This window comes from Pyxicephalus adspersus, chromosome 1, assembly GCF_032062135.1.
Source record: "Pyxicephalus adspersus chromosome 1, UCB_Pads_2.0, whole genome shotgun sequence".
Taxonomy (NCBI): Eukaryota; Metazoa; Chordata; class Amphibia; order Anura; family Pyxicephalidae; genus Pyxicephalus; species Pyxicephalus adspersus.
The window spans coordinates 95635564-95762540 of NC_092858.1; the positions used below are offsets into that span (position 1 = coordinate 95635564).

Here is a 126977-nt window from a genome sequence, read left to right on the forward strand (position 1 = left end):
AAAAAAAAAAGTTTAGTTTTAAAGTAAGAAATCTAAGTAACCAGTGAGCATAACATCAAGTTGTTTGCTATCCCAGAAAACGTGGCTTACCGTAGCAGCTGCCTCCAAAGCCTTCATACTCCCTCCTTTTGCTATGCAAAGAGAAAAGAAATACAAGTGTAAACAAGAATTATCACGAAGCAATCATTATGTAAAAACAAAGCATAACCTGCAAACACAGACCCTTTGCTATGATTTTATGTCCTGTGTAATATTGAGAACGATTCAAAGACAATAGTGATAAGAAGAAAGTGCTTGTCCAATACATGCATTCTCTGTTAGAGGCATACTTAAGCTACATACACACGTGCAATTATTGTCGTTGAAAAGGATCTTTCACAATCCTTTCCAACAACCAAGGACTGCACAATGCCTGAACAAGTGCTGTACATACAGCACCCTTCTGCTCTATGAAGAGAGGAGGAAGAAACAAGGGAGCAGCACCCCGCTGCTCTCTCCCCTCCCTTCCATTGCATTAGGATCGTTTGTCGTCCATCGTCTGGATCCGCCAGGACGGTCATTCAGACGATGGACGCCGTACACACGCCAGATTCTCGTCCATGATTGACCCTGAGCCGATTATCGGGCAAGAACCATTGGACGTGTGTACGTAGCTTTAGGCAAAACATGAGCAGACTTGGATTTTCTCCTACTAGAAATGCTAGCAGACTAATCTTTGCAATGATATTAAATATTTAAAGTTTCTTAGCAGCCATCATCCACATAGAAATTATTGTATGATGATATGTATTGTAAAGAAATGTGACATGCAAAAAAAAAAAAAATATAAAATTAAGGCTTACCAAAAAAATCCAGCCAGCGCATTTCTCGGATAGCTGCCGGTAGCTTGAGGAGTTCGATATTGTACAGGCTATCCACTTCTTTCAGATTACTAACCACGTTATTTTTTAATTCCTCTACAATTGTCTTGACTAGATGAAGAAAAGAGAAGCAATGTCTTTAAAACCAATAGGGTGCACAGATCATTACACTTTATAATTTCAAGTGCCTAATTTTTAGCGGATTCAGTGCGTGACAATGTGGTCATATTCTTGCCAACATTAAAATGCTATTAGCAAAAACCCTTTAGAAAACTACAAATGCACATCAATAAGTGAGCACCTATTACATGATGGACCAAACCATGGATTCAGATGAAGGTATTTTCACAGACCAAATCACAAGGAAAAAAAAAGGCATCAAAATCTGCTGAGCTCAACAAATAAAGGTGCTGATTTGCTGTACAGAGATGTTTGTGGAAGACATACAAAACTCAATAATGACAACAAAAATTCCCAGCAGAGCTTGACATGTGGTCCAACTGGGGACCTGTGGGACTTTCTTCTGAAGCCCACCCTAATGGCCATTGAAGATTCTCACCCCATCTTAGCGGAAGCTTTGTAACCACAATGGGAACACGTCAGATGATTCTCATCCAATTATCACTTCAGGGCTACTATAGGGCAAGATTTACCTGACATGTGTACAGCGCTCGTCCAACGTCCTTTAAGGATCTGTCCTGGCATTAGGGGAGAGAGTGCAGCGGGTGCCACTCACTCATTCTTCCCCTCCCCCTAGAGCAGAACAGTGCTGTAAGTACAGCGTCCGTTCATTGATCCTTCAGTGCTTTGTGAAAAATCCTTTCCAAGGACAAAAGTCTAACGCCTGTACACAGACTTCCCACTGGGCAGCAATGTAGGAGACATTTTTCCTACTGACCACCACACTAATTTACTGTGAGCTGTGGATATAAAAATTACTGCAGGAGTTCCCTTAAAGCGTACCTAAACTCAGAATTTTTACTTTAAATAAAAGGGTGGATAACACTGTTATTTTTATGTAAAAAAAAAAAAATGGTGCACCACTGCCCCCCTTATTTTTGATCAGCTAGGTCAGGGGTGCCCAACAGGTGGATCGCCATCTACCAGTAGATCGCAAAGGCAATGCGAGCAGATGGCAGAGCCCTGCCTTTTAAAATAAACTACCAAGCACAGGAGTTATTAAGTCCAAGTTTTCCTTGTTGGTAGATCATTTTGACTTGGTCATTTTAAAAGTTGCGCGCAAGCCAAAAGTGTGCACCCCTGGCCTAGGTGATCAAGAATGAATGGGGACACAGAGCCTCCCAAGATACCTACATCAAGCATCTAGGGAGGCTCCTGACTGCTCCTTCTGCCCTTGCAAGTTTTTTTTCCCCAATCTATGTCACCCAATCATGCACCTGCACAGTGGAGATCGGGTGACATAGGAAGACGAACGCAGAAGGAGAGGGAAAGATGTCAGCACCTGGCGCTCCCTTTGCGACAGGCCGAAGACCGATACTGGGATGACACGGGACCCGATGGCAAAAACATCCTCGACAGACAGACTGATCTGCGGGATGAAGGAGAGTGTGATTTTATTGTTGTGGGTTTACTTCCGCTTTAAAGTTATTTCAAGGGCTCCAACATGTTAACAAGGCAAAGAAAGGTTGATCCATGGTGATGTCATTATGCAGTTTGCCATTGTTCTTGCCAACATCCCAGCACAAGGACTTTGGTGATGTGGCTTGGACACCCTGGCATAGGGTCCCAGACTAGGTTTCAAGAAACAGATATATAAATGAGCAATATACCACTAGTAAAGAGTCCATAATTTATTGTCCAACAGCAACAAATACACCCACCGGGTTTCAGGGGCCAAAAAAGCCCCCCTTTTTTATTGTTTGAAACGTAGTGATGAACTCTGAAACCAGTACAGGAGGGGTAACTCTGAAAGCTCCCTGTACAATACACCTAGGTTATAGAGGCACAGCAGTATGACAACACATCCTGCTGATAGTTTAAATAAAAAATACATTTGTGTATGCCCAATTTCAACTAATAAAATGGTTTCCACAACTTTTCCCAAACTTTTAAAGAGATATTACAAAGAAAGAAATCCAACATAATGCTACCTTGGCTGTCAAAATCCTTTATGAAGGACGACAACTTCTCATTTTTTACAGCTCGGGTTTTCTGTCCGCGGTTGCCTCTTTTCTTTGCTGGTGCCATGGTGATAATGGAAACCCCTAAAAAAATAATTCAAAAGTGTAAGGTGCAATTATACATTACAAGAGAGCCATATACACATACAGAAAGGATATTCATCTTTATTGTCCTCTATACAACAGCATTTCATTAAGGTTACAGAGATCACATTTAGGACAGTGATAGTTACACAATTAAAATAAATCTAAATCCATTTGTGTTACAGGAAGCACAAGCTGCTTTCATGTGTTACAAAAGGACATGTTTCTAACTCCATATGTATAATAAATTCTGATACTGCTGATATAAATTCCTGCCCACTACACCAATCATGAGTTTCCAATAAAGCAACCATCATTAGATGGAGAATGGCAAAATAAACCTGGCCTATAAACAGATTCAGTGTTCTGCCCAGCCGCAGCACCCAGCTGTTTTTGGGTGGTTACTGATGAGATGGGTCACAATACAGGGGCAGCCACGCAGAAACGTAAACGTGGCGGCAGCCACGCAGAAACGTAAACGTGGCGGCAGCCATGCAGAAACGTAGACGTGGCGGCAGCAACGTAAAAATGTAAATATGGCGGCAGCCACGCAGAGACGTAAATATGGCGGCAGCCACGCAGAGACGTAAATATGGCGGCAGCCACGCAGAGACGTAAATATGGCGGCAGCCACGCAGAGACGTAAACATGGCGGCACACACTTTAGGGAACCATGGATTTCAGAATAAAAGTAACAGAGCTCAGGTTAAAGTAATACAATAGAAGCATCACTGTTACAGCACTAATAATAAGCACAGCATACATCCCCATACACTGGCCTAGGTGGAGGAAATGTTATGGTCTGCTCACTATTAGCTTCCTATCATGGCAGCTGCACCTAGGGCTGAGTGTGTAAAGTAATAGAGGAGGTAATGAGTGAACATGAAGAGATGAACTCAGTAGCTGATCCCGAGGAATGGACATGTGTTATATTTTTATCAGAAGACATATTTCTATTAAAATCACCTCAGCCCGGTCCTTACCTCTGCCGCCCGCTTAGCTCAGCCCGGAAATGCACAGAACAGATTCAAACTTAGCTGCCGCCTCCGCTCTGCCAATAGAGTGCAACCCGCGATGGCACGTGGTCACATATGCCCGCCTCCTCCCCTGCTAGCTAATAGGAAACCACTCAGCTTTCAAGGCGGCCATGTTGTGGATGGCAAAACGTAAAGCCGTAGTAATTAAATATTTACCTTGGACTCAATCTACCTATCCTGAACGACCGTAGAGATACATTAAAAAAAATCAGGAAATATGGTATTATATATATTGTCTATTAAAATCGGTGATGAGAATACTAAACGAAGTGTCCCAAAGTTAGCGCATGCGCAGTAGGGGCACCACTCACTAGCGTCTGGTTGCCTGGGAGATGAGTGTGTACATAGAGACAGCGCACGCTGCAGATTGGTGACACGGACGGCTGGCTGCTTCCCCCCGATACAAGTGATCATGATTCCTCCGGCTGATTCCCTGCTAAAGTACGATAACCCGGTACTCATCAGTAAAAACACAGAGAGGAAATCTCCTAAAGTAAGTGCACATTACCCTTCTAAATGAAGCAGAAAGTGTAACTGGGGTTTGCTATCTACAGTGCTGAAATCCCACACTGCTGCCTTAATCTAAATTTCTAACCCACCCTTCTCCTTCTTGTTGTCTTACTATCACCCTTCCTACCCCACACCAAACCTTAAAGTGGGAACTTCTGCAAACTAAATTTGAGCGATCATGCAGGTGTTTCTTGCAGAAGGAGACAGGTGATGTCCCTTGTACAATAAAACATATTTACCTGCCTGATCCCTCTTCTCATCTGACAAAAAACACAGAGCTGTGCATGTCGGGACACCCAGCGCACCCTGCATTCCCGTGCAGCCACAGGGACTGAATGGAGCCCAGCGCAACTGGGCGCAACCAGCGATGACTTGCGTCATCCCAGCCTGGCCAATCAGGATCCCCAAGGACCCGACTCCAGGACGGGAAGATTGGGTGAACATGATGGAGCCCACACTGAAGCAAGGACAGGTTATACAAAATAAAACACAGGTGACATCACCTGACCCTACTGCAATAAAGGATATGCCTGATTGCAGCTTTGTAATTTTTGGGTCTAGTTCTACTTTAATGCCCTAAACAGAGCCTAACTTTTACCCATCTGCCCCGTGCCTCACCTTAACCACAAGTTAACCTACCTACACTGCATTTCTCAAGGCTTCTTACCTTCCAGATGACAAAATATGATGAAACACCATATGACAGGCACAAGGATATGGTTGTGCACTTTGTGGTATGAATGGCTGACAAATTCTACAAGTACAAACTTTAAACATACACAAACAAGCCATCCCACTGGTAGGACATCTGTCATTGTAATGGCGGCATTCAGCAAAATACCTTATTATAAAGAAGCCGCCAGATTCCTAATACGTTTCCCCTTGACAAATCTCCAACCATTCGTGTGACTGTGAAGATGAGACCCTCTCCCCCAACTATGGGGCACCCACTGATGGTAGATGGCTAGGGGGTCTGGTATGGCTGGGGACAGCTGGATGCTTTCTGCCTTCTCCTAGCCTATGTTTTAACTAGCAGAAGTCCTTTTTTATTTTAGTTTTGTTCCCACATATCCCCCTGACACCCATAATAACTTTGGTGCTCACACTATGATCATAGGTTTTTACAAGTTACATTTGTGGAATGGCATAAATTAGACACTTGCCAAATTCTAAAGCAGCACAACAGCCAAAATTTGATATAAAAAACAGCCCACTTTAAGGTGAAACCAAAACTAATTTTAGTATTCAGCTTTAATCCAGAAATATCCGTTGCAGTATTTTTTTTCTACCACAGGATGGGATGTCTTTCACCCATTTCCTGTGTGCCCAGGTTGCCCTGGATCAGTCCCAGCCTATGACTGGGCAGGGAAGTTTAAAGCAGAACAGGGATTAGCTCATTTTTCTTTCACTCTGCTTTCTGATTAACATGGCAGTAGTGAATCTGGGATTTGGCAGTCAAAAAAGTGGTGGTGGGGCTCCATGTTGGGAGCGAGTTAGGAATTATCTCAGCATGTGCAAAAGGTAAGGCTTGAAGTATAGCCGGGGTTTAGGATCAAATGGGCTCACAGAGGGACACAGAGAATGAACATTTATATAAGTACTTGCAGGAAAGAACAGGTGTCTGAACTCTAGAACTTTTTGTTACCTTATATTTAGTTTCTTTTCTTCAACATACTACTTACCTTGTTTTCGTCCTCCAAAAATTCCACATACAACATTTGGACTAGGCAAGGAAGAAACGGCGCTAGCAGTCAGCCTTTTTCTCATGGACATGTGCTGGCACTAAACATGGTGATGGGAGCAAAGAACAGTGAATCTGTGTGCCCCTACTTTCTCTTCATCCAGTCAATACACTAAGGTAAATCTGGCATGGGTGACTGGAACCCAGCTATGCCTGTACAAATATGCAAATCCTTTGTCAAGTAAATTGGTTCTAATATACGTTAACTATGTATTCAGCTGCAAGGTGTGCAGACTTACCAGACATTTTTTTTTGTTTCAGTCTCGTGCCCTAAAAGCCATTCCTCAGCAGACTGGTGTATCTGTGCCTGTACCCCCACCTCCCAAGCCCAAAACACCACCACTTGATGCAACAAAGCCGGCAGAAGAAATTTTAAATGCAATCCTACCACCACGGTAAGTTTAACATTATTTGTTTTTGTATACTCAAACAGTGGCCTCCTGTGCAGAACTGTCTTGGGGCCCCTGGTAACTGAGGGGCTCCGGGACACATTTTTCACTACCTTATGTCCGCCCCTGTATGTGTCTATTATTCTTTTCCACATGATGTCACATACAGGGAAGAGACTCATTATATGCAATGACTGCAGTGAGTGGAAGCCCTAAGTGGGCATGAAATCAGTCATAGTTCCACTTCACAAAATCACAAAAAAATAAACTTCCGCATGCCCATGTGGGAGTTACGTCATGCAAGCCCAGCCAATTAGGATGGATGAAGTTTGGCTTCAGGAGGAGAAGAAGGAAGAAGATGGCAGCACACTGCTACAGAATGGGTACAGGTGAGTATAGTGGTAAAGTTCCACTTAAGGCTATTTTTGCATTCTAGGTCTAGGTTGCATCTATAAGTAAAATGGCAGTGCCTGACTGTATTCTCCCAGAGACAAAAAAGGTGTGTGAAGGTCAGCAAACTCAAGTTAAAAGTAACTTCAGTGAATATTGTGATTTTTTTTTTTGATAGCATGGTATTTACCTCCCTAGCGGTTCGATTCTTTTCTGTTTTATATGTCTAAAAGCGGTACATTGTTTTTCATGAAAATGTATTTTACAGTATAATATAATAGTACGAGTATAATAAAGTTTGAAACACAAAATCATGTCAAAATAATAATTGAATTGAATTAATTGAATAAATTAAAAATCTATATATTTAAAAAAAAAAAAATTTTATTTTTTTTTTCAAAAATACATATCATACTCATACTATTATATATACTGTAAAATAAATGTTCTTGAAAACAATGTACTGCTTTTACACATATAAATCCAATGTATTGCATTCAATACAGTTATTTTGCATTGAATGCAATACAAATGGAGTTTGAATTTCCCGTCCCACCCCGCTGGCAACATACACACGCACCAACATCACCGGGAACTCCAGAGTGACTCATTGGATGCAGAAGCCGGCCGGAGGAAGAAGACAGAGATCGCAGGGATGGACGACGTGGGACGCCCGCGGATCAGGTAAGGCTGTATTTACTATTTATTACTTCCCATAGGATTACCTACCCCGAGTGTGACTTGGGGTTACTGCTTTTAGCAACTTTTTTCTACCCCGAGTCACACTCGGGGTTAACTCTAGGGAGGTTAATATATTGTTGATTAGTTATACCTGTCCTTATATTCTTAAATTAGATGCTACCCATGCTTCCAGACTGTTTTCCATTCACAAAGCAGCAGTACATGAAAATAATCCTTTGTGTGTTTGATTTACAGGGAATTTATGGAAAACAATCAGTTGTGGATTCAGCAGGTGTCCAGCACACCCAGCACCCGGATGGATGTTGTCCACTTACAGGAAGAGATGGATATTAAATTACAACAGAGACAAGCTAGAGAGACAGGCATATGCCCAGTGCGAAGAGAGCTTTATTCACAGTGCTTTGGTTTGTTGCTTCATTTTTTTTCCTTTATGCTGTCCTGTTTCTAAAATTGAGCATGGCAGCACTGAGTACAAGTATTTTATATTTATAGTAGGGAATGTACTAATCTGATTTAGTGTGTGGCCTTCCAAATATAGATGTGATTGGATACAATACATTAATTTAAAGGTAATAAATCCTTACATTTGGATATGTGAGTAAGTGTTTCAATAGACAAGAATACTCAAAGTGGTCTATTTATAAAGCAGTGAATCACATTCCCTGGTTGCGAATAAATTACTGTCATTGAAACACATGGACTTGGAGGACTCTCCACCGGGGAATGTTCCAATGAGTGTCAGATTTATGGCTTTATAATTGACCCCTAAATAAATGTTTTTATTTTCCAGTAGTAAGTTCTGTTCTTCAACTAGTAAGTTCTGTGTATGTTTCCCAGGAAATTAGATATTTTTATACTTTTTTTATAGCTCAAATGGTCTAATGATCTGTATTTTTTACTCTCAGAAATATTTTTCCTTGTGACATGTAGTTATTACATTCAATCATAGTATTCAGTGCATGCATTCCTTCTTATTTAAATCACCTTTATATTTTTTTTCTCCATCTTTACACGCAGACCAAGCTGTCCAACAATTATGACGGGGTCAGGACAAGCCATAACATTGCCAGGGTTGCTGGAGTTGTTACAGCAATATCTTCCATGTTTTGTAATGGGATGTTAATAAAAGGTGATGGTTTCAGGCAACTCTGACATTTCTATTATTTGTCCTAACCCTGTTACTGCAGTTTTGCAGTGAGGTGACACTTGTAAACATGGGGAAACAATGATAAAAACATATTGGTCATATTAAATGCATAAAAGCTAAAGAAAAAAATTTGACATCAATAATTTTTTGTTTCCATTACCACCAGATGAGCTTATTAGACAAGTGACCATTAATTGTGCGGAGCGTGGTGTCTTGCTGCTTAGGGTGCGTGATGAAATCAACATGACTATCTCAGCGTACCAAACTCTGTATGAAAGCAGCGTGGCTTTTGGCATGAGGAAGGCCTTACAGGCTGAACAAGGCAAATCAGACATGGAGAAAAGAGTAAGTGCCCTTCAAATCCCCTGGTAAAGTGTGGTAATTTACCAATCTCTGATTTATTTTGGGAACTGCATGTTTTGAACATGAAAATGAGGAGTAAACAATAACCATAAATTTTTATTGTGCTTGTCCCATTCTGGTCTGTTAAAGTAGAATTGTAACTTACCATTAAAACGAATGACCGCAATGCAAGTGATGGAGGGAGAGCGCATCATGGTAACACTCCGTCGTTCTCCCCCCTCTCCATAGAACAGAACAGTGATGTAAGTATAGCACTCGTTCATGCATCGTTCAGTCTTTTGTCATTGGAAAGGATCGTGAAAGATCCTTTCCAATGACAAAAATATAACGTACGTACATAGCCTTAGTTCTTCTCACTGTTTTCTAGATTATCAACATTTCTTTTGTTGCTGAAACCCTCCCAATGTAATCTGCAGGGGGCAGAATATGTGACATAAATGAAGGACGAATATATCAGTCAGGGAAGCCAAAGAAAGATTTTTGTTTATCCCATAGTAATTTGGGATTTGTTTATAGTATTATACAGAAGTTTTTATCCACACTTTATGCCATTAAAAGTGTACAAAATACCTTTTGATCTCTCATGCTAATAACTTTTATGTGCAGTTTAATTTTGTATACAACCTGTCTGCTCACAATTATTGTTCAACCTGTTTTTGGCCCTCGAGGTATGAAGATGGACAGTTCTGATATACACTAGCCCAGATATATGAATATATCTGTAGCCCTGGACTGGCTGCCTTCAAGCTCATCACCTTGGGGCACAAGCCATATGCCAAACAGTATGCAGTATGCACAGTGCACATCCAAGGACCTATATATTAGACTTTCTATTTAGCTGCACCCTTGAAACTATCTTCACCTTTTAACAATTAGAAGAGGTGTGTGTGTGTATATATATATATATATATATATATATATATATATATTTCCATATTTATTATTAATAAGGGATATTGTGAGCCACTACTGAAGCCGATGAGATCAGATATACAAACATTTAACATTATACCTTTTTGTTCTCCTTTTACTGAAATATGTCATGAAAGTTACAGGTCCTCTTTCTTCATAATAAAGGACATTTTCACCTCTAAACCTACTGTAGTGTACTTTGTTTGGAGATCAGAGCTTTCCCAGCAGGGGAATCTACAGAAGTTACTGGCTGTGTACTCAGATTTTATGAATTGCTATAATTTACCACAGCGGGACCTCAATTATCTTTGTGGGAGATTGTGAACTAATTTAGCAGTGCTATTTCAAAACGATGGACACATTTATCTAAGCTGTTCCCAAAATTGTAGATACAAAGTTACATGTGACCCATGTGAAAAGTGAGGTAGGTGAAAAACAGTGCAGGCTGATTAAAATAAAAACATAATACATAGACTTTACATTAGCAAAATATTATACATTGTCCTCACTGTTTGTAAAAACTTACCATAAGATGCGTGTACACTAAGATTTGTTTGCCAGAGAAACACCAGAAAGGTGAAGCTGTGGGCTGTGGGCTGTTTTTTCCTGCCAAAGGATTGGTAATTCTGTTTAGTGAATTTACACTCAACTCACTTGTAATATGTAATTATTATTTAATAATATTTTTAATAATAATAAACAGTATTTATATAGCGCCAACATATTACGCAGCGCTGTACATTGAATAGGGGGTGCAAATGAAAGACAGATACAAAGGAGTAGGAGAGGACCCTGCCCTGAAGAGCTTACAGTCTAGAAGGTGGGGGAAGTAACTCAATAGAAGGGGAGATATGGAGGGGTGGGAAAGTAGTGAGCGTTTTAAGAGACAGAAGAAGACGGGTAGATGAGTTTGAAAAAAACGGGTTTCAAGTGCTCTGTCAAGGAGAAGTGCAAGCCAAATAAGATGAGGAAGACCATTCCAGAGAGTTGGGGCAGCTTTAGAAAAGTCTTGAAGCCGTGTGTGTGATGGGGTTATGAGTGAGGAAGTTGGTAGTAGGTCATTGGAGGAGTGAAGAGAGTGGCTAGGGGAGTATTTTTCTACCAGGTCAGAAAGGAAAGTGGGATAAGAACTGTGGAGGTAATAGATGATTAATCACCCTGGCTATATATAGTGGCAAAGGAAGGTGAATTACAGGTGCATTTGGAAGACAGAAATCTTAATTTACACTTATTTACCTGCATGTTCCAAATTCATTTCCTTTCATCATTGGCTACATACCATCTTATATGGCCAATTCCTGCAGTGGCTGCTAAAAATAGACAGACTATAGAGAATGCAGTCCCTGTAGAAATTGTTAGTAAGGGTTCAGACCTATGTCATAACAATGGGTGCTCAATAGTGTTTCTCAAACTATTTACCATGGACAGACTCTTAAAAAAACTTTCAGGTCACCAGGGAACCCCAGCTGTAATTACTATAACGGCATCTCATAGTATATTAACACGGTAGTCGGCAGGAAGAATTTCTCTAATATTGCTGTCCAGTGGAAAGCATATCACCCTTGCAGATAGCCAAAAAGATCATTGGAGTTAATGGTAACTTACCTGAGAAGCACAGATTGCTGATTGCTCAAAGAACCTTTAGAGGAATCCTAATTGGGAAACTGCTTTAGACAAATGCCCAAAGGCTGCATCTTGTCTGCTTTGCCTCCAGCAAAGGCATGTTATCAGGACATGCTGCGTCCACAGAAAAGTCCCAGCCCTTGAATTCATCCAACACTGGACAATGTAGGTAAGTGGGTTTCTGCTGTCCCATATTTGATGTGTGCATTAAGTGCAGGTAAACAAAACTTTGTACAGAAGCCATAATGACCACCCACAGAATCTTTGGATTCTTGCTTTTTAATCAGTTGGTTGCAAAGAAAAAGGCCTGTTACAATGGAGCAATATCCATAATAAACAAAGCAACCATCTATTTTTAAAGGAAAGATTTTACTAAAGCATAGTAAATATTGAATAATAAAGAAATATCAGTCAGATTATTATGATTAGTCTCACCTGATGAGGTTAAGAATTTCTGTATGTAGATTGGGGAAAAATATCCTAAACCGTCCACTAGGTGGCAGCAGCATCAAGCCTTTGTTTATAACCAAATCAGCCTTGAGCTTTTACAAATTGATATGAGAACAAGATATCAGTCTCACTTCATCTGTCTTTTTAGGTTAACTTTGTATAGTCCCGCATCAGTTCAAGTTTAAAATGGGATTTTTTTAATAGAACCTGCACACATTACAGCATTTGGTTTTCTTTTATTTCACTGTATTCCATAGAAATTGTTGACTTTTTTAAGGGCAAATATTAAATCTTTTAAACATAATTAGAGTGGGATACTGGGATACTTGAATAAAAACAAAAAGGAATTTGGGTTTCCCTGAATGAACTGTTAGAACTGAATGAACTCTCCACCCTCACAGCATTTCAGTAGGATTTAAATCAAGGCTTTCGACTAGGCCAGTCTATATCCCACCCCATTTTTTTTTTGTATTTTTGAGTCCTTGATTTTTTATTATGTTTTATATTGCTATCATGTTATAGATTCCACTCTAGTATTATTCTTTTACTTTTGCATAGGTGGCCTTCTATTCCCAACAAGCATGTGTTATTATGATGCCAAAAGTCACAGATGACTCAATCACTGCAAGCCAATGAGACCCTAAGCAGCAAAGCATTACCAAACCATAATAATTTCACCACCATATGTCACAGTTAGTACAAGGTTGACCGTGTTGCGAAAAACACTACTCACCAACCATAGTTGCTCTTTTGACTTAGAGTAGAAGTTGATCTACCTCTCTTTATTTTTGTATTAGTACATGGGGGCTATGGAGAATTATTATTTTGCAGAGGATCTTTTGAACGAATGCTATGTTTGCACTGTTAATTTAACTCACAGGAAATGGACATTTCTGGTAAGATCAACAGTTATTTTACGTACTTTCTAAACATGTTTTTAGCCTAAACTAAAGCAGCCACCCCATCCAAGGATTTGTGAGATGTCATATATGACATTTCTGCTCTGGGTTTAAAATATCCTTTTAAGTGAAGCTGTTGCTTTGCTCTGAATAGGCCAAATGTTGGTATAGCAGAGTAATTTGGGGAATTGAACATAACTTCTACTATAGCACTTCTATTAGAGAATTGTGTGACCTTTGTATGGCTTCCTTATAGAAAACCTGCACATCACAAAATGAGATATTTGCTGAAAATAATATTTGGAAACCTTGAATTTGCTGGCACAAAGAGATAAACAAAGTCATTTCAGATTCCTCATGCTTCTCAAATGCTGGTCAGAATTCCGGCTTCAGCACTGTGAATCCCAACAACTTATGTCAATCTGAAATACTAACTCGCTCAACCATATCTAATACACAATGAAATTACATTTGCCATGCTTTTAAACTGCTTCATATTTCAATGATGACTTCATGGCTTCAGCTCGGTTTAAGTATTGCATTCAAAATGATTTAACAGTTCTTAAACAAATTTTATTCCTGATTCAGTCATTTCATGGTCGACATCCTTTGATTTTAATCTCGTTATCAAATTTTTTAAAATATGAAACAATTTTTTCTTTTTACTAGAAATTGGTCCAGCAGTTAATATGACAAATTGCTTTCTGGAAAAAATATAGACGGTGTGTTTTTTTTTTTTTTACATAGTGTTGCTAACACATTATGGGTTAATGTGATTTAAGGGGCTGCAATGACATTAACTGCCTACAGGGATGAGGACATTGCAGACACTACAATGAATTAACATTCTTTTATCAATAGTATAATACTATTAAATGGTAATATACCAAAATCAATTCTGTGCAGAGGTAGGGGACAAACAAGGTACTCACACTGGTTTATTTACCATAGTATGTGTCGTTATTCACTGTTTTACCGCCATCTAAAAATATTTTACAGTACAACATTCACAAGATAATTTACAGTGACCTATGATAACAATCGATAAAAACTGATAATCAAAAACCATGGTTAGGTTTTCTTCAAACTATATGCTTTTTGTATTCGTTTTGGATAAAATATATAAATTCTTTATAACTGGTAATCAGTGTACAATTCTTAATATTTCATTGTCTTGTTCAGGAAGGACTTTTTACTCCAACAGGGGAAAAAATGGAACAATTAGAACAATTATGTCTATATGGTTCTCTAGAATGTGCAGGTTTCTAGTATTTTTATTTCCTGAGTGGTACTTTTGTGTCTTTTTTAACCTGAATATCCATGTAACAACAAAAAAAAGAGTAAAGTACAGAAGTTTCTGTGGTGTCTTGAATATTCACCCAACTTGACAAAATGTTGGTCACACTTCTGAGGGCAGTCCTTGAAATTGTAAGTTTTGGTAGAGTGTCATTGACTAGACCAAGGCTGTGTAACTTGAGGGCCACAAACAGGTTGGGTTTTTTTTATAAATGGAACATGATGTGGATCCTGGCCCCTGAAGACTGGTTCTAGATAGGTTTTTCTTTTCATGCATGGTAGAGTGTCATTATCAATTAATCACACTGACCTAACAAAAACTATGTTAGATTACAAATGATGAAAGGATCACATCTTTTAAACATTGTCCTAATGTACATGCCAAGACCATTTTTCCTATGTTCTTTGCAGCCTGGATTGTAATAATGGACAAATCTTATAACATGTGTTGTCTACAGATTGCAGAGTTGGAGCAAGAGAAGAAGGACCTGGAGAGACAGGTTAATGAACAGAAGGCCAAGTGTGAGGCTATTGAAAAACGAGAGGCAGAGAGACGGCAGGTAGAGGAGAAGAAGCACGCTGAAGAAATACAGTTCCTTAAAAGGACTAACCAACAATTGAAGGTATGAAAAACCCTTAAGGGGAAACAAATTTTAAAGACGGTTAATTTGATGTGTTATAGAGAACATACAGATCTGCTAATTGTGCCTAAGCAGTACCATGAAAATGTATCTTTTGGGTGGTATTGCTCCTGAAAAAAAAGGAGTTTGGTTCCTAGTATAGAATGGTGCCTAGGCACTTGTGGGCCTACAGCCTCATTGCTGTATTTTGCAGTGTGAGAGCTATGGCACTGTTACCTTTGACTGCCAGCATTGGAAGATTTGGTAATGTCAATACTTTGCTACTTACTGTTGAAAAACTGACATCAGGGAACAATCCACTGCTTCCATGACTGCCCCTACAAAGAGACCACATGCAGAACAAGGCATGGTAAGTCACACATCAGTCAAACATCAGCTTCTTGTAAACCACAGACAGTACTGATGACTTGTTCTTTCTCATATTATTTCATTGGTGAAAATTAAAAGAGAATTAACAAGCAAAAATAAAATATGTAGGAAATACATATCATATATAACACGAGCAGTTGAACCCTGGAGCATCATAAAGTATCAAATGAAGCCATTTAATGATGGTAAACACAGTTGTCAGAGAATATTAAAATAAAGGATCTTTGGGAAGTATGTGCTCAAGCCAGAGATCAGAAGTGGACTGGTACCATGGAAGAGAGAACACAGAAAACAGGAGAGAGAATGAAGAAAGAGGGGGGAAAGAAGGAATGAGGGCAACTAGGAGAAGGTCAGACAAGGCTACACTGTCAATAAGATGGAATCCTATGGCCGTAAGAAGTAGATGACCCATAGGGACCACATTAGGTTAAAATTAATCAATTCAGTCCAGTTGCAGATCTATTCTCTTTTCTTGGACATGAATCTAGGAGACGCGCTGCTTCAACTCCTGGTGACCAGTCCTTTGCTTACTGCATGCTGTTTTTTGGGCACAGCTTCAAGAATTAAGTTCCCCTTTAAACATGGCCATCCTAAAAGGAAACCTTTCATAAGAAAAATGTTCAAACTGCTGTAGTCTGCTCATTATGATGACTGGTTGTGGTACTTTTGAGTCAATACTTCAGCTTGGAATTGTTCTGCACTAAAAACACACATATGCATTGTAGTGCGCTGGCCAGATGCCTGCAATGTTCAGTACAATAAAATGTTACCAGAACTTCCAAAGTGTGAACATGTGTAGCTGTTCTTCTGTACCTTTAACATTATATGTGGAAAGATAAAACCTACTGCTTTATTGCTTAAATGTATAGGGTTCTATTTATGAAAAACAGGCCAATTTGACATTCCTTAAACATTCCCAGGTAGAAATCAATTACTAACATTAGAACACATGGACCTGGAAGATTCCCACCAGGGAATGTTTGAGGGAATGCCAGATTCCCTGTTCTATAAATAGAGCCTATAAAGTGAATACACTTTTTTTGCAAATAGGTTTGCATGTTTATTTGAAAAACGAAAATTCATTTATATTTAAATATTAAAACTACTTTATTGAAACAGTCAGCTGCTTTCTTTCTTCAGATGGTATTTTAGAGCACTGGAAAGAAGGCCAATCCATCAGCTTTCATTTTATTTCTTTTTCACTATTAGGACTTGCATGGCACTATGTTCTCTAGGGCAGAGCTGAAAAAAATCTAGAGAGCTGTGAAGTGTTAGTGGATAGAAATCACCTTGTGTTTTTCATGAAAAAGCAGTAAAGTTATCTTCTCTTAGATGTTTTCATTAAACTGCAGAGTAGAAATATTTCTGTCATCAAGACATAAAATTACAGCATCTGACTCTATTAAAGAAAAACTCCAGGCATCAGGTAAAGTGGGCTGACACTTCTAAAAGTGAGCCCTCTAGGTGACGCATACAGTGTCATTGAAATTGCAGCAAAGTTTTCTATCACCATTATGCACATTGAAATGGTGACACAATGCCACAATCCACAATGGAAGCTGGCGCTAAAAGATGAGGAAAGGTGTGCCACAATAGACCATCCTTTATGAATACCTACCTTTTACCATAAGTACCAACCTATGCCCAACACTTTGTATGACACATTCTTCAGTCCACAGAAACTGGGCCCTTATATTTGTTGCCAGGATTTCACCTGCTTTTGGGACTTAAGCATTAATAACAGTGATAAATGGTACTTCACCATCACTACCGACGGATAAGATTGTTGTATTCCTGTAGTGTGGGAAAAGTAACATCCAGTAGATCAATTTGTTTCTTTTCTTAGTATTCCTTTTGATTGAAAATTCTGAATGCTGCATTGCATTTTTATCAACTTTGCTGGTCCTCTAGGCAACCAGTCGCCAATTGTATGGACACAACCCACCCAGTCTCCCACAACAGGCTCAGACCTGCTTGCTAAACATCCTGGAAGCACAGTAACACAGGGCTTTGGACGCACCTTTTGTTGCATCCACAGCCCTGCGCTGCTGTCACCCTAGGATGTTTTGCAAGCAGGTCTGTTCCTGCGATGGGAGAGTGGGCGGGTTCTGGAATCATGACATCACTTTGGGGGAATTTTCTTCCCATTTCAGTGACACGGCTCCCCACGCATGCGCAGTCCGGATTCTATGGATTTAGTGGTCCTTGAGGCCTGAAAGGTTGGCAACCACTGATCTAAGCTGTTGTAGGCACTTGAATATAAGATGAGACCAAATAGTAATGCAGTAGCAATCCTTTCAGAAATTTTCTACACAGCTTGTCTTCAAGAGAGATTCCCCTAAGAGAGAAAGTGACTGTCACAATCACCATGATCCCCTCCTAATGGATTACTGGATAGCATTCACCACTTCGATGAACACCACAGGCTATGATGGAGATAACTGATGTTTGTTTCAAATACACAATTGTCACTTCCCAATATGGTGATCACTTACTCCATTCAAGTGAACAAAGCATCTGATCGAAGATTTAGAATAACTGCAATATGGAGAAGAAAGCACTGATTGTCCTTTTTCATATCTGGTGATTAAATATATAGGGGGTTGTCAAACTCTGGCCTTTAGCCAGATAAAGCCTAGACAGTGGTTCATTCCGGCTGGATCGTCCAGGGGGCATTAGGAACTGCCGGAGCCGGTGCCGCCTCCTTGCTGTTGCTCCCCTATTTACCGTGGCTGGTGTTGTTACTTCCACCGGCGCAGTAAATAGGGAAAGCTCCCTGAAGGGAAATCCCTTTCCTCAGCAATGCATATGGAGAGGGATTTCACTTTAGAGGGCGTTCCCTGGTGGTGGGCAGAGCCATTAGGGTAGGATTCAGAGTCCGGCCTACAGTGCTCCCACCCACCCCTGAAATGGCCTATTGGCCATAAAAGTTTGACGACCCCTGATCAGACAGTGGCAATCTGTTAAACAGTCAGCACTGCTTTATAGGCTTAGAAATGAATACAGGGAGCTTGCACCTTTAAGTTTTAATTCAACCATTGGTGTACTGCACTAATCCAACCCCCTTTACCTGTTTGTAATGAACAAGAAACATTTCTCCTTTTTGCCCCTTGCTGTCACTTACCTAAAAACATTTGATGTGAGAAAGTATCCATATTTTATATTCATCTGATTTAGGTTTGACTCTAATGTAGTATTTAGGATAAAGTAAATGTTATTGATGACCCAGCAAGCAAAAAGGAAATGGCTCATGAGATACTTTGGAAGTATACTCCCTTTGGAAAATGTAAGGAACAGTGTCACATCTGGCTGTATGGTGTTAAAGAAAACTTTACCACCACTAATTTAAGTTGACTTTGTGGTTGTGGCCTTTCTTTAGCAGCACAAAAAGCTCCTTTATTGACTTTACTTGTCTAGAATTGCTTTTTAATGATGTTTAGATGGGTAGCATGCAAATGAAGATATGCCATTACATTCCAATATAGCAGGCTGAATTCCTAGGTCAACAAAATGCACTGAAAGGCATCACGAGAGAGCATTACAATACACAGGCCTCCAGCTAAATGTAATAGCCGTTCAGCTTGTATCAACTAAATCTCTAGCTAGGCAAGTAATAAAATGTATTATTTTGGGGACAGGTCTACTTTAAGGTACATTAGGGTTAAACACATAAAACAGTTGCAAATGATAAGCAAGCTCCTATTTAATAAACACTGAGCCAGTGGCTTTGTAGTCTAACAATTGAAATTGTTTTTTATTGCAGGCTCAGCTAGAAGGAATTATTGCGCCCAAGAAATAACACAGGAGTAACATCTGTGGACATGATGTCTGCAGTCTGGATTCATTGAAAGTTCTGATGCCAAGAAGCTAATATTTTTACCTCTAGGACATATTTGTAATTAGATTTCACTTTTACATATTAAAATTTTCCCAGTTGTCATGAAAATGTTAAAGCATTGCTTATTCTATAATGAAACACCTCAATATTTTTAATATCCTAGGTCTTTGATGATAAAACCATTCCATCCTCTTTCCAAGCTTTTTAGTCTTGTGGTTCTTAATAAGGAATCATGCTTGTCAATGTGCTGTCCAAAAACAATACTCAGAACATTGTTTTCAGTTACTCAAGCCTGATTTGTAATGCATTTTTCCCTGGAACACATTTGAAGAGTTAATATTTCTAAAGGATTCAAGTCACATGCAATGCAGACCAGAATCCTCGGTTGCGGATAACCTAGGGAAGACACAAAATTCACATCTCAAATCCATTTATGAGTCCAGGAAAATTCATTTACAAAGCAGCTTAATTTGTTGTGTTTTCCCCATAACATATTTATGTAGGTTTCAATGAACTGAAAAAAATAAATCATAAATCAGCATTGCATGTTTGTTGACAAACAGGTCCACATAGAAATAGATCAGGCAAAAATAAAACATAGCGGACAACTTCCTAGAGCGAGAACGTCTTGCAACCCCACTTTCTGTCTCTATGCAACTTGGATCAGATTTGCCATGTGCCGCAACAAGAGCTTGTTAATAAATATGTATTTAACAAAAGTATTCCCATTCATGAAAAGGACAGGATTATAAATCCCTAGTGGTGCAAATATTTTCTGTCAAGAAATACTGTAACGGCTTAGGAAGTGTACAGTACACTTTAAGGTATGACATAGCCCAGAATGTATACGGTACATCACACCCTAAAGAACCTAGTGGTATAAATTATTTATCATTTAGCAGTGTAGAGTTGTGCAGTCTGTAGTATACAGAAAAGTTTAAAAGTGAATCAATCAAGTGTGAAACATACAATGTATCACACAAAAGGGCGCAATCTGGAATATCTAATGTGCTTGTACTTGTGAAGCAGGCCAGAAAAAACAATTTTCAGCAGTTTAGTGCAGATCTAACCAGAAAAGCAAAGTAGAGTTCAGCACAGAGTGTAAAGTTCTGACATAACACACATATCAGGGTTACATGCCATATACTGTAGAGTGCCACAAATATGATAGTGCCATCATATAGAGTACATACCATACAATCTTTGCACTAGAGTAGTTTCTGCTTGTGAACTCTCTGCCTATATAGGAATCTACAAATATACCTAAGCAAAACCTCCCTAATATTGCAACTGCTGCTGACATGCACATTGTTCAAAAGGTGCATAACATTTCTCTTTTTAGAATTCGTCCACCAGTACAAAAATTTTAAATTTGTCCCAAATCTTCATTTTCCAAATAGATGTGTATTGTAAGTTACATTCATTCATGATTCTGAATTCAAGGCAGGTTGGACATTTTCTAGTCTGACCTGCGCACAGAAATGCTACCTATCTTTGGTTACCTCTGGCTTAACAAGCGAGTTACTGACCTAAGTTATGTACAGTTAGGTCCATAAATATTTGGACAGAGACAGCTTTAGTTCCTCACATTTATATGCAATTTTTTTGTTCAACCCAGTGAATTAAAGCTGAAAGTCTGCAGTTCAACTGCATCCGAGTTGTTTCATTTAAAATTAATTGTGGTAATGTACTGAACTAAAATTAAATAATAAAGTTGTCTGTCCAAATATTTATGGACCTAGCTATATATCTGTATAGAGGATAAAGTCTTAACCAATTAGCTATTAAAATCACAAGGCTTTTCTGAAGAAAATTTTCTTGTAACACCATACTGTATTTGTTAATAAAGGTTATCTGTGAATCAAAGCTAAATTCACAGTGTTATGTCAAAATTACTCTTGAAGAGGGGTTCCCTATGCAATGCAAGGATTAAAGGCTTTTTTTTTTTTTTTTTTTTTTACAGCGTACCATTAAAAAAAAAAAAAGCACTTTAAATTTACTTACTCTCTGATTACCTTAGGGTTCTCTATGTGACTGGTATTCAGATGCTGCTTCTCTAAAGTGCTCTTTTATTTACATGCTCCGGCGTCATCACGTACAATGTAGGGCTAGTTGTCCTGTAATGTGAGGATGACAAGAGCCTGCACACAATGTGGAGAATATGTGTAACAGGTTAGCACTGGGGATGCATAGAAAGTATGACAGCTTTTAAATGGTGCCCTAGACATTACCTTTTACCCACTGCAGTACAAGAAGTTGGCTGCAAGGACATTTTAGCATATTCCAAAGTTCAAAAAAAAAAAAAGACACTATGTAAAAATTTAACTATTTAATAATGAAACAAAAATCAATGTTTCTGCTTTGTCTTCCTGTTTCTGACATTTTGGGATTGGGGGTCCACTTTCTTTTTGTTGCGATTCTTGTTTTTGACATTGTGTGTGTCGTAATATCGTGCACCAACTTTCTTTGAGTGCTGTTGTCTCTCTAATCGCCTTCTCTGTAAATATAAGAACAAAAGTTTACAACATTAGAATATAAAACTTATGTCTTGATTTTTGTTTAACTGCTCTTGGAAAATCAGTAAAGCAGCAACTAATCCCTTTTTTTTATCTCTGAAATCAGACATGACACTTAAGTAGGAAAACAAAAAATGCCTGACTACATCACAGTATCCCTTTATCGCAATAGAACTGTGTGTCTACCTTAGGAGGCAATGCTGGTCACAGATTGTAGGTATAGCAACTTTAAAAGCTCAATCTGTTAATAAACCTATAGGAATGGCAGATCAGATCCTATTGCTATACAGCTATGGGCAAACACAGCTACATAAGGGGGTTTTGAATTGGTAATTTTAGTCAATGTAATATTGTAATATAATTTACACTATTGTAAATATATATTTGCTTAGGGAATTTGTCTTTCTGGTCTTTTTTTTTGCTTTAGCTGGGCTTTAAGGTCTACAGTTTCCTAAATCTGTTCACATCCTGCTCCTTCAGCACAAGGACCAAAACCAGAATTTTTTTGGGGGCTGCAAAGACCAGCCGAAATCTAATAATAGTAACAGTGCACTTAGGGGCAATGTTAGATGGCATACTTGAAAATTTATTTTCATAAAGCATTAAGTTTGGCATGTAAATGCTTAGACCTTCTACAGAGTAACCTGTACTACCCAACAAATAGAGTTATCCAACAACCTATAAAGGAAAGATGACATGTCTCCTTAAAGGATAATTATACTTACATCTAACTGCCCCTTATCTCTTATTACCTCCAAAAATATTACAAAAAGAATCTGTTTATACTCAGATCACATCAGTATATAGTGCTGTGTCAAAGAATCTGTTTATACTCGGGTCACATCAGTAGATGGTGTTGTGTCATGTAAATTGTGTAATTAACCTGCCTTTTGATAATAAAGAGTTAATTACACACACAAGGAAACAGCACCATCTACTGGTGTGCAAACCATGAACAAAAGATTATTAAAAGTTTCCCTTTTAAATAAAGATTTTAAAAACCACACACCATGAATGTATTTAAAAATGTTAGTTTTATGGGCATTTTGATTATTGTTTTGAGTATTTGCTGTGGGGTCATATTTTAGGCCCTAGATTCATACTTGAGTAAAAGCAAGTTACTTGTATGATTAGCTAAAAATAAGAACTTTTGTTTATATTTGGATCAGTTCATATTCCAGTATATATGGTACATACCTCTTTTGATGTGAGTTTTTTCTGTGGCTTTTCATCCTCCTCCTCTTCAGGTCTTTTCCTTTTCTTTAACAGTTTACTCTTTCCTGTGAATAATCAGATATTAGTTTACAGCTTTAAGGATAAAAATTGCACTTACACAAAAAACTGCCTCTCAGCTGCAAAACTCAGCCAGTTGTAAATAATAATGCCACCTCCTATCAACACGGAGGCAGACAAAAGGTGGAGCTTCTGGTGGCCAGATGTGGGGATTTTGCCTGCCAAGGAGAGGCTTCCAACACCAAAGCCACAGACTGCCATTTCCCTACCCCATCATTAAAAGCTCCACCTCCAGCTAGATAGAACAAACACAACATGACTATTGTTAACAACTGGGAGCATGGATTGAACAGGCACAACTATGTTGTAGCAGGATTTCTCTATCCAGTGACCCTAGGCAGGGTAGGTAGATTTTTGATACACTATGGTGGGCTTCCTATACTATATTTACTTGACTATCTTTAAATTATCCATAATATACATATAGATGATCACCAAAAACAGTAGGATATAATATCTGGGTTCTGGCACATTGCTTGTAAGCATCCCATAGCTAAAGCCAGATTTGTGTTTCCATCAACACCAAAATAGAAGCAAAGCAACACTGATCGAAACGCTGTCAACACTCCAGCTACAGGCAAGATAATGCTTGCTGTTGTGCCATTGTGTAAACATAGAAATAAACCCTTTTAGGATTCTAAGTTAGCCTCATTACCACATATATAAAATATTCCAAGATGTCCAATAATCCTAAATAAAATGGTTTGAAATTGAAAATGCTTTTGCTAAAATACAACTAAGCTAACTGCACAAAAATATATTTTTAAAACAAAGAATAGACCAGAAAACATTAGGATGAACATGTGGCCATAATTTTGCAAAACCAGCAATAGGTTATAAAAGCAAGCATCTCCTGGTACTTGTGTATTGGTTCAATTTTCTTATAGTAAAACATAGAGCATTGTTATTTTACCAGTCCCTGTGATTGGGACACCTTAAGTAAATAAGCCTGTCACACAATTATTACATGGCAGATATAGTTAAAAAAATATTAAACTTAAGCACTGAAGTAAAGAGGCCAGGTAATTAAAGGCATTATTAGTTAAAAGGTGGGAAATGTGGGTGGCAGCTCTAAGTAACATGAGCAGATTCACAAATTATGTAAAAGATTCACAAAAAGTGTAAAATTACCTTCATTTTGTTGCGATTTCTCAGCTTCATCACTCTTTTTGGTTTTTGCAAATATGTGTTCACCTAGATCTTTAGGGATTCTGGAAGTAACAAAAATTAGAATACATTAACTTCCTTCTTCTTTCCAAGGAACACAGCTCTCTACAGCATACAACAAGGGCACATTTACACCACTGTGGTGCATTAATGCTGCATTAGGGCAGCCCATTCATTTGAATAGGCTGTCAAATGCACCAACTTCCACCAAAGAAAAATGTGAATGTACCAGTTCTGCCAGTGCACTGTACTACTACACAACACCTGTATCAGCATGGTAAGCCATTTGACTGTCAAGCAGATGGCTAATCCAATATTTGCTAAATGTAAGAGCTAGGGCTGCCACTCCTATCCAACATCCCCAGGTGTTAAATAGCATGGTGCCCAATAGACACTGTGGCTCCTCCCAGTTTTAGGGAGGTTTGGCCTAAAAAAGTGTTGTGAAAATGCTTGGGGCTTTGTAAAAGTGGACCTGTCCCATTATAAAGTGTTGAGCCTTCAATTCCTGGTACTACAAGCATAATAGACTTTAAAGCACCTTTGGTGGTAGGCATAGGATGGAGCATTAATTTCTGCTAAAGATCTAATTTAGCTCTGACATACAGCTGCCTGAGGGTGGCCAACAACTTGCCAACAAAAAAAAAAGATGACAATGCACAGATTGTACATTGTAAGCCATCCATTTGTTTAGACACACAAATATGAAATAAAATAATGACTAGTTAAAAAAATATATGTCCTAAACAAAATGGCCTTTCAGCTACAGTAATAAATGATCCATATTGCACTGCTGGTTTTCAGGAGCAGTGAAGTTAATCATACAACTGTGCAAAGCTCCCTCTTTATGAGAGTGAAGAATAAATAAATAAAAATTTTAATTTACTATTCAGTTATTGTTCTCATTTATTTTGCACTGAACATCTTGTTCTATGGACATTACTTTTTAACCAACACTAATTATAATTTAAAAAATAACCAAATGTGCCAACATGCCAACATTTCATTAGCGGATGTCTCAAAACAGACCCAATGGCTCCTGTCCCATGGCTTCCCAACATGTGGTGCTAGTTTTATTCTCTTGCACAACAAGTGCTAACGAGAGAAATGTTACTTATTCATTTAAGAACTGGCAAGTCCTCAACCAAAAAAGCAAGAAGTTATTATTTAATAAATGGCCTTTAAACACATTAACATAATTTTAAACCTCTGCAACCCTCTGGATTTCTAATACATAATTTTCCTTCACAGGGGGTTCTTGGAAATAATCTGGGAAGGATAACTAGCCATTAACCTGCAAGTAACAAACTTTCTATCCTAAGGTAACAACACTGTACTGCATCTATGCAGAAGCAGCATTGCCGCTCCAGGTTACGCTTCTGATTTGGACTAAGACACCTCCATCTCCTTATGCCAGTTACCTAGGGGAAGAGAACTGAGAAGGCACAAAAGTATTGTCTGAGATTTTAGCCAACAGACAGTTACAAGGACACAAGAATTTTAGAAGAAAGTTACACCAGGAACTGGTAAACTGCAAAATATTTGATTTTTGTTTTGGGGTTTAGATAGAAAATGATTGCCTGTAGCAACTAGATAATATCCCTTTCTGAAGTATGTCAAATAACTTTTTGTGCTAGTTTTTTTTTTAATTTAATCCTAAAAAAAAAATCTTTTAGGCTAACACTAACACAGCAAAAACAGGTGCTTGTTTTGTGGCTGTATAAGCATTTTAAGAGGTTAGGAAGAGGGAATGAGGGGAAGGACATCGACCTGCTGTAGGCATAAGGAGCATTCCACTATGCCCAGTAAGCACCTAAACTATCATTGTAACTCTAATTCCACACTGCAAAATTACAGGTGATCAAAGGAGTTGGACTGAGTTAAATGTTACTTACAAGGTAAACAGTTTGAAAGTATTCGTTGATGGCCTTAACCATTACCTTAAAGCAGAAAATCGTTTGGCTTTGGCTTTATCAAGGAATTTCTTGCACTTTGCTATTCTATCATCCAGATCTTTCAACAGTGTTTGTGAACTTTGTTTTTCAGCTTGTTGAGGATCAATGAATTCTGCACCGTTGCCCTCGTCTACAAAGTTAGTAGCTTGATCTTCCTCCTCTTCTCCAGATGGGTCTTCAGCCTCCTCAGAGTCCAAGTCTGAAATGTCTGACATACCATCTATTTCTATAGGTACCAAGTCCTCCTGTGAAAACTCTGATGCAACGTTGATCTTGCCAAAATTCTGCCGCACTTGTGAAAGAATTTCTTTAATTTCTTGCTTTTCTAAAAGTGCTGCTTCCTGTTCATCTGAAACTGTGTTTTCATCGTCAATGCTCTCATCATTTACAACAGTTGCTGATGGAGTTGTCTGAGATATTTGCAAAGCCTAGCAAATAAATAGGACAAGGAAATCAATCTGTAAAACTACAGTTTGTCAGGAACTTCATATCCTACTTATTTACCTTTTACTTGCCATATTCACCTAGTATGAATGTTCTTTCTAGGGTTATTCTCCTAAGTAAACATCTTCTAAGTGGTAACATATGTATTCTAAATTATCTTCAACATGATAAAATAAAGCAACATAGTGTATATCAAAACATAGCAAGCTGGCACTACATAAACTATTATGCTTTAAAACAATTGAGACGAGTGAAAAGGTTTCCCCTTTCTGTAGTTTAAAAGAAAAAAATTCAGAGTAGTCCAAATAAGTGAATATTATTTTCTGTCACATCATTCAAGTGAGCTCTTCTACACTAAAATGCAATATATCATGCACCACCTTGCATTGCCTTAAGGCATCCTACCTAGCTGAAAAGCTGACCCAAAAATACCCAAAAATGCATGCATGCAGAATTGTTCCCTTCACAGAAACAGACCATGAGCAGCAATTTAAATGAGTTAGGAAAGTGTGTTAGGGTGCCATGTAAGTATCGAAGCGCATAATGGTAAAGTATGCACGTATGGGTCTTTATTTTGTAAAGCTGCCAGTACATTTTAGCCAAAGATGTGCTCTGTAAATAGCCGCCTGACAATTCCACATTTGGGCAAGTGCAAGATCGAGTGACGTAGATGGGGGAAAAAGATCGCCGATCTTACTACACATGCTGCTGCGAACAAGACATTTTAAAAATAAATTACAATTTTTACCCTTTTATGTACAGTAAAAAATGTTGAGTTTAGGTCTGCTTTAGGGTTTCATTCAATTACCATTTTGGAGAGATCAATAATCTCCACAGATCCCATAACAATACCATGCATCACTTGTCAAAGATGTTACCTCTGAGGGTTGTTCAGCGTTAGGCGGTTTTACGAAGAACGGTATTCTTCCCCTCTGCCAGTCATTCAGAACCATCTTTGATACGGTTTGTCTGTCTGGCTCTCCACCCTGCAATATTTAGAAAAAATATCCAGTTTATAAAACATATTCAAGGCATTTACCATAGGCTTCAACAAGGTACTAAAAACGTAGAAATATATACACACATCCAATACTACATTGTGGGAGGGAGGCACGCATATGAACTATACTTAGAGGTACCAAATATTGAAAGTAGTAGGCTTTTCATTAATGCAACACCCCAATTCGCCATAACAGTCATTAGATTTATAAGGAACTTACACATATTGCTAGCAAAAACTTTTCTCCCCTGAATTTGTGAAAGGTGTCTCTATCCAGCAACCAATACCTCACGTATTTTTTTACCAGATTAAATTTTGCCAACCTTTAACAGTTTTCCAGTTTTATAAGCTAGCTTCTCAAGGAAATCCTCAGCATTTCCCCACGAATCTATCTTGTAGGTCTTGCTGATATATTCTGGTTTTGCTCTCTCCAATACAGCAGGTATGTGATCTTCTGGGCTTTTAATCTTTTCCACTTGTACCTAGACAGTTTAAAGAAAAACATTAAACATCCTAATTTACCAAGAATAAACAAATCAGAGTCCTAAATCAATGCACGTATAACAGTTGTAATATAACCAACCATTTAGGCAAATCATTTATTGCAAAACAGGTAGTAAAGCCCAAATCTGGGGTCAGTTTCAGAAGCTGCAGATTGACACTAGCTAATGCCTGCAGCAAATCCATTGTTTTTAGCAGACCCCTAATATCCTGAGCTTATGGAACGTTGTGCCTAGGTGAGTCTGTTGGAGACTATAAGAGATTGCATCAGCAAAGCAGCTGAAGCTGCAGGGGAAGCAGTTTTTGTTCAAATCCTGAAATGTGAAACGAGTGGCTAATCCTGTATAATTTCTCCTCCTTGCTTTGCTATCACACTCCTTTAACCACCTGGGCATTTCACTGATGTCTAGATTTCTGTGCCAAAAGCGGTACACTGTTTTTCATGAATTTTTTTTTTTAAATTGTAGACCTGTAACTTACAGAAATATGTCTGAACAAGGGTCTAGTAGATATCATGAATATAAAAAAAGTTTGAAACACACAGTCATGTAAAAAAAAAAAAAAAAAATTACTTTTAATAAAATTAAATAAAAAACACAAATCAGCTTAAAAAAAAAAAAAAGAATACCAAGTTGGTGGTGGTGGTTAATGCATAGTATTACTACATAATACTACAGATATGGCAGGAAAACAGCATCCCTCCTCCACTTGACTATCTACTTACTGTCCCCATTTACATCATACTGAGTGTACTTACCACTCCTTTTAGCACTATGTCTGTTTCTGAGTCTCCAGATGGATAAACCACACCAGGGCAATCAATGAGAAATATCCGACGCATAAGAGTGATATATTGCCAAACCTACAAAAAGAAAAGCAACATGTAAAATGCAGCTTCTACGTAGCATGCAAATGTTTGCATAATTTTAAAATGGTAAATAAATCAAGTTCAGTGCAACAGTTTTGCAACTGGCCACATGAAAAAATTAATTAGTTATAACCTAATAGAACATTTCTGCAGCATGTGTTTGTTTGCTAGTCATACCACCACAGACTAAATCAAATGGAGAAATGAAAATCTTAAAATATCCTTTTTGCTTAAAATACAGAAACCCTAGATATTCATCAACAGAAATCCATGAGTAACACTTTTTTTTAACCTGCGTTTCATGTAAATAAAAATCCTTCTCTAAAATGTTTTACTAGTTTGCTCGAGCATTGAAAGCTAAACTCCTCATATAAACTACTAAAAGAAATAAAAAGAATCTATGAAAGTTCCAGCTGCTGCTCTAGGCAGAAAAGATTGTTGTAGGTCCAAAAAGAAATACTTAAATGCTTACCACTGGCACAGACAAGGCATTTCCTGTTATATTTATGAAGGCCATGGCTTACCTTTCAATGCCATCAAGCCTCACAGACAGCTGCAAAAGTAATTAGTTAACTTTCACAAAGGTTAAAGCTGACAGCAATAAACCATAAATCAAATACGAGTTACCACAATCACTTAGATATGCTAAACTGAAATCTAAAGTTGTGTCAAAAATAGACATTCATGTGACACATGCGGATTTCTTTCTGCCAGGATATTTTTTCCCTCTAAATAACATAAATTTGGTATAGAAGCTACCTTTGTTTCACCAGCAATTGGAGCCACGTTGCAGACCTTCTTTGACCTTAAGGTGTTGATCACAGAGCTTTTACCCACATTTGGATATCCTATAAATCCCACGCTGATTTGCTTTTTGTCTGTGTGAAGCTGTGACAAGGACAGGACAAGTTAAAAATCTGACAACATAAAGATAGTGCAAATGACACTGAAGCAAAAATATAGAAATTATAGGTTTACGCTCGTGTCCTGAAATGCACTAGTTACACAATATGCCTAAATTTTCAAAGTTTTAAACTGTGACATCACAACTTTTGACTGAAAATATATATGGTTTGAACTGCCAAAGCAATTAGCTATGAAAAGCACCATTTGCGTTTTTGGCACCTACACAGGCTTTTTTAAACATAGCTGAACATGCCAGTAGATTCTACAGCTGACTCGCCAGATAATCATTGTTAAGTGCCTGCTCTTTTGATGATCATCTGTTTTCTTGTAAGTATTACAACAATTAAGCTTGGCTTGAAATTGAAAAAAATGCAGTACAATAGTTATCCCATACCTATGCCATGTAATAATTTTTAAACACTTCTCTGACTTTTAAAGAGCAATTACAGAAAAGCACACAACATAAATGGGGGTTAACCTTATTAAAAGAACCATGTGTAGCATGTCAAATGCTAATTTTGAAGAGCACTGGACTGACATTCAGTCAGCCTTGGCAACAAATGATGAACTGCAACAATTACCAGAAAAAGAGGGAGGTGGCAAAAAAGATATCATGGGCTACAAAGTCACTCAGAGGGCAGCCAATATAGTATATAAACTGGGACGGCTTAGACAAAGCCTTGTTTATTTATTCTCCCTTTATCTTACTCCCATAAATTTTCAAAGGAATGGATTAAAGTTATAAAGCCAAAAACATTTTGTCTTGTGTATTCAAAGTCCAGTAAGCTGCACATTACATTGAGATTGGTACCAGTAAAAAGAAGGGTGACAAGGCAAAAAGAAGCATATTATTCATTTCAACTCTTCTGGGCAGGGTCCTCTCCTCCTCCTGTATCACTGTCTCTATTTGTCTGTCATTTTATAGCGCCAACATATTGTCATATGTTGGCGCTATAAAAAAAAAAAACTGTTTATTAATAATAATAATTTCCCTCATCTGTTATCACCAAAGTGTTTATACAACCCATGATGATTTTAGGTCCATTTTTTCATATTTTGGAAATGTCATCAAATGTAGGGTAATTTATAGGGTTCACCATGTCAGCAGAGTTTTTTTTTTTTTTTTTGTTTCCCAAGAGCCCAGGTAGATAACTGAAATGTCATATGTCTTATTAGAACAGGACAATCAGGAACGGGAGTTTGGGGGACAGAGAGTCACTCATTTATTTCAGTTCACTCCTACCCTAGAAGACCAGCTATGTAAATATGATTTTTTTTTCCAACAGAACTGTTAAGAAAAGACAAGTAAACATGAGCTTTGTAAGTAATTGTTAAATATCTTATGTAAGTATTTGTTAAATATCTGTACAATATATCATTTTCAAATCTATAAAATATGTCTTTTTCACCCCCATCTTACCAAGGGAATTCATAATAAAATAACATCTCATTTAATGCAAAACTGATGGTGAAACCCAACCTCTCCATTACCTTTCCAAACTGCCTGAGAAGCTGGATGAAAGCACCTTTGCCGAACGGGTTGGTAAGGCTGGAGTGAAAGGCCAACGTCGGATACTCCTCAGATAAACAGGCAACCCAGCGTTTCTGCATAGAGAAAAGATTTTCATCATGTTTCTGTTTTACAGACTATTCATGAGCTTCTAAGATTCTACCTACAGCCTGCAATACATTTGAAGCAGAATTAAGCCTCTCGATTTAAAAATACAAATAAATGGACTTGAACTATACTTCTAAGGAAAAGCATGTTTGAACAGATTTCGACTTGAAACCATGAAATATTTGCTTCAAGATGAATTAGGATTTCCCAATTATTTTCCTATTCAGCCAGATCTAAAGACATATTAAAAGTCTCTAATAAATGCATCTCTAATGAGCGTTTTAACCTGGGGTTTGTTAAACTCTTATTCATACAAAACAAGAGTATTACCCACAGCAAAAGCAAATTCTTCTAAATGCCAAAGCCTTTCTGTGCTCTTAAAACAATCCAATGAATTTTCACTAATAGAAGACAGACATCCGTTGACAGCTTTCCTGCATTAGAACATAACATGTAATAAAAAATATTTGAAATATATGAAATAAGTATACCAAGGAATAGCTACCCCTCTGCTCACAGAGATGCACATTTTTGTTCATTATCGATCACCACTGGTTAAAAATCATGGACGACACTGTAAAATCATGGGTAATTTTTCTCCTACATATAAGTATGATGTCCAGGTGTTTTGGTTTACTGAATTCTTATTCTGAATTCTCAAACTGTCCAAATATAAAAGGGAATAAGGAAATCCTTGTGAAAATCCACTACTGAGTGCTTATATGGAAAACAAAGCAAAGCAAAACCGCACAGTCCCAGCTTATCTTTTCCTTTCTGATGTCAGACCAAGATCCTCTGTTGCGGTTGCCATGGCCAGCCTTAGCTAAGTATTCTAGCATACATGCAAGAAAGGTCAGCTTTAAAGACAGCCTTGAAAGTACTATACAAAACTACAATCTTTAAGAGATGGTTCAAGATATTCAACCAAAAAAATGTCACATGAAATGAAGCCACGCATCAAACAAAATCTGAGGTTTCACGGACAGAAGAGTTCAGGAGCAAAGCTATTCTTATCTACCATGAAATTACAGGTTTTTTTGACAATATCAATGTAAACCACAGGGCTGAAAGAATAAAAATTGGCATTATAAACAGAAGTTTTTCTGACCAACAGTACTAATACATTTTTTATCACAGGAAGGATTGAAAAAGAAAAAAGGAAAAAAAAATGCCCAAAGTCCCACCAATATAAAGGTATAATTCAGACAGCGGGTGTCGTGTGACCCATGGTGGAGCCACAGTGGTTTAAACACCCTCTTTTTTTGCACATCTTCACAAATGCTTCCTTTCTATACAAATGCAAAGTAGACATTTGGAAATCATATCTATCCAAGTCTATGAAAGTTAAATAGGTGACCATCTATACCATCTTTAACCCAACCGAAAACAGAAAAGCAACCACACCGCTTGCTAACACCTGCAGAGAAAGATCTTTTGACCTTTAATTTCAGTAATAAGAGGGCTTTGCAGGTAATCTTTGAGCAGGGAATCCCTAAAAAAACATTTACATCAAAAAGCCTTAAACAGGTCAGAGGTTTGTCATCTACAGATCACTACCTCACATGGATCCTCAGGCTATTTATCCCTGGTACATCCTACCTGAAGTCCTTTAATAACGGTACACAGTGTACCACACTGTATCTAAAGCTAAAACAGGTGTCACAAGGAATATTTCCTATTTAATCCTGTCCCTTTACATTTTTGTTAACTTGTCATTTTGAAAAACCAGCAGGGCCAGTACATGAATATCTTACCGTAGCCCATGTGGGAACCAGGTCACACTTATTGAGGACAAACAACAAATGCTTCCATGGTTTTTCCTTCTTGATATAAGCCTCGATATGAGGAGAGCGGGTTCCCATAGGATCTCTGGCATCCAGAACTTGTATTACCACATCAGAGGAATCAATCACCTGTGGGTAGATGAGGAATACAATTATCGAACCTAGCTTACTAGATATTGATATTTTCCACCCACCACATGTCATTAACACAGGCCTGTACATTAATACATTGGCAGAGTTGTTGCAAACATTTGTTAGCACTGCCCATCAGAACTCAGTCCAATGAATACAGAAGATTCTAACCACCATTGCCAAACTACACCTAAATAAGCAAACAATGAAGAAACTAGGTTACCAGGCCTATAAATAACACACGAATGTTAAATAATCATATACATGAAAGCAAAACATCTCTGCCTAATCAAGAAAATGTCAAATATATAAATGGCAACAAATATGATCCCCAGTAATCTGTAAGTGTAACACTCACATTTCTGTAACACTCCACAGGAAAGGGATCTACCACTCGGATTCATACTACTGGCTAAAAGGCTGCTAGGTCAAAATCATTATGTTCTAAATTAGGGGGGAACCCCCTTCATGGGATCTCTTCTGTACTCAGATCAAGAATCTGTGCATTCCAGATGAAACACAAAAGTATAAAGTGCTCGCTCTTTATGGTCCATCATCTTAGCTCCACCCTACCTGTTGCATCATTACTACTTCTTCAGAAGTATGGAGTGGAGTGACTTCAGTACGATCAGTTTTAAAGCTTTACATTTTATGTGGAAAATATATTGATTATTGATCTAAATACAAAAGGGAGCAACCCATGAAGAAGGTCCCAACCTGCATTTAAAACAAAATGATTTTGACCTAAACTCTTCAACTCACCTTCACTGCCACAAAGACCCAGATTTCTCTCATGCTGTCCTCGCTTGAGTCCCGCCTTTATCTGGGCGCCGCCGAAGTCCTCCATCTTCTGGCTACGTCACCCGATCTCACAGAACATGGGCGACATCCGCGAGAAAATTTTTGTGGTTAGTGGCTCTGGCCAGTGGCCCCCATCCCCCAAGCGGGATCAGGAAAAGGACCCTGCTGGCAAAGCACACCGGCCAGAGCCGCGAATCACGCCCCCCGTACAAATCCCCATTTTAACCTGCCCACTCTCCCATCCCAGGCTCTGATCTGCGATGGGAGAGTGAGCAGAGTTTTTGTATAATGACTTCACACATGCGCGCTCTGGAGCCGATAATTTTAGTGGTCAGTGAGACCAAAAAGGTTGGAGACCACAGCTGTAGATCACAATCCTATTGCTTTTTTATGGATTCATTTTAACATGCTTTTGTTAAGGGTTTTTTTTTTCTGGAAAAAAGGCACTACACTTGTACACATGTATTTTATTATTTGAATTTCCATTTATTTACTATTTTTTTTCCTTCAGGTGTGTTGGGGCAGCTGCTTAGGTAAACTAAATAAATAACCAAACTAATGTGGTCCGTCGTCTCCTTTTCTAACTTACCGAGTGTATGTCAGCCCTGCTATTAATCAGCAGAACCAGAACAGGCAGTCTGACTTTTGCTGAACATTTTCACACCATTTTGAAATTAGTCCGAGTCCCTGCACATTATTTGCTTTGGAAACAATTGATCAAAACAATGTCCATTTGCTTTTCATCAGTTTTAATATGATCCTCTTGGTACAGTCATATTATTTATTTATTTTTTTTTAAGAGATCTGCATGTGGGTAAAATAATTTTATTTATTTTCACTAAACACTTGCAGCTCAGCAATGTCTGGACAAATAACTCCACATCCATTTTACTTCAATGACATTACACACAAAGCTTGTAGAGAATAGAAATTAAAAAAGTGCCAAGCATGTTTTTCATTAAAGCTGAACACCAGAATTAGCAAATATTGTCTAAATTGAAACATGCATTCCAGCTTCAGTTTTGGTGTGCCTTCATTTTTTTCTTCGAGATCTGTGCAGTAATCTATTGTAAAACAATGCCTGTAAGCAGGAGCTTCCTAATAAACTTTACCAGTTACTACTTCTTTCTCTATAGCAGGCAGTATTTGGTGGATGGACGTGCTGAATCCCCTACAGCTCAGCTCTCTTGACAGGACAAATTCAGTTTAGAGGTAAAAATGTAAGTTGTTAAAGTGATACATTTTTTTTAATTCTGTACTGAGTTTTACCATTTAAATATCTGGATTTACTTTTAATGTACCTTTTGCTTGAAATTTCCCATGAGGGCTGAGGGACATTGACAGGTGGAAATTATTTCAGAAGCCTGCAGACCTCTTCCACCAGTCATGATCCCCCTGAAATCCAAATGATTAAACTCAATGGATTTAAAACAAGGTATGTCATAAAAGTGGCAAGATTTTAGGAAAATAAACTAGCATATTGGTAAGAGTATAAAGGAGTAAGCCAAGAAGGCAAACTCCTAAATACAAAATGTTGAATCTGTACTTGCCTTGCCCACAAAAACCCAGCAACTGTAAAACATAAAAAAGGAAGTCCCTGCTGTAAGCAGGACAAATCTTTGCCTTTTTCCGGTCAGTTAGCATAGCAGTCATAGGGATCACTATAAACTGTTTGCACAAGAAAAAAAAGGGTAAACCTTTATGGCTATACATTACTGCACAGTTCTTTTATAGCCATTATACTATTATACTATTATAATGCTTGAAAATATTTTGAATACCTTGTATAATTCACCCCAGATTCTTTTGGACTGTCCCTTTTTATATATTTCTTCCTGAGCTTCTTCTCTAAATGGAAAAAGGAAAAACATTTTACAATTAAGCAGCCAAATAACATTTTCCTAAAATTTAAACAAGTCACCAATACTCCCTGAATACAATTGTTAAAAAATATAAACAATGAAATAAAGCTGGCAATAAAAATCATATGATTATTATGCAAAAAAGGTCTTTGTCTTCAGCCCAATTTAGGGGTCTTGTGTCTTAAACCCCCTAGCAGTATTCCGGAGTGTGACTCGGGGTGGTTTTACCCTCACACTCGTGATCGCTTTAAACTTAAAAAAAAGACAACTTACCTTGCTCTGTTGGCAACCCCCTTCATCCTGGGGACACATCCTTCCTCTTCGATCTTCAGCCAGGGGATGCAAAGACAATCTCCGGGGCTTCCCGGTGACGTCAGTGCATGCATCTGTGTAGGCAGGAGGAGTGGCGGGAAATTCAAATAATTTTGTATTGGATTCAATACAAAATAGCTGTATTGAGTCCAATACAAAGAAATCTTCATATAATATATATATATATATATATTATATATGCTACTGTACAGTTTTATTACAAGTTTACCTATTTTTTTTAACAGATTTTTGTGTTTTTTTATTTAAAGTTTATTTTTACATTTATTAACATTATTAAATATTGGACATATTTTGGCGAGTTGTACCTAAGAATTATAGCCTACAATGTATAAATAATATTAGGATATTTCCATGCAAAAAAAAAATGTAACGCTTTTTGCATGGAATTACAGAGAGAATTAGAACACTGGGGCGGTTAAAAGCTTGCTATGATCATATCTTTCATCACACATAGATTAAAGAATTTTGTTAATGAGATTTTGATTTGACTTCAATGACAATTGGACTCATTGACAATCCAAGCTCAAGGTGACAACTTATTGCCAAGACTCACCACAATGAGTGACATGCACCCTCTTTGCATCTGGAATATACCGAATGGTGAAGCCTACAAATGTTACAAAATCACTGGATGCCCCATGGTATAAAGTAAAATAGTGTTAATGAAGATGGTGAATGAAGCAGCTATTGCTTAACCAAAGTAAAAGTTGGCCATAATGTGCTGTGAACCCACCACACCACCAGCCAGCTCTTAGTTTTTCTAAAACAATTTCGCTCACCTATTTAACAAAGTTTGGATTAAAAACTCTGCCAAGTGTTTTATTAACAGATTTTGCTCTGTTGGGTCACAGAGACTGGAATAGAGGAAAACATCTCTCTAAAAGGGTACAAAGAGAAACAAAAACAATTGTCAGAAGAATGGCAAAGTCTTGAGTGTTTTTCTAAATGTTTACCTGACGCCAGTATCCTCAGTGACTAAGTCTCTGTCTTTCTCCTGGTCATAGTTCTTTGCAGAAGCCTCTGCATTTACCAGTAATTCATGCATATCACCAGCAGCAAGGTTGGGTCTTTTTCTTTGAGACTTAGGACCAAATGTTGTTTCAAAAGCTTCTGTGTCCAAGATGTGAACTTTGGAATTCTGTTGAAAATACCAGAAGAAAAAGTTTTACAGACTCCTCTTAAACTGAAATTGCTTTGATTTAATGGCACACAGTCAGCTTCTAACAGCGTTCATAGGAATCTGCAGAAAGACAGATCCTCCACATCCTCTGACCATTGCCTTCTCTGCAGCACTTTTTGGAATTACTGGTAGGGTAAGAGTATAGTCTGTAAGGGTTTGGGGAGAGACTCCTCACTGCCCATCCTGTTGACCCCTGTCACTGCCAGAATTTGTAACCATTTTCCCAATTAAAAGTATGAAAAGGAGATAAACCAATAAATGCTTCATAACAGTGTGATGAGAGCAAGCTGCAATGGTTCACTCACATCAAAAATGATCATACATGCATATGTATCTGCTGGTTTACACATTTTCTCTAGAATACACACATAGTTGTACATATGCAGCATAACTTAGTGCCTGATTGACTAAAATCCCTGTGCACATGCACAAAGTTAATTCAAACCTACAGGCGGAATCAAAATAGATAAAACATTGGAACCTGGAAAAGGACCAGGTGACCAAGACACACTGCCGAGGGTGCAAGAGAAGGAGAGTGGGATTCAAACCACAAGGGAGCAAAAAAGATCTGTTTATTGCAGGGGTTTTCTTATTAAAGCTAAAAAAACATACTGGGATGAACTTCAGGCTTATTACCAGGTATGTTTGTATTATATAATAAAAATTATTACAGCTAGGACCAAATTAATTTGGTCCTAACAATCCACTTAATCCATGTATAATTTATTCAAAACTTATTTGCAAGAAACAAAAAGCTTCTCAAACCCAGCAGCATGCACTGCATTTGAGTTATCTTGAGGTCTGTTTAAACACTATTTTTTTTGGAAAGCCTTGGATATTTGTGCCTCTGACTACGCCTTTGTAGGGTTTGCCTTCAATTCTTTGAAGATATTTTCCAATGGTTATGATGAAACAAAAGCATGAGGATAAACCAAGGCCAATTTCACACACGTACCCTGCCAGCATGGTAATTCTACATTGCCAGGGTTCTCCCTTCAAAACAAATGCTCGCTTGAAACAGCACAGCCCAATAAAAAAAACATGGCGATTATCCTACTGAGGAGAGAATGCCACAGATCTGACATCTCTAATTAGATACAAGACGTGTGCTAATTTATTCTTCCAATATAAATTCCAGGTTCTCTGGAAGGAGTTGCTGCAGCCTGTTTCTGGGCCATTTTATACTGAGATAACATTTCCCTTTTATATCTAATAAAACACACGTGCACTAGGCTAATGGGGAAAAACGTAAACTGCTGCTTTAGACGTGTATGCACAACAGAACGTTATGTTTCTTAAAAAAAATGAATATAAAGAGGTTTGGAATAGTTGAAACTAGATGAAAGATCCCAGCTTGAGAACAGGGTTATGTCATATTATTAGACAGTATAATACTATCCATGTCCAATAAATCTGAAAACATATGCTGTCTGGTAATAAAATCAAACCTAAGAAGAAAGTCAAGTTGCTAAGTTTGCACAACTCATATGCCCTTTTAGAAGATGTTTCCTATTTAGAAAGTAACATTTGCTCAGGAAACAGTTTAATTAGAATGAATGAATCCTAATAATTAGATGTTGACGTCTATGGCTATATTCTAGACGCATGCTACAGATCTCATTGCTGGAAGCAGCAACTAATGTTGCCTGAACTGGAAATACGCCTTCCAGCAGCTTTTATCCAACATTTTGTCACTTATGTGGAATTATAGAAGAAACCCTACCATTTTCTACACCTGATGTCCCTTGCAGCAGCCTAAAAACATCAATAAAAACTTTACCGGATAATGATGCTTTCTAGTGTTGTACTACTTGGGGACTCCATATGCCTAATGCTCTCACATCAAGCAATAAAACAAAAAAATGTCTGACAAAGTGCACATCCTACACATGAGGCTGGTCAATGGCAAAGAAGTTTTTTTTAAACCATTTGATTTTCTCGGTGTGAATTATTCCACTACACTAGTGATACAAGAGAAACCAAACAATGGCTCTTTAAGATTAGACATTGAAGATTACAAAATTCCATCAATGTGCTTGGTTTGCAACTGCTCAGTGACTTACATGAGGTCTCTTTCGATCATAGAGAAGAGACATCGGGAGCTTGCTCTGCTTCATCACCACCTTATATGGATCTTTTATTACAGCTTCCATGTCTTCCTGGAACTTTTGTAAAGATGATTGCTTAATAACACGGGTATTTCCTGATTTAGGAAAGAAAAGTATAAAATAAAAATCTTTACAGAACAAAAAAAAAAAAAAACAGACAAAGATCTATTAAATGCACTCCAAACACAATAGTAGATATTAAAAAACTCACAATGAAGAACTTACCAAACCATTTGATGTTGGGCTCCACTCGAGCCACTGTGCCAGATGCAACTGAAGATTGATATTGTAAGGGCCTAATCACTTTCCCACGGTTGTTTCTGAGGCATAAAAAACAAAAAGTGAGAGCCAAACCTACATTCATAAACAGATTTTATGGGTTTACAGCATCCTAATATAGTATATCAAATGTCCAGAACTTCTGCCTATTCTTATTACTTATCAAGAGTAAAAGGGTACAAATTCCATCAGACTGCCGTCTGTACTTTACAGGTTTATTGTACAGAGCTTATCTAATATTCTTATGTTGTTGTGTTCCTTTGATTGTCCCCCCCATATGTTTTATATTTTCTTTTTGTGAAAATTAAAATATTGAAAGACAACTGTCTGCACACCCAATGCAGAGATCTCCAGTGACTTCCTGATGGGTCACAGAGACAGAGGATCTACAAGTCTTTCTTGGGGTCTAAATCTAATTGTGTTACCTGGAATACAAAGAGGGGAATCGCCTGTAAAGTGTGCCTAAAATTTAAATGTCTTTTAGGCTGGGTCTACACGGACGTTTATAAAAACACATGTAAACGTTCCCACTGCGTTTTTATGCACTTTGTTTAGCATTTTAAAGCTTGCCGCGTTTTCACAAGTTCACGTTTTAAGTACTTAAAAACGCCCAAAAACACATGAAAACGCCCCACTGAAATTAATGGAAGAGTTTGCCTGTGCTTTTGGGCGTTTTCCAGCTTTAACCCAGCATTTTAATTTTTTTAAACGTTGCAAGCAACGTTTAGGATAAAGCTCGTGAACGTGCCTGAAGGAAATGTCCTGGTGTAGATTAGCCCATTGGAATGCATGGGGATTTCAAGCAAGAGCTTTAAAAGCCTCAGATTAAACGCTGGGGAAAACGTCCGTGTAGACTAAGCCTTAAACACAATTAGCTACATACCTTTATACTTTTACTACATACCTAAATACGTTTTGTTCCCATTACTCAGATATTTTCAATGCCTGTCTGTAAATAGTCATCAAGTTTTAGTTGGAAATCCGAATAATCAAACTTCATGGAGACAAAGTAAAGGTATGTAGCTAATCTGAGAACAGTGGGGAACATACAAAAGCTTCCACCCTTTCACAGTACATAACAATAGGTTACATTTACTTTGGAAGGAAATGATTTGACTGCTGGCATGTAAGATGTACTTTGCAGTATGGCAGCCGGTAAAACGAACCTTCTCTTAAGGAGGAGTTAGCATTGGCAATCTACAAAATTTCTCTCCTGAAGGGTAACCCTAAAACCCTTCATGTGCCCCTAACATTAAATCAATACCTAAAGATGAAGCTATCCCTTTATAGTAAACCAAGAAGACAAAGTATTTACTTGTAAACGGAGCAGTCTTTAACACAATAAAAGAAGGAGCTCAGATACCGGGAAAAATCTAGATGAATGTACTACGTATGTTTACGTTTTCTGGTGATTTCTGAGAAGAGGCATAGCAGTTCATTGAATCCCCAGTAGAAGCAGCAACCAATCTGAGAATGCCCATTCTTTTATTTAACTAGAACAATGGAAACCGAGAGACCCAACTCTTGTCTGCTATTGTTGTATAACAACCTTCGGGTACAGCTAGATCAGAGAGCCGTGGCAATCATTCCTAGCAATCCATTTCGGGATAAAGAGGTCGAAAGAATCTCCAATACCAAATTAGTGGATAGAGGTGGGAAACTAAAAGTAGTAGTTGCTCTCATGGAACATGAGCAAGGGGAAAGTGACAAATGAAAAATTAACACAGACAAGGAACATCAGACATTAAAAAAGTGAACAAATGCTAGGCCCTTAGGATAGATTCGATAAAAGAGAAATATGAGCTCACAAGAGAGAATCACAAACCAACACCATGGCAATGTGCACTTACCGCCGTTCTTTCTGGCGATACATATTGAGGCGCTTGATAGTTGCCCGGTCCCTCATATTGTTGCCTCCAGCACCCTTCACACGATCTGTTCACATATAAAATATAATCATTACTGGCATTCCAGAAATATGAGAAAACATTTACTTTGGTGCCCAGTGCTCTTATCCCAACCTCACAGCAATCAGTTCTGACATGAGGAGTATGGGAGGAGAGACAGAACTAGTGACCATGCGCCATATACCGCCGCCTGCAACCATATCTACTGTGGGGTTACTGTATAGAGACTCCCCAAAGAAAACAAACTAGAGAAAAGCAAAAACACTCCTAGTTTTATTTAAAAAGGAAAATAAATTCCTGGGTTAAAAGGCAAACAAAAATATTTTCATTAGTGATAAATAAATACAATAAAATAATACTGATGCCCTTGTTGCAGCATGTTGACCTAGGAGAAGGCAGTATTGAATTAGATACTAGAATGATCCTACTGGCAGAGCTGTGCATAGAACAGGGAACGGCTGAACTATTGCTATCTTTGTCTCCACTGAAAATATTCATCCTGTCGTAGGGGATGACTACAATCATCAGGGCAAATGTAAACTTTGGAGTTGTCACCGTCACAGGACGCAAGTAACAACCTTCCAAGAGTGAAAACTTTGAATATTGCTCCACTCTGATTATTTCCTACAGGACAGGAAGTGAAAGGAAACATTTCAAAGGGGACACTAATGGGAAAAGCTGACGCGTTATGAACATTAAAGTCTATAGGAAGAGTGTTAATTTTTAGTAGAAAATAAAATTGCGGTATTGGTTTAAAGCTAGGGGAATCTCCACTTGGAAGATTCACCCTACTTGTCCTAATGATCAATTCCATAGAGAAAGAAATGGATAAGAAATCCAAAATCTTAGAGCGATCAGCAGAGCAGAAGAAATAACATGCCATGATGACATCTTATAGGAAATTTCCCCTAATTTCTTATTACAATCCAAGGACAGGATGCGAAAGGAAAGCTTGCAAGTGGGGACACCGGCAGCGCAGATAACCTGATGGAGGTTTTAAACCCTTCCTCCATACACTTAATAAGTAATATGTACATATGTAATGTAATATGCACTATAGTAAGTCATGGCATTGTAGATGCCCACAGCCTTGGCACAACATTGGCACCACTGCCACCTCCCAATCCAATCTAGAGCACTGCAAGTTATGTTGGCACTTTATAAACACAGATTATTAATAATAATAATAATAATAATAATGAAATGTTGATAGGATCAGTCAGGTGTAAAAGTTTCCGCCAAGGAAAATAATGGGCACAAACATGGGAAATAATCCCTAACTAGAGTGTAACTCCTTAGATCACGTGAGCTCAGTGCCTGACAAGTCTGCCATGGTGTACATATGTTCTGTGTCAGGAAACCTTTCCAGTCCATTAACTCACCAGGATTACTGCTGGAGCTGGACGGGTTGATGGTGCTCCGTCCCTTAAACCGTGGCTTCACCATTTTGGCGGCTTGCTCTGGTCACACACACAGATAGAAAGTTCCGAGCCTGGGAAATCTAACACGCGGATACAGAGAAGCAGCCTTAGATGTTAACAGGCCGCACGAAAGAGACTGAGCATCCGCAAGGCATTCTGGTTAATTACGTGCTGGCAGGAATACTTCGGCCGCCATGTTTGATTTGGGCGAGTTGCCCTTTTTCAAATTATACAAGCAATAGTTGCTCCGGTTTTATACGCATGTGCATATACGCAGCCTCACACAAGTTGTGGTAAAAGCGCTGAGCTACCAAAAAGCAGTCATTATCATGTACTAACAAGACGTCAGCGGCCATGTTTGATTTGGGCAAGTTACCTCTTTTTAGCACGTTCGGATAGCTAGCGTAACTAAAGGCTTTTGTTATGAATGTAAAAGAAAAAAGGTCTGAAGTGTAGTTACTATGTGATGCACAAGCTTTATACATTAAACAAAACACTTTATTGTTGCATGTTTTAGGAACCACTATTTGGGAGGGGGTGCTACGTTATTATTATTTATTAATATTATTAATTTATAGGATTTATATAGCGCCAACATATTACGCAGCGCTGTACAATAAATAGGTATTGCAAATGACACGAATATAGACAGTGACACAGGAGTAGAGGACCCTGCCCCAAAGAGCTTACAATCTAGGTTTAGGGTCTCCCTACAGAAGCCCCAAAGCAAGTGAATAGGGGCTGGGTGAGTGGTACTAGTACAGATGATGGTTGTTATTCTAATTTGCTGTAAGCATTTTTAGGCAATATCAACAAAAAAAGAAAAAAAAACATGCATTACTCTGCTAGGGTTTGCAGTGGCTTGCTGCTACCTGCATATCGTCCATTTGCCACATTTCTAGCATCAGTGGCAGTGCAGTCAGTCCAAGAAGCAGTGGGCCATACTAGGTGTGATCAGATAGTAAATGCCAAGCTACAGACTTGTGAATCAGCAATGGCAACATTGATAGCCATACCCCATGCAACTAGACTTTGGAACCCTCCAGGATTTACCCAGCAACTATGGTTTTTTAGCTAGCTTGCCAGTCCCCTGGATCAGGTCACCAGATCTCCACCTTTTCTTACGCTCCTGTCAGTTTAAAGCTCCGCGGGCCTTGGCAGCTGCAATATCACCTTCCATCTGCCATACCATTGGGCAGAGGGTGACAAATGGAGGGAATGTACAAGAGGGTTAAGCCAAGTCCACATACTGATGAGAAGGGTGGAAGATTTAAATGTTGTAAGATGCAATCCTACACTGCCTGATGCTGAACCCTCCACATGGTCCACCCAGGGACACAGAATAGTGGCCATGAGTAGAGGTCTGCACTGAATAGGAACCACCTGCCGGTTACTGCTGAATATCACTGTCACTAGGGACCATCTGCCTGTCATTATCATACATGTACCTGGTGAATCTCACTGTCACTGGTGTACCTGATACTGCAAAATATTACTGCAGTGAAGAGCAGCAAATGCTGGATGGATCTTTGTGGAATCTCATATTTGGCCCCCATACAAAATATCAGTTTAAAAAAAGAATAATACCATTTTTTCTTTTATGTTGTGTGTTTATTTCCAGGCTTGATTTAACCCCTTCTGGGAATGGGTAAGGGGTACTATGTAACCCTGTAGTCATTCCCCAGGGTCAGGTGGTGGATACCCAAGCCCCCCGTTATATTGGAGGCTTCTAGATTTCCATAACCTTAGCCTACTCTCACAACACTGAGGTCATGTTCTGTGGATGAGACTCACTGGGGGGGGGGGGGGGGCAGGCATAGGTCTGGTTTTGCTAAAAAGAAAGGGGTACAAACTTTTGCCACCTTTCTTCTTTGCAAGGAATAAATCCAGGGGAACTTTTAGGGCTAGAAGTGTGTGCAGACATGTTTGATGCCTCCTATTTCATATCAAAGGAAGATGCCAAGCCCATGAAAAGGTCTGGTTTTATTATCAGGTACAACCGCAACACTGTTTTTTGTTTTATAAAAAAACAAAGCTTTTACCTGGTAATGTTATAGGAGGTGATTGGAATCTGGAAGCCTCAATTAATAATGGGTCACCCAGATATCTGTCCCCTTAATCTGGGGAATGAGAACAAGGGTTTAAATCAGGCCTAGAAATAATCACACAACCCAATAGAAATGTCATATTCATTGAATTTAACTGATATATAGCTTTTGCAGGGTCCATGATGTCCAGGCTATTGCTGTACACCAGAGGTCGGCAAACTCCAGCCATTAGGCCAGAAATGACCTAGCTGGTTGTTTGTTCCAGCCTAACACCGCTTGGTCGATCCGGCCTAATTCTGGACGACAACTCACAGCGGAGCAGAAACAAACTACCGGAGCCACCGGAGCTTTGGATCCGCATTCGGCTATTGAGCGTCCGTGTTGTGGCCCCCTTCCCTATTTACCGCGGCCGGCGTTAACACTGGCCGAAGTAAATGGGGAACATTCCCTCTCCTCCGTGTGCATTGCAGGGGAGTAGGATTTCTCTTCAGGGGGCGTTCCTGGTGGGGGTGGAGCCATTAGGCCGGGACTCGAGAGAGAGCCCGGCCTAGTGTGTTCCTGCCTACCCCTGAAATGGCCTAGTGGCCAACAAAGTTTGCTGACCTCTGCTGTACACTTTACCATTGAGAGGTATGAATTGCAGCTATACCTAAAAGGATTAAATGGACAAATCTAGGCCATTTAAACTTTTTTTAAAAAAATACCATTTCTAACTCAAAATGACAGCCTGGACTTGGATTTCTTGTCCCTTCTTACTAAAATCATATTCTGAACTTTTTAGTTCCTAGTACCTCTGCATGCTTGTTTCATGACTATAATATTGGCAAAAAAGGGGAACTGGACCAATATGTGTGAACAATTATTTTTCCATGGTTGGGATAGTCACCCCATTTTTTCCTAAAACTTCAATTCTAGATCACAAAACACCATTGTCTGAAATATTTCTAAACAAAAAGCCTGTAAAAGAAAAGTCATTCTTACAGCACTGGGTAATATGTTTGCGCTACATAAATCCTGCTTATAATTTTAATAATAATAATAATTCTTAAAGCCCAATGAAACTTTTAGCTGAAATCAGCTAAATACATTGCAGTACATTAAAACAAAATATATCTTTTGATGAGTTTTCTTTAAAAAGCAGCCACAGCCTGAGTAACCTGAGTACCTGTCCATTGCCAGCAAGTGGGAATATTTCTGTTCTGCTTTTTCTTTTTTTGCAGAAGGTGTGTCCTGTTTTCTTAATAATTTTTTGTAACAGACAGAAAAGAAAAATAATAGAAATGCATGAAGAGAGACCTATAGCCCTGTCTATAATGGCGAATGATCCTCCGATCTCGGAAGATCTGACATAGCTCTCAGATGACAGGTTAACAACCCTGACATATCAAACATTGGCTGACCCCTGTGACAAACCACAGAATATACTCCAATGGGAACTATTTTTTATTCAAACAGTGGGGAGCATCTCAGTGGTAGAGATGTCACACAACAGAAAGATAAAACAACTTCACACACTTGCAGGCATAAACGGTAATCTCCACCATCCTTCTGTAAGGTTGACTTCATATCTTCAATCGCGCTTGTAGAGCTAGTTAGTCCAAAGAAGTGTTGCACAAATAAGAAATGTTACCACTGACCCCAGGCATATAGAAAACACAACAGTTTTTTTTATCAATACATTATTCAATATATTTGTTTTATAACAGTCATATAAATACCTGAATTTGGCAATTTTGACAACAGGTAACGGATGGAGAAAGCACAGGCAATAACAAGCTCCTAATGTTCTTGGTAAGATCAACTGATATTTTGTTGCACCAATGGAACAGATATAACTAAATATTTTTTTTGATGGTTTACTAAACAGGCCAAAAAGGAGCAAATAAGATTTGTTCTTTTTTTAGGGTTAATTTAAGCTGTAGATAGCAGCTCAGATACAGTCACTGGAAACAAATAAAGTAGTTATTTTCAGAGACCACACGAATGTACAGACAGTGATGTTCCTTCTATGAACAGGTGGGAAGCACTTTGCTATTTGTTAGGATTCGGAAGGTACAGCAATCACGATTTACACACGGGGGGATTATGAACGTTTATCTCAGTTAAAAAAAAAAATCTAGTGTCTGTACACAGCTCTACACTTTACCTGTAACCATTTATAAAATATATTTTATATATAGCCTGTGTGACCATGACCTGCGTTAAATTATCTTACCAGCAGAGGCCAGCAATACTTTGTTCACACCTAAAGAACACCCATGGTGCAACATGCTCTTATAAGAATGAAGAGAGGCAGAAAAAACACGTTTTCTGTATTTTATTTATTATGTTATATGTGGTATTGTATTGTTTTATTATTGCATCACAGTGTTTTTGTTTCATTTTATTGTGTTTTTTGCAGCCTTTTTTATTACAGCACAGCTTAATGTATGATCCCAGCATACCTGGGTGTCAGAAATGAATGAACTCAGTTTTGTCAATCTATGCTAGCCATTCAAGATGGCTAAAGATCCTGAACCCAGAGTAGGACCAGGTGGAGATAACATCTCCAGTAAAGGAGCGATGGCGATCAGGCAGATATATTCATCAATTAGAATGTACACTGTCCGTTCTGTAATAAAACGCTTCTTGCTTGAATTTTATTTTTCATTTCGTAGTTTTAGTTTTACTTTAAAGCCCACCTGTACTGTAAATGTGTATTAAAAAAAAAGAGTTAGTGCTGAGTATCAAGACATCCTTATGCTCTTATTGGCATCTGACCTTATACCCTATTTCCCTGAAAATAAGCCCAGCATGATTTTTCTGTGTTTTTGAGGATACTCAAAATATAAGCCCTACCTGGAAAATAAGCCCTCCCCCGAAAATTAGCTGCAATATATATAAATATATGGACAAGAGGTGCCCATTTAAGGAAAAGCGCTATTGCTAGACATGAAAAATTGGGGCCAATTGTTCCAATGGAAATGGAGTCACAAGAAATTCAAGGTGGAATTCAGGGTTTGGAGAGTTATGATGATGTTCCAGAAGATGATGACATGACTGTATTTGAATAAGTGTTTATTTTTGTTCCTGATAATCACAGGAAATTTATGATGTAATTCTGGGTTTGGAGAGTTATTATGATGTTCCAGAATATGATGACATGACTAAATGTTGATTTTTTTGTTTTTTTGTAATACAGAAGCCAAAAAAGAAACATAGATTGTATAACAAGATACTGCATTAATCGGAAAATAGAATCAGTTTTGGAATTTTAAAAAAATCCATTTATACACAGACTAGTCCTCAGGAGAACTGGAAACAAAACCTCCTGTGTGCCCAGTCTTAAGGCCCATAATATTAGTTTTAGTTTTTTTGTTTTTTGGATGCAGTACCAGACACCGGCCACATACATAAAATACCACTGTGCCAAAAACACTATACAGTCATGGGCCTTCACTGGCTAGGACCCATTTTCTTAGTCTGACCCTGTAGATATCCATGCTTATTATCTACCTGATGGTCACCAACCCTTGGAATTAGTTCAGAATACAATATAAACTCCATTGTTCTTAGTGTGGCTAGCTCACACTATTAGCTTGGCTGACGTTTTTAGAAATTCTACTGTAGACATTGTGATGGCATCTTCAAGTGATTTGGCCAAATCAGTCAACTGTAAAAGGCTGTTAGCACCAGTAAAATCAGCACCAGTCAACATCTGCAGAAAGCGCCAATCAGCACTTGTAAAACAACAGTACCAGTGCATGCTAGAAGTGCTGGTCAACTCCAGCTTTTTAATTCGAATGAGCCTGTAAATGGTATCTGACCTCTGGCCCATATATACTGAAATAAAAGTTTGAATTTACAGCCATCCCTGATTGCTATATTAGGCCTGATTTAATAAAGCTTTTCAAGCCTGGAGAGTATGGACTTCATCAGTGAAGCTGGGGGATGCAGCAAACCCGGATTGGATTTCTTAAAAGTAATTTATTATTTGTTGGCAAATGTTTCCAATCCTGAACCAGATCCATTACAGGTTTGCTGGATCACCAAGCTTCAAGTGTATGTTCTCTATCCAGCCCTGGATAGCTTTATTCACATAGGCCCATGTTTAAAAAAATTTCTCCTGCTTAGTTGTTAATATTAATTTCTGTGTTACTTCTGAATTTTGCTGGATATGGTCACTGTACACGAAAGCTGTACAAAATTTTCATCAATACTCAGTTTCTGCCTTTTGATTCCAAATTTGTACATGCTATCTGCCATTCTGTAACTGACCCTTACCTGTTGCCCATTTTATTTGCCTTCTGCTCACCAAATTTCCAAGTTTATTACGAATGAGGGCAGGCTAAATAAAATGGTAGAACTGAACTGTTTTTTACTGACTTCTGTGGAGTAGTAACATTTTCCACTAGAACTAAAATTTGTAAACCCTGTCCTCACCCTTCCACTGTGGTTCAGCAGAATTTTTCCATCAGCTATTTTAACAGTACTGCTGGGACTATCACTTCCTGAAGCTTTTTTTTTTCAAGAAGAACAGCTTGGTCTTGGAAGCCTTATGAATTTTAATGTGTTTAGGAGATGGACTTGCGGCTGTGTTGTTGGTTAGCTTTGGATCTGCTATACTTATACAACAGATTCCAAATTGACTGTAGGTTCCAATCAGGTAGACCTCTGTTCAGTGTGGTTTCTCATTTTGGAAATTAGAAAACTTTTCTGAAACTTTATCCTGTCTTCATTGATTTCACTTGCTATTTTTGAAAAAGTCCACAACCATACCATATATTTGTTATAGTTGGTCTTTTCAGTTCAGTTCAGTTAGCTTAAAATAGATCTATCATACCTTTGGTTAACAATTCTGGAGACTACTCAATACTGAAAAGTAAGCTCTAGGCTAACTGTCTAATAAATGTGATACTTGAGCACAGAAATATGAGCCAATTGCTACTGTTTAAATAAGTTGGTTGTGGGGCCATCACCCTGGTTCTACAGAGTCAATAACCAGAGGCAAAAATGCAGACAGTTCAGAAGTCTAAACAGTTAGGGTACTTAGCTCCCCCCCCAAAAAACTTGACCTTAGGTTCACTTAAATGTTTATCTTTAAAACTTAATAATGTTATATGCTGCAGTACAGTTTCTCATATGGAAGTACTGTACATAAACTTGTGTAGCACTTCTTAGAAAGGCAAAAAAAATTGTCTGCAAGGAAGATGTAAGAGGGCTGCAATACATGTTTGACAAACCTGTCCTAGACTAGATAATGTATTTATGATATTTTACATTTTTTGTGTTATTCAGTTATATGTAATTGCTCAATCAACAAGTGTATGCAAGTCAGCTTGTCTGAGACAACCTATTTTTATTATCACTCAGTATTTATATAGCGCCAACATATTATGAAGTGCTGTGCAAAGTCCACAGTCATGTCACTAACTGTTTCTAAAATCCCTTCAATAGTCATATATCATTAACAAAGTCCAAGACCGATTTGGGGGGGGGGCAGAGTACCCAAAGGTAACCCAAACAAACATGGGGTTAAAAGAATACCACAATATTCTTACCTCCTACTTTTTACCTATACTTTTACTACATTCGGGTTTTCAACTATTACTACTCTCTGAATTTGCTATTTAAACCAATTTTTCTACCGATTAGTTGTATGTGAGGAACCATGTCAAATGCATTAGCAAAATAAGGATTTACTAATTCCACAGTCACACAAATTTCTAACTACTCCTTATAAAAAGAAAATAGATTTTTTGACATCCTCGGCCTTTCATAAACCACATTCTCTTACCACTTATGAAGATATTTTCTAGCAAATACAAATTAATATGGTCCTTTACTAATCCTAGGTCTTTAGTTTACAGGGGAAACAATAATCCCTTTTTAAATAAATATACAACATTTAAACTGTACCAATCCAAGTTTTTATGTTTACACTAAAAATGTGTTATTTGGATTACAGCATACACCTTCCACTTGCAGTTGCACTCACTTTAAATCTTTCATATGAAGGTTTTGCAAAATTACTTAATACTTTTAAATCATAATACCTATTACTGTTGTACCCCTTTATGCATGATAAATGTTAATAATACATTGCCATTGCCCTTTGTGCTATATGTAGGAATGCAGGATTAGAAAGGCTATCATATTCCACTGAATGGAATGTAGTTCATTTGTCAGTTGTCTGCAGAATAATAACCTCTTCTTGGTAAAACATATTAAACAGTCATTGTTTATATAACAAAATTACTCCTAATAGCAGATCTCAGGATACTAGGATAAAAGGTCTGGAATTGCCAGAATAGGATGAAATGCTTTTTCTTTCCTACGTGCACCAACATATTTCAAACAAGACTTGATTAGGCTTTTAGGAGATATGGTGGTTACTTTTAAAATTGAAATTCAACTTAGCTAATGAGCAATAATTGCAAAAAAGGAGATGAGAAACATTGAGAAATCCCCTTCCTAGTTCTGATTGTGGAGCATTGTTACTGTCACAGCTACTCTGTCCATTTTAGGCAATATCTGTCTGCAGCAAGTGTGTGGTGGTGATTTTTTTCCATTTTCCATAGAAAAAATTAAAGGATCACACTTTTAGTACTTCAATACTTTTTAATCAATTCATAAAATGCATACTGATCAGGAGTTGTGTCTTAACTGGCTGCATATTATACTCATGGTTTAGAAGTAAAATATAACGAAGACAGGATTGAGATGACAACTTCAGACTTCAGACGTTTCCATTGAATGCAGTGATTTGCCTCCAAATTCACATTGTTATGACTGCTAATCTCGGGTCAATACCCTTGACATTATTTTTATCTAGAGGGACTACATCGTTCAGTGTACACTGATATCATTTTAACATTTCTGTTTAGTGGATGCAAGCTTATTTTCATGCAAGTCCAGTGATTGCAACAGTGTTAAAGTCCACTGGGGATACCAATAATGGCCAAGGGTAACAAAAGTGAAGTCCTTATTCCCATTGTGAGCTAAAGGATATATTGAAGCTAGTTCATAAAACCAGGGATTCCTCAATTAAAAGTTGCAGGGTGTTTCGGAGATGGGCAGGCGAAGACATGGTCAAGTAAAGACTGGATCATGGGGTTGCTGGTGTCACTCTCATTTGTAAAGTACACTGATTTTTAGTTGTCACCCCGGCATACTATTTTTATGAGGTGGAGACATAAAGGATAAAAGAGGTAGTTTCATCAGTAAACCTAGAATCATTTTTTTTTTGGACTAAATGACCCATGTTCAATTGATGTTCATATGACCACATTTGCCTTTAAAATTCCTATCCAACAAAGTGTTATTTTGAAGTTCACTTCTAGGTGTACAGACACAATACACCATGGTGAAATACACAATAGTGCAGGCAGATCAGAAGTCTAAAAACTTGTTATACACTATATATGTTTCTGCAAATTAGCAGCATGATGTGTGGTTTGCTGCATTCCACCTCTTGATACCATTTTGCCACTCTGAACCATGGGCTATGTTGGCTTTGTAGAAATCCAGTGTAAGCTGTAAATCAAAATGATCTGTACGTTGAAAGCAATTGAGCTAACAGAAATTACATGCAGATTTTCAACTTCTTGTTGAAGTTAGTTTTGCCCCAGGCTCTCAACTGCTCAATAAGACAATTGATTATAATAAAAAATCAATAGGGATGCATTCAAAGCACAGGTTTGGTTGCACAGGTTTAAGTTCATTACAGCTGCCTTCTAGTGTGCAGTCTGAAGATACCAGTTTCCTGACTGTCATGCTGTTGCTTCATCCTTTTTGAAATTTTGACCTGGGACATGTATAAGGTTTGTCTTTTCACTGACTTTCATTTGCTTATAGTGTTTACCCTGATCAAATTTATTAGCTTTGTGTGACTGCATGAATAAAGCTGAACTCAAGAAAATATATGACGATTAATTTACGTTTAAATGCCATTAGTGTAAGTTCCTGATTTTGTCTTGGTATCATCCCTCTCTAATCCACTGTAAACCTTGGGTCAAAGCAGAGAGGGAGCAACAGCACTGCTGCTCTGCTGCATTTCCATGGAATATTGTAAAATAAGGAGAGAGACGGCTGACCTCACCAATGTAGAAATCCTGCTTCTTAATTCTCCACTTAGCAGGCTTAGGGGTATTTTAAATATTGTTCTTGGCAAAGATGTGTTTCTTTTCCAATGGTGGTGGAAGGCTTCTTTGTTATCTGGCAAGGACCCCTTGGATCAGAAATCTGGCTGCTAAGAACTGCAAAGCCTTTGTCCGTAAGAGTTCACATAAACGTATCTTAATCTAGTAGCTGCTTTCCGGTTTAGAATGATGTACTGAGCATATTAAAATAGATATGTGTGATAGAATTATACAAACATTTTCATAGAATTATTAGGGTCATTTATTTTCACTTTTTACATCTGTTTCTGTTGTTCTGTATCAATCACACCAACAGATCCATATCCATGTGAAAAAGCAGCTTTGAAAAAAAAAAACTAAAACTGCATGCTCCTAATAAACGTGTTGTGTAAGATAATAGAAAGCCTGTTTCTTTTTCCTAGAAAGATAGAGTATGTACAGAGCTGTGTAATCCAAACTGCAACAGGAAACAAGTTATCAAAATACTTAATTGCAAGTAAAAATTATTGCGTAATGTATAGAAAAAGATTTGTGTGAGCACATCACTGAACACAATATTGCATAACATGTTCAATGATTCATACTTTAGATTTATGATCATAAAAATTGGACTTTTTTTTATTGCATGTTTAGGAAAAACAAGTTGAAGTATCTTTAGTTTGCATAATATTGAAAGCCAAAAAAATGTAAATGTTCCCCCCTCAATGAAATACTGAAAGGTTTCTTCACTCTTTCCACTGTAAACAGCAGCAGTTATCCTACCACTTGGTCCAGACTATATCAGAATATACTAGTTAATGCCCAACTTTAATATGTAATTTTTTACCTTGGAGTATACCTGTGCTCACTTCCCTTTTTCAAGAGACCTTCTGTTAATATCCTCTTTTTTTGCCCTGGCAGTAGGTAATTCCTAAAGGCTGAAGAGACCAATGCCATTCTCTACAACATTATCCTGTGTTCCCTTGATGTCCCAGACAAATAAGAAGTGGATTTGAGATCATTGAGCACCATTTACCCTAAATGACCAACACTGGGCCTGATTTAATAAAGCTCTCCACAGCTGGAGAGGATACACTTTCATCAGTGAAGCTGAGTGATCCAGCAAAACTGGAATGGATTTCTTAAAAAGGGTTTTACATCATATAAAGTTATTGCTTCATGGGACAATTTTTTTTGTTTTATATTATAACATTGTCATTTCCAAATTCATTTGATTTGTGCATTGCCACTGATTGTCCTCTGCATTGACCTACAATAAGTACTACTGCAGCAGGAGTGAACAGCAATGGCACAATAATAGAGTGTTTACTAAAGCAACCCTTGATAAACTAAGTCAGCTTTTAGTACATCTCTCAGTTTTGTTTTGTTGCAGACTTTGTTAAAATCAATGTCAAAGAATAATGACATAAGAAACTCAAATTCACATTCTGGGTTGCTGAAAAAACATTTAAAACTAAAATTGTTGCCTTGATAGCAACAATTTTAGCACTGGGCATCAATGTGCTACTGCTTTTTCTTTTTGAGATATCAAGCCAAGGGAGGAGATCTAAGGAGGAAGAAAAATAAGTACACCAGGTCCACACAAGATGAAGAATTTGTGTTGGGCAAGGGCTATGTCTTATGGTATGATTTCATAAATGATGTGTACCACTAATATACTTTGCAGAAATTTAAAGTGTAAGCATTGAATGTGTTTCTCTTAGTAGTGCTGGATTCCCTTTACAAATATACTGAGTACCATCAATTTTTCACCTCTTGAGATGACACAGTTAGGAAACACATTATATACATATGAAGCATAATTGCTGTGTTTTATATTCTTATTTTTGACTAGATAAGGACATTCGAGTATACTATGCTTTCAATTTGTTGGATATAATGTATGAACTGTAATTATAAAGATGTTTTATAACATACCAACACCAGTGACATCTTAAAGAATTTTTATACAAGGTATAAAAAAATGCTTTGATAAGAATGGTAGACACCTCCAGCTGAATATGCACAATTTATTTTGTATTTCCAGATATGGTTACAGTTTAGTAGTGGAGCATCTTGGAATATAGTACCAGAAGGTGTCTACATTCTCCCCTACCTACCATGTCTGATGTTTATTTAGAACTTTAAAATACTGTGCGCCTTGGTATCCTAGTCTGAATATTCTCTGCCTTACAATATATGAACAGTGCGCTGTTGGCAATTTGGGAGACATCAGTATTTGAGTAAATTGGATGGTTATACATTGTACAAGAGTCCATGAAAAAGACAGGAAAGAAGGACTGAGCAGTGTCAATAGTTGCCATAGGTAAATAGTCCTATAGCCTATTATAGGCTATACTTACCTTACCATCATCTTTTGCATCACTGGGTAGGACCTCACTGTCTTTTTGGGAACATTCCTGTGGCGTACAGAACAAGCAATCCCCAGGAATCTCTCCAGAAGGGTACTGAAATCTTCTTTGCCTAGGCACAACAGAAAGCAGTTCTCTTTTCTTTTACTTTGAGAAGGTGACCTCTCTAAAACAGTGCAAGAGAAACTTTCATTTTGGTTGTAGGTCAACTTTTGTTTTATGAAATTTTGTGATGTGAATACTGAACTAGCATTTTAAAAATCTATTTACTTATTTCATATGTTAAAGATCATATTGTTGTCCAGCCAACAAGTCCATAGTTTAAATTATCAAAAAAAATGTAGCCATTTAGATTTTTTGCCACTCATAGATAATTATCATTTTTATCATTTAATTACCTCTTTTTATAACAATAAAACACTTACAAATCCATTGGAAAATAAACCTTCTTTAGTTCATTATAACTGTCCTTTTCTCAGTGATACATCATTTTATTGCCCTCCTTTAGAAGTTTCTTTTTCTTACATTTTAAAATAGTTTTTTTTAAGTAGTTTCAGGGTGTTGACACCAACATGTTTCCACAAAAACTGAACATATACTCTCCTAAGTCATACATACATCTGAAAACACAGACTTAGAGGAAGAGGGGGACAATGGAGAGTTCTCTATGTGACAAGAAAACCCACATTTCGCATCCCCCCCAAAAAAAAATCATTTCCAGCCTTTGTAACTTCTACTGAAGTTGAAAAATGCTCAGCATCACCTCATAGGTGTCCACGCTGGGTATAACTACAATACCATGCTTTTTTTTTTTGTTCTTGACCTTTGTTTTCCATGGCTTCACTACATTAGCAGTCTTAGGCAAATTAGTCCCAACTTGAAGGCATTCTTAACTTATTTTAAACCAATAAAAGTTTTGCATTCACCAATTGTGTAGGTGCTTAAGTTGTAGCAGTGCTCCAGTTCGAAAAAGCATCTTACATACATAGCAGCATTAATCTCTTGTTGCAGCTACTTTGCTGAAATAGAAGGATTTATGGGAATGCAAGCCCCTCACTGCTTTTTCTTTCTTGTTATCTCCTTCATTCACCATGGCTTCACTGTTTTGAACGTACTAGGTGAAATTGTCTCAACTTGATGGCAGTATAAACTCATTATAGCTCACTTTATATCTAGGAGTTTTGCATTCGCCAATTGTGTAGGTGCTTAAGTTGTAGCAGTGCTCCAGTTCGAGCAAGCATCTTACATACATAGCAGCATTCATTTCTTGTTGTGGTTGTTCCTAGAGCTACTTTGCTGGGAGAGAAGGAGTGATAGGTATGGAAGTCCCTCGTTGTTGGTTTTTCCTTTTTTTGTTCCCATTTTCTTCTTTGTTACGATTTTTGTTCTTTTTTTCTTTTCCTTGGTTTTCCCTCTTGGGTTTTCCTGCATCTGCTGAAAAAAGAAAAGATGTATTGCATTAGAAAATGTGTATGTAAAAATACAAGGGTGTAATTAAAATATGCTTAAAATATACTTTATAAAAAAGGCTTGCCACCAACCTAAAAAAATGCAAATAGACCTTACTTTTCTGGGAGTTTATATAAAAACCCTGTTCTTGTCCAGTTCTTCCACTTTTGCCTTCATAATAATACATAATCTTGTGTAGTTATTGAGGGAAGAGTGAAGAGAAATGCTACCAAGTGTCACTTAAATGACATCTCTGAGTGTGCTAGGGCTGTTAACATCATATTCAACATGGCACCACTCAGTTGCAGTCCTAGGGCTTTTGGATGTATACACAGGGAAAGCTGTATGGGTAAATACCCTGCATAAAATGAGTTAAATGCACATTTTTAACAGTCTGGTGACGGGGACCTATTAAGGACTGGCTAATGTAAGTTGTCTGAATGCAAAGGTGTAATATATGTATTGGTCTGGGGGAAATGGGGGAATGAGTACATGTGCATGTAATGTTGCTGTGAATGAGAGATGGGGGTTTCTTGTTGCATTCTATTTATTAAAGCTCTCCAAGCCCTTCGAAGATACACTTTCATCAGTGAAGCTGGGTGATCCAGCAAACCTGAAATGGATCTGGTCCAGAATTGAAAACATAAGCTAACCAATAGCAAATTACTTTTAGAAATTGCATTCCAGGTTTGCTGGATCACCCATTCTTTCCAGCCTTGGAGAGCTCTAATAAATCAAGCCCTTGGTTTGTAAAACACACTTTGCCAGTCATTTCAAATTTATACTTCCTACACCTACGCTACCATTCTTTTGGCATCCCCTTCCCTCTGTGGGCTGACCAGTCTTAAGCTGCATACACATTACCATGAGCTAAAAGAAAATAGTCAGATAGGGACACAATTTTAGGTTTAGATTCCCACAAATACTGCTTGCAAAACTGTGTTTCCATCCAAGAGGACAGGTTTACAAATCACTGGGCAGGCTTTAATGACTGTTTAGTCAAAGGATGATGGCTAAGTGCCCCTAACTAAAATAAAATAAAGACAAAAGACCTATTTTTTTCAGGCAATGTTTTAAAAAGTGAGAAGAGTATTGGATAAGGTGAGAAGGATATACATGAACCAAACGTGATCTAAAAAAATATAAATAACATAAAATGTTGAAAATAGACTGACACTATCTTTATATTTTGCAGTAAGCAATGCATGGCATACAATATCATGGTGTTAGATGTGTAATAATCTTAATGTAAGGTATTCAAACTGGGTAATTGTGCCATTTTGGATTTATGTGTCATAAATTAACTTCATTTTGGGTTTATAGAATTGTGTTTGTGACCTCTGACCTTACCACATTAAATTACAGTAACTCGAAATGTAAACCCCGTTACAGCCATTCCATGAGTTTCTTTTCTCCTTTTTATACAGAGCATTCTGCTTGGTAAATTATATGCGTACCATACCAGAGTCTTACGGGAAAAGTATCCCTTCAGTTCCTTAAATGGCAGTGGCTCGGGGCCCCATGGGGATCAAATTGCATAACAGTCCTATTATTTATGTCCCACGTAGGTAGATGCAGTTAAGAAGAATCTTTTTTATACCTTACATAAAACAAACCCAGCAATTTCTAGTTTATATAATACCTTGGTTACATAGAAACTTCGGATACTTTAATAAAGGAGAACTGTTTCCTTCACACTAGCATGGACTGCTATTGTCCAAGTTACAAAAAATAGTGGTCAGATCTGTGCTACCCCACAGAAACCAATCCTTTTTGTTTTCTGTAGGGAGGCTAGAATAAAAATGTTTAAAAGATAGGTCTCCTGGCATAGAAAATAATATTCACATGTACTGCAGGATTTTCCCTTTTTTTTTTTAAATTTCCTGTATCTGACACATTTTTGGTGTGTTGTGTTTTTGGTTCCAAGCAACATTCTGTGGTTTCTTTCACTGTCCATCTTCATCATGACTGTGTCTTATTGTGAAAAGGAACCATGGAGAGAACCACAATGCACACAGTTATTTGGAAAAATTTTAAAGATTTTTACCAACATGTCCAATATGCCTATGACTGATCAAGTGAACAACTTGGTGAGAAGTTGATTCTAACTTTGATTCACTTAAGAACCAATCATTTTTTTGGATTGGAAGAAAAAATGTTGCCACATTTGCATCTGTAATAACTTATGGCTACAGCAGTCTCGTGATGTTGTCTATTGGCTTGCTCAGGCAAATCAGAAAACAACCGATCACCTAATGGCCAATGCCACTTTAAATGGCGGAGAATGCAGCAGGGTGCCTCCTTCTCCATAGAACTGAACAGTGATCACTAAAGATAAAGGTGAAATAACTTCTAGCTTTAGGTATCCTGATTAAGGGAACTGGGAATAAGTATGATCAAATCTCATATTTAGGCTATCTGCACTACTTTTTGCTGACTAGAGCTTTCCTTTAAAAATGCATTTAAACCGGCTCAGTAATTCATTAGAAGTATTTCTATGGTTATATTGATGCTTGAGACTTAGCTGTACAAGATTCTTAACAGACCGTGGGTGTTGAGAAGGAGCAGGCATATCATAGATAGATTTGTTTCTGCAGTTTTTCTCCCTCTGTTGATGTTTTGCAGCTCTAAAACTTGAGGTTTTGTTTTGGAGATAGCATCCGGGGGTCCAGCCAAGTTTGTACAGGAAGAATGTAAGCTGGCCCCTTTTAATTAATGCCCTTTTAACAAATGATACGTTATCAGACTAAACCAGAGTCTAGAAGTTCACTCCAGAGAAATTCCTGGAGCAGAAAGGTATCGTAAACAGAAGTCCACTTTTGTAAGCTAAGCCACTAAGACGCCTGTGGCACAGTCTGAATTCACTTGATCCTGCAAAGTAGAGGGCAGACAGCTGCAAGCACCACACTTTTATCATCAACTTTGGCCCTTACAGAATTCAATAGGAGTCTGACACATCTTAAGCGGTGAAACTTTCATTGCGGTCACATATTTCGATTAAGTTTGATACAACAAATCTAACAGCCAATCAGAATATAAAATTCTCTGCCAGTTTTGCTTTCTGGAGGATTACCAAGTTTCAGTGGCTATAATTTTAAATAATCCAAACATATCAAGGGTGAATAGGAATATGAAAGCCTTTTCTTTTTATTTCTAATCTGAGTTACAGTAATACTTTTTTCCACTGGAAAGACTTTACATTCTTACTGGTAAACAAAGGTCAGATTGTAAAAGGAATAAATGTGAATAATTATCTATTTCATGCCTACTAACATTTCTAACTGAACAGACGGCATCTGAGATTTCAATAAAAGCGCTTTGACATTTGTTCCAAGAACATTTACTAAACTACAAACACATTTCCCAAATAAAAAATAACATAAAAGTTCATCCTACCCACTCAGTACATAGTTCATAAGGTGCTGCTGCAGTGGACCCCAGTTGCTTTCCTTGGCAATCTGGGGATCTGAGAACCCTGGTTTATGATACAGATGAACTATTCCAAAACACACCTACTGCAGCCTCATTATTACCTCTACACAGAGCCACAAAGCACTATACAGAAAGCCTCCTGATGTTAGAACTATGATGTTTGTCTGAGCCACCAAACAGATTCAGACCTGTGTTGGAAGTATGAATGAGACTGAAGATATAGAAATCAGAGAAAAAAAGAGGTTACAAATCACGTTTTAGGAGTTACACTAGTGGAAGTTGAATTATATGTAGCAAACTTTTTTATTTTGCAATAAACAATACACATTCAGTGACTGCTCTGCATGACCATTTATTGACCAAGCAATATGAGATAATTTTACAAGACAAGATATACCCTTATCAAGCACCCCTGTTTGCTAACCATGCCCCAATTTTTACAAGAAAATAGTGCATTATGCACCTTACTTACACCTAAAGAAACCTAAATTGACAAATATGTTAGCTATATTGCTTATCTTCCTAAAAAATAATACTAGGAATTCTGAGTTACTGATTCAGAACAAGTATGCAAATCAGGAACATCAGGATAAAGTAAGAGTACCCACTCTACACACTTATTCCAGGTGAGTCAGGAAAATAATGTGATAGAATGATAGATCAGGATCACTTGGGTGCCTTTTGGCCTGCCTATTCAGTCATCAGCTCTAAACATCAATGAACAGGTTTTATTTTGCCATCCTATTCCAAGTCCTATTGGGTAGATTTACCTTAAATTTCAATCTTGTAGATAAAACCGTAAATTACCGGTAATCTCTCCAAAGTGAGGAAACCAGGTTCATAGACAGTGTTTTGTTATTTAAACATGCTACCTGTTGACGCCATAGGAAAATCTAGGTCCCTCAGACATTTTAAATGTGACCTTTCTAACTGTTTAAGATAAATGTGACCTTCCTTTACAGTTAATGTTGTGCTTGATGCCTTGCCTTTGATTTGTAATAGGAAATGGAAATAAAAAGACCAGTAACAAGATTTCCACAAATCCTGTAGATTTATTGTTTTGTGTATTTAATCACCATGTATTATGTAGATTTTGCAAGTGGTGATTGTGGATATTGCAGTAACCTTAATAACTTTGCAAATACAACCCTAATACTACACCTGTACCATGTGTCATCTAGAAAAATATTACGAAAAAAACATAGAAAACATGTAATGGAGAAAGTGTGCAGCCATGCGCAGCCTTTGGTTTTTTAATAAAATCAACTACCAACCTTTTGGACAGGGGGTTTGAAGCATTGTGCATTTCCTCCTTTCTTTAGTGGCAGGGCAAAGGGATGCTTCTCCTAGTGGTGCTTTTAGAACTTTTCGACTTCTCACTTGAGTTCCCTTCTTTTTCCAGCACTGTTTTGCTGGACGAGAACATGGACTCCAAGTTCCCCACTCACTCATTTCACATTGTTCTGAAAGACAACAGTCAGAAATTGTAAACTGGCATTTTAATTTGTATTGGATTCAGCACAACAACATACATTTTCGAGTCTAAGGAAAGGAAATCAGTAAAGTCACATGTCTGCATGGACTAATTCCTGACATGCAAAACCTACATCAACAATTCTTATAAAACATTTACTGTAACTGATTTGTTCATTGATAAAAGCACCCACTGAGAACCAAAAAGGACTACTAAAGTAATACATAACAAAACAATACAGAAAGTAACTGTACACTCTTCCATTGCAGTTATGTTTCTCAAAGGCACAGCATGCTGTGAAACTCTGCATAATATATCACTACCATTAAGATCTCTGAGCCTTCTTTCTCTGATGTGGGGCCCTTGGGGCAATTTACCAGTTTATTATTTTAAGTACAACCTTTATTTTTAGTTTCTAATCCAGGAAAATACTCAAACACCTGTAAGCCTCCAAGACAAAGTATTCACAACCATGAATTCAAAAAAGTACATAAAACCAATATACAGACTCTGCAATTACAGGGTTAATGCAGGAATAATGACCTTTGATCTCTGTTATCTTAGACTGAGCTGAAATGGTATGTTTCTACAGAATGCTACAGAGCAAAGTCACACTGTTCATCATGGACTCATATTCTCTGTTCTGTTTGGGAAAGATACTCCTTTGTTCAGGTACTAAAAAATTAGTTATTAATTTGAACGTTATTTTTGATTTTTTGTCTCCTGCATTTACTATGTGCCATGAGACTGCTTACACAGTGAGAAATCAGAGAAACATTTTTGGGATAAGGAATTTATTGCTTTTATTGAACATAGACACAAGTGAGACTCATCTAAGCTCTAGAAGAATGAAATTGCCTACACATTCATGCACATGTCTGTAATCTGTGCATGTGTGCATATGGTGCAGAGAGGGGCAATGCTCAGGCACCTAAATATCTTAATTTATTTAATTTTGTTTAATCAATTCTGTATGGCCATTTCTCTCCTAAAAATGCCAGTTGCCTGACTGTAGTGCAAACCTACTTGGTTCAATATTAAGTAATATATTATAATATATAATATATTGAGTAACACTTTTGTAATAAATATGCAGAAATATAAATATGTGCTTCAGGTCAGTGACACATACATTGAAGTCAGTGGGTATGCATGAAAGTCATGGGCCTAATTAGTGATTACAAAAGAAAACAGAAATAGTAGCCCCTGTTGCTCTTGTGACAAGTTTACTTATGGCACCCTTGGGATACTCGGCATTTGATAATATGATCTACTGTATCATATGCAATAATACCTGTAAGCATGTATGCATAATTGTTCAAATAATTTTGTATAATAAAATTCTCTTCTTTACAAACTGCCACTGAAAACCCCTTTGTTTTTCGTGATCCCAGTCTATATCTGGCAACACCTTATTACTTTCCACTTACCTAAGGGGTGGTATAAGTTTTATCATTTTTGTTTAATCACTGGAGACGAGGTACTAATCTGCTCTTGGAGCACCCTTGGTTTATACACTGGATACTGGTACAGTGGGCTAGTACTTAATATAGTAACATACAGAACTCATTAGTTGCATTCAGCCTCCCAGAAGCTCTGTGCCCTTGGCAAGCACCTATTTCACCCCATTTATATTCCAACAATGATCCCAGGACAATTGATAAAGATCAATCCCAGCAAAAAGCAGACAGAGTGTAATCCCATGAATAGGAGCACATGCAAATTACAATGATTTCATCCTATACAATATCGGCATCAGCAGTAAAATTATCCACCAAAGCAGGTTATAAATCTACCTCTTTCCATCTCTAGCTCCCACCTTCATTACTGTCACAAACAGAATAATGACTTTGGGTGAAAAGGATTTTAAACTGCCATATTAAACACTGGTTTGTATGCACACAAGTAAAACTTTTCATGATGTCATTGATCATGTATAAAGGGACCAAAGCGCAGCGATGCCTACCTCTGCATTATAGCACACTCAATAATCTTAGCTGGCACTGCCTGCAAGTGCTACCCCATCCCCAGGTAACCTCGGTGGCTAGCCCCATTTATATTCAGGAGGTTATAATGCACCAGCACACATAAGTGTGGTTCATCTCTAAATATCTCTATTCAACAAACGACAAGCTGCTCAACCATCTCCATGGATTTTAAGAAATTTAGTTATGGGTTCGTTCTGCATTTGTGTCATGACACCTTACTTAAATATCTAGCAATCCAAAAATATTTACTGGGAATTTACTGTCCTTAAACCCCATAGCAAATAAATTGTCTTTTTCTAAAAGAACAAATTCTTACTTTAGACATAAATAGGGTAAGTAAAATGTCAATGTTTTTACACTGTCTATGACTCTTCTTGGTATATTCTCTCCAAGAACCACCCATTAAGGAAGACAAAGCGCAATACAAATCTGACTCTTCCCAAATTAGCTTTAAACCAGTCCTGTCTTATATAACTGAAATCCTAAAATGATAAGATTTAGTTATCTAGAGATTTAGAAATTGACATTTTACAAGTTTTATAAATGTGTACACTTACCGGAGCTGCATTCCATGGTACCATTTGCTGCAATAAATCCCTCTGGACAAGTGGAGTAACAAACTCCTTTATGTAAGTAGAAGCCATCATTACACTTTGTGCAAAAATTCCTGCTGAAACAGTTCTCACAGTTTGTCACTTTACATTCTAGGAAATAAAAAAACAAACATTAATCCATTTTATTATGGTATCATGTGAACTATGCAAAAACTTTGGAAAAAATTATCTTACATTGTAGCAAATTTGTTCTTAGTGTAAGGCTGCATCATTCTTTTTTTCATTTTAACCTGATGACCATACACTTCCTGTAGTAAGGTGACAACTCACTGTACTCACTGTACAGCAGTGTTCTCCCCAGCCCCTTTTAGCCAGGCACCCCACCCGGCACTTTTCAGTAACCACTGAAAAGTGTTACTGAAAAGTTGCATCACAATACAGAGATGCCACCCGCCTACAGTTTCTTACCCCCCACCTGAAAAAAATTTCTGGGGAGAATACCGGTACGGTATATCTGGAGAAACAGCATTGTCATTTTAGGTTGCTTGTAACAGATTTTTAATATAGAATGCCTCCTTATTTCTTCCCTTCCAAAAAATAGGAGGGTTCTCCAGTTTACAGAGGATGCTTTGCAAAGGCTGATATGACTGCTTAAGTTTTTAGTGTAGCAGAGGCACAATAATTTGGAAGTGTATTGTAGTTCTGGCACAAGAAACACATTTTTACGTAATTATCAAACAGATATAAGAGATGTAACAACATGCTTTTAATGGTATAGGTAACAGACCAAAAGAAATGTATAATAAAATATGAATGCTATACACCAAAGAGACATTTTTCTTTGTCGTGTTTGTAAATGCATAAACACATGTCTTTTTATGTTACGTATTATTTTGCCTGTTTTTACCTGAAATGATAGACATATTGATAGTGTGTAAGCGAGGTGTATTTTTTCTCTATAGCATGCTATTACTGGAAGAAGTCTTTGTCCCATCATGTAGAAGGATAAGCATATATTAATAAGAAACTATCATGTCAAGAGTTCTAATCATTTAATATGTTTGTAGCATGCGTATACCAGGTTGGTTGACTTACTTGTGCACTTGTTTATCTCCCGACTACGATCGCCATAATATCCCGGAGGGCAGGACTGCAAGCAGACTCCAATCTGCCGAATATCATTTCTTTCCAAAAGTATAAAAAGCCTTGGTAAGCACTTAATACATCCATTCACCTCTGAACAAGCTTCACAACCTTTGCCACAGCCTAGGCTCATCTCTGTACTTCCTGAAAATACACATTTGGAGAAAGACTTTATTATCAGATATTTTAGAAATATTGTAAATTTAGGCATTATGTTGGCCAATTTAACATATTCCATTATTCATTAATATTGCTGAATGCACATTTCTAATTACGTTTATGGAATACTTCTGTGTTAACTTTCTTTTTTCTAATGATACTAAATATTGTGATGGGAGTAGTAGATCATTGAAAAGGACCACTCCATTCTAGACTTGCATTGGTTATGTTTTTCTTTTTTGATTAGCAAAATACATTGCTGTCTGCTGCATACAAAATTGAAGAAATTTTAACTAAAAAATAAAATGGGGCACAGGTATTATATGTAATAATATGTGCACAACTTTGTAAGATCCAATCTTGATTTAAAAAAATATTGGTTTAGATATAATTCCTCAAATCCCACTTTTGGTGGTCATAGCTTTTTGATCATAATCCCAAGTATGGATGGCCAGGAAATGGTTTGAGAAGCTGGGGGGCATTTTTCTCCTGGGTCAGTACTTTTAAAGTATGTTGGGCTGGTAGCACTGAAACAATTGACCATTCAGACATCAATCAGAGCAAGACCTATGGTCAATAACACATGCAGGCCATTATACAGCTCATTGCTCCCCACTGAGACTTGCCATCACAAGTTTTGCAGGAACAAGTCTTCCAGCACCAACTTCCTTTTTGGCTTAGAAATGTCATGTGACTAAAGGCCGAGAACCAAAAAGGAGGCTATAGAAGAGATGAAAAGGCATGTCAAAATAAACCATATCCGTTTTTTAAATACGTTTTATTACATTTTGTAATTGTAAAGAGAATATAAAAGACCTAAATCTGGCTAAACAACAGCAAATAGAGAACATCAGTTTAAATATATAAAGAGATGGGCAATCAAGGAAAAGTACAGCAAATCAAAAGAGAGGAAAGAGGGGGTATAGGGGGAGCCTGGTTCAGTATTCGGAACAAACTGAGAGCAGCATTAATGCAAGACTTGTTCCAGGAGTAGACAAACACATGAGACCATGCCCTTTAGGAACACCCACTATTGACCATGTTCACAGTCACTTTGACACCATGCCACACTTCACATGGACCACAGCTGCAAGGGTACTCTAATATTTAGAGATTTTTTAGATCATAGGCCAAGTAAGGAAGTATAATACATTTTTGCTTTAGTATTTCACACTGGTTTGATTTTACTCAAACCTCTATAAATAGTAAAGCCCAAACTCTTGCACACAGAACATTTCTTTCTGGACCACAGCTGCAAACTCATACAACATTCACACCACATGGTGCTCCCAATGCCTTCCAGCCCAACAACAGTCATTTCACGCTCCAAAGATCAAATGTGGTGTATGTCAATCACTAAATGCATGTGTGGCATTGTTTTACTCTGGTACTTAACCCTTGAGCAGAAGTCACTGATGTATGGATGCTTAATTTGAATTTTGTATTTGTTATCTTAACAACACTTTGAGGTCTATTTATAAAACTGAATTGGACATTTACTGAAACAGAATAAAAAGAGTCTTTTAACTCCATGTGTTTTAACGGCAGTAATTGGCTATCCACTAGGGAATGTTTCGTTGAGTGTCAGATTCACTACTTTATAAATACTTTATAAATAGATCCAATGAAAATTAAGTAAAGTAAATCCTTTTTATTGGTAAAAACAAATTAGATTACATGTTCATTTAACATATTGTGGGCATGTTATTTACCTGTAAAATTCTCCCTTGTTTAAACACACAAAATCCCTAAGACTGCTTCTCGGCACCACATTGCTATCACTCAAGTGACTATGATATTCCCATTAACTCATCACCAGTAGCTACAAAAAGTTATGTAAGAAGCAGATACCAGGAGATTTAAATCTTAACTTCAGGCTTATCTTCTGTTTTGTACAGCTGTACAGGCTACTAACCTGTAACAAATATGTAGTGCACATTGAAGGGCTACTACAAGTCAAACAGAGACCCCCCTTATTTCTTAGATATAGGACATCTAACATAATCTAGGTCTTTTCTCCACACCTTACCGTCCGTGGCCCACCTCTCTCAATTGCTGGATTTCAGTACTTCTAATCATACGTTAGCTTTACCAGCTTTCTATTTTCAGGAAACCATGTACAGGACATTGCTAGCCATTCTCACCAGTCATGATTCGCCTGCATTGCTAGATAGGCACAAAGGCCAAGTAATGATGTCTTTGAGACTAAAAAAATTGTATGTACAGTAATGGAAAACAGATTCAACTTCAGCTTTAATGACAGCGTGTTCTACAGCTAGGTGCGTGCACATATGGAATTTAGTATGCATGCATGCCATATATATCGTGCTATTCTATTGATCCCATTTACAAAAATCTGTGAACCCAAGACCAGTCTTACCAATGAAGAGCTCATATGTGCTTAAGGAAAGGAGAAACCTAGTTTTGAGGTTCTCAGATTTGTGTGGATGCTGCCAGCTAGTTGATTCACAAATCTTTAAATGGCATGCCACATGGGAACACATTATTAAAATGAAAAATTCTACTCCTGTGCCACATATTTCATTTATTATTTTTTTTCAACAAGTACAACTCTGAAATTAAAAGGGAATATATTTTTTCTCTTTTTAGATAAGTAGTTTTGGTCATGTTGGCGCATTGTCATTTGGCACTTCAATTTCTTAAAAATAGATTAAATTGAACATAAAATTTTACTTATTAGTGGCGGAACGGTTGGCAAACAGAAGACACTCCTTTGAAATAATGAAACTGATATGTGAATACATCTATGTAATAAAGTATGTGATGATAGATCTTTGGACGTGTGAATATTTAACTAGGAACCACAGATGAATAATGAACCAAGTTCCTGGACCCTAAGCATTTTATTCAGAGCACAAAAAGATATCATATTTAGCAGTGTTAGGAATTGTCATTATAAATAGCTCTGTGCCTTGAAAGTTTGTGGTGATGATGGTTTTCCAAAAATACCTAACCCTTTCCATGCTGGCAGTGTTTACAACCCTCTGTCTTAAAAGAATGTATGATTATTTATATTCTCAGCCCATAACAGCTTGTTATATCCTGTAAACAACCAAAGCAAATTACATCTCTTTATATTCCAGCAGATTTTGGACATTATTATAGTACTTGTGGTTTGTGGTTACCTTGTTGTAAATACTTTTTCTTCTCAGAGTTTAATAGTCCCAAAGAATGTGAATTTAGCATGCAATGTGACTTGTGCACTGCTCTGATTTATTGAAGTTCCGTAGATTTAATAGATGTCAGGTTGTTGTATGGTTTACAGTAGCCTTGACAGATAGATGACTTGCATGTAAGAAGTAACTGGAGCTGTCTTTACTTGCTACTCATTGAATGAATTTGTCAATCTCTGTGGGTGCTAATAGGTTAAATCTCTCACCTACTTCTTACACCTCTCGAGGACAATTACTTATGTTCCCAGCTTAGGTGACTAAGTCATGGAGCTATACATCTTTGCAAACTGGAAATAGTGTTATTATGCCAACAACCCCCATCCTTTTCTGCAAAGAAGTACTTTCTTTTACATGATAAGTCATATTGGGAACAAAGTTTCACCATACCACAGATAAAATTAGAACAATAATGCCCATTTTAGACTTGCAGTTGACCACAGCCTTTTACAGAAGTCATATCCATGTTCCCATCCACTCCTATTCAACTACATGGGAGCATTGGGAACCATTTTGAGCATGCATCTGCAAGTAACTGCAGTTTTGGCAGAACTTGCCACAGTTCTTGATGGCCACAAGTCATATTTAGCTGCACAGTTGCTTTTCCTCTTCTTGAGGAAGAACAACACCTTAACCTCATTCAACCACACGAAAGCAGTTGTCAGGGACAATTGGGATTAGCCAACAGCATGGTTTTGAATTGTACATCCGTGACAGGTAACTTTGTACATGTGTTCTAATGACTTAAATAATAAATGCTGTATCAACAGTACAACCTACACTGCAAAATGATCTACATTATTTTTACACCTTGATGCTCATCAGATAATTAACTTACTGTATTTGCTCTACACACTGGTGGATCATTAGAGTCCCTGCAAGCCATAACCTCACCCTCCCCTCCACTTTTTGCAACTAGTTGGCTAAATGCAAAGTGAAAGGCTGACAAAGAAGCACAGAAGGTTACAATACAAATGGCCAATTTCAGAAGTCACCATTTAGTGGCAAAATTCACATTGGTATTCTTTTGCATTTAGAAAATATCCGATTATTAGAAATTTGGAGCTGTCATGTACACAGTGCACACTTGTCTCAAGATATGAAATGAACCCTCCAAATCTGTGTCTTCAGACATTATGATTTGTTTTTATGTTATGGAGATGGGAAAGTAGGTGTCTCTAAGTAGTTATAATTCAATTTTTAAACAAACTTGTTTGGGTTCATTACTAGGGCTTTAGGGTTAGGGATTTTTAAAATATATATGTTTTTTATGTTAACAAATACGTTTAGGATTTCATGCTCTTTATAAATTGAAAGAATATGTGCTTTAGACCATGCAAAGAAGATAATATGAGTTTTTAATCCAAGCTTTGTCATCTACATTTATTAGTGATCCATTTGCCTAGTTTTCCGGGTGCACACATAAATGGACCACATAATTGTGCTGAGCTGTTTAATCTTTCTTAGTGTCATTATGACGTTCTTCCTAATGACGGAACATGGGCTGTAAACTATCTATCTTTGGCAGTACCAGTCTATGGCAGCCTCTGTGACCAGTTACCAATTGGATGAACGAGCATGTTAGTGCAGGGTCAGTGTAAGGAAGAAATTGATCTTTTTACTGCTCTGGTTATAGATATGTCCCTAGAAGTAGATACAGTATCAATCAGGTGATTAAATTTGTACCCACCTAACAACTGATGACACATTCCTTCCCCTGAATTATAGACTTTTATTTAATAGTCAATAGCACAGGGAATCCGTAAGTCATGAAGTCATTCCCCAAATTTGGTCTATTCCCTGTAGTATAACCACAATTTGGGGGTCTGATTCAAAAAGAAGAGCCATGATTTACAGAATTTGAGTAATTGTTAACCTGCATTATTAGAGCCTTTACATTGTACTTAAAAAATACTGTCTGCATTGGTATATTCACACCAAGTAGTGCTCACAACTCTATGTATTTTTGTTTTACTGATGTTTACTTATCAGCCCATTTGTCATTTAACTCCCATGTATTCCACCATTTACATGGAAATTCAAGGGAAATATGCGTTTTCATCTGATATCTACAAATCCCCAAATCAGACATTTGTGTTATACTATTATACTAATACTATATTATATTTGTAATGGGAAATAGATTAAAAGCTAACAATGTAACACAAGTACATTCTGCTTTCTGCTAGCATATCCAAAACTACATCTTGATTAACATATTCTCCTGTTTCAATGTAACACTGTATTTGTTTGGAACTTTGCTAGATGGCACTGCTGCTTTAAAGTTCTTGCATGCCTATGCATTCCTTAGTTCCTGCTTTTTTTAGGATAAAGCTGCTGCTAAACTGCTTTTAAGCTGTTACACTTGAATGACAACGAAACCTTTTGTAACCAATCAGCAACATCACAGATAGACAATTACCTCTCCGTACTGAGTTGTAAATATTTGATGCAAAAGATGAGCTCATGTCCTTGCAGAGAAAGCATGTACGTGTTATATGATCAGTAGATGTAAATAATTGATCTTTGTTGTACCTGCAGCAAAACACTGTGCCCTGTCTCTTTCTACAATTACAGATGATTCTCTGTGATTCTGCCAAAAGAGGCTTATCATTGATTTTAATAATCAGGTTGATTTTATTCTTTTTTCACTATATGTTTGGGGAACTATAGTTAAAGTATAAATATAGTATAAGCTATAAAGAGAAGAAAAAAGAACTCTTTCTTTAAAGTTAAAGCTTAGCTTTGTTGAAAAAACATCTTTTCATGTTGGGTATATATACATGGCAGGGATTTTATTCCATTTCAATGTGGACTCCTTTCCTCCTTTGGTTTGGATGAAAGTTACATGTGAATCCTATTTACTTCTCACTTCCTGTGTGCTAAGAGGCAGAGTATGTCTGCTAGAGGATCAGTCCCAGCTTTATAATAAAATAGTTTAAAATGGTTAGATTATAAATATTTAACCTGAAGGTAATCTATAGCCAAAAAGAAAAGAGAAAAATTCTCCTAAAATAAGGTAGGTCGCCCTTTTTAGATATTTGTCAACAGAATAGGTGTCCTCATTTCTGCCCTGTAAAAATATGAAAATATTTTGAAATTTTCTATCATCAGGATAAATAGAGGGGCTGAATCTCCTCAATGGGAGCACAGACAGTAGTTAAAGCCTGATAAGGGTCCAACACTTCCACATTTTATCAAACATTCTTTTTAAAAATAGCTTGATGTTTAAATCTTTATTGCTTGACTTGTAAAGGTAGGCTGAGCTAGAAATATAATGGATCACGACTTATCCAGGGTATATCTAATCTCAGCCATACCATGCTTTATATTGCATTAGACTTATTATTCATTAAAGTAAAATAGGAATTTAAAGCTGAATTCCAAGAAAATAGCTAAATACACTATTAAGATAAGTATCCGGAAGTCATTTTACCTGCCAAAGAATGTTTATTACTGCCCAGCCAGTTTTGAGATTTAAGCACTTTATCAGACAGTATACCCAACCTGGTAACCTGACTTTTCTTTTTGCTGTAGTTAGGTAGCATTGTCTAGTCACTGACTAGGCTGTAATTGGACAGTAAAGGAGCAACAACAGACTGATTAAGTCTTTTTTTCTGCTTTTACCTCCTATCTGCAAGTTTCCTTCAGCACACAAGAATTTATTATTTTTATTTTTATAATTAAACAGGATTTATATAGCGCCAACATATTACGCAGTGCTGTACATTACATAGGGGTTTGAAATATAGACAGTGTCACAGGAGGAGAGGACCCTAGCCCGAAGAGCTTACAATCTAGGAGGTGGGGGAAATAACACACAATAGGGGGGAAGATATATAGTGGTGGAAAGTGGTGATGGTTTCAAAAGACAGAAAAAGATGGGTAGGCAAGTTTGAAAAAATAGGATTTGAGTTCTCTTTTAAATGAGCAACAAAGTAGGAGCAAGCCAAATAGTACGAGGAAGACCATTCCAGAGAGTTGGGGCAGCTCTAGAGAAGTCTTGGAGCCGTGCATGTGATGAGGTTATGAGTAAGGAAGTCATTAGTAGGTCATCGGAGGAGCGAAGAGAGCCGCTGGGGGAATATTTTTTTACCAGGCCGTAAAGGTGAGTGGGACAAGAACTGTGGAGGGATTTGACAAAACAAGACAAAACACAGGAGCTTGAATTTAAATCTCAGGTAAAATGGAAGCCAATGAAGAGAACTACAAAGAGATGCAGCAGAAGAAGTAGTCTGAATGTTACTGTACAGAGGATTACAAGAGGATGAAATAATGTATGGTTTAGATACTGAGGAAAAAAAACACTCTTAAGAAAAGAAAATTTTCACTGCAACAAGTGTCCCTGTCACCTTTTTTCCCAGTAACAACAGATTTTTGTTTTTTCATCATTTTAAATCATTGACTCCAGAAGAAACTGAGAGGGTGCATCTTCCCTGCCAGGACACAACTATAGTTAAACTCAGATTAAACTCCATGCAAAGCATTGGCTTTAGATACATTTTCATAATTTTGATCAAATATACAATTGCATTCATTGGTGTTTTTCTCCATTCTGTTTGGAGGTCATCTCTAACTAGAACAAGCCATTGCTTATTTTTAGTTTCCACAGACGTAATAAAATGTAACAATCAACTGCCTGGTTTAAACAAAAATAAAACAAATTATTTCATGTCAATTGTTTCGTTAAAATCAGATCCAATACAAAAAGCAACAAAACAAACACCCTAATTAAAAAGAAAAAGAGGAACATTTTTTTTGTAATGGGCTTAGTTAGTCTGTTTGCGTTTCCCTTTCTAATCTGATGAGTAGCCCAACAAATAGCTGGATAATTCCAGGGTAATGCTCACTTCATTGCATCCCTTAGACAAGCACTTCCTGCAGATTACACAGCATCAGGCACACGCCAGCATCCAGACTTTGCAAAACATACAACCAATGAGCCAATCGGGCAACAATCCCAGCAATATCATTACAGGGCAATGAACAGGGCAGTCATTCTCTTCTGTTGTTTGCAGGTATATATTTTGTTATTGTCAATAGCAATGCTACAAATTGTATTTTACCACTAGTTTAGAAGTTTCATTCCTGAACTCATTTAAATCTATCTTATTTCTTTTCATTCTATACCTTATATGGTGAATTCTACCCTTTTCTCTCTTTCTGTCCTATTCTTCTCTACTCTGTGGACAGGTAAATGCCTCTAGGGCTTCCTAACACATACCAAAATTAATTAATCTCATAATATTGTACTCCTTGATTCAGAATAAAACAAGCATTGTTACAATATTTTTTTAAAAAAAGCAATAAGGTAATTAAACTTTAAAATCTTGGAACAATATATATATATATTTATATATATATTGCAGTATATAGCGATAGAATCCAATTCTCCATTTACTGTATACCTCTATGAGAATGACTCATTTCGGCCCCAGAATAAATATAATGGAGACACAGTCACTGCCTTTAAACTTTTTTTGTCATTAGTTGGCAAAACAAAGTTTTTTAGGCACATTTTTAGGCAAAGTGTGACATTTTACTTGTTGCAGGACTCTGCATTAGAGCAGGAGGAGGAAAGCCTGGTCATGTGAGCTGTCAAAATCATGTAATCAGCCATTCCTCCAAACACTCTGTAGAGTAAACTTCATAGGACAATGCAGGCGCCACACCGTGCCTACATTTTACTAGTATTTAATAATCGGAGGCCGCTATGTGGTGCCTGCTACTGTAAGCACTGCCATAAAGCGACATCCCTCAACTCGCCCTATAACTTATCTCCCAAGAAAATACTCAGTACAAGCCAGCCCCAGCAACTGATAATACATGTGTTCCTACAGCACATATGTGTAAATGGGCCCTAATACAATTTTTATTTTTTAAAGAAAGATACCAAATCGCCACTCTGCCTGTCTTGTCGAATAAACTAGGTCTTCATTGCTGAGCCTCTAAAACAGTGCAATGAGGATGAATTGTAAGTACTCTTTACTTACAATTCATCCACCGTGATTTTGTACCCCTGGAGCCAAACTGCTAGAGTGACAGGTTGCTCTACTTTTTAAGCTTCTTTGCTTCCATCCTCAGCACACTATGACATGAAGTCTGATCTTGTGTGGCAACAAGGCAACCCAGCTGTATGGAGTTAAAGGGGTACAAGGAGGTGAAAGAACACAACTGTGCTTGGGGGTGAAAAAAGAATAATACACTGGTCCTAGTTATGAGTATGTCTGCATGACTCTTGTGCCGAAAGTAAAAATCCATCAGGGCAATAGATTTATCATTATTTTTATTTATTTTACTGTCTATAACTCAATGAAGACCTCCTAAATCATTCCTAGACTTCATTAGGAATGCCATAGCAAAATACAAAATTTGACAGAGAAGTCAAAATCAATCCTATCAAAAAATGATAAACAAAACCAAATAAATGACAAGAGATGTAAAGGTGAGTCAGGCTTTCAAAGATGAGAGTAGTACTTACTTCTCTTGTGTCTCCTCCCCTTCACAATCTTGCTGCTGTCTGCAATATCCATCAAGACCAAGACAAGCACAGTAAATAGTCCAAACTGCATAGTAACTCTCCAGCACTGAGAACATGCACAGCCGGCTGATTGGAGGGACTCTGTGCCACTCGAGTTTCAGTAACTGCTGATTACAAATGCAAGTCTGTACTTGCCTGCTTCATCTCTGAAAACCATATCAGCTGTATAACATAGATGTGCAACATAACCTGTTTCTTCTGACATTCTGGACTTTCACCAAGTCCTATTGGGGTCAACACAATACTTGTTACATGGATCAAAGCCTATAAGGTCTTCTTCAGCCACCTACGCAAAAAAAAACAGAAAAAAAACAAAGATAAAGTGTTTGATCATTATTACTATACATAAAAAGTTACAAGTTTAGTGTGTGCAATCACTAAAGTTATTGTTTCTTTTCAAAGAACCAATGCAACTAAAAACTAACATTTTAGGATTGAGTGGGTGGATCAAATAACATAGTTACATAGTAAGTCAGGTTAAAAAAAGACATAAGTCCACCAAGTTCAACCCCTGGCGAAATAAACATCCCAGATATAAAACCCTATAGACACAACATTTTTAAAAACCTTTTTGATTAATCTGTAAAGAGTCTTATATTGGAGTTTTCATTTTTGTTTACTTTCTGTAGCTCTTACAATGTTTTTTTTATATACTTGTTATGAATAAACTTGTTATTTTACATCACTGGTATGTTAAAATATACATATATTTGTAGATGCATTTGTATGAATAGGAATAAATACACATTATAATTGTTCATCATAATTCAGGTAAAGATAGGAGAATATATCAGTTAGTTTGGATGTATAGCTGTTAATTCACAAGGTGTGTGTGTTAGGTCCATGTACATATCATTCAGTTTATAGCTACCATACTATGACTAAGTGAGCTGTCCAGAAAGTTCATAGGCATATGTTTATATATTAAATACTATATGTGATATAAAACAGTACATCAACAGAAGTTTGTGTGACACTTTACAGACCAGCGAACGTCAGTATACCCTCCCCCACCATCACTTGTTCACTGGTAATTTGCTTAGCTGGTTTTTCTGTCCACTGAGTTTTCACATGTCACACAACAGAGGGGAAGAGAGAGAAGACAACAATTTTACTCAGATGGTTCCTTTAGAATATTTACCCCTTTCTAAATAACCCCATGGGACCCTGCTGGTTTTAGTGTCCACTGAGTTTTCCCACGTCACACACCAGAGGGGAAGAGAGAGAATACAAAAAGATTACTCAAATTATACCTTTTTTTTGCATAACCAAGTGGGACCATTTAACTATTCACTTTTTTTGGAGTATGGGAAGTATAGCATGTGCCACCCTGGCCCTCAAGTGATGGCGCTTTAGTGTTCGAGCAATTTATTACTAAGCCAAACCCAGCCACATGAGGGAAGCCAGCTCTATGCAAATACTGAATTTAAGTAAACTATTACTTGCATAGGAACTTTCATGTTGTACAATGATGGCCTTTATCAGATTACCCAAATTTACTGTTTGGCAATTTATAATCCATGGGAATTTAGTTTAGGATCTATGACACAGACTTTGCAAATGAGTCAGAGAGGGATGTAGCACATATGAACTTCTATGGTGGTCACTTGCAGAACCAACTTCAAAAGGTCCAGCCACTGGAGACATTTGAAATAAGTAAAGGATTCAATTCCGTAGGCAGCACTTATAGTTTAACTATTATTTTTGGCGTGCATTGTCTGGGTTTGGCTAAGAACACCAGTGGTAAGTTATACCATGTAACACAAATGTGCTTTTATAGAGTTTAACCAGATGAAAAATACAACTCATTGTTCAGCAATGTTTATTCATGTAAATATGTTTGATGATCCTTTGAACAATTCTTGCCACAATATTCTAATCCTATGCTCCAATATCACGGCGAATCACGAGTCCCCTGCAAACCAATAAAGTAATCCATATTGAACCATATAAAGGTATTTTTAACAGAAAGCAGAAATAAGCAGAAAGCTGGTATCCCATTTATAACGCTTTTTGAAATTTGTCATTCAGTAGACCTTTCTACTAGTTTACTAGGGCAGGATTATCATCTTTGTATCATCCAGTCCCATGATATTACAATATTTTCTTGGTCTACCAGAGATTAAAGAGTACCTGTATTAGAAAAGCTGTGGATTTTGGAGGAGGTCTATTTATGTAGTCCTATTCTTTTAATGCAGTTGACAGTGAGACGAACTATTTAAATCTGGCCAAAAGTATTGTTGATTAAATGTTACATTATTTTTCTCCACCATGGCCACTGTGTCTGCATGACATCAGAATATCCCCAAACAAGAATTCCTAGACACAGGCAAGTTCCTTGGTTGTACAATTTTTTTTATATGGCTACCTTTTTAAATAGATTCCCTTAATTGATTCAGAAATTAGCTAATTATTATTAATTATATATGAGTTTACCTCACAGCCTGTACATAAACTTTGGTAAGAGTGTAGGTTTACCACCTTTGTCAATGCCATTTTATCAATGTATGTGTCCATTTTGCAAATGTTTTCTTTAATTCATTTTAATGGGTATTAGACAGAACTTGGGGAAGTAAAAATCCAGCCACTTTCGTTTCAGGAATAGAATTTTGGCAGATTTTTTTGATGTCTTTATCTCAATAAGGAGGATTTCTCCACATTTCTTTTGACAGGTTTTTAAACAGTGATAGAAAAGAATCCACCAAAATGAAACCATTAGCTATTTGTATTAAAACACAATTCCCCCATTTGGTAGTACAAGAGTGCCGGGAACAGCTATTGTACATGTTTTGGTCATATACACCTATTAACACTGCCACTTGCCCTATATCCAGCCAATGAATTGATGATGAAGGAGGGAAATTATAGTCAGATTAAATTTTAGCTTTAAATTGGCAATTGGTACATCTCATTGTGCAACTTTTACTAAAAATGTCACAATCTCTACAGCTTGTTTGTGTTCTTTCCAGTCATTTATTTATGAATGGACAAAAATCTTTTATTTCTGTTCTCCTGGAATGTGCTAAAGGTCTGTTGACTTTTATTCAGTGAATTGCACTAAGAAGATCACAACACAATAGTTGGCCACTTCTTAATCATCCACCGGCATGGGCCACAGTGGGAGATAGTACAAAATTATAGAAGGAAAACCTTACAGCTAGGTTTATTTTACATATAAATTGCAGCATGTGATTCACGTAAACATTAAAACTTAAGCCATTCCTTTATCATTTTTAAAAAGAGAGGGCAACAGATACAATCTATTTTAGGAATTTTTAGTCATTGATTCTGTTGGGGTATTACTTCCAGAAAATGTAGAATAAGAAAAAAAATTCTTATTACTTACACCCCAAACACCACCACCATCATTGGCTTCACACAACTGCTATAGATGCTATGGTGATCCTTATGCCACTGACTGAAACATAAATGTACCCACAGTTCATAAAGATCTATTAGCTAGAGACAGACACTTTGATAAACTTCAGGGTGGGAAGCCAGGACATGTCCAGGACAGTAGAAACCAAGACGAACTTGACATGAGCTTGTGCAATCTTAGTAAAATCTAAATTCCAAATCGTAATGGTAGGTAAACCATTTTAAATGTTTTTTTGTCTCCTTTTATTATCCATGATGTGCTACCTTTCGGCCTACTTTTTATATAACTGCTTCTTCTTTGCACCAGGATGGTAAGAAAACTGATTCTAAGCATGTCAAAGAGGAGATGGTACCGACATATACAATACATAGATTCTGGTAATCATCCTTAGTGGAGCTTTGTCTAGTCATTGTCATTTTGCATAATTGAAGGCTTCTTAAAAGGGCCCACTGGAAAGTCCTCTGCCAATATTTATGGCTATTGTGAGATTTAATTAATTATTATAATTATGAGATGAAAGTAACAAAACAGGTTTTGTCAGTTTTGTACACTGTGATTATGGATGTGTAATATACAATCCCCAGGCTGGTTGCAAATGTATGGCAGCCTACTGTAGCCATCAGTGTTTGCATGCTGCACATGTGCCAAGTTTGCATTTTGCACATCAGCACATCAACAATCAGTGGTTTTTATCAAAGGTATACAATCAAATGCATTTGTATTCTTACTTTGGTCTTTACTGCATTAGTAACAGAATCTCAGGTGGACATAAGGTCAAAAAAGTATTTTAGGTTCACAGGTCCCTCTTATTGCACATATTTGAAAAAAAAGGCTATCCAACCATCCAAATACTCACCTCTCTCCTGGATTAAGTTTAAAATGGTCACAGCCATAGGCTCAAAATGTGTGAACTTTGCAGACTATGCCTTCTTTCCTGCAGAATGGTACAAAAACCATGCTAAAATTTGCTGACTTTGTGTCTATCTTTTTCAGTAAGATCTTTTTGTCAGTCACTGGGTAAAGTCCTTATTTTTCGATTTCCAAAGATGGTGTAACCATTAGCCTGCAGCTTCTGCTACATGTAGTTCAATACTTAGGACTACATTTGAAACTGCACACCTCTTCAGAACATTCAGTAGGTGCCTGATCAGAGGTGTGTTCTTATGAAATGTTTTAGATGTAAACTGTCCTCTGTTACTGCTTTTGCTTGACGTTGCATGTTAACCTGTCAGCATATTTCCTGACCATGGCTGTCTGCTGCCTACCCTGACCTCCAGACCATCAGATCCCTTGTTCTGGAATTTGGCCCTGCTTTTTTTTACCTCTCTTATTTGCTCAAAGCCAAAAAAGATTTCTAATTTCTGTAGTTAGAAATAACAGGATTGTTATGGTATTATAGATTGCAATGCTAAATTACAACTTTAATATTTTTTCATCATGTGTTGAAAGCATTCAACCTTTGTTCACCATTGGTAAATACTTTTGTACATTGCCTTTGTACTTTTCAATTTCATAGTAACTGAGTTGTTTATTCTTATATGTATGAAAACTAGACTAACATTAAAAAGCCACAAATGGAATTAGTAGATTATTACTGTTTCATAAATTATTGTTTTTTCTCTCCTTTACAAACTATGAAGCGTTAGAATTTGGCCTCCAGGGATATGAAATACAGGAATTTTTTAGATCATTTTGCAGAACAGAAGATGTAAAAGCCATCTAACTCTTTTATTTTTTTTTTTTGCTGGCATTCAGTTGTAATGGGAAATCGTTTTAAGTGAATATAAAGCAGAGAAGGCAATTACTTTTGAGCTGTAGACAAAGTGTAGGAGAACATTTATTTTTAATTGTCAGACATGCTACTGCAAGTGTCCTTTGACCTCTTCTATAAGCTTCTAGGTTCGCTGCAAATTATAGTTCTTTAATGTTTTACATATGGTTAAAGTATGACAGTATGACTGTGGACCATCATATCCAATATCCTTCTTCGTCAGAGAAGAGAAAAGTGCATTCCTAACTGACTAGTAGCAACTTAAGGAAAATGAGTAATGTGTGAAATAGTTCCTCATACTTGACTTAAGACTGTATTGAGATAAATGTGAGGAGCTGCCAAGACTGCCAGACAACTAGCCATCTGATTTATTTTCTAATTACAATCAAATGTAAAATCAAGTTTATTACAACATCTATTTTATTATGTTTATATATGTATATCTACTGTCCCACATCTGAACATAAAAAGATTAATTTCAGTATCTTGGTTAGTTGTTTTTTAAACTCCTAATTTCAAAGTCCCCATGGTCCTATGGTTATATGTAACAGGCCTTTGAAAATTGGACTTCTGTACATTTTCATTGAAAAGTGTCAACTGGATTTGGGATTTCCACAGACTACTGAAGAATGATGTGACATTCTATAGCTTAATTTTCTGGGGGGGGGTTTTCAACCCCCTGCTGTGGTTTCTAGCTAACAAACCACATTGAAATTTTGTGTGATTAGCACACATGTTGATGTATTTTTGAAGAGCTACAGCTATATATATTATCATTTATAAAAGTGGACCTGAACCCAAGAGTTACATTTTACAGATATCAGCAATGGTTGTTGTTTTAATAGTTGGTATTCAACTTTTATTTGGTCATTTGTTATACCTTAAAAATAAAAGCTGAAAACCTCTAGCTGGGCTCCTGATCATGGATTATGCCAACTAGATATTGCCTACCAAGATGAATTTGCCAGTGCAGATGTTTAAGGAAGGCATACACAATTTATGCTTCTTTATAGCTCTTTTTAGCTTTTTTTTTAGAATAAACCTTTGTAGAACAAAATGAACATTATCAAACACAGTGTCCTTGATTCACAACAAAAATCTAGAATAAACTGATAGATTGGATTTATTTAAGAGGCAGAAAATACATATTAAAACAGTATTATCTATGTAACTCACTTCCTGTTCTCTGTTCACTTCATTTGTTGGGTTTTCTTAATTTTATGTTAATCTATGATTATTGTTATTTTCTGTCTACACCTTTACACCCTTTACCTTTTTTTCAAGAACTTCAAAAAAAAATGGAAAATAAAAATATTATATTATAATTGTTAATAATAATATATTGTTTATTAATAAAAATTGGACCTAAGATAAAAATTATATTAGTTTAGGGCCACAATAAAGTACTGAAGAGATGAATGTCTACAGATTATATTCTTCTCTGGATTCTGCCATTCTACAAATCTGTTTTTTTCGCTGGTATAGACACACAGTTTTAATAAAGAGGATCAAACACACATTTGTTCTGTTGAATGTTCATAATTTAGAACGTAGCCAATTTATGAGGACTTAAAAATCCAACTTTTAGCCTTGTTAAGTAAACATTTGCAAAATATTAAAGTGCTACAGTGTGAATGTGGACTGATACTGTGGTTCATCTTAAAGCTGAATTCCAGGTAAACAGTTGAAATACATCTATGGAAGCTGTTTTGCCTGTAAAAAGAACTGTAATTTCCTCTATGCTGTATGCTGAAATTTAAACAGCATTTGTAACAATTTATAACACAGTCCTGTATGGTAGGAGATCCAATTTTTCATTCTTGCAGCTAAAATACACAACATAGAAGAACCAGGAAAGGTAAAATAGAAAAAGATTACACTTCAGTTGAATACTGTGAAACTGTGTTGTTGGAAGTGCGGTAATATGGCTACTATCACCTTCAGCATTAACTTTTCATTAGCTTCCTAATAATGTTTTGCTAATGACAAGAGATGTTGAACATGCATTAGTAGTTTTGTGTTTGACGATGTGTGCATTCTGTAATATACAATAATATATTAGGTACTGTTGCTGTTTCCTTTGTAGCATTCAAGGAAACAAAGTTGCTCTCTCCTCAACAAAGTTTTTGGCCTCTATCAACTAACATCGCTTTTGTATTGTATTCCTTGTTGTGCCTTGATTTCTCTCCAGTATAATCAGAAGGAAACCATTCTCAGCAGGAGAGCACAAGGTCTGGAACAGCCACACAATCAATTCCAGGAAACATCTTAACATGCGGCACTCCAAGAAATGACTTAACGACGGACAATTTCATGCTAACATTTGGACACCTAACTGGTTCTAATCTCTGACCTTCTTCCTTTCCTATAAATATATTAAAAGATATTCACGCAATTGTCTATGACAGCTGCAGCACTGTGGACTGCAATAAAACATCTGTTGCTTTTACCAGCATTTGTTTGCCATCAAATCCAAACAAAGTCAACTTTTTAGATGTAGTTAAATTATATTTGGAAGGTAGTTGCTAAAATACAATAATAGATCCGGACAATATAAGGCTGGTCAGAGACCAGGATTTGTAATTTGGTCATTTTAGACTTATAAATGTTTACAAGTAATGGTCGCTAGCCAGCTGGTAACACTGATAGCAGATGAGAAATTTAATGGTAATAGTGGTCCAAGAAACTGTAATGGGGCCAATGGTTGGAAACAATAGACATAGATCCTCTTGAAAAATCAAAATTACAGGGGGGTGTAGGGTTTAAAAAGTAATTAATGGATATTCTTCCCGATGGAATACACATAAAAAAATATTATAATTCTACTCTATTCACAAAATGTTATGACTATACATAAACTTTACCTAAAATGGATATGTGTATCGTAGCAATTGCTGAGCAAAACATGCTGTCATGTAAAACACACTGCCTGACAAAAAAACTCCAAATGCCTGTGGGGGCCATGTTATGATCTGGGGTTGCTCTATTTGGTCAGGTCTAAGTTCAGCAATGTTATGTGCACCAAAAATAAGGTCAACTGACTACCTAAATAGACTGATTGGTCAGGTTTTTCCCATCAATGGATTTTTAGTTTCCCAATGGCATGATTAGATTCCAAGATCACACTGCCAAGATTATTCCGGCTCATATTGTGAAAAAGTGGTTCAGGGGGCATGATACATTTTTTTCACATATGAATTGGTCACCAGACCTCAAGCACACTTTTTAGAATCTTTGGGATTTTTTGAGATTGTTGGGCTGGAGTAGACTTTACTGAGAGGTCTGACTCTCCTGTCATCAATACAAGATTTTGGCAAAAACTGAATGCAACTGGATGGAAATAAATGAAGTAATATTGCATAATCTTATTGAAACTATACCATAGCGAATGTGTGCCATGATAAAACCTAAAGATGATACGTTGAAAGATTAGAGTTTTGTGGCCATGCAGTGTAGTACATGTTTTTTTTTTAACATGCATTCAGTTGTTTGCCTGGGGATTTGCTCTACAACTTTCTTTAAACCTTTTTCAACTTTGACAGGATGGCGATGAGCTTCTGTTTAATTTTATGGTTGTCTGTGTACCTAGTGCTCACTCAGGAATTGCTGCAAGATTTCCCCTATGGTTGTAACATGTATGCAAATGAAACCTGAAAGAGGATCCAACCACTAAAAGAATATCATGGTAATGTAATGTCACAGTTATTGTGATTTTCTGCTGCCCAGACGACCACACTGGAACAACATGCATGATGCAGTGAAACAGTGAATGCCACAGATATCAATAAAAATCTGATAAAAAAAAAAGTTCCATGCTAAATATAATATATAATATATTATATATAAATATTGGCATTTCCATTTGCTATAATCTTGCTAAATTTGTTTAGTGATATATTTGATGTACAATCGAAGAACATAAAGTCACCATAAATTAGATGTGTATTGCTATTCCATTTTTTTTTTAAATGCACACTTAAGGGTCCTTTTATAAACAAGTTGAATGATCATGCAATAATTAGAGCTTGTTTATTAATTGTGTGTGTATTAGGTTCACATTGGCTTTCTGTACAGTTAGTAAGGTACACAGCAAAGCAAACTTTTATCGACCATTGGATGTAACAACTACTTAATAGCTTTCAAGTTTAATAAAGTGAATTCATCCATCTATGTTTTTTGTGTACATTTAGCTGTCTTCACACACACACACGTTTTTATCGAATGTTTAAATTGTTCATAAAGAGACCCAAAAATGCCTTTAAATACAGAACAAACTACATAATTGTCCTTCATTAATGTGAAAATATATAATAAATGAGCATTTACTGACATGATCTAATCAATTGTATAATTGTGTATTTTTAAGTTTTGTTGACTGTCCAGGGACATCACTAAGAGGTAAGTGTAAAATATAAATGTTTATTTCACTTGGGCAAAAGAAAAGAAGAGAAGGCAGGTCCAAAATCCTGATGTTCTAATGATTAGAAAGAATACACTCCAAAATTCATAAAAAACCACAACCAAAAAAAATGAATGAGAAAACACTGCTCAAGATTATGACAAAACTGATTTTGATTATGGAAACTATCAAGATTATAACAATACATTTAAAAATATACCTATTACGGACAATATTGTTTCTTATATATCTGTCTCTTGGCTTAATTTTCCTCCGTCTGTTTTAGTTGCCTAACCTAATCCAAAAACACATTGTCTAGTTAAATACTTCTCTCATAACTGACCTTGTGTTTTGTGTCTGGATAATTGTGGTATGAACATTAAATTGCAAGCTCCTGTAGAGGCAAGGGCTGATTTAAAGGGAATATGTGTTTTCAACAAATCTGATTATTATAGGTGAATCTGTGCCCAGATCATGCATAATGAATTATCCTTGGAGGGGATATTTCACTTAGCTTAGTAATATGGTGATAACTTGTTTTGCGAAGATTACCAGGATTTTTTGGTCTGCTCACATGATTGGATGACTGAAATTAGCAGAGCTTCACCTCATTCTCTCAGCTAATTTAAGTATCCCATATTTCCCAAAAAAATCAACCGCATAGTCATTGAAAATACTGAAAAGAATCTTGGCAGCCAACCAGCTTTCCAAGCAGATGTTTCTAAGCAGTTAGAAACTGAATAAAACTTTGTAGTGTTCTTTGAGAAACTTTGTGTGGGAATAACATCACATAACAGCAGCTACAAGGAAAATCTTATTTCTAAGCTCTTTTACAAATTGTTAAGAAAATATTAATGTCTTTAAGTACCATCTTTCATACAAGGCACGATAAGATTTCAGCTTCTCTGTTTTCTTATTTCTAGCTCTGCCAATTATTTCTGAAAAACGAGAATATCTGAGGCATAGGGGGTGTAGGTAGGTCAGTCCATGTTACAGTGGTGAGGCATGTCTACGCTTATGCTTATGCATGATAAATTTTTCAAATATCTTGGAAATAAGGTCTGTGATATCCTCTGGAGACAAGAAGAGCCTTTCTTCTGACACATGCCAAGCAGGGAGAGATGCTATGCTTTGGAATTGTTAAATACAGAGTCATTTTGATGCTACAACATCTAAAATCACTGCAGCATATGTAAGGAATAAAATGAGGAAAAAGTGCAGGTATGCAAAAAAAAAAAAAAAAGTATACACATACACACACTTTTTTCCCTAAATTAGCAATGTCAAACATGGAAGCATGGCAAAACGTACCTTCAATTTTTAAACAGTCAGGGTTTATTTTCTGTCTATGACCCACTTGATAGATTTCCTCTCACTTTACGTCCCTGTGATGCCTATAAAAGATATTAGAGGAGCATGTGTTACCGGAACAGAAATGTACGATCAACAAAAAGTTGCCCTCCACTCTAATAAAAATGTGTGAGTGTATGTATTTGTGCACCCCTTGGATATATGTTCTACCACTTTTTTAATCATTTTATCATTTTTTTAACTGAGCACACATAAATAAAAAAAGTTAGAGCCTCAACCTTTCCCACTCATTGAAAATAACGTAAAACCTTGCATTATACTTAAAAATACATACATTTCTGCTTATTATGTATATGTATTATTTTAATGTGTATAATTTTTTATGTCTTGCACCATCATTCTACTTACTAATTATTGCACAATTAGGTTTAAATATTCCCTATACACAGTTAAAGTGTAACAAGTCAAAAAACATATTGGTTATTTTTTTAACCATACACTCCCTTATTTTTTAACCAAACACTCCTCCTCTTGCTTTAAAAATATATCTGGAGTTAGTGCCCATCAATACCCTAGCAGAGAACTGCATAACCTTAATGCATGTGGCTAAAATTCTTGATCTGTTCAGAATCTTGTGCGTTGTATCCACCCACTGTGCTGTAGAGAGCTGGGACTACAAATGTAAACACCTACATTCATCATACGCAATGCAAGGAATCTTGGGACATGTAGTTTTCTATAGGCAAGAAGCTAACATGGCAATCACTTTGCTGCCCTCAAATCATAAACATTCTGTACATCGATTGACTGCACAAATGAACACTGTTTCAAAGCAAGAAGAATATAAAATATATATATTACTTTTGTTCGTTTGCTTGTGGTTCTACAGTATATCAATTCCTGATGTGAAGACTAGGACTTTTGATCTTTGATGAATATGCAAATTTTAGAAACTACATAGCTATAAACTGGGATTTTTCAACTTGTGTTGGTGTATACATTTTTTTGTAATATTAATAGTATGGAGTTTTCAAACAGAGACTTTAGCAGATTGATAGTCCTATACATTTTTACATGAGTATGACCCCAAATTGATTTTACTGCGTGTGATTAGCCCAACCACCAAAGCTAAAACCTATTCTTAGCTCCTTTGTTTTATTTTAAAGTACCATCCTAAGAGCTAAACCAAGCCCAGTGAGTGATTATATAGGAACAGGAATATGATCTTAGCGTCTTGGCAGACGGGAAGCCTAACTTGTTTAACTAAGATGTCATAACACTGCTGGTGTTCTGCAGGAACAATTAAATGTTTTGGAAAGGATTTGTGAGAAATGAACTAGCAAGTGTCTTGTCTGATTCATAAAAGTTCAAAAGCCTAGCGAGAGCTCACAGTAGGAAAGTACATACTATGCTGCTTATAAAATGCACATAACACATAAAGTGGGGTACTTGTGGGATTATTTCTCACTTTACGTTATCGGACCTACTTTAGGTTTCAGGATCTGATATTGGAGAAGGCTAGGTCTAGGGAGTAGACAGCCTTTTCTAAATGTAATCACTCCTAAGAGTATAATCTTTAAAAAAGTATGCGGCCAAGTACAATCATTGACAAGAGATTTAGATATTACATGTACAGAAATAAATATGTCAAAGTTCTACAACTATGAGTGGCTGTATTAAAGACAAAGCAAGGCACAAAATCATTTGTTAAATGGGTAGCCTAAGAAACTTAAAATCAAGTAGTACACTTACTTTACCATAAAATATTGTTTCATTTTCAAAACTTAACAGTAACGTGCCAAAACAGGGTCTATATGTCCATTTTTTTCCCAAGCCCAGTTGTCATCACATACCTAGGCTAATGTAAACCTTGTCTTGTTTATCTTATCTTTAGTCTACATTGCAGGCCAGAACTGAGATCAACCATGCAATCCTACAAGATTGATTTAATGCACTTAGTGCCATTAGCCACTAATGATGATCTCTATAATGTGCTGCACTGCACTCATGTAATTGCTAGAACAACAGATCACAAAATGCTGGAGAAACAAAAGCACTGCATAACCTTAGGTAAGCTCTGCCCATCTTGTGGTAATTTATATGGCACCTCTAGGGGCCCCTGGTATATTTCTTGTTCTATATCAAGGTCTATACACTTTACTATGAAGAATACAGGATGGCTGAATGTAAGAAACATATTGTTTATAGTTTCCTATACCTTTGAAGACTGTAGGGGAAAAGGACAGATAAATAGGAATATATTTGTAAAACAACCTATTTTGTTTATCAAGACTAAAACCTCTTGCCCATAATTTTATACAGCGTATCCCACCTTTTAGAAGCTTGCAACATTCCTTAATGTGGGGGTCCACTTAATAGATGAGTATGTAGTACTACATAAGAAAAGAGCTGAGATTGTTCAGTCTGCAATATCAAAGCTTGGAGACTTTTAAAATGCATTGCACATATATACATTATATAAAGAAAGTAGTAACAGAAATCCCCAGAAATCTCCCAACTTCCTCTACCACTAAAATATTTATCATATCAGGAAAATATAGCCATCTGCATTACAGTATTTACAAAGAATATAAATAATTAGTGAATTATCGGGAAAAATATAACCATTTCCATCACAATATTTATAGAGAATAAAAATAGCCAGTGAAATAGCATCCTCATTGCTAGTATAATATTCAAAGTAAAATAAACCATTAGTCTTTTGTAAGTGTGTTCCAAAAGAAAAGTTAATAAATCTCAGCCACATGGTAAATAATTTTTTTTATATATATGCAAGCTAAAAGTGTTTCAAACTAATCCACATGACATTGTCCATACACAGTTTCCAAAAATAATTAGGGGTTCTGGATATTTGAATTGTGTTCTTCATTCCAACAGATTTATAGTTAGTGATCAACAGAGTGGTTTGCTTGATCTGGAAAAAGGCATGAATTGGGCTTCATGGAAAGCAGATGTTCTCTGCACATCTACCAGGTGAATATGTCCATTTAAATGTATGTACATTGCAGTAATGCTAAAAGACAGCAATCATTTTGAGCCATACTGGTTCAATTTCACAGTGGGAGAGCAAGTGAGGAAAGTAAATGAAAAGGGAGCACATACATGTTTTTAATATATCCCTTTCTATTACAGCCATGATATGGACTTTTATAATGCTGCTGTTCTGTAGATTGACTGATAGGTATTTAGTGGCTCACTAAGCCAGCATGAACATTTTACCAAAGGTGGCTATAGGCCTAACCTTGCACAAATAGTACTGAACTACCATCCCTGTATGTACCAAATTATTCCCTCATTTCTATTATTCTTCCCTGTCATACAAAAGGCACTTGGTAGGAGTTATTACCACTTGGCCATCCCATTTATTGCTGGTTTAATGAATTTACATGTCCATGTCAATCACCATTTTGACCAGATAAATAGGTAAAATACTTGGCAACTTTACCTGTACAGCATTATTTCTATCTTTGTAAGTGAGGTGAGATACCCCTGTCAATGCTACAATGTAGCCTAGCCCACAGTACTTTCCACTGGTCAGTGGTGGTCCCATGCCAGGCTAAGGAACACAAATACAGTAGATTGTGATTAAGAGACAACTTTAAACGATCTGTGTTCAGTGATCATAAAAAAAATTAGGTAGATTCAAGTAAGTAAATAAAATACATAGCATGTCTAAGTTTGAAGTCTGAATTCATTCATTCACAGCACACACAGAAGAAGGGAGGAATGCCAGATATAATGGCAACCAAGGCTGATGCTATGTGTGAGCAGCAGAGCTTTTTCGCCAGAACGCCGGTTCGATCGGGCTGGTAGGAGAGAATATTGCAGAAGAAACATCATCTGTCCCTTTCTGCAATAATTACCTGCCTGATCATGTATTCTTAAATTCCTGATCATGAACTTTAGTTCCTTTTTAAAATTCTAAAGTAGGAGCGGAATGTCACTCATTTGTTTAAAGCATATCAAAACCAAAAAATATATTTGCTGCTTCCAAGACAATATTTGTGCTAGTTGCATTCATTTTACCCCCAAGGCAATTTTTTCTCTTTAATTTTACTTGGTAATCCTCACACTTCTTGTACCTGTGTGGCTTATTTGTATTTTATATCTGTTTGCCTAAGGTAATTCTTAAGATCAACATGGAAGATCAAATTGAGCTCAAAATGTTGTCCAACGTTTATAAGATATGGCAAATTATTAATAATTGAATATATAATCCTGAAATGTAACCATTATTAAACTGATGCTGCAGCTTAACATTTGAACCTCTTTGAACTTGAAATGAATGTATATCATCCTGGGTCTGTTGGTTTCTGTTCTTGTCTCCACCATCAGACATTGTTTTTATATGTTCTCGCATTATGGTGTAGAAATCCAGTATATTTATGTCCTTGGCAGCTTAGGTTACACTTTTCTTCTACTTTATTATTTATGTTTACATTGTATGTAAGCACATTCTAGTTTATGAGGGGTCAGTAGGTCACATGAAAACTAGAATAATTACTGTTCTGCTATTTCTTTTAGGTAAGTATTGTATTGTTGTATTATGCATTTATGATTTTACATGTGACATATGACAGAAGCAAAATCTAAACTGAAGAGTATATAATTTTTTAACTGCATATTTCTACTGCTTTTTATCATAAAATATATAAAAAGTAAGATCAGCTAAATATGCTGATGTTTTCCGATTACATCATTTTCCTTTTCTGTCTTTTTATTGATTTTCAACAGACATTAATTTCAATAGACACACAAATAAACAGCCAAAAAAGAAGACATAGAAAAGAAACAGCTGACAGCTATTGCAAAACATGTAAATGACTGCAAAATCATTTCATGTGATTTGGTTCGATATAGGAAGCTTTCATTATGAATGACAACATGCCTAATGCACAACAATGTAGTTCTGAATGATATGGGAAAGAGTTAGCTCTTTGTCAGGTTCCCTAGGAGTCTCATTTTAACAAGGGAAAGAGAGTACCTGGTATAAAAAGTACAAACAGTGAATAAAAAAAAAATACTTCTGAGCTTTTATACTTTTTAAACTTTGCTAAAAAAAAAAAGGGTTTTGTGTTTTTGGCACTCCAGCTAAAATAATTTCCAATATTTTCGGTTCCTACAGGCACTATCACATGGAATCACAAGAATAAGGAATTTCTGCCTATTAAGGTATAGAGATAATAAATAAACATAATGGAAAAAGTTCATATTTTTACCCAATTCAATTCAAATAAAGTTGGTATGAGTTGGGATTTTGTGGTTTTATACCTAAAGGTGTATAGATGAAAAAAAAAAACAGGCTGCAAGAAAGGTAAAACATACTGTGCTAGCCTTGGAGAGCTTTTGTACTATTGCTCTCACACACAAGTAGTGACCTGAGTCTTCTGGGGTTCACCTGCATACTGCTCCAAACAATGCTACTCTAGTGTCCTGAACAGCACTATTGATTGGATAAGCATGCAGATTAGAAAGGACTGGTCAGGACGCTGGAGGCCCATTGAATGGAGCAGAATGCAGAAGAACTGCTTGTGAGCTTTGGAATATTTATGCATACACATAGATTACATTTTAAATGTTGGCACAAGTCTTCATGGAGTCACAAAGTTACAGGTAGAGTTACAAAAATGTTGGTAAATGATAAACCTATGTATGAGAAACAAGTATGATACAGGCTGATTATGCAGATATATAAGCAATATTTAAAAAAAAGGACATTTGAAAAACCAGCTGGAAAAAATATTTTATCTTTTTCTGCAGATATTTATATTTAGTAGATGTACACACAGCCAATCTAGTGGGTCTAAGAAAAAGAACTCTCAGTCCTAACCTGTATCAGAGATAATGTTGCAAAATATGACATCACTAATTCCTAAGGACTACTTTTTGGACATTTGTTGAACCTAATATTTTCCTGCAAGTACAATCTCAAGTTTAACCTCACACTGATTTATTAGCAACCTAATAACCTAACTAGTTTGGAAGGGTTGAAGGGTTATTAGTAATGATTTCTAGTAGACTTGTAAAACATATTCTCAGTTTCTTATTGGGCCTGATTTATTAAAGCTTCCCAAGGATGGAGAAGATACACTTTCATCAGTGAACCTGGTGATCCAGCAAACCTGAAATGGATCTGGTCCAAGATTGAAAAAATTTACTAACAAATAGCAAATTACTTTTAGGAAATCCCTTTCCGGTTTGCTTGTTCACCCAGCTTCACTGATTAGTGCATCCTCTCCAGCCTTGGAGAGCTTTAATAAATCAGGCCCATAGTGTTTTAGAGCATGGCTTCAGTCTCTTACCAAACCTATAACATATCCACAGTCCCTAAACATCTTTTCCTCTAATAAATTTGAAGTCTTATAATTCTTTTTACTGTTACACAAATTATGTGGACCTTTTAGTGATATCAAGGGCCAGAACTTATAAATTGACAACCAGTGCTCTAAGGGCATTACTCATGTGATTGAGGGAGCTTTCCAGCTGGCTTCTAACAAAAGACATATTAAACTGATATTAAAAAGATCAAAATCAACGCATTCAACCTATTCTCTGGTTAAAAAAGTTTTTCTACCAAAGAATGGTAAAAGAAAAAGGAAGTTAATGTTTTGACCATGCATGTCAAAGGAATAATCTTAATCTAAATTAAATGTTGTGGAAAAAGCAAAAGTAAGCAGTTCATGTAAGTAAACTCATCAATATCCATATATGCTGTATGGAAGAATGGGCTAAAATTCAGATATGCTAGTAGTTTTTTTTTTACAAGAAATACATAACCAAATATAATATTGTTTGTTTCATTTGTTTAATTATGTTTTCTTCATTCTACTACTTAATCTACTTTTAGGACTTGTTCGAAAATCAGATAATGTTTTAGGTCACACTCATTTGCCTGCATGTAAATGTTGGAAAAAGTAAAAAAAGGCATGTTTCAAAAGTTTTATAATGAATGCTATTATTATTAGTATTACAATATCATCAAAAGATACTGTACTTTAAAAGAGAATTAAAAAAAAGGAATTATTTATTATAGATAAAGGATTTTATCATCCTTTCAAAAATTGTGCATATACTGGATCCAGCATTGGTTTTGTGTATGATAGGGAACGGTAAGACCCCTATTAGTCTTTTTTAGAAACATTTTTATTTTTACTTTACTTAGAGAGTTTTCAGGTTTCTCTGATATAAGATCTCTTGGACGGATCCCTGAGAAGTAGTCAGAAATCCTTAAACTGAAGCTGACTGATCTCAAACTCAACATCATTTGGTACATCTAACTGTATGTTTATAATAAATTTTTAGTAGCCTGAAATGGTTGTATTCTAGCCAACACTGTAAGGGGGCACTCTTTCAAATGGCCACCAATTTAGGCGTTTTTTTCCCACTGACCCCTAAAAAATTGCTTTTAGCATAGATTCCCTGAGGTCTGAAATAAATGTTAAGGGATCCTCATGGGTAAAAAAGTCGACAAAGGCTGCTCCAGCAGGTTCAGTCTGCATAAATGGCTCAGCAGAGGGGGCCAGTCTTACAGAGAAAGCTTTCAGGCTGCTGAAGATGATGAATGATAGGATATATAGTTACAAAAATGTTCCCTTGTATTTGTTTTGCATGTACACAAATATATAAACTTTTCCTTAAAAGCAGCAGTGTGCTTGACAGACTTTTTTGATCATCTTGCCTTTTTGTAGGTTTGGGTTTTGTTCATTCCATGTGCTACACTCTGATTACTATGCAGCTTTTAGGATTTTTTTCATATTTTCAGTTGGATAAATCAAACACATTTTTCTAAAGATAAACCAAGTGAAAGAATTAAACATACAAATGAATACATCTCGACCAGTCTGGCAAATCATTTGAGGTTTCTATAGTAACTTAACCATGTTTCTGAAACTGGCTTTTATGGAAGTGTTATACTAACCATTTTTTGGTGAATTTCTAACAGACCGATGTAAACACATGTACCTAGTGAAATCATTAACTCGTACAGTACTCGTACTCGTGACGTGTCCCAAAAAACATTTTAGCAATTGTCCTGCTTATGTGTACACCTATAAAGATAAGCCAACTTCTGCTTTGTGTTTTCTTAAAAAAAAAATTGGAATCGTATTTGTTGTATTAGAAGTGTAACTGCCAAAAATATATTTTGAACCACTGTCAGGGCAGTGAAAGAGTAGACATTCTGGGCTGATTTATTAAAGCTCTCAAAGACCACAGAAGATAGACTATCGAGAACCTAGGTGACCCAGTAAACCTGGAATGGATTTCTTTTAAACCATTTGCCATTAGTTGGCAAATGTTTTCAATACTAGAGTAGATGTATTCTAGGGTTGCTGGATCACCCATATTCTCCCATGATAGTCTATCTTGGAGAGCGTTAATAAATCATGTCCTCTGTGTCTATTTACTGTTAGACAATAGAAGTCACAGTAAAGGGAAGGAATAACCATTTGTAGACAGATCTTACCCCAAATGGTGTCTCTATTGGATTTTCCTTTACCTACTGTTCCAGTGAAAGCCAAACTTTTTTTGTATTACCCATCATTTTTTGTTCTGGTAGCAACGGTCAAAGAACAAGGAACAAGATATTTTCCACTTCTCAGTGGGAATATAGACAGCAATTAAAAACCTCACACGGGTTCCATTCTCAGCACTACCCAAGATTACAAAACAGATGTTTGGCAAAAATGCACTTTAAAAAAAATAAAGATGGAAACAGATTAGGTACAAGACTCAAATAAAACAATTATGTAATCTTTAGAACACGAAGCAATTTATTATAACATTTTTTAGTTGGTTATTATTAATATTATTATTATTATTATTAATAAACAGGATTTATATAGCGCCAACATATTACGCAGCGCTGTACATTAAATAGGGATTGCAAATGACAGACTAATACAGACAGTGATACAGGAGGAGAGGACCCTGCCCCGAAGAGCTTACAATTTAGTAGGTGGGGGAATTTCACACACAATAGGATGGGCGATATGTAGTGGTGGGAAATAGTGAGGGTTTAGCAGACAGAAGAAGATGGGTAGGCAAGTTTGAAAAAATGGGTTTTGAGCGCTCTTTTAAATGAGCAAAAAGTAGGAGCAAGTGGTTGTAGTAACTACTACATATCTACTACAATACCAACTGGCAAGCATTGATATATACCTGCTGCTGTAATTGGCAATTATTATTTTTTCTTGGCCCTTATATATGTTTGTTTTTGAGTTTATACCTGATAGTTAGATGTTATACTGACCAAATACATATGAATATAATTTTCCTTCAAACTATAGCCATGTTTAATGATTCTACTTTTACTCATGGGATATATTGGAATCGTGGTTGATTAATAGTTCATTATTCAACCTACTACTTATTAGTTGTATTGCAACTTAGGGAAATAGTTCTCAATACCCATCTATTCATCTAATAGGCTCCTCAATCACACCTGCTGCTCTTGTCCAATCTGCTGCTATCATCACTCTCCATTCTGTGTTGGGGTCCAATTTTCAACTGGATAAAGTAGTCTATTGCATTTTGGTTATGTGTTGCACAGTAGTGAGTATAATGTTAAAATTTTTTGTAAAATAAATTGTGAAATTGATATCTTATACATTGTTTAGAATTGGAAGTAATATATATGTTGTTGAATATATATCATGTTTGAAAATCGTAGGTGTCTAAATCTTTTGATTCATCCTGAAAAAGCGATTTTATAGTTGCGAAACGCGTAGAATACTACAATTAAGAGACCACATGTTCCAAAGAGATCCCTTTTCAGCTTTTAGGAAAATAATCTGTGATGTAATACTCTTTTGTGATATTGTTAATGCTGTACAAAAAATTGAATAATAATTTTTGTAGTGGTTTTAAAATTGTTTACTATTAAAATATTTATTGTTTAATTTTACTTTATGCCTAAAAAGTCCCATTTCTCTGCACGAAATATGAGTAACTACTACATACTCAAATGCCTTATATAGTAATGTAAGCATTTCATTTTTAGACTTTCATTTTGCTTATAAATTCAGGTCAAAGCCGATCTCCCAGTGGTGAGGAGCCAGGCTTTAGAAACTCCTCCTCTTCCAGTTTCTATGTTAAGTTTGTAAACTATAAACAAATATGTGTTAATCTTTCCCAGTACAAGGCTATCTGTCTGCTCAGACTGACTGACGATTAATAGACGTCATGCAATTGATTTATTTAGTTGATTTATTTAGAAGTAGAGAATGTTTATTTTGCAAAGTAAATGTTCATTTAGCTTCATAAATTAGGTAATCTTGTGTTTATATCAATCATACAATCATGCATGATATACACTGAGTATTCAGTGTTAGGACCCCACTCACTTTGCCGTATTCACTTTGCTAGGTGTTCACTAATCTAATACTAATAAACTAATATTTACCATGGTAAATACTTTGCTAAGTAAACATTCTCTGTTTCCTAAAGAAAACAACAATCTTTCTAAAGTAATTATATATATATATATATATATATATAAATATAGTATATCAATCATATTTTGCATGGTAGGACCATCCCTTAGGTACTATTAGACACCATCCAGTCCTGAAGGCCAGCATGCCAATTTGTAACAATATGTCTGCTATTTGGGTGATAAAACAAAGATTAATGTAAAATATTGATTTTCATATACAAAGATTCTATAGAAGTTGACACATTTTTAAATAGCACAAGTACAAGTACAAGCCTTTTTTAGAACTAGACTTTTGTACTGTGAGCTGCAATCATAACTCTTCTGAATTTCCAGCCACATGCTCTTTTGCCTTTAGAAATTTAAGACTCACTGAGCTGAAATAATGCAAAACAGATATTATTGCCCCACATTCTGTTCCAGGCTTGTGAAATACACAGTTCTGGCATTCAAGATGTTTTTACATACAATGCTGATAAAATGGTGCTGTGGTGCTGAGGACATATCAAGGTATTCTGTAATGTAAACTGGGTTACTCGGGATTAGTGAGCAGGGGAAGACATGATCCAGATGTGGGTGATGGAAGAAGAATGAGAAGGAAGAAGAGGCTGCTTGACACACATACATAATGTCAAGACAAATCCTCATGTTTCCTGAGGTTTATGTGTTAAACATGAAACTTTCTGTGGCTTACAATGAAACCAGAAGATGGTTTAGTTATTTTGTGCACACACTAAACCCAGTAAAACTGTGATATGCAATGAAAAAAATTAGAGTGTGTCAAACAAATTCCAGCGTACAAATGGCATCAATATGGCTTACATGTGCTTGTAATGCTTTATACTATAAAGATAGATGAAGGTAACTCCTACAGAACTATATTATCTGGATGTCATTATTCTAGATGACTTAGGCTAAGCTGTACAGGGTAGTAGCAGTATGTTAGGATGTCTGTGGATCACTATTAGCATATCTGCAAGCATTAACAGATCTGCAGAGCTTAGTGGAAGAGATACCACAGAATAGATTGCTGCTGACATTTCAAATATATTCCTAAAGTCTGCAGGCCAGATTTCCTGCACTGTATTTCCCAACTAAATTATAAGCACAGATGGAGAAGTAACAAAACCAACTATGATCTCTTACCAGGTACATCTGGCCATCTAAGGGTTAGCGCATGCCCTCAGATATTTGAAGTCAGGATGACCTCTTATAAATAGGCAGTGCATGAGAATCATTATGAACCAGAAATCAGTCATTGATAGACTGTTTAATGTGTCGTTTTATATAAAAGGGAGCAAACCTCTAATCGAACATATTCAGTAACGTAGGTTTTACAGTCTTCATGCAGGAGGATGACAACATTTGCTCTAGTATATCTGTGATTTTGTAATTTGCTACCACGTTTATGATAGTTTGCTTATCTGTCGCACAATAGGAATGTTCAATTTTGGCTAAAGGTTTCTAAGCCCAAATGCAGTCATTTGGCACCCATAGAGTCAGTGATGTGTGGAGTGCACAATCAACATAGTATAGCATTAGATGTGGATGATAAACCAACATATTTATATTACTGAGTTGGATAATTAGTTAGGAATGAATGGAATGGAATGCAAGCTTCTTAGATGCTAAAATGTGCATATCGCCTACCATCACAAATGGAAACCCAATTAGAATCTCAGGATGCATTCCATGTGCGTTAAAACAAAAGGTGTTCCAGCAGTAGACCTTGCCCTCTTGGTCTTATTGCAAAGATCTGCCATGCTCACACCATTTTTAGACCTAGAGCTCTGCAATCAACATGTAGCCAATTAAAACAGATTCAATTTGACTAAGCTTTATAAAATAGTCTTTTTTGCAGACTGCTTGTTTAGAATATGTTTTTCAAACACCTGTATTGCTTTACATTATTCTATTGACTGAAAACTTTATTCATGTTGGGTATGTAACTTTATAATTTTAAGCATTCAGTTCCTGCACTTGTATTTGAAGATATATACATTTATATAACCACATGTCAATAAAGTAACAGCAGAAACTACAGAGTGTACAACTGTAATGATGTGGTACATTATCACACCTCAAGAATTCCATTTACATACAGTTAAGGCAATTGGCAGGAATCATGTGCTATTGGAAGAATATGCTAAACCAAGACGATACCTAAATGACAGCAAGTTTAAGGAAGACAAAAGCAATATTGGAGACTAAGGCTTCTAAATATGTTTCTTAATAGGGCTCTATTTATAAAGCAGGGACATTCCCTGAAACATTCCCTGATGGAGAATCCATCACTGTCATTGAAACACATGGACCTGAAAGATTCTTCAACAGGGAATGATTCAGGGAAAGTCAGATTCTGTGCTTTATAAATATAGCCCACAGAGGGGGCATGGTATTGGTTTTCCCTATCCCACCTTCACTTAGCATTCATAGAGTGTTTTATAATAAAGATTACAATGTAATATGTTAGCTTACCGCTATCAGCCTCTTTCCCCAGACATGAATAGTAAAGAGCTTAATATAACAGCAAAGTCAACAAAAAATTACTTGATTGCCTAGAAGTCTCAAATAATGACTTCCTTTTTAGTAACATTACCCAGTTCGGTCTGGTTTAAATCACTTGCTAGATTACAGGGGTGTATGGAGATCAATGTTACCAGAGGAGGTCGGACTAATTGTAAAGATTTCCTTACATTCCTTCCTTCATGTTTGTGATAAAGGATTAGAGAACTTGAACATGCAAGTTTTGATGTATTTCTAAGTATACATTAGCATGATTGGAAAGATAATAAGTAGATCAGCTAGGACCAGCCTATGAAACATTGCACCCTTGGCCAGTAGTGATATAATTGTCTGGTTCATTTACAGTAAACTTTGGAATGTGGGTGGTATAGAAAAACACATTTTAGTCCTCATCAGCCTTCAGAAAATGGAAAAAATGAAAGACTGTATCTAACTGGTTACTATGAGTGTATATTTCAAACAAAGCTCAATATGACAGGATACCTAAAAGTATTTGAGCTACACTGATTGCCCACTTCATGGAGCTCCAGGTAACTGTTTGCTGGAGTCTGCTTAAGTTTGTACTTCTACTGGTGCTTATGATCTGTATGTAGTGTAACCACTCATTTGTTGTAACGTCTTTTCCAAATCACCTAACTTCGTTAGATATTACTGTTTTGGAGTATTTCACTTTCTGTTCTTGAGATGTGACAGATGAGAAGTAAAAATTCTTACAGCAATTACATTTTTGCCAGTTCATGCTAACTCATACTATGGACCCCTGACCTAGACACCAAGAACATTGTATAACCAGCAGATCAGTGGCTCTACCTGGGCATAGATACAATGTGATGGTGGGGAACCACTGAGACATGACCAGAGGGAGCCCATGACGGTTTACAAGCATAATATATAGTATATGCCCTCTATATAGTACTAGTATATACATATAGGAATAAAGGTAAGTGAATGAAAATGTTTTATCAGCTGACTGCAGAAGGGAATAGGAAGTTTATTCCTTAGACTACAACATTATAGAAGAATACTGACATATAATAATACATGTTTTGTAAAGAAAATATACCTTAGAACTAGTACATTAAGATTTAAAAGAAAACACACATAAGAAGTTGTGAAATGGACAAAACCAAAATAAATTTCAACTGAAAAAGGCAATCATTTGATATCTCCTCTATTGTCTTATCTCTGAGTAATCATCAGAAGCTGCAGATAGTCTCACACATTCAGGCTGGAAATGTCCTTTTCTTTGCTTTAAGCTTTGAAGGTGTAGAGAAGAATATACAAATAAAATAAAATTTCAAAACGAGAGGAACAGTAATTTCCCACCAGAGGGTAAGAAACACTGCAAATCCCATTTCTACATCTTAAAAAGTTGCTGTATACAGTTCCTAGCTTCACTGATGACATATTTGTGTTGCATATCCAATTTTTTTTGTTATCATTAGGCTCAAAAACTATGGCTGATTCTTGACATCTACATATTAAACACAAAAGAAAAGGGCTAAATAAAAAATCAGCCCCTAAATGCAAAATAAGTTAGCCGTGCTTATTTACTTGTCTACAAGCCAACTCTTGATCTTCTGCTCCAGCTTGAACTTGTCATACTGGGTTTACCAGAGCAGGAGGTTAGCACCTTCCAAGAAAGACCACTTTTATATCGATTATACAGGGCTAAGAATCAAACACTATTTAGTGAGGCTGTATGAGAGCCACAATAGTGCAATCTATGTAGAAGCCTTGTTTGACACTCTGCCACTCTGCAATGGTTAAAGGACAATGGATATGATATCAATAGCCACAGTAGTAATTTCATGAAGGACTACTGATGTATGTTAATGAAGCATTATACTGTTGCTTCATTTCAGTTTAGAGTCAGAAGAAATTGATCTATTAGTACTATACATAATCAGAATTGTTTGAAATTAGATTTTCATGATGGCAGGCAAGAAAACCAGCCTTAGGAAAAGCGATGCTGCCTAAGGTCAAGTTTATAATTGCAGCTCCTGTCTTTGTATGCAATCTGTACCAGGCCTTGAAGGTGATTTAGAATAATAACAGTTTGTACTAATATAAAATATGATTAAAATATAATATCAACAGTTGTCTGATGCAGAGAGCCATTATGGGGGGAATCCCCTGTTCTGTATATGAATCAAAATCATGAAATATGGTACAGCCAGAATATAAAGTTGTACAGATAACAACAAAATGACTTTCAGGTCAATGCTTCAGCAATAAATCAAAATTTGTACTATAATTTCTCTTTAAGCATCTTAAGATTTGTTTACAGATATTTTAATGAGAGCAGCTCAAAGTTTTAAGATCAGTGTAATTAACACTTCATTAATCAATTATCCCAGCCGTTGCTAGCACAGAAACATCTGGCTTAGTTCTGTGTTAGCATTAGAATCTAGGTCTGTTGGATACATACAAGGAGTCTGATCTTGTGCTATGTTCTTCCAGTGGATGACGAAAGTGAATACATTTGAGATTAACTCACTTCAAGTATCAGACCTCATCATTTACAGTGTGGTAGCAATCCTCCAGTAATCAGGTCATGCTATTCCTCATGAAAATAAAATGCTCAAGAAAGTGTCAGCAATTGAGTCTGGAAATTGTAAAAGTGTGTTTGTAGATTAAAGGGGCAATGATCAGAGGTGGCATTACTTTATGCATTATGTACTGTTATCTTGACACACCATATAATACAGTTCTGCTATAGCTTAAAACATTTAGAATTCTTACTTTATAATATTTTTTATCTGCATCTGTCTGGCATATACATATCTGAACCTTGGCTCTTGGTTTAGCCCAGCTCATCTGTAGCTGTCACTGCTAAGTAGGTCTGAGCCAATTAAAGTCGGCTTCTACAATCCAAGGTAATATGTAATGTATAGGCTATGCTGTTCATTAATACAACGCAGTGTAGAAAGTGAGCACAGATTCTGAAAATACATCTGGTAAAGGACACTGAATTAGCTGGTCCCCTAGTATATATATAAACTAGGTTATATGTTGGGATTTATCCTTTTTATGTATACCAGAGTGCTACATTAAGACTGTATCATTCTCCTGAAAACATTAAATCAGACTTACCAATTCATCCAATCTATTGGAAAGCTATTTTGTGTATAATTAGATTTGCATGCTGTAGCAATGTGTGATTCTAGCCATACCGATGTTTACATACCTGGATTCATTGCCAGCTCAAGATACCTTCCCAAACTTTACAGATGTTTGACTTTAACCCAAATCTGTCTCATTGTTTTGAAGATCTTTCATTTTTTTCTCCTTCACAATAACCCAAGGCTATGAACTGAGACTGAGTTTTCTAGTTCTGCTAAAATGTGTTGCATCCAATTACATTTGCTACAAACTGATTGGATTAGATCGAACATTTTTTTCTGTTAGAAAAGTCTATTTTTTTACAGAATTGTACTTACCAATGTACAAATTACCAATGTAATGTTGGTACTCACTATAATGTAATACTTAGCAATTAAAAGTGTTTCAGCCTAGACATTGCATCCCCTGAATTTTTATTGCAGGTTCAGTATTTTCAGTTTTTTTAATATTAATTTTACAAATCGATACCTACACTGCAGGAAATAAGTCAACTCTGTTTAACAACAACACATATCTTAAATAAATATCAATTTAATAACAATGTATTCCTTTAGTACTCCTTTTTTCCTTTATTTACCTAATCTCTTTTACCCTGAATTAGAAAGCTTTAAACGGTTCTTCCTTGGAGAACTGCATCCTCTTTTCACATGACTTTTGTCCGTACAACATCCCCCTCTAAAACTATAGCAAACACATGGCCCAGATTTTCACAGTTTTGGATTCAGGAACAAAGAAGGAATGACCCAGGCAACCATAGGAATGTACTGCCTGGGGCAAATAACTGTACAAGATGAATACAGAATGAAAAATTAAAATTGCTAAGCAGATACTCTTGAGTTAGTTTACAAATTTAAAACTAATATTTTTTCCATTAGTTTTCTAATATAGTTATCTAATATTTTTTTTCTTTGTGACCGACTCCAATGGAAAGTCTATATGAAGCTTTACAGGGTGGGAGGGGTGCATATGGAACAAATAAACTCTTCTGACTTATTTAGCTGTACATGTAATCAGAGCTCTAGCTATAAATCTCTGTAACCTACAAGTTACTTTTACTGAACCCCTATCTTTTTTTTCAATGTTAAATGTAGAATAAAATAACAGATCCCCATGCCTGATGTTTCCCCTATGGTGACTAGTATTTTGGTTCAAGCAGGGTCATCTAAAGTTTGTTGAAATCTATTTTTTTGTAATACACTCATCTATGCAAGGAGGGAAGTTTTTGGGTCAAAAGTTACTTTTTTGAAATCTAGCCTTTAGTTCAACTTTAATTTAATTTATTTTTTATCTGTAAAAAATGTAAAAAAAAAAAAAACAAACTCTAAAGCACTATTACAAAGGACATATCACTTCTTAATTAAATAAAAAAAGCACTGCACATTGATAAAACACAGTGTCAGTAAAATATCATATTATATTTGAATAGAAAAAAAGCCGTAGGAGAAAATATACCTTATAGAAGTAGGAGAAGAAGTCATGTGACTAACATCTTTTCCAATCACAAAACTCTCTCTGGTACATTAGGCAGAGATAACTGCATGTGACACTGCGGGGTCTACACCAGCCATTCTGTGAAATCTCAGGAGTGCTCCAGAGGTTTGCTTGGGGTTCCTTATTTATAAGGTTACGGCCCATTTGATGTTGCCTGCATAGGTCTGGTGCCAAAACCACTTGGCACAGCCAAGACATATGAATGACATATAAAAAGCTGGTGGATATATGGAATAAAATCAGAGTCTATTTAATATTATATTTTGTGGTGTTGTTGCTATAAAAATTGAGACCACTATGTAAAAAAACTGCTCCAGGGGCAAAATCAGCCTGCCTTTTGCTGAGCAGACATGCCATTGTAAATGAGTTTAGAAAGCAGCTATCATAACCATACAGACGTAGATGTTTCATTAAGACAGGCAATTTGGAAAGCAGAGAAAGGATGTTTTAAATAAAAAAGATTTGAATCCTTCCAAAATAAAGACACTTTGAATGTATGGGTTGAATCCAGATGAACCTTATCACTCCTCTGAGGCACTGGCAGTGATAAATTAGATATAAACAGAGTTGTTTTATGACTGAACAGATTCAGTTTGTAGTGTTCTCTATGGACTGGCAGGAATGCATTATTTGACTGTGCCTTTTAGTCTGGCCAATTGGAAAGCTATAGTGTGTAAAATGAGACTTAAATGTCTTACACGGCTAATCGGACCACTACAAAATCAACACTGCTGCATCCCACGGTTCATGGCTGACTTAGAGTGGTTTCCTGTACATGATGTTAAAGCTGCAGATAAAATGCTGAAGCTAACAGGCCCTATGGTGACAATTAAACTGAATACGGGAGGTTAGAATTAGCTTTTTTGCACTGTGCTCTTAAAGCAGAAATAAATAATGCAAATCTATACAATGTTTAGTGAAGTTTTATCAAACATGTCAAAGGCAACCAACTAAAACTGAAATTATATATTTAAAAAAGAGCAATATTCAACCCAGTAAAAACTTTGTAAAAAGCTATTTCATGCTAATATCCTACTACTTTTTGAGCAGTAGGACAATTCTGGGAGTGTGAGGGCAGCCATTTAAGCCATTCAGGCTTTACAGTAATGCAAAATGCTGTCACATTTAAAATTCATTTAAATATGATAGAGTACATGGCTGACCTCATCAGTGGGTCTCTGCTTTTTTATTGTCTAATCAGCAGAACTGAATACAATTTGTTTGGAGACAGGCACCTCTGCTGTACCCAAGGATTTTTTTCCCTAGGAATCTGCTAGAAGTCTGCTGAGTAAAGCGAGAGAAGAAAAGCAATGCCATAAAAGCAATGTCATGGATGAGTCAGGATGAGCACATGGGATTTATGTGACCCCCGCCACTTAAATAGCTTGTTAGCTCCATGGCTGAGAGTTAGTAATAATCCACTGAATGTAATAAAATTGGGCCACAAAATCAGAGCTGAATTTCTATCACTTCTCTGATGGTTACTCTGGACCTCTGATACACTTCTTCAGGAAATAATTGTCCCTGGAATCTATATGTTTACAACTATGAAAGCACAATCCCATGCTGTGACAAGGAAACTGGAAATAATCAGTTTCACTGTGAATGATATTACATGCCATCCTAAAACTAAGTTGACTATTTCGTTGTCTGACTCACAGACAACACAGTCATCAGTCATTACTTTTTTTTTATAATGCACCCCCTTGTATAATGAAGCTAAATATAATAATGGTTATCCAACTGATGTGATCCCATTTAAATAATCAATATCCAGGATCATCCACCTGATCATGCACATATTGACCATATGGCCACATTATTGCACATGCTTTTCCTAGGTCAGTTATTCACTAAACGGTGAAGCATATATAGGAATGATGGCCATGATGCATGATCATTCACAAAAGTCAGAATTAGCTCCAATAGTTGATTCTGATACATTTCTTTCAAAGAGAGAGGCCCTTTAGCTATCTATTGTATATTTTCCTTCACTATTGCTCTGCCATAACCCACACTAAATACCCAGTGCTTCCATTCAAAGAGAAGATTGTGACCTCATAATGCAGAGCTCATTCCTAGCTGAATATGAGTGCAATGGGTTTGACTCCTGGATCTGACAAGGGAATGGATCAGTAGAGGACCATGGCAAAAGTTGCTCTAAGTGGATGAGGGAAGGCTTTGCACAATCACTTTGCTCCAATGGACACAGTGACAGTCTCTTTATAGGTAATCTCTCCTAATAAAAACATTGAGGCTGCAACACAGATACCGGTAACTTCTCATTCTGCAAATGAAAAGCTGACCGGCTGTCTTACTGACCCTTTTGTTTTGTGTTGTTTGAGTGACCCAGAAGTTTAAAGATAAGGCCTTCTAGCATTTCTCTGACTCCCCTGATATGATATATAAACTATTGAAGTTAATGGACTAGCATGACTGCCAGGCAATTGCATTCTTTACATTTCTCTCCATTTATTTTAATTTTCAAATACCCCCTAAGAGTTTGTCAAATAGTGAAATGGAAGAATTTTCAGTTTTGATTTTGACATCCCCCCACCAACCCCTGCAAGCTTAAGACCTCAATAACCAATGAAAGCACATAAGTATTAATGAAAACACCCTAATGTGATTTTAGAATGGAAAAACAGAACCTAAGGATTATTAAAGGCACTTCAGACATTTAAGGAGTAATATAGCTAAATATAGTAAATAATAGCTTTTGCATTATAAATATTTGACCGTTTGTTTGAGACATGATATTTCCAAAAACACTAAACTTTCATCATCAAAAAAGTTAAGAATATGTACCAATTTTTTTTAAGTATTGTGGTTACCAATAAAGTAGACATGCTTCACAATAAACTGTTCTAGTATATTTAATTATTTAAATCAAAGATTACAAAAAGTGGAAATTGAATGGACAATGTGAGGTATGGGCCATAAGTCTGGGATGTTCAATGTCTGCCGTCTAAGGACAAGTCTAATTACTTGCACTGATGTATTTCAGTGGTTTTAATTTACTGTTAGACAACTCTGTTTACAAAGACTTAGGCAGTAACTATCCTACAACTCCATGATAATGCTAATGATAGAACCAAAAGCGTGTGGTAAACATATAGTAGATATGCATCCACTGGGGCATCAATATTTTAATGATATGAGCACTGTCAACAGCATTTTTTTCAATGTTATCCACAAATCGTAACCGTTTTTTTAACTTTCAAGGGAAGAAGGTAACCAAGACATATTGAAGCATTATGCTACAGCATTAAATGTACTGTAGTTTAATTCTTCTTGGAGTTCTTCTTTAATACATGGGATCTGAAACCTTTTACTACAATAAACCATTTGAAAGTATTCTATTTATGGTTTTCTCCAAGTTATTGGCTATAGACATCTTGTGCTAAGCTTTTAGGATAGTACTTTGATAAAGAGTTTTACAGCTTTTGTTATAATGTTAAAATCTCCATAACCCTTGAGTAATGTTTTACAGCTGGGGCCGTCACCCACTGGACTCATGCCATTCAAACATTGCAGTGTTCAAAACCGATTTCAAAGGTTGAAGGGATTTTCCACATTTTTGAAAATCTCCAAGGACTGAATCCTAAAGGGTTCCCTATATCACTACCATATTTAATAAATTACAACAATATTTGTTTATTTTACTTTGGTATTTGATATACTTGTTATTTGTTTCCGTTACACTCAGTACGCAAAGGTCTTTATTAAAACATTACGCAGTCATCCAAAAACCATTTTCAATGGACTTTATGCATCAAACTGCAAAATATTGTTATCAGCATAGTCAAAAACTACTTTAGGTTTTATAAAAAAAAAAATTGAATATACTAAAGAGTTACATGTGATGTTGGGTTTATAACTAGGGAGTAATTCACACACATGAATAACTAAGAAGACTAGCTCATACTGAGAGTGGTTAGTTAATGGTTGGGGACTCAGCATTTTAGACACATTAGAATTAGAATTTATACACCAAGAGAGACCCATAAAGTACACAGAAGACAGAGGAATTAGACTCCAAAAATGTGTTTGAACAAGAGGTCATGATCTGAGTGTATGGCTCAGGGGAGAAGTGAGGAAGTTGTACTTTACATTAGGTATTCCTAAAGCCATCATGTGGTGTAGCCTCATAGATTTCATAACCACCAAATGGAAAGCTAGATGATGCAGTATAACTAATAAAATCACATGGGAAGACTTTCTTATATTAAATATTCACACAAATGTCTCTTGAAGTAAATCTAAATATTACCAAAAAATATGTTAGTACTTTGTTCATTTTTACTGTAAAGCTATGTGTCCAGCTGACACATGGAAATAATAACCTGTCAGGATTTGTGACACATTAGTGCTTGAAAATTATCTATATTGCCACAGGCCAGCTAGACTACTTTATGAAAACAAAACAATTTTATCATGGGGTGTACTAGTCCAGGAGAGATTGAAATAATTTATGAAAAGCAAGCTGCAAAGTTAAGTATTGGTGGTACAAAGTAATCACATAGAAGATATAGTCAGCCCCCATAAAGGTAGCAAAAATTGTAAGGACACATCTTAGGAAGACCTCTTCAACATATTAGGCCTGATTTATCAAACCTCCGCAATACTAAAGAAGATAGACTATCATGAGTAACCCTGGGTGATATCATGCCTGCCCTACTGTTTTTTGGTACCACGTACCTGGAGTGAAGCGGAACTAAAAATGACAGATTTGTTGACACCCAGTGCCATCTACCATACCAATGGCTCTGGTCCACTGGACATTGGGAAGGTGTTGAAGGTCAGCAACAATAAATTGACTAATTTTGACTGGGTGAGGAACGTGCGCTTTGGAAGGAATACAGATACAGAAGGACATTTTTAACAGCCAGGATTTTTTATTGTCTCTGAAATCTAAATGTTTACAAATAAGATAGGAGCTTTTTATGTTCTAGTTTAAATACTGGAAATAACCACAAGGGTTTATTTCAAACAGAAACAAGAATGATCACCAGGAGAAATAAGGTGGATAAATCTTCTAGAACAAATACATGTATAATTTATACATTAAATTAAGTGAATAAAATTAGGTGAATAAAACTAAATGAATTTATTAAATAAAGCTTTAAAATGTCATTGCATTATTTGCCCTTCTTATTATATAACCTTATTTAGGACCAAATGATCTATCGATTTGTTTGTGTGCTTCCCTGTGCAAAGCAGGTAGACCCTGGTTAGTTAGAAAGGCCAGCGTGGTGCTATAAGCAGTTTCCATAAAGAATTTGTGGTAACAACACATGTGATGCTGAACATCTATGATTGAAGGAAGTGAATGCCATTGAATAAAAGAGGCAATTTGAAGACAGTAATGCTGGGGAGTAATGGGCTAGATGATGACGATTCCCATCAGTCAATAAATGAAGGAGGTTCTATCTGGCTTACTGGAGCTTCTAATGCACTCTATTAGAAGCTGTCTGTGTACAGTAAAAACACAAAAAGCATTTTCAGTACAGAATATGACAGTGTACAGCCTGAAATTAAAGTTTGGAGTTTGGCGTTACTAATTTGCAGGTTACTGCAAATAAAAAGATGACACTCTTCGGGAGTAAAGGAGGTTTTTACTATATATATATATCATAGGTGTAACATTGGATGCTATCTAGCAAACCCTTTAGCACATAAAACACATTGAATTGTCTAATAAACACAGCACGCAATGTACTATATAATAGCCAATCAGATTTAGGTTTTGCCAAGATTAATTTAGCTTAATTGATATTCAATCTTTCTTATTTACATTACTTTATGTTTTATGGTATAGATTTAAATTACTTCCCTGGAGGATGTTTTTCTGCTTTGATATTTTAATCCCAACACTTCTTTGCACTTTCTTGTCATATTAATGCATAATTTACACTTCTCTATCTATATTTTGCTGTACACGTAGACTTAAATTAAAAAAAAAAACACTGTATGCATAGTGCAGCAATGCCTGAATTCAAATTCTCAACCATGAAATGCTGCTTTAAAACAGTGCTAGGAATGCATCTCCTTGCCAGATTCAAATTTCGAAAGAAAAACAGGATGACACAGTAAAATGGTTGCAGTGCGGATTAATGTAACCAGTTTATGTTTAGCAGATGCTTTATTTGCTGCACAGCTTAACAGACTGTACTGCGGGTGTAAGATATATCTGTAGACAAGACATGGATTTCTATCAGCCCCTTCTGAGCCAGACTAATAAAACAACTCATTTAGAGAGGGCCAATGCAATGACAGAATTAGTTGTCCCTGTTTTAAATATCTATGGGGTATTGGTTTTCAAAAAAAGCAAAATTAAAATTAAAATGAAAATTAAGCAAAACAGCACTTATACCATCCATATAATACCATCTATGTATTTGTGTAAAAATGTTACTATCTTTCTTGAATAGTTGATCATGGCCCAGGTGAAGTTCATAGTCCATTTGAGTTATACTATTTTCTTCTAGTTTTGGACTGAGCAGGTAGGCAGGGATTTCTTCCTACTTCCTACTTTGTATAAGCAAGTGAGGGAAATACAAATAACAGACGGACCAAATCATTTATGGATTTCCCTTCACTTTCTTACTTTCTTTCCGGGACAAATAGAGGGGTATATATCACAAGACTGACAAAAAATTCTTACCTTTTTCCAATTCTAACAAAGCTAAACAAAAAAAGTTTTACATACACTTTAGGTCATTGGGGTATAATTATAAAGCAGTGAATCAGACATTGACTATATAGAGTGATGTTTGGTAAATGTCAAATTCACTGCTTTATAAATGGTTAAATAATTTACAATATGTGGTTTATGCTTGCTGTAGGGGAAGATTTTTTTGATAATTTTAAAACTGTCGTATCTTCATGGATTTCAATGGATCTAATATGATAGAAATTTTAACCCAGCTGTATGACTTTGCTAACCAAACATTTCTTGGAAACATGACAGACCTAAGCAAATATAAGCAAATATCCAATATGCATATGATATACCAATGTTTCTAGCCACTGGTAGATCTTTTTTTAACCCATCCTACCTTATATCCAAGACAGTCTGTTAGGGAAACAGATATGTGTTAATGTTTATGCTGTCCTTATTTAATATACACCTCTGCATAATATGTTGGCACTATAAAAATAAAGTTTATCGATAGAAATAATAGTGTTTAGTGTCTGTGCCCTCATTATATTGGTAGTGTCTATTCCCCTGCTACATTAGTGGTTTGTGTTCATTGTGTGTTCCCTGGACACTTGTTGGTAGTCTGCTAGACTTCTTCCTCTCTACTGACTCAATTGGGTTAGTTAACTACCAGAGTACTGTACTTCCAAATGGTTTGGCAGCAGCTGCTTGCTTCTCTTTGTGCATAACCTACTCTCTGAGCGAGTTCCCAGCTCTCTATGCCATGTTCTTTGTCTTCTCCTTTGGAGGGAAAGGTCTTAGACTTTGGCTGTCATAGGCAATCACCTTCTCATCTTTATTCTACTGCAGTGGTAAATCTGTAGCACGGAGAGGAGACTAACTGTTGGTTTCAGCAAAGCTGCTGACAAAGACTATTGCTGGTCCTCTATTGTTGAACCTTAATTTGACAGTATAATATCCATTCTGTTGGAGGTACAGTCAATGGCAATTATACTTAGGCTTGTACTAAGGCATATTTTAGCTCACCACTTTACAATACCTTACAAATGAAACAGTCTGTAAAAAATATTAATTGCCCATAACAATATTTGGATTAAAGTGCTGCATACTAGTCTACAGATTTAGTAAATGGCATTTGAGTTGGGACATGAATATTAACATCAGAGCTACATGTTTTTGACTTCAATTAGATTCTCATAAATAATAGACTACCTTTATTCACTTCCTGCAAGTGGGGGATAATGGGATAACCTTAAGACTGCCTGTGGAAAAGTAAGACCAACAGCAGAACACTACGGTAAAACACATATAGGTAGAATACAACTTTCACACGTACGTTTATGTGTTTATTTGGGGGACTGTATAGCCCGCTTTAATTACACAAGCCAATTACACCAGTAATGAACACACTGGTTTAAGGTGCATTGGGTTTTGTAGGCTTCAACCCTTGATTGTTTACAAAAACAGTTAGGTAACAAATTTAGGGGAACACATCATCCTTCTTGATACGCTATTTGTCCTTTCAAGTCAATATTTTGTTAAAATAATTTTGATCAGTGGTTGAATATGGCAGTGTTACTGAAGATAACAGTAAAAAAATGGCTTCTCTGACTCAGAAATGTTATGTTACATAGATTAGGAGTAGCGAGTGCTATAGGGAGGGGGAAGATGTTTTCTGAATTAGTGTTGTCCAATATTTAAGAAGTCATAACTAAACTATTCAGAAAATAAGAGTATATGTTGCTTCCATTGTGTAGACCAGAACCAAGTTATATAGACCATACATAATGTACATGATTTATTAAACCTCTCTGACACTCAAATATATTTTTGTATGAAAAAAAGAGCTTGTGCTTACCCACCATCAGCCAGAGCCTATCGAAGCAGTGCATGGGTAGGTTTTGAATAGTACATGGCTCACCAACTATCCTTTTGAGTGAGGCATCTGCCCAGCTATGGACTGAAAAATGACTCCTTGGAAGGATATATTACCTACCATGTGTAGTCCCATAGCCTCTGCTCTTTCTGAAGCACTTTGCTCCATAAACAGAAGCATAGGATGAATAATATATACATTACTTCCCTCCTGTCATTAAATGAAGAGATGGCCAGGTGGCGTGGAGATTTTCTAGCAGTTTGGAAAATATTTATATATATAAATATGTATTTGTGACATTGGAAATGGTTGTTATTGCCTTGTAAGGCTACCCCTTATTACCCCTACACTTGCCTAAGTATGGATTTGTAGACAGCCCAATTCCTTGGATTAGTCATGCCCATTACTTTCTTACCAGATTTCTGTTTTAAAACTATACTTACGTTGTTTAATGAAAAGGTTATATTGTATGATAAATAGAGTGTTTGGTCCCATGTCTGACTAATGGTTATATATAAAAAAACATTTGTGTTGAACCCTTATTAGGACTGATGATAGACATATTTATAGACATTAATTTGGTCTCCAATGTCCATGAATCCTCATATACACTTAAAAGTGTTTTTTTTTTTATAAAGCAGGGAATCAGACAATTTTTCATACCTATGTGTTTTTAATGGCAGCGATTAATTCTCCACCAGAAAATGTTTGGTAAATGTCAGAATATTATTACTATTATTATTATTAGTATTATTAATAATAATAATAATAATAATAATAAATAATCTTTATATAGTGCCAACATATTACGCAGCGCTGTACATTATATTGGGGTTGCAAATGACAGACAAATACAGACAGTAACAGAGAGGACCCTGCCCCCAAGAGCTTACAATCTAGGAGGTACACTGCTTTATTAATAGATCCTTTATCATCTTGTTTGTCTTATATTGTAAACATTTCAGGATCCTTTGTGTCCTCCCATTATAAATAAGAAGGTATTGCAATCTGGTTTGTGTAAAGAATTTTAAAATCATAAATACATTTGTAAAAGTATCTGAAGATGATCAGAACAGTACAAATTTATAGATGAAGGTAGTTTAAAGATAAGGAATATTTTCAAACTACCTGTTAGGTAAAATCATCGAAGAAATGTGACTGTGATTGGGAAGCTAATTATTATAATTGTTATTATTACTAACCTGTATTTTTGTATTTTAGCACCAACATATTATGCAGCTTTGTACATTGCATTTTATCCAAACTGATAAAGAACATACATCAGTGTGTTTCACATTAGTGTAAAATAGTCCAATATGTATACAGACTAGAAGACTTTAGTTAGGAATGCTGCTTGAAAAATTTTCATATTTGTAATGTTATAGGTCTGGTTGCCCTTCACAGATATATATATATATGACTACAACTAAATCTAATATTGCAAAAAGTGTTTTCTTAGTGTTCTATATAAATGTAGGACCATTTTAGATCCATGGTTGATGACAAGCTCAACTGCACCCCCAACCGCTCCCATTCACTTGAAAACCATTATGTGAATACACCTGCACACAGATGCGATGAAACACATTGCAGTTCCAGAAAGCCACATGGTTGCTTTTTCTCCTCTGTAGGAAGAACCACAATGCGTTTACCTGCAGTGTTGTTTGCCACGCCTAGACAAAAAGCTCCTGTGCCTCCGGAAGTGGTTTTCCACCACAAGAATTAAAGGAGCCTAAATTGCTTCAATACTTCACTTTATAGTAATGAGTAAATCAATGTTAATCAGTGGAAAGTATTTTTGTTAAAAAATGAAAATAAAGGCACTTCTGCCTTGTTTTCTTTAAAAACTAATGCAGCGGTTGTCCTTTAATGAAATAAATACATATAACGCTATCACTACTTGCTTTCTAACAGTTCTTGTTGTATGGCTGTTATAAGGATATTCTGTATTCCATATTTGAGCCACTGATCCAGACCAAGTATGCAAGTCTGGAATTACCAGTATACTCTGAGTTTATAACAAGAAAGAATTAAAGCTACGGATAATAAACAAGTAGCATTTTCTAAAGGAGGTAATGACAGTCCATTTATTTCACAGTGGCTGATATTTGGCAAGTATTTTGGAATTTACCACTTCTGTTATGTAATCTGAGTATAATATGGGTATATACATTATTGCAAAGAGCCATCTGTATATATCTTACATTACATATTTTAATTAGAATTCTGTTTACTCATACATTTATTTCTTTGTACTTTGCTTTGTTAACCACAATCAATAAAACATTTTGCAAGCATACTTAATAAGGGAATACAAAAAACACTTTTGTATACACAGGCTAAAAGGTCAATACATGGAATTGGTGGTAGCACTTCAGTGATATGCTTAGTGTTTCATGTTGGTCCACCAACAGATCTAAGCAATGGAGGTGAATGTAATCTAAACCTGTATATATACAAATATCTAAAATTGCTATGATTTACGCTGACATTCAGTTATGCCATTGGAAATGTACAATAACTGAATAAGTGCTTTATGACATCACAATACAGATTAACTGAAAGCCAGCTCTGATATGAAAATATATGTTACCACCTGTAATAATTCTAATTCTCTAATAATTCTCTAATCATTTTTATTTCCATTGGACATGTTTTTAAGAAACCTAACCAAGCAGGCACACATTTATTAATCAATCAGTGATTTACCAATGCATAGCAAAGCACTTTATTATAGACCACTATGGAGCAAACCTGAAATGGCTTTGGTTCAAAATTGAAAATATTTGCCAACTAATAGCAAATTATTTTTTTAGCAAATCTTCTCGAGGACTGGTATATTACCCAGGTTTTCCCTTAATAGTCTAACTTCTCCAGTCTTGCAGAGCTTTAAGAAATCAAGCCCATTGGGTCACCAAATTTCCCAGATGAAAGTGTATCCTCTCCAGCCTTGGAGAGCTTTAACAAATCATACCCATTGTGTCAGGCAGGGCTATGGCAATACTGACAATTAGTTTTGAAAAGGGTGGCTTTTTTGGGAAATGGCTGGGAGGGCATTCATAGGAGGCAAAGGCTTCCTATGACATAACACCTCTTTATTTGGTCCTTATGAACATAGCAATTGAGACAAAAAGTAGAAGATTTGTAGAATGGTCATTAGAACATGTTCAGTGGTAACAACTTTCCCTCACTCAGATATTTCCTGTAGAATATTTGCTGGCTCTAACTATCTTCTATAGGATGTCTGCAGACTCTAGCCATCTCCTGTAGAATGTATGAAATCCCTGACAATCTCCTGGAGTATGCAGGTCCTGACAGCTTTCTGTGCCACTGCAACCTTGCATTTTATGTGTTGCCTTTCTGTGATCTTAGGTGACAAACTTCACTACCACTGGTCTACCCTGCATGAGCACTCAGTATAGTATATATATCTTTATGCCTACTATTTTACTTTCCTTGCATCCATCACTCACACAATCCTTAATCCAAAATACTTTACAAATATTTTGCATAAAGGTGTTATATATAAGGTTTCTTGAATTTGATGAGTCTTTTCACAGATAAATTACATACATATTAGGTTCATTCACCAAAGGAATTAGGGTGTTCTGGTAAAGTATCCCCTTGTAATGGATATTTTGCTAAGCTTAGTGATTGCATTGAAGCTCTTCTGACTTCAACTATCTAATTACAAATCATTGGGTATTCTTTGCAGAGTAAATTTTCATTGGATTCTTTAGGATAACTTATATATCTTGCAATGGGATACGTCACATTGCTAATTGAACTGTCTAAATCCCTTTAGTAACTTTCATTCTTTCTTACAACAATTGAGCATGTTCACAACTGTTATAAAAGTGTGCAAGTATGCAATGTGAATGTCTGCAGGTGTTTTGCAGCAGGTGCAATCTTTTTTATGCTGTGTCAGCTGAATTGTGCAACTCCCTTACATAAGAATATTCATCATCTATAAAATGAACACAAGAAATTTAATTTGATAGTGAATAATATTTTATGTTTTGTTCTAAATTCACATGACTGACATTAGTCATTCAAGACAATACTCCCTACTACTCAGCAACCATGGTTTGTGTATTACAGTGGCCTATCTTTAACATGGTTTTTAGAGCAAACACATATGTTCTTTTTGTCACTTTCAGGTATGCAAAGTTGCAGAAGAGGGCAAAGATTATTATGTACCTTGGAAAGGACAATATCTTCAAACAAACCCATACTACTTAGAGCTAGAGTAAGTCAACCTCCACTGTGATCTATTAAGGTTACACGCAAACATGGAAACCAGGGTACCGTTGGAAGATTCCTATTGGAGACCACAGTGGTAGGGTTACCCCATGGATGTTCTTGTTTCCAACTGCATAAACATTGAATATCAGTCAAAAGTGAAGCTGATTAAATGTATACTGAAAAATGTTAAGCATAAAAGGTGGTATGCAATCAGTTTATCAAGACAAAATGGTAATCAAGAAAGGTAATACATTTAAAGTACATGCTAATTATGAGTTCTGCACACAGTTCTGCCAGGTACCATTAAGCAAGCTCCTAAGGTCTAAAATATGCCACAAAATTTATTTCCCTGATGTCTTCCCATTATTTACTAAGTGATCACCATATAATGGCAACTAGCAAGACCCATTTCGAACCAGGGCTCAGATGTATGCTAAGTGCCCCCTGGTGCATGTCAATATACGTAGAGTACGTCTGTGAAGGTTATGTTGTGGACCCTCTATATTTTTGCTGTGTGCTTTGTATAAAAGGCTTCATTTGTACAAACTCTGTAACGTTCTTCTCAGCCTATGATGAAAAGCTAAAATATATGGACTGAGCTTTTCTGGACACCTAGGGGTGCAGGTGTCACTGCTTCAGAAACTGTATTGCAAACACAGAAGTCAATTTGTAGTTTAATAATCACACTTTATTAGTAATTTACTCTTCCCTTAGTGCAAATATATAGAGGGGCTAAAGATGTTTCAGATGAAAGTAGATTTGGTAGATTATATATTAAATCCGGTGGGCATGTCAGTAAGGTGTGCCCATAGCTTAGATGTAGTTACCTAAATTCATGGCATCAATACATTCTAGGGATTGCATATTTGCCATCACATTGATTCACTGGTCCAGATGCATTGTAAATATTGTATTTAAACTCTGATGTAGTATGTCCAATGTAATGAATTTCCCTTGCCTATAATTGCCTCTTTCTACATATCCAGAAGCTGTCTGTCTTGTTACCAGATGCCTCTTTAATAAAGACCCTACAGGCGGAACATTACAGTGACAGACAGCAGCAGGATGAGCAACAGGGGTAAAAAAGTGATGGTGGAACGCCGTTCACATAAGTGTAGCAAAAGTCAATAAAGCTTTACAAACACCCAGGATATTGGAAATATAAATTCCCAGGTGGCTGTCTCCTTTAAATAATTTAGGATTCTGATGAAGTAAGGAAGTACAACAGATGTGCATAAAAGATGGTGCAATTTGTCCTAAGAATCTGCAATGGTGACAAATGTACAAAAAATACATAAAAACCCTCAACACTCATGTGTTATGTTTTTCATGTCCCAATAACTAAAAAGGAAATATTGTTTCTACAGCAAGGGAAAGAAAAAAACATTTGAAACAATTCCTCTGGGTCTATATAACTAACCATGATCTAAATTTGTCTGTTTCAAATTAAAAAGAGTTGTAAATTTGATGTTGCAGAAGCTACTTTTGCTAAACCCATGTGAATATATCACAGCAGACCTCTAACTCTTTTCTGGGATCCAAATTATATATTTTTTAAATGATTCTTTTTTTAAAAATTCCAATCCCGCATATAAATGTTAGTTTCCAAATCTGATAACTGCAAGGATCTTCTTGGCACTAAATCCTTGTAACAATCCAAAAATAAACAGCAAATATTAAACATTGTGAAAAATGTTTTCTTTGCCTAGTTTGACCATTTACAAGCTCTAAAAGCCCATCACACATCAGTACATGCATGTGAATATGTGTGTGCACTGTGCAAATGACTAGAGATTAGGCTGAGAGTTTTCAAAACTAGCTGTCAGTAAATCAGCATCTCCTGACATGCAACCATCTCTGTTTCCTTTGCTAAACTAAACTGTTTTCCTTTTACCAGCAGGATATAATATATCACTGTATATATACATTATGAATATATAAACTAAAGCATACAAATGATTTTCAATGTGGAGAATGGGTGACTTTATCTAAAGATTTTTCTTTTAAGGCAAACCATTCCTATCAATGCTGACCTAAGCATTAAAATATATAGAAAACAGCACAAAATCAGAAAATTCACAACTGTAAAGCTTACCTTCTTAATAGTTTCCACTTTGAATGAATGTGTATCTGTTTGATTGCAATCCTTTCCAGAGAATCACTCCCAAAAAAGCATCAACCAGAGCAAGAAAATGAAACAAAATGAATGTAATAAAAGGTTCCAGAACTGTGGGTTTGTTTCTTCTTACTTACACAAAACAGTTAAATAGCAAAAAAAAAAAAAGTTCAGCTTTCATAACTGTGCTAGTGATAACTCCAACTGGCTTTCAGAGAGAGAAAGAGAGAGAGAGGTCTGGCTGTGTCTGCATTGTAGTCCATCAGCAAAACCAAGTGTTCAAGCAGTGTATAAAACCAGCATGTTAGCTCCTCTGGCTCCAACCACTTTCATGCAGTCACTGACTCTCACTTTCCCTCTCATTGTTTTTTTTTTTTTTTTTAATGACCAAAGCATTCAGTTTTTTTCTAAGTCATGCTATCTGTTGCATGCAAGTGCCACCTCCTCCAAGGTTTTTAAAAGTTTTTAACTCTTGCTTTTCTCCTTTTTTAACCTGCAAGTTAAAAAAAAAAAGGTGCCAGTTACAAATGGAGTACAATTTAGAGCAAAACCATCTGAATCCCTCTTCCTTTTTTCCTAATCAATGCTTGCTTGACAGTTCCAAGTAAACACGAGTAATTAGGATTTTAAAAACATGCACATATCTGGAAATTTACCCCCTTAAAATAGGACTGTTTGGGAGATATGATGCATCTCAGTTACAGTTTTAACTTGTTTTTAGGTGGATGGGATGATATCACTTTCAGATGATTTTAATCTACTTTAACACACCCTTCTGCTGTTTTAAATAAATACATTTCCTTCCCCTGGCAGCTTGCATCTCTGTTTTATGGCTCAAAATATTCATATTCACATAGATTTGTTTATTTTTATTGTTTAGTAATCTGTTGAATTAAAAATGTATACACAATTAAATTTACAAAGAAAAAAATCAAGCATAAAATATGTACAAAGTGAGGGACAGCTTGTGTATGTAAGTATATAAGAGTTTATTAAACCCAAAATGACATTTTTGCTTTTTTTTTTTACACATTCTTTATTTTTCTAAATTTTCAGGGATTTCCAGGGTAATACCATTAATGAAACAGGTAAAAACATGGAAAGATAGACTAGCGTCCAACAAGTCCAAAAAAAGTCTGTGGTAAAAAAAACTAGTTGTAAGATCTTCCATCATCATAAAATAATTCACCTTATGTAGCCATAAACCAACAGCTGGGGTAACCGTTGACTTCCAATACATTGGAATACAGGAGTTGGCAGCAATATTGAGGTACCTGATAATAAAACCCTTATAGGCCTTTTTCAAAGTAGTGTTGTGGTGCAACAGAAAGAACCCAGGTTCCATTGGTATATTATACGTGGTAACTTTTTGAGCTAGGAACTGATCCCAGAAAGGGTGCGATAGCGGGCAGAACCAGAAAATGTGCAACATGCTACCCTTCGCCTGGTCACACCGCCAGCAAGGGTTGGTTACCTCGGGAAAGAATTTGTGTAACTTCTCCGGAGTCTTATACCACGAGACAATATTTTATAACTCATTTCCTGATATCTACTACTGATGGAGGATTTATAAACCAGGGTGAGTATCTTAGCTTTCTGTTCAGTATCTATGGAGTAACCTAGTTCTGCTTCCCATGCTTGGAGGTAGGCTGGTGAAAAATTATCAGGAGCAGAGTTGAGCTTGGAACATAACAAGGAAAGAGAGTGTCGAGTCGAGCTCCACCCATCGCATAGCAGCTCAAACATTGTTTTTGTGCGGATGTTGCTGTGATTGGAAGGAAGGGATTTAAGGAAGTGCAAAAGCTGTATTGATCTCCAAAAATCGAATTTGTAGGTAAAAGAGGCGGCCATCAATATCTCCCGGGTTACCCATTGACCCTGATGTACAAAGTGCTCCACTCTCTGAACTCCCCCCTTCCCCCACCACCACCACCACCGCTCCTGTAGCCCACAAAACTGCATGTTGTCCATCCCTGGAAAGAAAAATGGATTTACTAGGCGAAGATGACAATTTTGATTGAAATAAAGGTTTCTTACATGCCCTCCATGTGGCATAAATTAATGAATGGGCTCTCAATGCAGGCTGTGCAATGTCAACAACCATGGGATAGATGTGAGAGGAGTGGAAGTAAAGGATTGTTCAACTCCGACCCATTGTTTATCTTTATTGAGAGCATGTAGTACTGTGGGAGGTTGGGAACCCCCAACCCCCACTCTTTATTTTAGCACTAAGCAATGGGGTTCTTATAAGGCAGTGACCCTTTTTACCCTAAATAAACCGAAATGCCTTGAAATGTATGGATTTGAAGGACGCGGCAGGTATAAAAATTGGCAGTGCCTGCAATAGGTACAAGATTCTTGGTAATAGACATTTTTGCTTTTATATAACATGGTTTTCAATTAGGGATGAGGTTGGGGTTTGCAACTATTGTTAGTTTAAGGTAAATTTTGCAGGTGCAAGGTTTACCAGCCAGTCATGTAAATTTGTCTAGTAGTATATTTTCTTAAAACTATAATGTACTACATGGCTAATAAAGCAGGACTTTCATTAAAATTAAAACAAATTACACTTACCTTTTCTTCTGCAGAGCCCTCGATTCTTTTACACCTTGCTTCCATCCAGTTCTGCTTCATCCTGGATTCTTTTTTCCTCACAGCACAGACTAATCACCGGACGCAGCCATCTTCTTCCTTTATCCTTCTGCTTCTGCTCACGTCACCTGATCTTGCACTGTGCAGGAGTCAGATAGGGTGAGGTATCCACCTGTAAATGAAAGAAAAAAATAGTGCTGATCCCGCTGTGTATATGTGAGTTTGGCAATTTTTTTTTATCATTGCCAGAAAAGGCCCTTCTTGGGCAAAAGGAGCAGCCCAAAGCCTCCTGGGATACCTGACATAGGAAACCCCGGAGGCACTTGGCTTCCCATTCAGTTTTTATTGCAGAACGGGGAAAGTATTGCGAAGTATTGCGGTAATTAAGACAGAAGGGGAGAGTCCGCCCTTTTTTATTTTAAGCAAACAAACAAAATTTATGCTTTATATAAAAGGGTCATCCACCCTTTTACATGAAGTAAAATTGTGCTGATTGGTCCACTAGAAGCTGTGGAAAGCAGGCAGCAGGCTTAGAAGGACATTTTTTTTTTTATAAACCAGTCCCCTAACCATGAAGAGTTGGGGGCACAGAGCAGCCATAGTATTGAAAGCTGTTGTAGGGAAAGCATAAGCAAAGCTGACATATTATATAAAGCGAGGTTAAGATCAGTTAGGGAGTTAGGTCAGCAGCTGTGTTTTAAGAGATATATTTTAAAAAGGGCTTTTGTTGCATAGGGGCTTTATTCAGGGGTTGTATTTTATATATATACATACATTGGTACCTTTTGTTTGCAGCACAGAGATGCTTTCTTACCAAATGCAAGAACAATATGCACCTAAACACCCTTCCCACCATAGATAAAATTTAGGCATATATCAGTGTTTTCCCTAAATAAACTTATCCTACCACTGGCCAATATTACACTGCTGTGTTCTCATAAGCGTCCTAACTCGTGTATCAAATCCTCTGCCAGTGCCCTTTTCTCCAGTAACTTTGGGCATAGCTTTGCTCATTTAAATTGTTCTTCTTCTCTCTAGTTTTACACGATTGTATTTTTAGTATCCTAATTCATGTAGAAAAAATAGCACCTTCCTGTACACTTTGCCTTTAGCACATTTCGACCTAATATAACTATCCTGCTACTGGCTAATTTTACTCTTCTGTATCCCCTGCAGTATCCTAATTCTTGTACTAAATCCCCAGCCTGGGCCTCTTTGTCTTAAAAAATATGGGCCTTGACTTCCTCATTAAACTTGTCCTGCAGAAGGCTAATATTATACTGTTGTGTCATTTGCGGTTTCTTAATTCTAGTAGGATAATACCTGCCTGTACTCTTTGCCTATATTACATTTCTGTCAATTTTCTCTATTTCAAATGTTCTTCTGCTTGCCAAATTTACACTGCAAGAAAAATGTGGAGGTTTTCCTAAAGTCCTGGCTCATCTGGCAAAGGGAAAATTATACGAAATTTAAAGTCTATTTTGTTTTGGCGTGGTGCCAATTATTCACACACTGCAGTAGGAATTCACTAAATTGTTTTACTTGCCTAAAGTTGTTGTTTGAAGTGAATCTGTGATGGAGAAAATTTGACAGAATAAAAATGTATGACATAACTGTGGTCACTATAAAACACCAGCATTGTTACCATCTGAGTGTGAGCATGTTTAAGGAGCTGATTTGTGTGTGTATGTGTGTGTTGGTAGAGAGAAGGTTCTAGAATTCTTTTGAGAACAGTTATAAATAGGTTCTAGTGTTATACTGGCACCTTAATCTTAACAAATTTTATCCATACATTTACTTTTTTTCTAGTCACACATTTTCTTTATAACAGCTTTTTATTTTCATGTAAAACTTTTTATATCTTAAACTTGCAGATTTAAATGAGTACAGCGCTAAACTATTTCATTTGGTAAATAAAATGTAACTGAACTATTAGATCTGGAAGACATTATTGCACGCCGTCCAAGAGGAGAACGAGATTCTGCAATCACATTATGCAAGAATATGAAAAATCCAAGTGTTACAATTTGTGTGAGCAGCAGGTAGAAATAGGGAAACTACAATGAGAATGTAGTGCTATATATCCAGCATATTGTATATGCTTTGTTCAAAGCAGGACTATACCCCACAATACTCACCTGTCCCCGTTCTGATATTGCCGGATATCGTGGCATCCAAAAGTGATGCTGTGCATGTACAGATCAGCTTTTTTTTGCCAGATATCCAGAGTGATCAGAGTGATCACCTAGGCATTCCATTTAGGTCCCTTACCAGAGCCTTTCTAGGTATAGGGGATCAGTAATCCAGATGCAGATGTTCTTAAACTGGGTGTTCCCCTTTTTTCTGCTGCTCACCTGCTGCAAGATAGCCAATACCCAGCTAAAGTCAGCAGTGATGTGTGGACCAGGAGAAGGACCCCCAACTCTACACATTAGAAGACAGAAGACTAAGGACATTATATGACCATAGATTTAGCTAAAAAAAAGGGGTATTTGTATGTTTGGTTTCTACATGAGCGATAAATAATAGGGAGTAGTGGTGTATTTCTATGTAGACAGCCCCAAGCGGAACTTTAAAGTATAAATGTAAGCATATGTGGAATTTTAAACCTTTATTTCAGCTGTATATTCCTTCAAAGCTATAGAATCTTCTCCTAAATACTGGTAACATAATTACATGTAATGTATCTTTATTAACTATACTCTATTCCTGTACACTACAAAGTGGGCGCACTAGGAGCTGAACAGACTATATTAACATTGCCTAATGCTGTCAGCTTAACGTGTTTCAGAAGTTAGGATGAGTGGAATCACTAAATTCTACCTCACAGAAATTTTCTTGGAAATTTCATATTTCTGTAGAAACTTCAAAACCTTGGCAGAAGACATGGGGCTTATGGGCAGAGCAAAAATGTATTTTCCTGGGTCCAATAAGCATAGCACTGTCAATAAAAAGCCATATGGAGCCGGACAATGCAATTGGGGGACAAGCTTTAATGCAAAGAAAAAACGTTCATTGGCTGGAGGGACTTTTATTGCAACTACATGGGATTTCCTTTAACAACATCCTTATCCAAGCATGTAGCCTGAGTGGCTGAATTTCTTATACAATACCAGGCCAATGTCATCTCTGAACATTGACATGGCACTAATGATGAGACACAAAATGAATAAAAACTGAATCATGTTGACCAGACTAATTCATTTTTTATCACTTTGGACCCTTAGGAACACTGAATTAGCTGATGGAACTACTGTAAGTTAAAGTGTATAGAGGTGTGCTATGTGTGCATCAAAAGTAAAAAACAAAACAAAAAACATAGCGAAACAAAAAGGCAGTTCTTCAAAAATACTACTTCAGAGTGAAAAAGTATTTTACGTAATTCTACATAAGTTAGGGTTTACATGGTGTCCATTGGGAAATTAGAGCTATGTTCTCACACAGGGAACAAAAAGTTGTGTCATTTACTGCCTTGAAAGTGTCACAGGTATGTAAAAAAAACAAGAATGGCTGAGCTGAATATAGATTTTTGTAGTTCCTATACACTTTTTGCTTCCATGCCCATGTTTTAGACACATTTGGCAGGATAAACTACAGGATATAAATATAGTGTTTTTGCATTGTATCTGTATAAATGTCCACTCGTGCCTTGCTGTGCTCCCCTCCTAGAAAAGCACAGTGGTCGTTCCTGATCAACTTTTAATCAATCTATCAGGTTGCATTGATGACCAACATGTGGGGACTGCTGTAGACACGCTAGTTTTTGCCCAAGATGAGCACAACTGTTCATCTTGGCAGACAATCATCATAGCTTTTTAGTAATCATTGATAAGATACAAAATTGCCCATGCCCAATGGTTTTGGGTCTCTTTTTTACCATTGGAAATTTATTGGAAGTGTGGATCAGGCTTCTTAGTTCAGTCTAGTAATCTATTGTGTAAGAAAGAAAACATGGCCAATAAAAAGTCTTCTTGGCTAACCAGCATATCACCGAAAGCTAGAGAAAACAATCAGGGCATTCTCTAGATCCCTAATGTAAGACACCAGAAGCCATGTCTGTATAAATCAGTAAAACCTACCATGAATAACAAAATGCCAAACAAAAAATGCCTTTAAAATTATTAGCAGTCTAGGACAATCATGATACAGACAAGCAAATGCTATAAATATGATTTGTTTATTGTATGGCATTGTGCAATAAAAATAAAGAGAGTTCTGTGACCTGACTGTAAAATCTTTAAATGTAAACATATAAAACATTATAACGGAAACAGCTCATAATAAATAATCATAAGCAGACTCAGTAGGACTGTATTTCATGTTGCATCTGCCACCGTCACTGCCCTCGTTGAAGCTATTGATTTAAACTCAGAATGATTTGGGTTCTTGGATTGTATGAACAATTGAAGATCATGCATTTAAGGATGTTTCAAGTCCTTTATACGTTGTTCATGTCTACCCAGTGACAGAAAATTTAAGCAAAGCTTAGGCCAAGCAAAATAACTATTAATTAACCCACTTGGATCACCTCACCAAGGTGATCCAGCAAACTTTGGAATTGATTTTTTCAAAATCATTTGCAAATATAGTTGAAAATCTTTTCAATCCTGTACCAGATCTATTCCAATTTTGGATCACCTAGATTCTCCCTTGATAATCTATCTTTATAGTCTTGGAGTGCATTACATACCGTGTTACCCCCGATTATAAGGCATCCCCATTAAATAAGCCACCCCCGATTTTTTATAAAATAATTAAAATAAGGCACTCACCCGTGAATAAGACATCCTCCGATACCCGATCCTGTGTGTGTCTCCTCGATGCTGGCTGCAGTGTGTGTCTCCTCCTGGCTGCAGTGCAGAACGAAACTGAAAGTAAGAAGCCGGCACACGCGCCCCCGCGATTCTGAACCAGGAAGCAAGCTGCTGATCCCTGCCCTAACGGAGATCCCTGTCCTAATGGAGTTACCTGCCCTAACGGAGATCCCTGCCCCAACGGAGTTACACTTATGTACCGGTAAGTGAACAGAAGGGGACAATCAATGGCATAGAGTGATCAGAAGGGGACAGTCAATGGCATAGAGTGATCAGAAGGGGAATATGAATGGCACATGA

The 126977-nt window shown here is 36.6% G+C and overlaps 4 protein-coding genes across 8 annotated transcripts in view; 1 reads left to right on the forward strand and 3 right to left on the reverse strand.

The window, feature by feature from the left end:
* CDCA8 (cell division cycle associated 8) overlaps nucleotides 1-4141 on the reverse strand; it is an 11181-nt gene extending 7040 nt beyond the window's left edge. For 2 of the 3 annotated variants that reach the window (XM_072419610.1, XM_072419594.1), the window contains exons 1-4: nucleotides 4069-4141; nucleotides 2972-3085; nucleotides 843-971; nucleotides 91-131 (exon numbers count right to left, since the gene is read on the reverse strand). In XM_072419610.1, the coding sequence (XP_072275711.1) occupies nucleotides 91-131; nucleotides 843-971; nucleotides 2972-3068 (267 nt within the window). In that variant the 5' untranslated portion in view covers nucleotides 3069-3085; nucleotides 4069-4141. Of the gene's footprint in view, nucleotides 1-90; nucleotides 132-842; nucleotides 972-2971; nucleotides 3086-4051 lie in introns of all 3 variants that reach the window. The other variant, XM_072419602.1, reaches the window with a different exon arrangement.
* Nucleotides 4142-4454: 313 nt separating this feature from the next.
* DNALI1 (dynein axonemal light intermediate chain 1) lies at nucleotides 4455-21351 on the forward strand. The gene is made up of 6 exons (XM_072419623.1): nucleotides 4455-4615; nucleotides 6635-6768; nucleotides 8089-8258; nucleotides 9168-9346; nucleotides 15003-15167; nucleotides 19318-21351. Exons 1-6 carry the CDS (start codon nucleotides 4535-4537, stop codon nucleotides 19351-19353), a joined length of 765 nt encoding a protein of 254 aa, XP_072275724.1. The 5' UTR covers nucleotides 4455-4534; the 3' UTR covers nucleotides 19354-21351.
* Nucleotides 21352-21706: 355 nt separating this feature from the next.
* Nucleotides 21707-43611, reverse strand: GNL2 (G protein nucleolar 2). The gene is made up of 16 exons (XM_072419583.1): nucleotides 43426-43611; nucleotides 41987-42071; nucleotides 40083-40177; nucleotides 39813-39952; nucleotides 37523-37707; nucleotides 36156-36222; nucleotides 33412-33570; nucleotides 31531-31644; nucleotides 29893-30021; nucleotides 29023-29127; nucleotides 28088-28246; nucleotides 27643-27750; nucleotides 26306-26748; nucleotides 24333-24412; nucleotides 23106-23188; nucleotides 21707-21889 (listed from the first exon to the last, which is right to left on the reverse strand). Exons 1-16 carry the CDS (start codon nucleotides 43487-43489, stop codon nucleotides 21740-21742), a joined length of 2166 nt encoding a protein of 721 aa, XP_072275684.1. The 5' UTR covers nucleotides 43490-43611; the 3' UTR covers nucleotides 21707-21739.
* An 11813-nt stretch (nucleotides 43612-55424) lies between these two features.
* On the reverse strand, nucleotides 55425-119561 carry RSPO1 (R-spondin 1). Of its 3 annotated transcripts, none has more exons than XM_072419654.1 (7): nucleotides 119251-119561; nucleotides 86775-86857; nucleotides 75855-76200; nucleotides 65976-66167; nucleotides 64884-65030; nucleotides 62139-62327; nucleotides 55425-57414 (listed from the first exon to the last, which is right to left on the reverse strand). In XM_072419654.1, exons 3-7 carry the CDS (start codon nucleotides 75943-75945, stop codon nucleotides 57272-57274), a joined length of 762 nt encoding a protein of 253 aa, XP_072275755.1. In that variant the 5' UTR covers nucleotides 75946-76200; nucleotides 86775-86857; nucleotides 119251-119561; the 3' UTR covers nucleotides 55425-57271. The 3 variants fall into 3 exon arrangements, with proteins under 3 accessions (XP_072275755.1, XP_072275738.1, XP_072275746.1); XM_072419637.1 differs by having other exon boundaries at nucleotides 55425-57417; nucleotides 119251-119557; XM_072419645.1 differs by lacking the exon at nucleotides 86775-86857 and having other exon boundaries at nucleotides 55425-57417; nucleotides 119251-119557.
* Nucleotides 119562-126977: the final 7416 nt, after the last annotated feature.

What these genes read in the sequence shown, in the direction of transcription:
- GNL2 (XM_072419583.1), bottom strand. Translation starts at nt 43,489, where the DNA reads ATGGTGAAGCCACGGTTTAAGGGACGGAGCACCATCAACCCGTCCAGC. An exon ending in CAATTGCTGGTGAAACAAAG is followed by an intron (nt 29,128 to 29,892) that starts GTAGCTTCTATA and finishes TTCTTTTTGTAG; the next exon opens with GTTTGGCAATATATCACTCT. An exon ending in AAACTGGAAAACTGTTAAAG is followed by an intron (nt 27,751 to 28,087) that starts GTTGGCAAAATT and finishes TAAATATTGCAG; the next exon opens with GGTGGAGAGCCAGACAGACA.
- DNALI1 (XM_072419623.1), top strand. Translation starts at nt 4,535, where the DNA reads ATGATTCCTCCGGCTGATTCCCTGCTAAAGTACGATAACCCGGTACTC. An exon ending in AATGCAATCCTACCACCACG is followed by an intron (nt 6,769 to 8,088) that starts GTAAGTTTAACA and finishes TTTGATTTACAG; the next exon opens with GGAATTTATGGAAAACAATC. An exon ending in AATCAGACATGGAGAAAAGA is followed by an intron (nt 9,347 to 15,002) that starts GTAAGTGCCCTT and finishes TGTTGTCTACAG; the next exon opens with ATTGCAGAGTTGGAGCAAGA.
- RSPO1 (XM_072419645.1), bottom strand. Translation starts at nt 75,945, where the DNA reads ATGCAGTTTGGACTATTTACTGTGCTTGTCTTGGTCTTGATGGATATT. An exon ending in GGGGAGGAGACACAAGAGAA is followed by an intron (nt 66,168 to 75,854) that starts GTAAGTACTACT and finishes GTGTATTTTCAG; the next exon opens with GAAGTACAGAGATGAGCCTA. An exon ending in GGAGATAAACAAGTGCACAA is followed by an intron (nt 65,031 to 65,975) that starts GTAAGTCAACCA and finishes TTTATTTCCTAG; the next exon opens with AATGTAAAGTGACAAACTGT.